The 144,179-nt window shown below is 34.2% G+C and overlaps 1 protein-coding gene and 1 long non-coding RNA gene across 3 annotated transcripts; one reads left to right on the forward strand and one right to left on the reverse strand.

Moving 5' to 3' along the window:
* Window positions 1-242: 242 nt before the first annotated feature.
* Eif3e (eukaryotic translation initiation factor 3 subunit E) lies at window positions 243-49,065 on the reverse strand. Its single transcript, XM_046464696.2, has 13 exons — window positions 48,919-49,065; window positions 43,456-43,570; window positions 41,775-41,892; window positions 39,231-39,273; window positions 38,134-38,238; window positions 32,602-32,727; window positions 31,816-31,940; window positions 20,121-20,247; window positions 19,227-19,328; window positions 17,588-17,697; window positions 1,768-1,870; window positions 1,334-1,468; window positions 243-421 (listed from the first exon to the last, which is right to left on the reverse strand). The coding sequence occupies exons 1-13, from the start codon at window positions 49,006-49,008 to the stop codon at window positions 383-385; spliced, it is 1,338 nt and encodes a 445-aa protein (XP_046320652.1). The 5' UTR covers window positions 49,009-49,065; the 3' UTR covers window positions 243-382.
* A 95-nt stretch (window positions 49,066-49,160) lies between these two features.
* On the forward strand, window positions 49,161-76,891 carry LOC124106865 (uncharacterized). Of its 2 annotated transcripts, XR_006856215.2 has the most exons (4): window positions 49,161-49,379; window positions 70,838-71,500; window positions 73,235-73,538; window positions 76,588-76,891. It is a non-coding gene; the product is annotated as an uncharacterized LOC124106865 (long non-coding RNA). The 2 variants fall into 2 exon arrangements; XR_006856214.2 differs by having other exon boundaries at window positions 49,166-49,379; window positions 73,235-76,891.
* Window positions 76,892-144,179: the final 67,288 nt, after the last annotated feature.

Here is a 144,179-nt window from a genome sequence, read left to right on the forward strand (position 1 = left end):
GATCGAACCCAGTGTCTCACATGTAAGAGCAAACTCTCTACCATTGAGGTACAACCCCAGCCCCTAACCTGGTTTTGATATTTTATAATATTAAAAAAATAATAATAAAAGAGGGGAAACTGGGTTTAGCTGACACAGACCTCACTGTACAATTTTTTCAACTTTCTATGAATATATAAGTATTCCAAAATAAAAAGTTAAAAACACATACTTGCACATACAAGGAAAAAAATCACAACAAATGAAAATGAACCTCAGCCAATTTTATTTAAATTCTTCAAAATGTACACTGAATATGTTAATTGCTTCTAAAATGTGTCACCCTTTATATATTGGCTTTATTATTTCATATTTCCCTTTTTCATGTATTCTTTACAGCTCTTCAGTAGAAGCCAGAATCTTGGGTTGCCCAGTTAGGTGCCTAAAATGTGCAGAAAAAAATTGACATGGTAAATAGAAAATACTTTCTGAAAAAGCTAACATATAAAAAAGTGATACAGCATTAATATAACTCTTGGCAAATAGCAAAATATAACAATAACAGAATCATCAACACTGAAACAATAATCGATACAAAGTGATTCTGGAGTAAACAGAAAAAAAAATCATAAAATTTATTAATAATTCAGTTATTCTAGACTTGGTTGAAAGATGCCATTCTAATTCATCCTTTTCTTTTAAAATTAAAGAACTATTCTATGAAAACAAACCTTTCTCTAAAATCTCAATTAAATGGAGTACCTGAATGTTCCACAATTTCCTCCTATCTAACAACTTCCTAATCCCCAGCCACATATAATCTTAACATCTAAAGAGAATTAAGGATGATTTGGAATCTCAAAATTACAAGGTCCTTCAAGTTCCCTCAATATCTAATATACAGGATCTCTACCAAAATAGGGCATTATTTTTTGCCAGTTAAATATGAACATCAGATAAAAGATATAATGAATTTTGTATAAAACCAGCATTAATAGGTAAAACAAGACCAACATTTTAATAGATACATTTCTTTTACTTAGAAAGAACACACATTTCAAGCACAAGAAGGCTACATATGTAGGTATGTTATCAACTACTAACTAAATGAAATATTGAAACCCTGGAGAAATGAGTTAATGAAGTCACACAAGAAGACAAAATTGTTTCAGTTCCTTAATCTTAACATATATAATACTTCATAGAAAATTATTTTCAGTTAGTAATTTCTTAAAACAAGATGTTTATTAAGTTGGAAAGATAAAAATCTGATACTGAAATGTTTTCCAAATTCATGCAGCAATTATGTTCTTGCTAAATCCCAGAGAGAAAGAAAAAAATAAGTGGTTCTTACCTCTGACCTACTATTCTGATTAAGTTTCTTTTCAATATTCATGGCCAACATCTGGCTTCTAAAAGAAAGGCTTTTGGTCTTTTCAATCACTTGCTGATAGGGTGAGACTGCATTGTTACCCATAACCACATGGCCCTAAAATGAAGCAGAGGAAAATTGTTCCTGTAATGCTAATGACAAGTTTCCCAGTAAGTCATGAGCATGACATGACAATACTACATATTGTTGCACATATTTTTATATACTGTACAGAAATAACAATATTTCTGTGCAAGAAAAAAAAGAGGTTGATGTTAACCTCAAAGAACTATTATGCATTAAAAAAATGAAAAAAAATTCTTAATAGATTAAATGCACTAATAGAAAATTCTCAGAAGTAGTAAAAAAATCAGTGATTATGATTTAGTATGTACCATAACTAACACAATACTCACTAATTTAGAATCAATCTTGGCATCTAGTCTTGCATTTCTAATCAAATTCACAATCCATCTTTCAGCTTCTTCTGGAGTCATGTTCAGTTTATCTGCCAACATACTAATAACAAAAAAAGTAAAAACAGCAATGTTAATTAACCAGGCCAAAAACTTGTTTTACATACATAGTGTTTGATCCACTCTGTGCAGAGACTTCTGGGTTACATTCTTTTACATACCATGTCTGCATTGTTCATATTTATGTCTACTGTCTGGTAATGTTTTCATTTCACCAGCCAGACTATAAGATCCTTGAGTGGAAGGTACTATACTCTGCATTTATAGAAATCCTTCTGGTTTCTGGTGTACCACCTTATACATAACAATGTGAGGGAAAAACAGGTTTTATGATATATAATGATTATACAAAGTAAACCTATAAGGAGCATCAGTAAATAAGTATAATCTAATGAAAAACAAGAAAAGCAAAAGGATACTGTGTATGATTGTTACAAACTCGGGTTTCTCCACAGAGATGTACACCACATAACCTAAATGGCTATCAAACTGAGATAATCAGAAAGACAAACTCTTTAAGTCCTTCATCTAAAAATGTTTTCTGACATCAATCAATCTGTACTTTATATTTTTTCAACTTATGATCAGATTTTAGATGACCACTGCAGTGCTAGATTTATCAGGGCTAAAACAAAGTACTATCTTTTATAGCAGCTAAATCATCAGTCAGTTGATGGGAAAGTATCTATGTATGCATGTATAGTATTAAAGAATATAATATATATGCACGCATATATGATATATGATAATATTACACAATAGCCAGCCCCTTGGTGTAATCACTGATTTGATTAAAACATTAACAAAATAATTCCTTGCAAAAAGACTACAATTCCTGAACTGATAGCATTCTCACCTTTAAAATGCAAATATTTAAGACATTAGTATAATTAACTCTTATAATTATGTAATTCTAGAGCTCCCAACCAAAATCTAACCTAAATTTACTTAATAAAAGTACCTTTATAAAAATAATTTCTCTGTGGTATCCTTATTTCATGTTTATTGACAGGGAGTTAAAATGTGAAAATTAAGTTGGGCTATCAATACAAAGGTACAAATTTATGAAGAGGTGATTTCTAAAATCCCAAAATAGACAGCGAAGATGGCCGAGAATAGAGTGCATCACACCCCGTGTACGCATCACTGCGCGGATGAATAACGAGTTAGAGCCACAAAGGGCTATCTGGTTAGGAATTTACAGCAAAATAGGGGTGCACCAAAACCTAGAGGAAGGATTTCCAGCACCGAGGACCGGTTATTGAATCTCTAACACGAGCCAACTGTGCGACTGGAGTTCCAGGCCGACTGATCTGCAGCCCATCGCACGGCCCGCCCCGCGGCTACAGACGGCGGGGCGCCGCCGAGAAGCGACCAGCAAGCAGAGAGAAACACTGCTACGGATTCTGTGGAATCCTGCCGGCTGTGCCCTCACTGAGCTTCGGGCTGAGTTCGGAATTTGAGATGGGGAAGGAACGGTCCAGTTCTATCTCCCACAACGGAAAGTCCACCAAGGAAGCCAGCGGCCACCATCTTGGAGAGCTGACGTCACCACCACCACTCTCCGACAGATTGCAACAATAAAACAGGTGTGTGTTACACAGCCCATCTCCCATACAGCGGGGAATTCGAATAAAATCTCTCCCAGGCTTCCCGGGTGAGGGATTATCAGAAGGAGCCTGCATAAAGACACAGGGATAGGTAGAGACACCTGACCTTCAACTCCCCCTCCCATCAGTGGCGAAAATGAAACCTGTCTAGCCAGCGCTGGGGGAGGGGCAAGCGGAAAAATCAAAACAATAGGGTGTCGGGGATCCCAATAGCCACCCTCCACACCCAGTAAACTGCAGGCCCAGAGGACAGTTTGAACTGCTGAGAGGCATCACACAGGGAAAGGCCGGGCTAGCAGGAGAAGCCAGGGCTGGCAGGAGAAGCCAGGGGATGAGAGGCCAGGCCCTCGCGACTGGGTGGCTAGAGATCACTTGCCCGCCGGCGACCGACCGCCTGCCCGCTGCCCGAGCGACTGGGCGGCTGGAGACTGCCTGCCCGCCGGCGACCGCGCGGCTAGACCCCGAGGTGCGGCCCAGCAGGTACGGCGCAGAGACTCTAGGAAGAGGTCTATAGACAGGCCTTCATGAAGTAGCTAACAGGGAGCTGAAACCAACCAGAGACAGACCAGTCCCACCCCTCCCTTCGGACACCCCGGCAAGGAGCCTGGGGCCCGCCATAGCAGAGAGGTGACGTCACCGGAGTTCGGCCGTCAAAACTCCTCCCCAGCGGAATCCACTTTAGCAGGCATAGTCTACCACCACAAAGGAGAGACAAGAGAGATATACAAAACCAAAACAAATTTATAGGAGAGAGCAGAAACACAGCAATCAAACAAAGCTGGTAAGTAACGTGAACAACATGAAAAAACAAGGGAAAAAAGGATTACAAACAATGCAGGACAACTTAAATCTACAGGAGGACCTAGAAGCATCAGAAACATGGATAGGGAAAGAACTCAAGGCATACCTAACTCAGATGGAAAGGAATATTAAAGAAGACATGAGACAGCAAGTCCAAGCAATGAAAGTATATTTTGAAAACGAATTAAACAAACAAATTCAAATGGCAAAGAACGAGCTTTACCAGGAGATAGAGATTTTAAAAAAAACCAAACGGTAATCCTAGAAATGCAGGAAACTATAAACCAAATTAAAAACTCAAACGAGAATATTACAAATAGACTAGATCAAGTAGAAGTCAGAACATCAGATAATGAAGACAAAGTTTATCAACTTGAAAAGAATATAGTCAACACAGAAAAGATGCTTAAATCCCATGAGCAATCTATTCAAGAGATATGGGATGTCATAGAAAAACCAAATTTGAGAGTCATCGGGATAGAAGAAGGCATAGAGGTTCAAACCAAAGGAATGGACAACCTATTAAATGAAATAATTCTAGAAAACTTCCCAGAGATGAAAGATGGATTGGATTGCCAAATCCTGGAAGCCTACAGGACCCCAAACATTCAAAACTGTAATAGACCAACACCAAGACATAATTATGAAGATAGCCAACATACAGAACAAGGAGAGAATATTAAAAGCTACGAGAGAAAGGAGGCAGATTACATTCAGGGGTAAACCAATTAGGTTAACGACTGATTTTTCATCACAGACTTTGAAAGCGAGAAGATCCTGGAACAATGTATTTCAAACGCTGAAAAATAATGGATTCCAACCAAGAATACTGTATCCAGCAAAATTAAGCTTCAGATTTGACAACGAAATTAAAATATTTCACGATAAACAAAAGCTAAAAGAATTCGCAGCCAGAAAACCAGCACTGCAAAGCATTTTGAGCAAAATACTACATAAAGAAGAATTGAAAAATAGCGCCCAAAACTAACAACGGGAGGTATCTCAGTAAAGGGGGAGGAAAATAACCAAAGATTAAAAACTAGCCAAACTAAAATAAATAAATAAATAAACATGACTGGAAGTACAAACCATATTACAATTGTAACCTTAAATGTTAATGGCCTAAATTCACCAATCAAGAGACATAGGCTAGTAACCTGGATCAAAAAAACAAATCCAACAATATGCTGCCTTCAGGAGACTCATATGATAGGAAAAGACATACACAGGCTGAAGGTGAAAGGTTGGGAAAAATCATACCACTCACATGGCCCTCGGAAGCAAGCAGGAGTGGCCATACTCATATCGAATAAAATCAACTTCAAACCTAAGTTAATCAAAAGGGATAAAGAAGAACACTATATACTGTTAAAGGGAATCATCCACCAACAAGACATAACAATTATCAATCTGTATGCACCAAACAATGGTGCTGCAACGTTCATAAAACAAACTCTCCTCAAGTTCAAGAGTCAAATAGACCACAACACAATAATTATGGGTGACTTCAACACACCGCTCTCGCCATTAGACAGATCATCTAGACAAAAGCTGAATAAAGGAACTATAGAACTCAATAGCACAATCAATAACCTAGACTTAACCGACATATATAGAATATATCAACCATCATCAAGTGGATACATGTTCTTCTCAGCAGCACATGGATCCTGCTCAAAGATAGACCATATATTATGCCATAGGGCAACTTTTAGTAAATATAAAGGTGTGGAGATAATACCATGCACCATATCTGATCATAATGGAATGAAACTGGAAATCAATGATAAAAGAAGGAAGGAAAAATCCTACATCACATGGAAAATGAACAATATGTTACTGAATGATCAATGGGTTACAGAAGACATAAAGGAGGAGATAAAAAAATTCTTATAGATAAACGACAATACAGACACAACATACCGGAATCTATGGGACACAATGAAAGCAGTTTTAAGAAGGAAAATCATTTCCTGGAGTTCTTTACTCAAAAAAAGAAAAAACCAACAAATAAATGAACTCACACTACACCTCAAAACCCTAGAAAAGGAAGAGCAAAACAACAGCAAATGTAGTAGAAGATAAGACATAATTAAAATCAGAGCAGAAATCAAAGAAATTGAAACAAAAAAAACCATTGAAAAAATTGATAAAACTAAAAGTTGGTTCTTTGAAAAAATAAATAAGATCGACAGGCCCTTAGCCATGCTAACGAAGAGAAGAAGAGAGAGAACTCAAATTACTAACATATGGGATGAAAAAGGCAATATCACAACAGACACTACAGAAATACAGAAGATAATTAGAAAGTATTTTGAAACCCTATATTCCAATAAAATAGAAGATAGTGAAGATATTGATAAATTTCTTAAGTCATACGATCTGCCCAGATTGAGTCAGGAAGACACACACAATTTAAACAGACCAATAACAAAGGAAGAAATAGAAAAAGCCATCAAAAGACTACCAACCAAGAAAAGCCCTGGACCGGATGGGTATACAGTGGAGTTTTACAAAACCTTCAAAGAAGAATTAATACCAATACTTTTCAAGCTATTTCAAGAAATACAAAAAGAAGGAGCTCTTCCAAATTCATTCTATGAGGCCAACATCACCCTGATCCCGAAACCAGACAAAGACACTTCAAAGAAAGAAAACCACAGACCAATATCTCTAATGAACTTGGATGCAAAAATTCTCGATAAAATCCTGGCGAATCGAATACAAAAGCATATCAAAAAAATTGTGCACCATGATCAAGTAGGATTCACCCCTGGGATGCAAGGCAGGCTCAATATACGGAAATCAATAAATGCTATTCACCACATCAATAGACTTAAATATAAGAACCATATGATCATCTCGATAGATGCAGAAAAAGCATTCGACAAAGTACAGCATTGCTTTATGTTCAAAACACTAGAAAAACTAGGGATAACAGGAACTTACCTCAACATTGTAAAAGCTATATATGCTAAACCTCAGGCTAGCATCATCCTAAATGGAGAAAAACTGAAGGCATTCCCTCTAAAATCTGGAACAAGACAGGGATGCCCTCTCTCACCACTTCTATTCAATTTAGTTCTTGAAATACTAGCCAGAGCAATTAGACAGACAAAAGAAATTAAAGGCATAAAAACAGGAAAAGAAGAACTTAAATTATCACTTTTTGCGGATGACATGATAATATATTTAACAGACCCAAAAGGGTCTACAAAGAAACTGCTAGAGTTAATAAATGAATTCATCAAAATGGCAGGATATAAAATCAACAGGCATAAATCAAAGGCATTCCTGTATATCAGCAACAAAACTTCTGAAATGGAAATGAGGAAAACCACTCCATTCACAATATCCTCAAAGAAAATAAGATAGTTGGGAATCAACCTAACAAAGAGGTGAAGGATTTATACAATGAAAACTACAGAACCCTAAAGAGAGAGATAGAAGAAGATCTTAGAAGATGGAAAAATGTACCCTGTTCATGGATAGGCAGAACTAACATCATCAAAATGGCGATATTACCCAAAGTTCTCTACAGGTTTAATGCGATGCCAATCAAAATCCCAAAGGCATTTCTTGTAGAAATAGATAAAGCAATCATGAAATTCATATGGAAAAACAAAAGACCCAGAATAGCAAAAGCAATTCTAAGCAGGAAGTGTGAATCTAGAGGTATAGCGATACCAGATTTCAAACTGTACTACAGAGCAATAGTAACAAAAACAGCATGGTTCTGGTACCAAAACAGGCAGGTGGACCAATGGTACAGAATAGAGGACACAGAGACCAATCCACAAAATTAAAACTTTCTTATATTTGATAAAGGGGCTAAATGCATGCAATGGAAGAAGGATAGCATCTTCAACAAATGGTGCTGGGAAAACTGGAAATCCATATGTGACAAAATGAAACTGAATCCCTTTCTCTCGCCATGCACAAAAGTTAACTCAAAATGGATCAAGGAGCTTGATATCAAATCAGAGACACTGCGTCTGATAGAAGAAAAAGTTGGCTACGATCTACATACTGTGGGGTCGGGCTCCAAATTCCTTAACAGGACGCCCATAGCCCAAGAGTTAATAACAAGAATAAACAAATGGGACTTACTTAAACTAAAAAGTTTTTTCTCAGCAAGAGAAAGAGTAAGAGATGTAAATAGAGAGCCTACATCCTGGGAACAAATTTTTACCCCTCACACTTCAGATAGAGCCCTAATATCCAGAATATACAAAAAACTCAAAAAATCAAACAATAAGATAACAAATAACTCAATCAACAAATGGGCCAAGGACCTGAACAAAAACTTCTCAGAGGAGGACATACAATCAATCAACAAGTACATGAAAAAATGCTCACCATCTCTAGCAGTCAGAGAAATGCAAATCAAGATCACCCTAAGATACCATCTTACTCCAGTAAGATTGGCAGCCATTATGAAGTCAAGCAACAATAAGTGCTGGCGAGGATGTGGGGAAAAGGGTACACTTGTACATTGCTGGTGGGACTGCAAATTGGTGAGGCCAATTTGGAAAGCAGTATGGAGATTCCTGGGAAAGCTGGGAATGGATCCACCATTTGACCCAGCTATCGCCCTTCTCGGACTATTCCCTGAGGATCTTAAAAGAGCATACTATAGGGATACTGCCACATCAATGATCATAGCGGCACAATTCACAATAGCTAGACTGTGGAACCAACCTAGATGCCCTTCAATAGATGAATGGATAAAAAAATGTGGCATTTATACACAATGGAGTATTACGAAGCACTAAAAAATGACAAAATCATGGAATTTGCAGGGAAATGGATGGCATTAGAGCAGATTATGCTAAGCGAAGATACCAATCCTTAAAAAAACAAATGCCAAATGTGTTCCTTGATATAAAGAGAGCAATTAAGAACAGAACAGGGAGGAAGAGCATGAGGAAAAGATTAACATTAAACAGAGACGAGTGGGGGGAGAGAAAGGGGGAGAGAAGGGAAATCATATGGAAATGGTAGGAGACCCTCAATGTTACACAAAATTACATATAAGAGGTTGTGAGGGGAAAGGGGGCGGGGGAAACAAGGGAGAGAATTGAACAACAGCAGATGAGGTAGAGAGGGAAGATGGGAGGGGAGGGGAGGGGGGATAGTAGGGGATAGGAAAGGTACCAGAATACAACAGTCACTAATATGCCATTATGGAAAAATGTGAATGTATAACCGATGTGATTCTGCAATTTGTATTTCGGGTAAAATTGGGAGTTCATAACCCACTTGAGTCAAATGTATGAAAGATGATATGTCATGAGCTTTGTAATGTTTTGAACAACCAATAAAAAAAAAAAATCCCAAAATAGAAAAGAGTGCCATTTTATTTAAACAAAAAGGTATTTTTTTAAGGAAGAATTCTTATAATTGTGTTTTCTGTGGCTTCCTTTTATTTTTCATGGGTACTTGACTTGTTTTAGAGAAATATAAATTCCATTCTCATGTGCACTAAAGTAAGCAAATCTGAAGCTGCTAATTTAGAAATAAATAACAAGTTTTCCAAAATTTTATACTCACATTTTCTTCAGTTAGCAAAGGTAAAATAACTATTAAAATTGAAATCTTTAAGATCTATATTCTTTTAAAAAGCAGAAACAATTTTTACACAGCAAATAGCTATGTACAATCGGTATAAAAATTTTGTAGTTACAATATAGAACCTACTTACAAGCTATTAAAGTAATAACAAAATATCTAGTCTTGAAACCTAAGTTAAGACTCCTCTCCTTATTGCCTATGCCCAATTAAGAAATCCTTCTGTCACTAATCATAACTTCTCATCTAAAGTTCCTTACACATCTATTCTCATTTTTAAAGACTCTCATCTCCACAAGCCATACTAAACCTCTCTGTTCATTAAACAAGCCAAACTCTTAACTACTTCAGGGCCTTTGCACATGCTGTGAAATCTGCTTAAATAGGCCCATTCACCCTTTTCTTCACTTAGAGCTGTTAACATGGGTCTCAAGCTAAAACAGCATCCTCATAAGCCTTCCAAGACACCTCTTCAAACTATGATGCATTTATTTGGTGCTTTTATAACCAACCCCCTTCCTTTTCAACAGTATCAATAACAGCTGTAGGTTATTTTGTTGTATATCTACTTTTTATTGTAGACCATATATATGTAACCAAAGAGCATGCATTGTATTCTCCTTCATTACTACTATGTATCCAGCAATTAGCACAATGCCATTCACACAGGAGACAATTAATAATAGATTGAATCTTCCCTGTCATTTATTCAATAAAATATGAACTGTGTTAGATACTAACACTAAAATATCACCTGATCTCGGCCATTAGAGTTTTAAACAGGAGGGTAGGGCAGGGTATAATCACCTAATTCTGAAAATATATAAACTAAGACTAATGAAGAAAAGACTTGAAGGACTATATGAAAGGCACAGTGTTTGCCAGTTCTAGTTCAGGGCTTTGCCAACAGTTTTCTTGAGGAAATTATATCTAATTTTTGATTTTAAGATTTTTAAAAAAGTCCATTTATGTAACTACACTATAATTCTCTATCCCACCTCTTTCTTTAAATCCATATTCTAAATCTTGTATTCCAACATGGCTGGAAAAAATTCAACATTGCAAGACAATTTTGCAAGACCAAATGATTTGCATGATGTGAGCTCTAACTGCACTTTGGGGATTTACTGTTCGTACTGTGTTGGTGTCCTTTACTTTAGTGAATCAAGTCAAAGAAAAACCTGAAATAAGGTCTAAGAATTGTTAGTAAATTACTGATGGTGTCTCAGGTTATCTAAGCCATCAATCTTTCCTACAGTGAATTAAATATGGCAATAGTCTAGTTTCTTTTAAGTAACATGAAAATACAATAAATGGAATTAATGATTAACAGACATTCTCAAAGTCTACAATTCTTTTCCATTCTAATAATGTCATACAAAAATAGTAAAGGTTTGAAAATTTAAAAAAATGTATTATCCTAGCTGGATAATTACATGGTGGCACATGCCTGTAATCCTAGATACTTGGGAGGCTTAGGCAGGAGGACTTCACCAACTTTAAAAGACCCTATATCAAAAATAAATAAATAAAAAAGGGCTGGGATGTAGTTTAGTGGTAAAGCAATCCTGGGTTCAATCCCTAGTACCAGAAGTGGGAGAAATTAATAACATCAGGAAAACTTAAATTTAAAGTAAAAAAAAAAAAAAAAAGTTGATTTAAGTTGTCCTGATGTTATTAGGAATCGTTCAATTTATCAATAAACTAAGTAAAAGATAAAATGCATCAAATGTAGAATGAGAAAAATATCTAATACAATCCAGATTTTAAACATTAAAAAAATAAATTCTACATTTAGATTACACCAAAAATCTCAACCTTGTCTATAGGTAACTTAAAGGAGACATGTAAATATTTTCTATAAATCTTGTTCATACATCTTTGATTACTTGTCCTGACAAATACCATATTGAATGTTAAATAAGACAGAGTTAAGTACTAATTCAAAAGACAAAGCAAAAATAGTCTATCCTCAGTTCAATTTCTTTAATTAAATATGTTCATGATTCCAGCACAAAATAAGACACATTTTTGTTTTGGGCAGTAATTAATACCAGTGGTCCCACTTAAGAACATATATATGTAAATCTTGATGTAGGGACTATCAAGTCTTCAGTGCCTAATCTTTTTAGATGGGTCTCCCTTCTCTGAACTCTCCCATAGCCATCAACTGGGGACCCCCCCCCCAACACTACTTATCTTAAAAGATTTGGGTAAATAAGAATTTGGAGTCCAGCATTTCCTATGTCTTATTAACTGCTTCTTTATATAATCTCACTATAAAAATGTTATTTGATAAACATAAATATTGCTGTTTCAGGCATTAAGATATGTGAACCTCTGGCCTAGTTTTTACTGAATGATATGGCTAATATATCCAAAGTATTTCAGGTCTTTAGTAAGTGTATGGTATGAAAATAAAAAATAAGTGTTAAGTAGAAACTGTGTTTAACTGTGAAACTGAAAAGAAACAGAAGAAAAATAGAAGAAAACTGAGAAATGTTAAATGCTGCATGTAATAACTGAAAATTCTCACTGAATTTTCAATACCTTCAGTAGTTAAAAAAGAGTGCACTACCTTTATTACAGTTAAAAAAGAAATACAATGATAATGGTCTTTGAAACTATCTCAGTCTAGCCATGTTCTACTTCTCTCTCCTATCAGTAAGTATAATTCTTATGCTTACTGATACGAATTTTTATGTGGTATAAGAATTTTAGAAAAACTATTAAGATCTAACATGTAGGGCTGGGGTTGTGGCTCAGTGGTAGAGTGTTTGCTTGGCACCTGTGAGGCACTGGGTTTGATGCTCTAAATCACAGAAAAATAAAAAAATTAAATACAGGTATTGGGTTCATCTACAACTAAAAACATATTTTTAAAAAAGATCTAAAATGTTACTTCATAAAATAAGTAATGACATCATAATTTAAAATCCTTAAGAGTAGTTGGCAAATACTTTCTTTAGTGAAAAGCCAAAACTAGCCCTCTTTAGGGAAATCATATTAATGTATGCACCATTGTGTTTATCATACACATTCAAAATATTACTTCCATACTTTGTTTTTTTATCTACAGTTGAAAACTGGTCCAAGAATTATTTTAAAACAGCTTTTAAATTTCAGACACACAACACATCTGATAAACTATCCAGTTATACTAAATTAAACCCACCATGGTAATCTCTTTTGACAGATGTTGCATATTTTATAATAAACAGATTTGTAACTTATCCTACAAATCTATAGGATTGTATATAAACTGATAAAAACATCCTTAACATGCATTTTTATAAAAATATGACTATCACATGTGTTTATAGTCAACAAGTAAGAATGTTCCATATCATAACTGTAGAGTTGTTTAATAAACCGCGAATTTCACTATTCTATTCAGCATTTAAAATGTGTCCTTTGAGGGACAGGCAAAAAGCCAGAAACATATGCTTTTCCCCCTCGAAAGATAAAATATCAAATAAATATACAGTAATTTAGAGGTAGAGGCAAGCCAACATGAACTAGTGAATGGAATAATGTGTCATAATTAGTATATAATGTTCTTCAAAACACCTTTCTTAATTTGCAGTTTTATATTCATTTGTGCATTTATTTAATATCTGCTTATTCCTCTGTATTTTAAGTTTTTTGAGGGGATACTCCCAGCTTTCTCCCCAGTGACTGGCCTGAGAAGACACTCTCTGTAACCTGTTCTTCTTTGAACTATACATATTGGTTATACTGTTATTAATTAATTACTACATTGTTTATTTGTTCTTTCAAAAATTTGAATACTACCTTTTAGAAAAGGTTTTGCACATTCTCAAAATAAAATTATAGAATGGGAAGAAGCATGGTTGCAGGGAATAAGAAAGTAGTGGGAGGAAAGTAAGAACAATTCAAATTGAGAGGTCCTTGTGGGAATGGTACCTTGAATGTACCCATGTAAAACATCCAGGTTACAATATTTTTTACTATGGTTTTGTTAGATGTTAATAATGGAAGAAAATGAACAAAGGACATGCATGGGAATGGGGCCCTCCTATAATTCTTAAAACCAAAAAATGATATTAAGATTTAAGAAAACACACAAGTTTGCATCAGAATTACTTAAAAGCCTTTTACAAAAATACAGTATAGATTTTACCCCTATTTCTGAGAGTGTTTTTGTCTTTTAGGTGTTCACCCATTATTTTTATTTCTTTTCAAAGATTATCACTTGATTCTGATATGTAATCAGAATCACTGATTTAGATAAAGCAATGATTCCCTAAGTATGACTATAAAAGAATCACTGGAGAAGCTTTCACTCATTTTCAAGTGTTTACTCCCTATATTTTTATTAGTACATTATAATTATGCATAATGGTGATGTTGTTACATATTTGTACATGATATAACAATATAATTTGGTTAGTATTTTTCTCCTTTCTTCATATATTTTCAGCAATTTTGATTCAGAAAGTTTGGGCAAGGCCAGAAAATAAATTCTTTTTAGGTTGTTTAATTTCTCCAGATTAATTCAATGTAAAGCTGAGTTTAAAAACCTCTGGAATAGAGCTGGGTGTAGTGACATATGCTTGTAATCCCAGCTACTTAGGAGGCTGAGGCAGAACGATATCCAGTACAAGGCCACCTCAGCAACTTAGCAAGGCCCTATCTGAAAATAAAAAATAAAAAGGACTGGGGATATGGCTCAGTGGTTAAGCACTCCTTGGTTCAACCCCCAGTACAAGAATAAATGAAACATTTTGAATTGAAGAATGTTGCTTTTTTGCTATGTTTAAAAGTAAATATTAGTTCTATTGACCATTTTCATGAATTCCAAGTCCTTGGAATCTGAATCAAGAGGTTTGCTGCATTTGTGAAAGCCCAACATGAATACTTAATATTATTTTCAGCGGCTGTATTTCTAATTCAGTGCAGCAGCTTTAAAAACATGAAAAAAGCTACCTTATTTATTATATAAGATATTAGATCACTGAACTCCCATTCCATTACTATACTAGGCTGTAATTTCATGGCAAAAAAAAATGGTGACCAAATGTAGTGACTTTCAATTCTGGCTGTACTTTGGAATAACCAGGTATTCTGGCTATATCACAGAACAGCTTACTTTTAGTAAATTTGATTCAAAGTGGCTACAAAGAACTGTGTAAAACAAAGCTACAGAGACTCCGAGTTAAACACAAACTTTGGGATTTCATCTTTACCCTCTGGCTCAACTGACACTCTAAATGGCTAAATGGTCTAAACCTATTACTTCTGAAAATACAAACTGTTTACAATGAAAAGGAATTCATAGTAAGGCACAGAAACCTATTATCCTAGGTTCTGACACTAAATAAGACCCAAGTAAGATTAATGGCCTGAGCCTTAAGTTGCCCATCTAATGGACTTACACTCTGTGTTTTGTAAACCTTTGTTTCAGTAGTCTCAAGGCTCCAAAATGAATTCTTAGCTGTCAGTAGAAAAAGAGCTATGGGATAAGTAGGCCCTGCTTTGATCTGTTTGTACACATACACAAATATATATAATACTGCATTTGAAAAAAAGTACTTTAGTTTACATGATGCATAGGCATCACGACCACTCAAGGTTTGAAATCCATGGTTCTACAACTTGAAATGTAAACTACCTTTCAAGTGAACCATGCTGAATAATACAGATATAACATTCCCATCACTGCAAAAACATCTATTGAAGAGTCTAATCTAGATAACTGTAGTGGTGGGTTAAAAAGTTCCCAACATTTCTTTCCGCTCAAAAATTCTACCTTAATATTTGGAGAAAATATATTAATCTGTGTATTCTTTACTTTTCTTTTTTAAAAAATCTATGTATTCTTACTTGTCCATGTTAGTGAAACATTCCACAGGGAGCTTTAAAGTTTGAACAACCCTAAATGAAAGCAAGTACTATCACTACAGAAGAAAAAGGATTATTGAACTTTGGAAAACCACCAGGAATTTAGCCCAAAAATGTTTTAGAGACTTTGCCTAGCAGAAAATTAAAGGAATCAAAGAAAAAATAAAAATCTACACTATGATAAATCTGAAAATTATTTGGCAATAATAATACTACAAACCAATTTACAGAAACATTCCTACTTTATTATCTTCTTTGAGTGAGCTATACATTTCTCCTGAGTAGACAGGAAAAAATACTTAAATTTATTTCACTGCTAAACATAGGAAACTGAATCTTAAGAAATAAAATAGTGAATCCAAGGTCTAAAAGATAATAAAAGCAAACAGTAAGAATTTGAAAAAACCTTTGATTAAAAACAAAGTTAAAAAACATTGTAATGGGCTGGGCGTGGTGACACAAGCCTGTAATCCCAGCAGCTTTGGAGGCTGAGATAGGAGAATGGTCGGTTCAAAGACAGTATCAGCAAAGGGGAAGCACTAAGTAACTCAGTGAGACCCTATCTCTAAATAAAATACAAAATTGGGGCGGGGATGTGGCTCAGTGGTCAAATGCTTGAGTTCAATCCCTGGTACCCCTCAATGCCCCTCAAAAACCCAAACACTGTAATGTTCAAAAATGTTAGTTTACTACTACAAAGAAGAAAAGAAATTTATTCACTTAACAAATATTACATATATATATATATATATATATATATATATATATATATATATATATTACTGTACAAAGCATGCTAGGTGCTACAAAATTAGTACAGTCAGTGATAAAGACACAAAAGGGAGAGAGAACCTTTCAAAGGGTTCATAATCAGGGTAAAGAAGTTCTAGACAACAAAAATCCCCAAACACCCAAGTGACCACATTTTAATGATAAATGGAGAGAATTCCACAACGAACACCAAAATGCTAACATTCTTCTCTCACAAGCTCTAATTATAAATCTTAAGAACAAACAATGCATGAATTCAGTTATTACCTCTTTATCTCAGACTATAAATGTATTCTTTAAGGCAGTACAAATAAAACTAAATTTCAAGATCAACAAGAAAAGTCCCATGATCTCTATACTTCTAACTCTGGATAAACACTTCCTGATAATCACTTAAATAACAGCCCACTAAAATAACATTAAAGAAAAAGAATTTGGTCTACACACAATTCCTCAGAGACAAACATTAAAGTACTAAGTTTTTATGTTTTTTATTTGATTTCATCTGTGGCCAAAGGCAGTAATTATTTTTCAAACTCTAAAATGTGAAATTAGTTTCGAATAGGTTATGTACATTTCACAATTTTTTTCCCAATAATTTTCTCACATAAAAGAAAATTTCAACTAAAATTCACCATAATTTTTCCATGTTTCAACATTTTAGGATGCCACAGGAATTTACTATATGAGAATTCAAATAGGTAATTAAATAAAACAAACTTAATTAACAAATGATTACCAAATGTAATGGTCTTTCAACAAAACTTAAAATTTACTGAGGGCTAACTACTCATTTCAACTACTGTTGAAAATCCTTTTAAAACTGTTAACTTTGGTTTTCTTCCTATGTAATGGTACAACATTATTTACTCCTTACCAAGTAACTAAGAATCTTATACTACCTTAAACTTCTTATTTTGAAAAATTATGCTGTGTCACACACATGAAAACTAAAAATATTTCTGAGTCTGCAGCATCAAAAAAGTTAATTTTTTAATAAATCTCTAATAAATTGTTTCCTTTTTATTCTATAAGTGAAATAAAATAAAGAGCCAATTAACTGGGATTCTAGTAAGTATAACTATTTTATAATAAACCAGGAATTTGAAAGTAAAAAATACATATCAAATCAGGGTTCTTACTTAATGCTGATACACTGGTGGATTCGACAAAAAGTCTCAAATATAAACAGACGGGCATTTTCAATGAAATCCTCAAGACAAGCCACCAGGAAGAAGTCATTCACAAGCACCTATGCGTGTAAAATGAAAAAAAAAAATTAATGATTCATACAAGCAATTTTCAAAACCTGACTCAAATGCTCTGTCTGCTTTACTTACTGTTCTAATCACTACAACTATACCACCTAAACAGAGTTCTACACCATAGCACCCTCAAGACATTACATATGTTCTAGCATCTAATAACTTAAACAAGCAGTAAAACAATGGTTGAGGAAAAAGACCTCAAAACTCATTCCACTGATGACTTTAAATAACAGAGCAATCTTTTGAGAAAGAATAGATTTGTGTTGTCCTATATACAAAAGACCTCTGTAGATATCTTTTTAGGCTACTTAAATAACAGACATGAATACTTCTGTGACAGAAAAAAGTAGGCTTGGAAAACTAAAGGAAAGGTAGCAAGGGATGGCTCCTATTCCATAGGAAGAATATTTTAACTCCAAGAACAGCAATCAGGTAACATGGATTTACAGGAAGGCCTCCATATTTAGCATAGTGAATATACTCCAAAAATGTCACAGATGACAATAAATATACAAATTATCAAACTGGATTCTAATTTTCTATTTTGTCTAATGTTTGAAAATTATGTCTGGCCAAGTGCCGTGGCACACATCTGTAGTATCAGCAACTTGGGAAGCTGAGGCAAGAGGATCCTAAGTTCAAAGTCACCTCAGCAACTCAGCAGGGCCCTAAGCAACTTAACTAAAAAATCACCCTTGAGTTAAATCCCTGGCACCAACCAAAAAAAAAAAAAAAAAACACAACTCTGAATGTGTACTTCCATATATATATATATATATATATATATATATATATATATATATATAAAATATTTATTTATTTATTTAGATATTTATTTATTTATTTATTTATTTAGAGAAATAAGATCTTAGCCTGTCAACTTAGAGTACAAAAGATAAAACTGATGACTAGTAACTTGAGAATCTAGTAAATGGAACTATGCTTATCAGGTAAGTTCTTATTTTAGTAATTTAAAACTCTTTAACTAATTCAAGTTTCTATTAAACAATAGAAACATCATAGTTATTTCATAACTACAATGTGTTGCCACGTCATATAGCAAATGTTAAATGTAATAGTGAAACATTCTGAAGACAGCCACCTATAAAACAAAACAGTGAATCACAGTTGTGACATGTAATTCACAGTGACCCAGCCTATACATATAAAATACCTACCTACTTAAGTATTCATGTGTGCATTTAAAATACCTCCATTTTTTTAAAGTTGTAGATGAACACAATACCTTTATTTATTTATTTATTTGAATCCAGTGCCTCCCATGTGCTAGATGAGTACTCCACCTGAGCTATCATCCCAGCCCAAAATACCTCCAGTGTTTTAACAAACTAACTTAACAAAAGATATACATATAAGCCAACATTAAAAATGTCTTCACTCTTAACATTTACAAATAATCTGCCATTTTAAGATTAACATATTTCTGATACAACTGATTAACTCTATAATATTCAAAAATTTAATTAGTTTATAAGTAAATATTTATACTCACCGATTCACATTCCCTCAGCTTTTTCTGAGCCCCATCAAAGTCAAAGTTAACATATAAGCATTCAACAAATTCTGTAATTGGGTCTTTATATGTATAAGACTCCTGTAAAATTAAATCAAATGTCCAGTTAGATTGGATTAAACCCTGTTTATCAACTGCTCCTAAAAGATCCCACTCTTCCTGTTTTCTTCCTCTCTACCATTGATTCATAGCAAATAACCTAGCATCATCTTCTCAAAGCAATTGCTACAATCCTGATTCCAGATCACCATAAGGTTGTAATACTTTTCAACTCCAAATTCTCATCCTAGAATCATTCCAAAAGCTTGACCAAAGTGTCCTTTAGTTTATAAACAATGATGAACTTTCCAAGGTGTAGATATATTCTTTCTTACCCTACTAGTGACAATTACTTCTTTGTAATTTATTTTATTCTTGGATAAAATTTTAACAACTTCTCCTAATCCACAGTGTTTTATGGGTTTTTTTTTTTTTTTTTGGGGGGGGGAGCTCACTACAAATCAATCAGCAGGGCTGTGGTGGCTTATGCCCAACTTGAAGACTATTCTAAAGGTCACTCCTCTAGAATTATGCAGCTAATGATCTCCCAAACAAGCAGCTCCAGATAGCTTGTCTTTGCAGTAAGAGCAACACATATGCATTAAGTAGTCACCTAGCAAACAGCAATAATCATTCATATCACATCTAACATAAGAATATCTTGGACATAAAGACAGTAAATGCTAATTTAAATCTCTTCTGACTTCTAAACTTCATGTATGCTTCTCTCCTATTTTCAGTACATGTTTACCTTAAGAAATAAGAGTCTTATTTTAGAAAATCAGACTAGACCTAAAGTTGTGGTACTTTAAAAAAAATAAAGATTTGTTTTACCTGTTGAATAACTTTTACTAGATCTTTTAGCACCTGCCGGCGTTTTCGAACATCTTTGTTTGTTATAACTGCAGTAGTCAAATAACGGAGAATATGTGGACACATTGTCTGAATTGCATTAAGATATCTAAGGTAAAAATAATAGTTAATATTCAGTAACTTATCTAGTTTTCTACATCTACAACCCAGTGTGAGTTAAACACATGAGCGCCCATCAGGTGCAGTGTTTTACTAGCCTGAAAATGAACACTGAAGAATAAATATTGTAAGGACATCACCTCCAAGGAAATAAAGAAAGCGCATTCAACTATAGTAATCTAAATGACAATCCAGCTAGTATTTAACTTAGAGTGAGATGAAAGACTCATTTAAAAAACTAAGTATTACATATCATTGCTGACTTTGAAAGGCTAAGTAGATGTACTGCTGGTATATTCTGAAAAACTTCTAAGGTTATGACTTTTCATTCAGCCATTAGAATGGCTATGTGAAAACTTTCTGCGTGCAAAACAATCATCATAATTAGAAAATCAAGCACTTACACAAATGTAACAATCAGGGATGAAATACTGGAAACAACAGGGAGAAGTCAACTATTACATTATTACACAATCTGGGTTAAATCAATAGCAAAAGCAATCAGAAAAAAGGGAACAGATGTCAGGTAATGTCAACAGAGCCTTGGCTAATATTTAACAAATCTTGCTATGACAATCAAGAATGGATAACCCCCTCTGTCATGCAATGTATTTCTTCTGAAAAATTCCTTAAACAACTCCTTATTTATTTACCTAACAGGAACTCAGTGGGCACCTCTCAGTGCCAGGTTTCATGCTAGTTTAGTGGCTGAACACTTAAACCCTAAAATCTCACGCCGTATGAATTGCTCTCCCAGTATACCCCTAAAAATCTAAATCCTAGTCATCCATCAAAGTCCAACTTAAATCTTATCTTCCAAGTCTCTCAGTCTATAATTTTTTTCTATTTTATTGTACTGTAGATTCCCTACAAATACACTTTAAGAGGACCCTAGAATTTAACACTTAATACTATATAGTGCCACTCAACCTCCCTTAAATGCTCACTAAACAAGGCAAGGTATAAAAAGAATCAATATCCATTCAAGAATATAAAAACTTCTAGGGGTTGGGATTGTGGCTCAGTGGTAGCGTGCTCGCCTAGCACGGGTGGGACATGGGTTCGATCCTCAGCACCACATAAAAATAAAGGCACTGTGTTGTGTCCATCTACACCTAAAAAATTAAAAAAAAAAAAAAAAAAAAAAAACTTCTAGGAAGAGAGACCTAAAATATACCAAATAAAAGTTGTATCAAGCCAGGCACGGTGGCACACGCCTGTAATCCCAGCAGCTCGGGAGACTGAGGCAAGAGGATTGCGAGTTCAAAGCCAGCCTCAGCCAAAATGAGGCACTAAGCAACTCAGTGAGACCCTGACTCTAAATAAAATACAAAATAGGGCTGGGGATGTGGCTCAGTGGTCAAGTGCCCCTGAGTTCAATCTCTGGTACCAAAAAACAAACAAATAAATAAAAATAAAAGTTGTATCATCTTAGAAACTGAACCTGAGTTTCAAGTGGCAATTTTAAAAACTATAATTCTCATTCAGAACAATTAATAATTCTCCACATTCTCTTGCCAGCAACCTCACATACAAGCATAGGAGGACATAATTGTTTTCTTACTATTAGTGTAGCAGACACTTATGAGTTCACAAATAATTCATCTAAAATCATTATACAGCAATAATAAATTCTTTAAGTTTATTGTATATGACATTAAACTCATATTTCTTTTTTGCTTATCTTGACTTTCTATCATTATACCATATATATTTTTATTATTTTTTTTCTGGAGAATTACTTCCTTGGGAAATCATCTATTTCTGATAGAAACAAACTGAGATAATGTAGGTACATATTATATATAAAAAATTTTAAATCTAAGTTTACTAATTAAATTCCTTCATCAACAATAACTTCACTTAACTGGGTTTAAATTTAGAGGTTCTTAATATTAAAATTGACGCAAATGTTTATCAATTAATGCTAACCTGAAATGAGACCTCACATACTTTTTTTTTGGTAGTGCTGCAGATCAAACCCAGTACTTCATGAATGCTAGGCAAGCACTGTACCACTAAGCTCATACCCAGCTCTTTATATTTTGTCTTTCAAAACATTTTTTTTTGTAGACTGGTACTACTAAATACTGCTATTAATCAAAAAGCATATACTTTAATTGGGTTTAATATATTTATTGCTTATTCTATTAAATTCTTCTTTTGATATTGCCTTTAAGTGGCATTACACTTAAGATTAATCACCTCCAATTCAACAGGGTTAAATTTTGAAATATGAAAATTTCCTTTGTACTTAATTGTCTAAAATTTTTGGAAACTGTTAACTGAGCTTGAATATACGGCTGTTGAAAATTGTAGAAATGAAGGTCTTTGGACAGAATAGAAAATGTATGTTGCTAGACATTACTTGTGACTCATATATATGTTGTCACTGAAAAACTTCAGTATGAATTTTACCATTTTACTTTGTAATTTTATATGGAACAGACTAAAAAACAAAGACTGCAGCAAAAGTTAATAGTGAATCATTTAGTGTGTGACAGTAGTAGTTACGGGCAATTTTTATCACTTAGGAAAATGTCATTCTTCCCCTAGAGCAATATGGTCTCAATATCCTCAACTATAAACAACTGTTTTAGCTTTTAAAAAGCTTAGTTTCTCTGGCTGCTGCGATTAAAAAAAATTTTTTTAACAAAATCGCCAATGAGAAATCATTTTCCTTAACTGGAAAATTTTATTTTTAATACCAATTATAATCAGTCAGAACCAATAAGAAACTTGCTTTGGTTGAAACTTCATTTTTATTAATTTTTGTGAGGAAATTCTGCTATGATGCAATTTTTAAATTTTCCGAAAGTTGTTTTCTAACCAGTTGCAAATACTGGTATAAGTGTATAGTTTGGTGACATGGACATATATGGTATTCTTTTAACACATTATAGTGTGAACTTGTTGCTTTACTATCTAATCCAGTATAGGGAAAAAATTCCACTCCATTGTGCCTTAAAAGCACATTTAAAGTCCATCTGTCTCTATTTTGACGTAAGTATGCACTTATAATAATAAAAATATATAAGTAAACAAAATGTTTCAGTGTGATAATACACATGGCATGAGAAACATCATTCAGGTATAACTGTAGCATCCGTAGCAGTAGAATGGAAGAAAAAGCATAATGTATAACTTCTATCTCAACTACTCAACTCCACCAGTATACTTCAAAAGCAGCCAAACAGTATCTATATGCATATCTACACCTACATATCCTAGTAAGAGAAGCTGCTTTCCAATAAAAATTTATGGACAATGAAGTTTAAAGTTCATATAGTTTTCAAATCACAAAACATACTTCATTTCCCCTCAAGCCATGTAAAATGTAAAAGCTATTCTTAGATCGAGAGAGCATAGGAAAACATTGGCCATGGGCAAGATTTATCAGCCAGTGATTCAGAGTTTGCAGACCCCTAATACACAGCATTGCCATGGTTCTGGATTTCCAAACAAAGCAAAGATACCCCACTTTTTAAGACAGAGGTGATCCATTCATCCCGTGCAAGTATGTACAGGAAAACAGAGGAAGGTCATGACATAGGGATTAGGGATAATTCTTTCAAAGCTATCTCAATACCCATTCTTATGATTATCAATTATGATAATCAAATTTAAAATAATATTTAGCTCAGACACAAGGAAAAGCATAAATCCATGTTAAGAGCCTATATACTACCAGTGTATTCTTTTATTTTACCTCTCTGGTTTATCATCTTTTTTCTCTGTCAATCCAAATTGAAGAGTCTAAATTTTCATTTGGATGTTCCAACTTTTCTCCAATTCTCACCAATGTATTCTCGTGTTACTTCCTGTGTTATTAGTTTGGACTATAAACTATTTGAAAATGGGTAATACCTCCCCATTTTTAAATCAAATTCTATTATTTTTTATTTTAAATAAGAGCCTCAGTATTTCTTTTAAAATGTTATTTCATGGTAGCTAAGTAAAAAGGTTTCAGTTTATTTTTTTACTCTAGTACAGCCATGTTCCAACTGTACAATTTTATTGAAGTTTTCCCAGTGTTTCACAACCATAAGTCAGAAAATTTAGTAATCAAAAGATAATACAAAAATATGAAAACTAATGGCAGGACAAATTCGAGGTACCACCTAGATGTCCTGTTAATAATAAAACTTGAAAATTCTTAGGATATTTACACTGTTTTTACATAGAAAGCAAATTAAACTACTAAGAACTTGGCATCTTTCTCTTTCTAACTGGGGAACAAGAAGGCATTGTATTTTAAATGCATTCTTCTTCGGACAGCATTTACATTTAGTAGCAAAGCCTCACCTCTAATAGCCCAGGACCAGGGTTCTACCTTGCATCTGATATATATTATGTTACACTTAAAAGTTCAACATTTTTCAAATGTGTAAATCCATTTTAGATGTAGAATAAATTATGGCAGAAATGATAATATACATGATCTCAGAGACTTTAACCTGTACTGGCATCTGAACTTCCACTTCAAAGATAAATGAATAAAATTATTTCCAAAATGTACACACGCACGTACACACACACACACACACACACACCTTCCCCAATTCATAATTCATTTAAAATATCAATATAACACATTTACACCATTCAGTTAAGTTACTAAAAATCATTAAGTTGTTAACAAATCTTTTGGTCATGGCATCAAACCATACTAGGCACTTTAATTTTTACCTTTATAGTTGTGCAGTTAAAATATATATATATATATATTTGCCAGTTTCAACCATGTCTTCAATTAGACAGTACAAATCATTAATTCTAAAAACTTTAAACCTTGATTACTAATTTTTTAATACCCTGTATGACTAAATGGAAATGTACAAAGTACTTCTGCTGCATACTTAAGTGTCATAATTGTCTTTAATAAAAAATACTTGAAGGATACATGAGGACCACTTCCTTCCTCTTCGATCCCAGCACCTCATTCCCCCTCCAAAACCTTCATATGGCTCTTAATGAAGCTTACTTGCATGGAAGGAGGCTCCCAAGAAGGAGGGGGCTGCCCTTTTCACATCTTTTTGACTGTAAGACAGGGCTGTGTATTAGTGAGACAATGAGAAAAGTCCCAGGTAATGGCAGAAATTTGCACTCTGAACACATGTGTTTTGTGTTGTAGGGAAAAAAAATGCTTCAGCGATGATTAGCTCATTTTCTCAAAGAACACTATTTTCACTTAAATGAACCAAAATCAAAGTTATTCAGATTAGGATTTCTTCTAGAAAATGGAGTGAACCAGTCCTTCAGAAATAAAAATAAATAAATAAATAAACAAAGAACTGTAAAAACTGGAAGTACTTTTGCTGTTTGAAAAATTAAAAAAGACGCTTTAAGTAGAACTGATTTTTATCTATCACTGGAAGCTTGACAGTTTTAAAATACCTAAAGCCTTTTCTAATGGGTTCGGCACTGATAGCAATCAATGCAGGGTTTTTTGATGTTGTACAATGTTAACACATTGGAATACCTGCACAACTCACTGCACCAATATTTCCAAAACAACCAATGTGTGTTATAAAGTCATGCATGGGTAAAAGATTCATTCCAAGTTGTAAAATACATGAATATAGTCTAGAATATCAATATAGTTAAGAAGAAGAAGTTTAATGAAATGGTTTCAGATTTCATATTACAAATAACTTTTAAAAAAAAACATGTGTGAAGTTTTGTTGTATTATTCAAAAAGAATATTCACAATAATCTGAAAAGGTGTTTAGATATAAACACACCAGTTTTCTAACTACATACAGAAAAGACTTATATATGAGACTTAGGCTTTCTTCATATACTTTAAACAAAACCCATCAAAACAAATGAAAATTACGTTTAAAAGCAGACATGAAAATCCAGCAAACACAGATGTTAACCAAGCAATTAAAGAGATACAAAAACTAAAAATGCCATTCTTTTCACTAAATTGTCTTTTGAAAGCCATTCTTCACCTAAGTTTCACAAATCCAATCAATTTACTACTTAGCAATTAAGAAATATATACTATTGCTCTAATTTTTAAACTCTGTTTAAAACATCAATAAATATAAAACCTGAATAGATATAATCAATGCAAAGAAAATCACATTCAACAATTCTTAATAGTACTAAGGGGTTGACCAAAATATTTAAGGGCCATTGGCTATTTGAAACAGTATTCCCTAAGATAATTCTAATGTCATTCTATTTCTCCTTCCATACATCCAATAGCGCTTCAGCATATATTACTAATTTGGATCACCAAAGAGGGAGGCTTTTAAGTTAAGTATGTTCCAATAGAGGCCTATTTGCTTCATAAAGTTAGATTATACCCACGTATTCACACACTTAAAAAATACTTTTAGTTGTAGAAATAAATTTCTTTTTATGAGGTGCTAAGGATTGAACCCAATGCCTCATGCATGCTAGGCAAACGCTCTACCACTGTGCTATAACCCCAGATCTACACACACTTTTATCAACTCTGAAATAATAACCCAGAGTCCTTTCAGTGGATTCATTTAAGAACAACAAAACCCCTCAAAATTCCTTCCTTGGTTAACTGATATAATAATGCCACCTGGGGTATTCTTGAATGTAGAGAATATCCTCCAAGAAGAGTTTGTCCTTATGATTTTTAATTTTTAAAATATTATAGCATTCAAGCTTTATTTTCTTTTATTTTCAATGAAATTAATAGGTTAAGACTAGTAATTTCAATATTTTTTTACCATATGGTTAATTTTATTTTCATTGCCTTTTTTGTATTTTTCTTTGCTTTTTATTAAAAATTTAAAAAGTGAGTAAGTACTAGAAGCTATGAATTAATTTGAGGGCTGGCTTTGAAATATTTCCTTTTGTAAAAATTTGATTTTAAAATCAAAATCACAATTGTATTACTAATATCTATAACAACAGGTAATGAATTAAAGTTTAATTTCATGAAAGTCAAGAGTTGTCAGCAAGTGACTCATTATAGAATTTTCAAAGTGGGTTCAAATACTTTCATCTTTCTAGTTTATATTTCCCTTAGTGCTTGAAAATGTTCTAAGAGCCAGATGAATTCAACGTTTCTTTTGGGCTAAATAATTGCAAAAAAACCACAGAAGTAGTTATACTACAAAGTGGCAGCATAGAAAGCCAATTCATATTGATTCCTATGGCTGAATTCAGGAAAACCTTTCCTTATCCTTAATCCAGCACTGGGCATCACCAACACTGGAGGCAGCTGTGACAGGATCCATGCTGAGGACAACTCTGCTCATTCAGGTCAGGCTCATCTCCCCATTCTTGACTTTCAGAATATCAATCCACTCTTAGGATAAACTTACAGGTTTTAGTCAGGAGGGAAGGAAAATACTGACTAAATTATTACTAAATATTGTCTCATTTGCATGCATGTTTGATTAAATCTCCATAGATACTGAGAAATATGTACTCAAATATTGAGTTTGAAATTCTCAAAGCATCTTTTTTCATAAGAATAGTTTGATGGCTGTATAAAGGATACAGGAAAAGGTACTTCTCAAGAACCAGGCTATAAGAGCCTACTCTCATAGTAGTAGTAAGTAAACAAGACAGCAGCTGAGACTGATTAATCACCAGATGAGAGGACCACAGAATAATCTAATAAAAGATATTAACGTATTTAAATATATATTGGTCAATATGGAGGAATGAGAGCAATGTGAAGGATGCTGATAGTGAATGATGAAAATAAAACTTGGGAATGTTCAACCAAACGTTTAAGGTGATACACATGCAAAAATTGCATGGTACTAGTAGCAGGAATATTCCTATTGCAATGATGGTTGTCTGTCCAGCTTAACCTGATGGTGCCAGTAAACATTCTAGTCATAAATTCTCTATTCAATTCTCTATTCTGATTCCAAGAATCTATAAAGCAACCTCTGGTTTGTTATATAGCTTCCTATGTAACAAGTCTACAAGATGAGAACATTCTGGTCAAATGCACCATATACTTAATCCTCTTAGCACTTATACTACTCATTTTAAATTACTGATGGCATTCTGGTTTATAAATCAGGTTTTTTGTTTTTAAAGCTAGATTCAAATTTGTTCCTCAGAATACTGACAAATAAATGTTCAGAGCTTACCATGTCAAGGTCAGAACAAAGAAATGCCATCCTTACAGGATTATTTTAGTAGTCTGTTGGCTTTTTTTCCCCTAAACATTTTAACCTAGCTTTTCATTTCCTCCAATGTATAGACTATTGATTTGGTTATAAACTATAACATCCAGCAAAGAGAAACATGCAAAAAAAATTTTAATTTCTAATATTAATACTGAATTTCCCACAAATAGGACTTAAGAAAGGAACAACCACACAGGCAGAACAAGGCTGTTGTATATACACTTGTGAATATGTATAGAGAAGGCATATTTCAATGTTATAAACACCCCTCATTAGAAAACAGAAATAACCATAATGCTGTATAAATTATAATTTTCATCTCTCACCATTTATTTACACTTATAATTAAAACTTTAGAATGCAAGCAAAGTTCATACACTGTCTCCTCACTCAGTGCCATATCTGTTTTTCCTTTATTAAAAAAAATTCCTATTACAGAAACATGCAAACAGTGACTAAATTATATCAATACTGAACTTAAGTTGCAATGTTAGTATGAAAAACAAACTAGACTATTAAAAGTGTTTCTATTAACCAGAATTCAGGTAAACATTTAGTATTTAATGCAGAAATCACAATACACATCTCTTAAAAAATACTTGTTTATCCACACACACACACACACAAAATACTGGCACTTTTCCATTGTCTAAATATTTTAAAAACTGTATCAATAACTTAAATTTCTTTTTAAATTCAAATTCCTGGTTGATTATGTTAACAATTTAACTGACAAGGTCAAATATTTCAATCTGAAAAATGTTCCCAAAGCAAACACTTAAGAGTACATGCTTATTAATGTAATTCAGTGTAGATCATTATATCCCATCAACCTATCCAAAACCATCAAGAGTATCATTTTACTTTCAAGACTGAAAATTATGAAAATAAATAAATAAATAAAAATAGGCTGTTAACTTAATCTTCATTACACTATCTCTTTCTAAACTACAGTTTTGTAAATTAAAATGTTGTTTTAGTGAGCTTTTTTGCTTGCAACTGAAAGACCCCACCAAAACAACCATAGAGGAAAGGTTTATTTAGGAGCTCAGTTTCAGAGGTCTCAGTCCATAAGTGGCTGGATCCATTCCTCAGTGCTCAAGGTGAGACAGAACATGCTGGTGGAAGAGTGTGGCAAAGGGAAGCAGTTCACATGTTGATCAGGTAGGCGAGAGATAGAGGCTCCACTCTCCAGACACAAAATATATATCCCATAATCATACCCGAAATGAACCACTTCCAGCCTCCAATAACCACTCACTTAATCCCATCAGGGATTAATTCACTAATTAGGTTGAGGCTACAGCCCAATCATTTCTCCTCTAAATCTTCTTGCATTGTCTCACACATGAGCTTTTGGGGGACACCACATCTAAACCATAAAAAACATGCATTTTTAAAAACAAGTTAAAACCATAAATTTTGTTGTAAATGTGTTAAAATCATAATTTAACAGACAACTGTGAGAACAAAACAAAATGTAAGAAAACTAAACAGCAAAAACATGGTTTAAGAGTGTTTATGTGAAATCTTGGGCTGGGTTTGTAACTCAATGGTAGCATGCTTGCCTTGCACATGTGAGGCACTGGGTTCGATCCTCAGCACCACATAAAAATAATACAAAACACACAATAAAGGTATTGTGTCCATCTACAACTAAAAATAAACAAATATTTTTTTTAAAAAGGGGTATTTACATGAAATCTGGTTAACAATGCAGTTAATATAAGTCATAACAAGAAGCAAATAAATGGGTTATATTAATTAAGTAAATGTACAAATGGGAGCTAATTTTGCCACCACACTCTATAAAGCTCAGACAATAATCCTAAAATAGGCTTAAATTTTGAAGTTAGAGATTTTAAGGTATGAAATAAATGTAAATGATCCAAAGAAGACAATCAAGCCAGTGCTAGAATCTAAAAACCTGTAACTTAATGAAGTAACATGGAGATACTTATTCTAAAGGACACAGAAGTAAAAATTATCTTCAAATATGAGATGTTTACATAAAGCAGACTTGTTTTCTCTTGTTTCAGAAACTAATTGAGAAAGAAGGAACCAAAGTTTTATGGGCATTTGAACTCAACTGTAAGAGTAAATTTTTGAAATTTAGTAGCTAACAATGGAATAAAATGTGCATTTAGAATAATTCATAAAGCAGTGAATTTCTTTCTCTTTTTTGTGATGGTAAATGAAAATTTATTAAATTCCTCATTAAAAGAAAATATTCTGAACCTTTTATTTTAATCCTGTAATGAACCACTTATGAGAGTGACAACAAAATAAAGGCAGGCTACATAAACCCACATACACAATAGCAATATATTAGCAAACAAGCAAAACAATAAACATAAAAATCAGGCACATAGTAATTATGGAATATAAAGGATATATCAATAAAGTATATTATCCATAATGCAAAATGATCCATTGCATGCCCTGTGTGCTATCATCACATCAAACTATACAAAAAAGTCTAAGTTTTGTAAATTGAATTTTGTAACAAAATGGGATGGAATGAGGCAAAGAAGAAAGAAAAACAAATACTCACCAAAAAAGTGAATTTCTTATTGTCAACAGATTAACAAAAAGCTGGATAGGACAAAGATGATACAAAAAGGATTCTTCCCTAGGATATATGTATTTCTTTCCAATAATATAAACTAGAGCATTACTTCTAAAACTTTAATGTATAGTCATCCTTCAGTATTCACAGGAAATTGGTTCTAGAAGACCCTGAACAAACAAAAATCTACCAATTCCCCTATCTAAAATGGAGTAGTGTTCACTTACAAACTAAGCACATCCTCCCATATACTTGAAATCGTCTTAAAATCACAGGTTAACACCTAATACAATATAAGTGCTATACATATAGCTGTTATGCTATAATCACAAGAACAAACAATCTGTACATGTTCAGTACAGAAATATTTTCCCCCTGAATATTTTCAATCTTTGGTTGGCTGAATCACAGATGAGCAAACCCACATATATGGGAGTCCAACTGTATATATAAATTTTCTAGCACCTTGTTAAACATGTTCCAATTAGCTCTTTTTTGGTGAGTCCTGAGATTCTACATGATACCCATGCTACTGACTCAGGGACTTCAAAATAGTACTTTGAGGGGCCTACAGTACACTTTATAAAATAAAGCACTTAAGAGTTAAATGTGAGTTTTCCAATTGAAAGCAAATCTACCACACAAGGAATAAATAAATGAGGAACAAAAAAATTTTTAAAAAATATTTTTAGTTGCATATGGATACAATACCTTTATTTTATTTATTTACTTTTTATTTGGTGCTGAGGATCAAACCCAGTGCCTCACAAATAAAAGGCAAGCTCTCTAGCTACAGCCCCAGCCCTAGAACAACAAATTTAAATGTTAACACAGTGAAATAACTTACTGTGGTTGGTAAAGGAAGAGATCAATAATATTATCACGACCTTTGGGGTGATTGAAGAAAACAAACAAAGACCAGTGAATGAGCCATGTTCGCTGCTGAAGAGACTGGAGTGGAGAACTCACAGACTAAAAGAATGGGGGAGGGGGGTGAATATAAAGAAAAAAAATTAATATAAGAGAAAAAGAGAAGAGACTAAATATTACTGATTTCAAACCTGTGATTAAAAACTGGACCCTTGTAAGGCATGTACTAGGGTCATTAATCATCAAAGTCTGACCCCATTCTTCCTCTCTGCATGATTCTCAATCTTTAAATCCCATCACACAGTTCTTACAGACAGAATCCATAATGTCCACTAAATAATACTTAGATTATAAACTACAATCACTTCAGAAAACATTTTAATATCAAGGACTAAACTAAACGTTTCCTAGTTGATTTCATTAGACATTAATTACACCTAATACACATGTCATCATATGCACAGGATATTCAATAACAGGAGGCCCTAATAAATAACAACACTGGCATAGAATGAACAGGCACAGCAGCTATAACAATATTAAAGACTGAGTTCTTTTCTATAAGAACCAAAAGAAGTTTGATCATTATCTCCAAAGGAGATTCAGTAGAACTGGTCAGTTCACAAATTCATACTGATTTGTCAAGTCAAACAAAAGCTAATTTGAAACTTCAGTTCCCCCCACCCCATAAACTATACAGTATTCTTCCTTATCAGAAAATATCACATGTATGCATAAATCATTCTGAAAAAGTGCAACTCACATTATTATCTATGGTCTCTTTTAATCGTGTCAGGTCTTCCATAGCTGCATCCCAATTTTGCATTAAGATCTCAGAAGCCAGTTTTCCCCATAGTGAACTTAAAGCATTTCTATCTGTTGCTGGGACCTGTTTAAACAATCATAATTAATTATATTCTGACCCTCTGGAGGGAAAAAGATAATGTGAATGTCATACCCCACACAGCCACCTAGCCTACAAAAATATGTTACCTTTTCACCTAAAACTTTAGTTATCTAAGTCCTTACTAGATCATACTATTTCAAATAACTTAATTTACTAAAAGTATTTAATCTTTAATATCCAATCTAAATCAGAAAATAAAGAAAATTTTTAAACCAGGAAATACCAGCAGTTTTAACACAACCCACTTGAAATAATTTACATACACAAAGTTTAGGAACCTAAGACTTTAGAAATAAAGTGAGATTCACAGAAATTTATCTAAATATCACTGATTTCAAATCTGTAATTAAAAACTGGACCACTGGAATGAAGATGTAAGAAACAAAGACTTGTGGATCTCATTCACAGTGTAATGAAAATTATGTACAAAATTAAAAAAAAAAAAAAAAACTCCAAATGATTATACAAATGTAAGCGGTTATATATAAAGAGAAAAAAAAATAGTCCCACTAGTTAATAAAAATACTTACTGAAGGATTAGGTACTAAACAATAAGTTAGTTTTCCCATAATCCTAAAAAGCCCCCCATAAGGTAGATAATTTTTATTCATGAGGGGAACGAGAGGGTCTATAATATAGATAGTAATATAACCCAACTCAGCTGTGTAGCTTAAATAACATATGTAGAAATTATATCCCCTGATAAATAGTAAGAACTCAGTAAATGTTATTATCAAAATGATGACGAACCACACTAAGATTCCATCTCACTCCAGTCAGAATGGCAATTATCAAGAATACTAGTAAACATAAATTTAGTGAAGATGTGGGGGAATAGATACACTCATACATTGCTGGTGAGACTGCAAACTGGTGCAATCACTCTGGTAGGCAGTATGGAAATTCCTCATACTTGAAATAAAACCACCATTTGATCCAGTTATTCCACTCCTTGGTATATATCCAAATGACTTAAAATTAGCATACTAAATGAAACATCAATGTTTGTAATAGTTCAACTCACAATAGCTAAGCTGTGGAACCAACCTAGGTGCTCTTCAACAGATGAATGAACAAAAATAAATGTGGTGTCTATGCACAATGGTATGTTACTCAGCTACAAAGAAGAATGAAATTATGGCTTTTGCCAATAAATGGATGTAATCAGACTATCATGCTAAGTGTAATCCAATCTCCAAAAGTCAAAGACAGAATTTTCTGATATGAAGATACTAATACACAATAAGGGAGGGGATATAAGTTCATTGGATTAGACAAAGGGGAATGAAGGGAAGTGAGAAGGGATGGGAATAGGAAATATAGTATAAGTTATATTCCATGTATGTGTAACACATCAAAATACATTCTACTGTCACCTATATATCCTGTATGTCTAAAAACAATAAATAAAAAAAATAAATTTAAAAAAATGACGAGGAAAGGGAAATGATATCATAAAACTACAGGTTAACTGAACAAAACTCTGCCCACCCTAAATTTCTTTCTTTGGTAGTACTAATTATATCAAATGTACTAGAAAACATTTAGCAAAGTCTAAGAGCAGGCAAATTAATAGAGACTACATTTATAAATTAAATTCAAAAACACAGGCATGAAACCACTAGTTCTAATTATTATAATGAAGTATATCCACAACATAACTTGTACATGAATATTCATGACTATATTTGTTACAGGCAAAAACTGGAAGTAATCCAAATGCTCATTAACAGACAAATACATATTTAGATTTTGGTATATTCATAGAATGGAATACTACTTAGCAATAAAAAGAATCCAACTTCTCATAAATACAATAACGTGAATGAATCTCAAAAAATTGCTGTTGAAAATAAAAAGTCAGACATGCACACAGACATACTATATCCTTCCACGTGATATTTGAGAACAGGCAAAACTAATCTATAGGATCATAAAGCTAGGGGTAGAACACAACTGCAAAGAGACCACAGAAAATACTCTTAATCTTAACAGATGACAGTTATCCACCTATATGCATTTGCAAAATTTGTTTAAATTAAGCCAAGCATGACCTATAATACCAGCTACACCGGAGGCGAATGCAAGAGAAGCACAAGTTCAAGACATGTGCAAGGATCTGGGTTAAATCCACAGGAGTGCAAAAATAAATAAATAACTACATAAATAAATGAGTAAATAATTTTAAAAAACCCACGAAAACCACTGTTCCAATTATAAAGGATTAAATGTTTAAATGTTTGATCCTTCTTAGGAAAGGAAATCTGGGAAATAAGATATTTCATCAAGTCTTAAGTTGCCATAAATTTTTAAGATAGAACATTTTGTGTTTCCAAAACCAAAAACTACCAACAACTAATTTAAGTCACATTGCAATTTAAGATGTTAAAACACGAAAAACCATGTCTGAAAAATCAATATGAAATAGACATCTTTAATACTGATATTACAACAGGGTACGTCAAAGCCAAAACCTCAGTCAAGACCCTAAAAAAGCCTTCCAAAGCCACCAGTACTCAAGCTGCTGTTATTATTTTTTTTCCAGGGGGGATAGGGTCTTTGTATATGCTTTCCAGGGTAGTCTGGTCTTGAACTTGTAGGCAAGAGCTCCTTCTGCCTCAGCCTCCAGAGCAGTTGGGACTATAAGCATGCACGAGCATGCTCAGTTCTCAAGCTGTCTGAGCTTCACAGAAAATTACTTTTACGTGGAATGGTCTACATTTAACAGTGGATACACCCTCAGTGACATATATACACATATATATCTACAAAGCTCTGATCACAAAGAATTCTAGCATCTTAGAGTGATGTTTACTTCAAATACTTGCTTACTGGGTTATATTTTGAAGCCAGACCAAAGGGTACATATAGTGATGGCAGTTTTAATTAAATAGTTCAATGTTAACTTTCAAAGCAAAAGCATTAAAAAGTTCCTACCAACCTTCTCCATTTCATTTCAATTAACACATTTCTCAGTGCATAAGGCAAAGAAGCTTCACAATAAAAATGGATGCATCTAAGAATTCCTTACTGTATAAAAGTCTCCAAGTCCTTTTAAAATAAAGGCAGATTCTAGGGTCACACTGCTTTAATTTATACAACACTGACCTACAATAGGTCATTCAGAGAGTCAAATTCTAATCTCAGAGCATAGTTACAATGGCTCTTTCATAGCTTATGTTTCTCTAACCATAGATTTAAAAGAATAACCAACCACCAGGAAAGAATTTAGAAATGAACAAAGCTATCGCAGAAAAATTAAATAAATGAAAACAATGATGCTTTTCATCCCAAATGCAACACACAATTTTTATTTTTGATATTAAAATTTCAAATACATAGATCTATCTAAAAGCAAAAAAAAAGATAATATAATCTATTCTTATTCTTATAATCTTAGCATTCTTAACCTCTGCCAATATGCCAACAGAAAGCACAAGATGAGACAAAAATTTAAAAATGAGTTGCACCTAACTTCTAAGAACTAGTCAATCTCTATATATTCACTGCTCTTAATGTCAAGACATTATTTACATTAATATGTTTTTTGTGTTCAGATCACAATATTCACCACTCTACCAAAATGATATTTGAGTTCCAGCACAAGATTTGTTGGAACGATGCAAAAACTTAAAATTAAGCCAGATTTTTTTAAGACACATATTTTAAAAAGTAAACATAAAAATTCCCAAAATCTTAACTACCAATTGTGAAAATTTTCACACTAATTATAAAACCATACTACATAAACATAATGTTACTATTAAAATTAAAATATTACATATTCTGCAATAAAAGCTTTTTGTAGAAGTATAGTGAGTTTTTTAATCCCCAAAAGGTTCATGTGTACGACTCTGGCTCAACTCCATGTCATTACAGTTGGCTCTTCATACCAACCTGCTTTCAAGGGTGGATATGCTAGAAGAGTTTCAATATCTGGATTTCCAGAAGTTACCTTAAGTTTCCATGTCTTAGCAAAATGGCACATTCACTCACTGAGCAGCAACAATAAATTTACTGTGCTGGAACTCTAACATGACACTAAATCTTCATTCTCAAAATTCAATCCCAGCATTAACAAATGATATGAATAACCAACTCTTTTCATGTACCTGTAATCATACCAGGCTTCTGATTTTACAATCCTGGTTTAAGCTGTTTACATTTTCAAAGTAATCAACTTTTGCTCTCCTAAAACCCTGGTAATATTCAAAGTAAACCTGATGGAATTTTCTGATAAATCACCACAAGTTTAGCATCACTGATTACCTTCAATGCACTTGCAAGCTAACCACAGCTAATCTGCAAATGAAGAATCAAATTGTACATGGAAAGAAAAGAAAAATAATTTGTTTTAAATCAAAGTTGGGAATACACAGAACAACTTTATGTTTCGAGGGAAGGATAGTGGATAACTTTAAAAACGAAGTTTTTTTGCACAATTTCAACATAGGAATTGTATGAATCAATAACACCAATCTGTTCCCTTCCCCACAAAAAGGGAAAATTAAATTTTATAGAAAACAATCAAAGGTAGAAGCTATAAGTCTTTTCTTTGTGAGTCTTTTCCAACTTCCAGGATTATGGAGAGAAATCACAGGCTTTTAGGTACTTGCTTACTAACTGAAAGTAAGTAACAAATTGTAATTTCTCAAATGTGAGGCTACATAAAGCCATTTCGGTTATACTAGAAGGCATTTATTAATACAATTAGCTAAACAGAAGACAGAATGAAGAAAGTCTATCTGAAGGCCTGATTTTTAACTGGCTTTACACAATTCTCCTTCCCTAACAAAAGCACTGAATCTAGGCTAGGAATTCATTAAACAGACTTCTTTGTAACAAGAAGGGTACTTTATGGTTAATAGTATTATTTAAACTTATCTATATCTCACATAATGGTGAAACCATTAATCATTGCATTCTAACAGTTGAAGGCATAGCTAAATAGAAAAAGTTACTATTAAAGAATAAAATCTTTTAAAAATACCATTAGATTTCCACAGATGTTTAAAATGTTTTAGGACTAAATATTTAATTAAAATTAAGAATTATGAATTTATTAAATAATAAACACCTAGGTTATGCCACTTACTAATATTATAATAAATCTATTACACCACAGAATTCCACTAATGCTAAAATTCACATAGCAACAAATCAGTAGTTCCTGCTTTTGGATTTCAAGGACAAGTTAATACTCCAAATTTTGAGGTCCTAATGTAAAGTTTCCTTTTTTTTTTTTTTTTTTTTGCTGTGAAAGGTTCATTTCCTCCCTTCTTTGCCAAGGACTGTTGAAAATGTGGACAGAACGAAATCTATACACGTTTTGAGGAACCAAGAAAATTCTATAAAATAGAGGACACAGAAATAAAATAAAATACTTACCAACACTCTAAAAAAGTAAAGATATTCTGCTGCTCCTGAGTAATTTCCACATTCATACTGGAATTTTGCGTACCTGTAGAGTGTATCTAAATATTCCTGCCTAAACTAGGGAAAAAAAAAAAAGTAGTAGTTCTATTTGTTAATGAGATTTAAAATTCAATTCTATAAAATGTGTAGAATAAACCTCAGTTAACTAAAAACTAGCCTCCAAACCAAACCAACTTTTTGAATAATGTAAACAAAGTGGAACTGAAATCTAAAAGAACTATAAAATGGAAAATACACAAATCCACTCAAATATGCTGTATGGACGTCAGAAAGAGTATTCTGCTCCAGTGCTTTCTTTGTTATAGTTATATAACTATTATAATTATAAAATATTATAAAAATGAGAGGTGAAACTTGAATGCAAGGAGCTAGTGTTGTGGCTCAGTGGTCAAGTGCTTGCCTAGCAGTGTTAGGCACTGGGTTTGATCCTCAGCACCACATAAAAATAAATAAATAAACAAACGAATAAATAAAGGAAATGTGTCCAAACAACTAAACAAATTTTAAAAAACCTTTTTTTTTGAATGCAAGGTAAAGATTATATGCAAAGCATCACACTTTGAGTTAATACAGGAGAAATGAGATTAAGAAATGGCTACAAAAGGTTATAACATTTTTTTACTTGTGAATTTGAGAACTTAAAAAGACTCTGATGTCAAGAACCCAAAGAATTGCTTAATTCTACTACTTAAAGCATTTCTAATTCATATCTAGTTCTGTTTTTACTTACTTGTGAATCCACAAAAAAGGCACCCTGTGCCCTGTAATTCTTAGCCTGCAATTGGTACTAACAAATACTATAATATGATAATTCTGGAGTAAATTAATCAAAACTTTAAGAATCTGTTATCTAAAAGTAATTATAAACATATATTTTCCTATCAATACTACTTTTGAAAAACTAAATTTTCAAAAACATAACTGATATATTTAATATGTAAATCTGAATATTATGAGTAAGCCAAGATTCGAACCTATCTGCACAGCACTTGTATTTAATTAGCCTTATTAGATCATGAATACTTTGAAACATTTTTAAAAACACTTACCCCATGCTTGTCTGCCAGGTAGTCAAATAGCATCCGACCATCCCTTAATAATAAAAAGCAAAAATTATTGTAATTAACACCACAGAATACAAGCATATCCAACTTCTAAGTTATTACCTACACAAAGTTAATTTAAATATCTTAATATGAGAATTACAAACTTAAAAAATTCACTTTCAGATTCCTTTAGCTCTAATTTAAAAATTATAAATGCCGATTTACCACATCTAAAGTAAGGTCCTTAAGACATTTTAAATAAAACCAGAATATATATGTTTTTATGGTGGTTTACTTAGGTAGTAATCTACAAAGAATGATATTTGCTCTCTGAGATTACAATTTTGATGGGTAATACAGTCTTATAAAAGAGGGGCTCAAAAAATGTGCTACGTAAAATAGCAAGAATTAATCCTATATATAAATGTTATCTCCCTCCTCAATCTGATATTTTTCAGAGGAACAGTGATTTGGCAAGTTTCCAAGATTAATAAATCAGGTCAAATTTATAATGCCTATGTCACATATCCTATATAATCATTATTTAAAACAAACTGCCAAATAACTCAATTTAACTTAAATCAACTTTGCATTAATTTGAGATGCTAACAAATTGGTAAAAGAAAAGTTAATGAAAAAGATATCAAGGGACAATGAACAACAGGCATAGACGCCTTTTTTATGTTCATTTTTAAAAATTAAAAAGCTGCAGGGCGGGGGTGGGATACTCTACCACTAAGCTACATTCCTAGTCCCTTTTATTTCTGAGACATGTTCTCTCTAAGTAGCCTAGGCTGGCCTCAAATTTGCAAACCTCCTACTTCAGCTTCCTGAGCTGCTGGGATTATAGGTGTGTGCTACTAAACCCAGTTAAAAAATCTGGGAGTCTAATTTTATTTCAAGATTTAATAAGGAAGGAAGATGTCATCATTAAAATTAATAAGGGTATATTATAATAGTGAATATGAAGTTTGCATGAAATTTTAACATAATAGGATTTTAAGAAAACATTTCTGTGGATCATAGTAAATAACTATGTTATCAAACTCCTTATGCCACTCAGGTATATAATCCCTGACTTACAGCTGACTTAGTATTTCTGAGAAAGTATGAAAAATAAAAGTTTATTCCTTTGAAAGATTCTACTCCTTTGAAAATAGATAGTTTATAAGTTTATTCATATTGCACATGTTAACACTTGATTATTCATCTCCCATTTTTTTCCTATTAAGCTACAAGGAAGTATTTTCCTAATATTTGGTGAACACATCTTATGTCCATCTTATTCATTTCCTAATACCATTACTTCCCAGCCTTTAAATGACTAAAGCATCCTAAATATTCTAATATACTCCAACACCTGGATTATTTTAGGCATTCCTTTGTAAGCAATTATATGTGGCTTGACAGTCTATAATTACTAATTTATTTCAAGAATATACAAGTAATTTAGTTATACTATATCTTTATAAGAAAGTTTTATCAGTGTATGTGAGTATAATATGCCATAGTATAGTATACTATAGCATGGCATAGTAATTATAACAGTATTTGCTTGTTTTCTAAAAATATGTAATTAACATATCCTCAAATCACAAATAAAAACGTGGAGCTAGTCTCTAAATATCTGGTTTGAACACATATTATACAAACTAAAGCTGCAACATGTCAACACCTTTAGGAATATATTGATAGCTAAGACTTTCACAATGATATTATTTAATTTTAATAATTTTATTTTAAAATATTTCTAAAATCCAAAAGGCTTCAATTAATGGTATGTCTTAAATCAAACTAAATTACTTTCTTTGGAAACCAAACAATAACTCTATTTTTAGCTAAAGGGAAGTTAGTAATAAAATAATCTTATCAGCTCCACACCACCTTCCTTGAGCTGAGCATTGAGAGTAGACAGATATGAAAGAATGTAGCAAGTGATAAAATGAGTTCAGGTTTCTCTTCCACTAGGCAACCTATGTGCTTCATGAATTGCCCAGACAAGAGTTTTGTGTTTTTTTTGTTTTTTTTCCAGATGGATCTTTACTTATTTATATGTGGTGCTAAGAATCGAACTCAATACCTCACATATGCTAGGCAAGGGTTCTACCATTGAACCACAACCCCAGCCCTGAGATAGAGGGTTTTTTAAGCAACATTTTGGTTGGGTAATTCTTTGTTAGGGAAAGAGGGTTATAGTCCTATGCTCTATAAAATGTTTAGCAGCATTCCTGGTCTCTACTTGCTTGGTGCTAGTACCATCTCTCCAGTTTTGAAAACCAAAAATGTTTCCAAATAGTACCAAATGTTGCCTGAAAAGGAGGAGAAGGGATATATGGTTACAGCATAATCAGGTGTGAATAACTGGTTAAAAAAACATTTATTAATAAGAAATACTGCACCCTGAAAAATAAAAATTAATGAAAATAAACAGATGAAGCAATCATTTACATCATGAACTTTTACTATGGAATACTAAATAAAGTTTGATTTAAAATCTGTATGCATCCACACAAAAGATCACTTTTAGAATTTATACTAAGAGATTACCTGGTTGACTGCATTTGCCTTGTAGTTTCTGGATCTTCAAACATCTTCACAATTGGTTCTGTTTCTGCCTGAAGCTGTTTCAACTGTGCAACAACTGTGGTTCTTTTTTCTCTCAAAGCTAATTAAAAATGCAAAACAGTAAAGTTACGGAGTGTTAAATTACACTGCTCACCCTGAGAATGCCTAAAATATTGTCAATTTACTTAAGCTATGCACATATTTATTTACACCAGATATAGTCACATGCTGGAGACCACAGTACTTCCCAGATTCACAATTTCTTTTTTTCTAACTCGGTAAAGGCACATAAAAGAAGGAAACCTCTTCCTCAGGAGATTTCAAGTTCAAGGCCAGCCTCAGCTACTTTGCCAGGCTCTAAGTAAAAAGTGAGACCCTGTCTCAACTTAAACAAGAAAAAGGACTGGGGATTTAATAAGTAAAGTGCTCCTGGGTTAAATCTCCAATACCAATAAAAAAAGAAAGAAAAACAGTTTACTGTTTACAGCACAAACTAAATTTAAATAGCTAATATCATTGCAAGAAACTATATATAAATGAAAAAATGATTATTTGATTGTAATAACTTCTGCATTATACATTACAAAGTATACTATTCTACTATAGAACAGTGCTTCTTTATACACAGAAGGGGTCTATGAACAAATTTTAAGAAATGTCAATCTAAACAAAGTAAACTGTACTTCTCTACTGACAGAATTTAAATGCTATTGTACATAGAAAATGCTGCAGTATTTCCCAAACTTACAGGACCACTTTTTGAAAGAAACACCTATTACACAGAAAACAAGAGTTTAGAAACCACTATCCCAGTAGACCTCCAACATGAGTATTGGGCCTCATCCATGAATCAAATGTATGAAATATGATATGTCAAGAGCTATGTAATGTTTTGAACAACTAATAAAAAAAATTTCTAATTAAGTAGGTCTGGGGTGTGGTCCCAAATTTCTAGTTTTAAGAAATTCTCTCAGGTGAACCGATAATGCTGGTCCTTGATGACCATACTTGGAAAATACAGGCTATATCAGATGTCTCAAGATTAAAAACAAACAAAAAGCTAACTGAAAAAGTTAGCAAACAAACAAAATTGCAACATTTTCAGATAACCCTAAGGAAATAATGTGATCCATAGACACAACTTTGATAATATATAATATGAAGTGAAGGTACTTGATGACCAATTTCACATCTTTTTTCTTTTTTGGTATCAGAGATTAATCTCCTGGCACTTTACCAGGAGCCACATCCTTAGGCCTCCCCCACTTTTTGATACCAGGGAACTGAACTCAGGGGCACTCAACCACAGAGCGACAACCCAGCCCTATTTTGTGTTTTAATTAGAGACAGGGTCTCACTGAGTTGCTTAGGGCCTTGTTAAGTTGCTGAGGCTGGCTTTGAACTAATGATCCTTCTGCCTTAGTTTCTGGAGCCCTGGGATTAGAGGCCTGCACCACCAAACCCAGCCTAGTTTTCTTTCACATCTCCCAGAAAGAAAAATAACACATTTCAGAAGCCCTGTAACCTTTACATTACCTTTCACCCAGAGAACTTTAAAATCACTCAATTATTTTTGGCTAAAGCTCTTATAAATCACAAAATTACTGAGAATGTACACATTCTCAGTCACAAAGTAAGTTTCAGTTTTAGTAACAAAACTCACCATGAGGAATATCATCAGAATAAAGGTTTTTGTACACATCCATAGCAAAGTCTACCATGTTGGTGTCACTAAGTAGATCCAATTTCCCTTGTAGTAATTCTTTTTCATTATATATCTGCAAGAGAAAATCACTTTCCAATGAATACATTTAAGTTCCCCAAATAAACTGATAATATCAAGATAAGCTTACCTAGAAACATATTTCATGATACCTTTTATAAAATATTATAACTATTAATTCATCTTCTAACAAGAAAAGCAACCAATATTTTATGATACCTTTTATAAAATATTATAACTATTAATTCATCTTCTAACAAGAAAAGCAACCAATACAGAAAGCATCCTACCTATAGAGACATATCTTGCTTACTTGGAGGTAAAAAAAGCCATTCTTTTTTCTATCAAGTAACCTTTTGTCCTTTCTAGACAAGGCTAAAAACCCATACCATTTCCCCTGCAAAGCACAAAGAATTGTCTCCTATCCATATCCAGTTAATTAAGAATAAGCTCTTAAGTTTGTCACCTTCTTGGTACCCCTCACATCCACATGATGCCTACCCGCCTCTCCTTAATCTTAATGTGGCCTCTCTTTTACCTCCACATATTTTCTCTCATTAAATAGCAACAGTCTTTTATAGTGCTTCCCCAAATGAAACTAGCACCGTTTTGTAAGTCAACAATGTCATACTACGTTTTTAGTTTGCAAAAAGTCTTGGAAGAAAACATACTCTGTAGTATAGGAACTAAATAGATACATACACAAACCTACATAAACAAGTAGTACATTAAGCAATATGCAAGTAAATCATAATATTTAGGGGGAGAGAGGCTTCAGCAAAAGAAAAGATTTCTGTACTGAATTTAATTTTACCAAGAAAAAAAAAATTCAAAAAGATACTGAAATAGTTCACTGTCCACAAGAAGGTGGTCAAATGGTATGACCACAGCTCAAATAGCTCTGAGTTCAAAACTGAACCTTCAAAACATAAAATTCACACAAAAGAGTAGATAATTCAACTGAAAAGGCTAAAAGATTGAAATAGTCACTTCACAAAAGAGGATAGCCAAATGACCAGTAGGTGTATAAAAATGTTCTCAAACTCATTAATTATAAAAGAAATGGATATTCAAACCACAATAAAAATCAGAAAAACTGTAGTTAATGTAGACATAGACTAACTGGAATATTCATACTCTGCCAGCACGAGCACAACCACTTTGGAAGACTGTTTTTATCTCATAAAGTTTTTACCTCATATCTCATTTATCTCATACTTTGTGACTCAACTACTCTGCTCCTAGGGACCCAAAAGGGTGTGTATATTTAAAATGCATTTCTAAAAATATTTACAGCAGCCCTATTTACAAAAGTTGAGTCTATCAATGTCAGAATGAGTATACAGACTGGTGTATTAGTACAATGAATTAACATTCATCATTGAAAATCCTGACTGACAGAAGTTTCACACGCTTAAGTGATAAAAGCCATACAAAGCAGCACACGGTGGCAAGTGCTAATTCCAAACCAGAAAAAAACTGATCTATCATCAGAATAGGGATTACAGTTGGTACGTGTGAGTAACAGACTAAGATCAGAAGGCAAAGTTAGGATGTTTTGCAATGTTTGACCCAATGATGGTGGTAAGACAAATGTGTTCCTTGTTCACTTGTTTAAATCTACACCTGCACAGATCAACTTCTCTCAATTCTATCACATAGGTCTATTTATTCTGTAAAGGGCAGAATGAATATTTTAGATTGTGAGTCAAGAAGTAAAAATTGAGGACATTATGTAATTATAAGTAAAAAGCAGATCTCCATAATTTCTTTTTTCTTTCCACATTTATTTTTGGTGCATCAGAGTTGCACATAATAATGACATTTGTTGTTATATATTTGTATATGTGCAGAATAATAGAGGTCTAATGAGAATGAAATTTTTTGAATACTTGATTTAACTGGCATATAAAATTATATACAAATATAATTGAAAATGTTTGCAAATGTTCATCCACTACAAAACATTCTTATTCAGCTATAAATAAAAAATAAAATAAAATAATATCATCGGCAGGAAAATGGATGGAACCTGAGAACATTATTTTTAGTAAAATTGGCCAAACTCAGAATGTCAAGGGTCGTGTCTTCTCTCATATGTGGAAACTAAGAAGAAAAAGGGAAAGAATGGTGGTGGTGGGGAATCTCATGAAAATCAAAGGAAGATCTGTAGAAGAGAGAAAAGAGATCAGGGGATAGGAGCAGAGGAGGAAGAGGGGAAAGTGCTACGGAATGATATTGGTGAGATTATATTGTGTTCATATATGAACATGTAAAAACAAATCCCACCATTATATACAACTATAATGTACCAATAAAAATAATAATAATTTTCGCTTGCAGATCACACAAAAATAACAGGCAGAGGCCTGTAATTTGGTTCCTAGGACATGGTTTGCTGATCCCTAATTCCCTAGTCTATCAACTTCTTGTAAAACAACAACTTCTTAATAGATTTAAGAACCTTGCTTTTTTTTTTTTTTTTTTTGTCATCTCTTCCAACATCCATAATGAGAATTCTTTGAAAACTCAAGTCTTAAAGTTTCTTTATCCCACTTTGGTGCCCCCAACATATGTTCTAAAGCATTTCCTCCTCCTCCCTTTTTTTTTTTTTTTGCAGAGCGGGGGCAGGATGGGGATTGAACCCAGGGGAGCTTTACCACTGGGCTACATCCCTACCCCTTTTTATTTTAAGACAGGATCTCCCTAAGATGTGTAAGGCCTAAGTTACTAAGGTTGATATTGAACTTGAGATCTTCCTGCATCAGCCTTCTTCGCTACTCAGATTACATGTCTGCACAACGATGCCTATACTGTTTCCAGCTTTTGTGTACCTCTTTTTGGTATCTGTCACTTTCAACCTTGGTTTGGATATCACTTTCAGCTCTTTCAAAGATTTTCTTTTTAGCACTATTATTGATTTCTTCTTTTTCTCTAATCACGTACAATTTTAATGTCAACATCTAGATCTGAAAAATTCATATATTTTCTAGGTTGTGGCTAAGGTCAAATAAATAATGTTTCAAACCTAAGCAATAATATTATTCAATCACATTTTGTGCTTTTCTCTGATCAGTAACTCTTAATTAATCTCCAGATAATATTTATCTACAAGCCTATCCCCAAATACTTCTCTATTACTCTTAAAACCTTCCCCAGCTACTCCCACTATGACAATGACCATCATTAGTTCTATAATGTGTGATTTTTGATGTCAGTTGAGGATCCCTATACTTGTCTTCAGTCAGTTTCCTTGATCACCATTTCTAGTCTTTTCCTCTGTACTCAAAACCCTAATTCCCTGTCTCCACTTATAGTATGGCCTAGTATCCTAAGGGAAAATATTCAGGAATACTTACTCTACCTCCAAAGTATTAAATGCTTTATATGCATTACCTCAAGTAATTTTTCTAACAATCCCATATCAACATTTTATTCATGAGAAAAGGCTTAGTTAAAAAGGGAAAGAACCTGCTTTGAAGGGCACAGAGATATTAAATCATAGAGTTAGGATCCTAACCCAGGTCCAAATTCAGTACACAGAGACCCACACACTGCACCACTTATCCTTCCACTTCAGGAGAATAAAAAAAGTGAGACATAAAGATGTATTATTTAACTATTTATTAAACAGCCATTAAAAGCCAGACAATTTCATGGGCTGAGAACACAGCAGGGAATGAAATAAAGCTCCTGCTCTCTTGGAGCTTATGTTATCCAACACACCACAAATATTAGCAAATTATTTTCCTTAGTGCAATCGTGATCACTGACTCTACCCTAACTATCTAGACTTCAAGACTCAAAAGCCCCTCAAAAGTGGTTTCTGCCTACTAAAGGTAACAGAATCTCAATTTTGACAGCCCCTTTGCCAAAACTTGACCAACATTACCTTTGCATTATATTATATAATTATATTTTGTATTACTTTTGCATTATATTATAAACATACAACTTTATAGCACAGGTTAAGTTTTTTAATGGTGAGATGCCTGGCTCTAATCTTAAATTTCTCACAATTCCATGCCCCAATACTTAGTAACTGCTAAATAATCTATCTAGTCTTCCTCTTCATATATAAGAACCAACATTCTCTCTAGGGAGGAAGGTATTGGGTATAGATTATGTTTCATTGTAGGACATGACTCTATTAAAATTTATATGTACACATTCCTCCCTTTTTCTGTCTTGAAAAAATGAAAGTGTAAAGAACACAAAAAATATGAAGTTCAACGACTTTAGAACACTTCTACATGTAGTTGGTAAAGGATCTCAAAATATGGCCCATTTCTCCTCCTTGATCTTTGGTAAATTATCCTTATCTATCAAAAAAAGGGAACAAGACAACAAACTCAACATTTTATTCAAGCTCTAATATGCAAGCATAAAAAGAAAGTGAAGGGAAAAATACATCCTTAAAGTTTTATATGGCAAAACATTTTTTGGACATTTGCTGAAAATGAACTTTGCTGTTTCTGAACATCAACAATCTTAATAGTTGTCTGTGTTTAAAAAAGGTTTATATAAATACCTGTTTAGTGAACCAGAATTATCTGGAAGCTTCGAGAAATTTATTGATTATGAAATAGCACCAATTTCCAAATAAACATAATTTTAACTAAGCTTAATATTTCTTTTAAACCAATCTTTCTTTTCAGTCCAGTAAAACTTTTAGGATGGAAACATGCTTTAAGATTATGTTCTGTAGCTACACATTTATTCAAGGTATCTCAAGGAGTTAAAGAAAGGTTAACAACCCATTCAAATTACTTGTAATCCATACACTTATACACTGGAAAACAATCTTTAAGTTAAAATCTGTGGTTTTGTGGAGTTTTAAAAAGTTTTTGGTCCCTGTCCGAATCTGACAACATCTGTTACGCTTCCAGGAAGTGACTACTTCAAAGATCAAGAAACAACGCAAAGAACTCACAATTTAAGTGCTAGGTATTTAAGTGTACGAAGGATTCGATATGCAATAATTCAAATCCAAACGCACGGTTCCTACAGTTCTCCAAAGAAAAACCAAAACTTCTAACAATACTGCAATTTGCTTTTAGGAGCCGGCCTGAAGCTCCAGCGTTACTACAGCAAGGCCAGGGAAACAACTTCCGAGAGACCTGACGCGAACGACCCCGGGCCCGCATCTCAAAAAGTGAAGCAAAGACCTTTCTTCCCAGAATTCTACACAGTCATCTCACTCCTTCCTACCGCCAAACTTCCCGGAGCTCATCAACTGGGACCAAGCTAAACGACTAGGAGTGGGTCCTTACTCTCCGGATGGGGGCCAAAGTGGCCGCCGCCTCACACGTGTATCAGGCCTAGGGCTACAGCCGCCGTCTTAGGGCCGTACCCGGCACCTCGCCCGCTCCCACACCTTCCTCGCGCCCACAGTCGTCTCACCTCCTTCACGGAGAGAAACTCAAGGAGCGGAAAGACCAGATGACGATCCAAAAAGTGGGCGATACGAGTAGTCAGGTCGTACTCCGCCATCTTGCCAAAGAAAAGAGGAGTATGGTTCACTAAAACTTTATTGGTAGAGCCGACAAACGAACAGACAGACGCCTACTGCGCATGTGCGCTGCTTAAACTCGATTAGAACAGGGCGTGGTGTTCGGCCTGTGGAGCGCAGAACAATGGCGCATGCGCACGGGTTCTTTTTTTCCTCTCGGCGACTCTGGGGGCCAGGGGGTGTGCCAGCAGCCGCCACCGTGTCTTGTGTAGCCGAGTTTGTCTGTGCTTTCTTTCTATTTCTAGTCTACGATTTACACGGTGATCCGCAGTCTGTTCCATTAATAATTATTGAAAGCTCAAAATGATTGTTCAGGCAATGGAGATTGCATTAGAGTGCGGCAAAGAACAAGGTAATGGGGCCCCTGCTCTCCAGGAAGTTACCTGCTAAGGAGTTCCTGAACTTTCATTTGATAATCAGTGATATAAGCGTTTGTTAAATTGGTTGTTTTGGGTTTATAGTAATGAGCTATAAATCGGTGGGGGTGTTTGGATCGGACTGTTTAATTTGACAGACAAAACTCGCAATCAGGATGGTTAGAGAAAGTCAGATGGCAATTAGGGTGTTTAGGGAAAACAGGGCAACAGTTGAGCTGACACTTTTAGTAACAGACGGCGGTGAATAAAATTAGAATCAAGGTAAAACATTAGACTAGGAAGGACTTTGATGTGTTTCAAAAACGAAGTTGTCCTGTGTGTGTGTGTAGAAGGCCCAGGTGATGATTATGGAAAGGAACATGGACTTTCCTCACCCCCAAGTGTTCTGACATCTCCATTGCTTACCTTCACATTTCCAGGCCTTTTCATTTTGTAGTGCCTGGTATGTGTGTGGGGGCAGGGGAGGGGGTCGTCTTGAACCTCTTCTCTTATCTACAGCAGTGCCCTATGGGATAACGTTCAATCTAATGGCTTCACATGCAGTCTACACACTTATAATTCCCAAATTACAGCCCAAACACGGACTATTAGTTAATCCCAGACTCACATATACCCAACATTTCAACATGAACACATCTCATACCTAACTCCCCCACGTAGCCACCAAAACCTATTCCTGCATTCTTCAACTCAGTGAATACTAATTCCATTCATCCAATTGCTGACCCCCAAACCTTGGAGTCATCCTTGGCTTTTTCTCTTACACTGTAAATCCAATCCACCAACAAATCCTTTAGTTCTAACCTTTAGGGCACATCCACATCCAGTCAATTCACATAATCTACCAAGTTATCCCTAGTCCAAACTATTGTCTCTCACTTTAATTTTTGGAGTAACTTCTTCACTAACCACTTTGTTTCCCCTCTTTATAGTCATCTGGAAGAGAAGAATATGTACATTTATGACAAACAGAGATAAATCTATTCTGGACTGGAAATAAATGTTTCAAGATAATTCTCTTTGATATCATCCATTTTAATGCTGTTGCTGCCATGGTTTCATAAGTGATTGTCAGGTGGTATAACAAAAGATTTTGAAGAGAAACTGCCTTTAAAGTCTACTTCTAGGCACACCAGTTTTTACCCCATAAGACCAGCAGGTGCCTCAATCTGGGTCCCAGGTGACTTGGAGCCAGAGCTATGTCTCCACCCTTTGCTGTGTTCTTCAAACAGAAGCCAGAGAAACTTTCAAATTTTGTTTAAAACCCACTGAGTCTTGCTATCTCGCCCAGAGTAAAGGATATAATAATATGATGCCCTAAAAAGCTCTAGGTCAACTGGACACTTAACCATTCTGCCCCATCTCCTGTATCTCCTCCTCTTGATCTCTTGACCCAAGCCACCAAGATTTCCTTTCAGTTCCTTAGATGCTCCTTTTCCTTCCATTTTGGCCTGTTATTTGCTATTGCCCTTATTTAAAGTATGCTTTGCCTGTTTGCCTACATGGCTTTTTCCTTATTTTTTTCATGTTTTGTTTAAATGTAATCTGCTCAGTGAAAATTTCTCTTGACCAATCTAAAAGTGTAACTCACCTGCCTACGAGATTTCTCATCTCCCTTTCCAGCTTAAATTTTACCACCATATTTTACTTATTTACTTTGTTTATTGTCAGCCTTGCTTCAATGTATTATCAGCTCCACAAGACCAAGGATTTTGTCTATTTTGTTATAACTGCTTCTTCAATGCCTAAACAATACCTCAAAAATATTTTTGAGTGACTATATGAAGAAAAGAAGGACTAAGACTTTTACTTTGGAGAGTGATATTATATAAAGATTCCAAAATAATTCAAGCTTATTCTAGCTGTTTCATGATAAATAGGTTATAAAAGGGCAGGAGTAAAAACAGCTAGATCAGTTTTATGTTCTTGAAGACTGGGTGAGAGCATGTGATAGTTTGGAGAAGCATATAAATACAGGTAGAAGAGATGAAATTTCAGATGCACTTTGGTGGTAGACCTGACAGGACTTGAGTTGAATCTGATGGATAAAGAATAAAAATGAAAATAATTTCTAGAAATACTCATCAATAGGAGAAACTATACACATAATCACATATCAATTTTCAGAAAATTATACTAAGTGAAAAAGTCAGTACCTAAAGATTATATACTACATGCATGTTATATGACATTTGGTGGTGGCAGGGTGGGGAATTGAATCTTGGAGTACTGTACCACTGAGCTACATCTCCAGTCCTTTTTTAAAAATTTGAAACAGGATCTCACTAAGTTACTGAGGGCTGGCCTTGAATTTATATTCTCTGCCTCAGCCTCCACAATAGCTGCAGCATTCTTAAAAAAAACCAAAATTATAGAAATGGAGAATTGATTAGTGGTTGACAGGAGTTAAGGAGAGTGTAGTGGTAGGGAAGGGAGGGTGACTAGAAAGACAAAAGCAATAGAAATCTTTGTGGAATGGAATGTTCTGGATCTTGACTATCTCAGTATCCTGGTTGTGCTATGGTTTTTGTTTTAAACAGTTTTGTTAAGATACAATTCACATACCGTACAATTTACTCATTTAAAGTGTACCATTCATTAACTTATTAGTATATTCACAGATATGTGCAACTATCACCACAATTTTTTTTTCTGGTACTGGGAATTGAACCCAGGGCTGCTTTACCTCTGAGTTATATCCCTGGTCCCTTTTGAGACAGATTCTTGCTAAATTGCCCAGGTTGGCCTCAAACTTGTGATCCCTCTGCCTCAGTATCCCGAGTAGCTAGATTACAGGCATGCACCACTGTTCTCAGCACTATAGTCAGTTTTAAGAAAATTTTCATCACTTCAGAAAAAAGTTTTGTACCTTTTGATTATCATACCCCTCTTCTGTTTTTCTCCCCCCTACAGCTTGATGCATTCACCTCGCATCTGTATAGATTGCCCTATTCAGGAGATTAATATGAATGGGATTGTATAATTATGTAGCCTTTTGTGTCTTTTCAGTTTGTATGATGATTTTGAGTTTCATCCCAGTAATAGTATGATATCAGCACTTCTTTCTTATGGCAGAATAATATTTCATTGCATGGATATACCACTGATTGTTTGCCCACTCATCTATTAATGAACATTATAACTGCTAAATTGTGGGGGATAGTCTGTGTGATCTCTAAGAGTTGAAAAATGATAGTTGTAATTTGAATTTTCCTGGAAGTCCAGGGACTAAAGTTGTAACAAAGTATAAACAAGAAGAAGGGGACTTTTAAAAGAGGAAGGATGAGAACCTGAACTTTCAACCTTAGTGAGCTAGGGCATAGAAGGGAGGGCAGAAGCCAGACTGGGAAACTTGGATTTGATCAGATAGGCAAAGGGAGCCACTTATTAAGTTTTTAAATAGAAAAATACATGAAGACAGTGGTGTTTTGTCCTTTAAGATTAAACTGGAAGTGATTTACAAGATGGATTAAAGTGGTGACAGACTGGAAACTCTGCTGATTTGCCTGGCTTTTCCTTTGGAATTTTCCTTGCTGGTTAGTGAAAATATCTTGTTTCTTGTTATAAGGGAGATTTAGCCCCAAATATGGAAAATTTGACTTTCTTGCTTTAGTCTCTTCCTAGTGTTTTCATTAAACACAGAGGTATTACAGAGAAATCATAGGCTAGGCATCACCTGGTGCTATCTAGGTGAAATCAGGTGTAAGTTTTAATCTTCACACATTTATCAGCTTATTAAATGCTTTTCATTCTATGATCACCATGTCAAACTGTGGGAAAACAAGGAAACCAATCCCAGCCCATAAGGAATTCACAATTTAGTATGGGGTGGTGAGCATATGAAATGTAAAACTAATCATGGCACTGTGTGAGAATGTCTGTGTACACAATGTTCTTGGGAATTCTGGAGAGGAAGTAACTCAACTGTCAGAGAAGGTTTGAGCCTATTAGGGAAGGTAACATTTGACTACCTCTACTGGACAGGCTAAGAAAGTGGCAAAGGCAGGCACACAGGTTTGGCCTCATTAAACTTGAGAAAAAGCATAAAGTGATCAGAGACTTTGAGAAGATCTTAGTACCCAGAGGGTAGGCTATCTGGAGTCGCACAACATGAGTCTGCATTGGGAGGTTAGAGCTGAATTATCAAAATCCCTGTGGACTGTACCGAGGAGTTGAATCCTGTTCTGGAGGCCAAGGATCCTTAACATTCTCTTTACATCACTCTCTTTGCTGTGCCCTCCTGTGTCTTGAGAAGGCTCATCATCTCTCAAAGACTTTGGCAACATTCTTTCAAAGTGTCTCCCTGCCCTGGCCCTGTACCTGTCCACCCTGCTAGCTGGGTGATTTCCGTGGCTTAAATGTGTCCCCCAAAATTCACGTGTTAGAAACCTGACCCCGAATGCTGCAGTGTTGAAAGCCATACCTGTTGGGAGGTATTTGAACCTTGGGGGCACTGCTCTCATGAATTAATTAGTGCCATTATCATGAGAGAGTTTCCTATAAAAGATGAGTTCAGTCCCCTCTTGCTCTCTTTCACCTTCCCTTTGCAAGGATACCCTCACCAAATGCCAGCCGCTAAATCTTGGACTCAGCTTCCACAACCATGAGTCAATAAGTTCCTCTCCATTCTAAGTTACCCAGTCTGTGGTATTGTTATAGCAGCACAAAACAGACTTAACAGTTATTGAAGTTGGATATAACCCTGTTATGGTATGTTCCCTCCACATTTGTATGTTGATGTCCTAACCCCCAGTACCTCAGAATGTGATTATGTTTGGAGATAGGATCTTGAAAGAAGTAATTAAGTTAAAATCAGGTTATAAGTTTGGACCTTAATTCAGTATAAACTAGTGTCTGTAAAAATAGAAGATTAGGACACAGACATGTACGGAGGGAAGACCATGTGAAGATAAGGAAGGCAGACATCTGTAAACCAAGGAGAGAGGCCTCGGAAGAAACATTTCTACCAGCACCTTGATCTTGGACTTCCAGCCTCTAGAATTGTGAGAAAATAAACTTCTGTTGTTTAAGCCACCCAGTCTGTGACACTTTGTTATGGCAGCCCTACCAAAGTAATATATTCTGTCACTTCCTGTTTTGTATGGTATAAAGTCAGAACTTATTAGCATATTCTATAAAGTTCTTGAAGACATTATCTCTCTAGAACCCTACACTCTTCCTCACTGAGCTCTGCTCAAACAAGCTACCAACTTTATTGTTTCTTCTGTAAAGTTCCTCAGTCTAAAATGCCTTTCTGCACCCTCTTATCCTATTCTCTTCATTTAAGATTTGGGTGAGGCATCACCTTCCCTATTCTGTGTTTTGCATTGGTCAAACATAGCTGAAGAAATCACCCCATCCTCCCGCACTCTACTGAAAACAAACTTATCTTAGAGCTCCTAACATTTTAGCCTATATATATGTTTTATTTGCACCACTAGACTCAACTATGGATATCTTCATTCAAATATAATGTTAGAGTTCTGATTACTGTCTCAGTACCTGACATATAACAAGTACTCAGTAAGTACTCTAAAAATGAATGAATGTACATTAAGTCTAGTTATCCAGAACTATATAATCTTAAAGGAAATTGATCCCCATTTTGGTATTCCCTAATGAATACCTACTACTACTGTGGTGAATGCAGTTTGAGTGACCAAAATGCTCATATGAGTTGATTTAATATCTCAGATATTTCTGAATAGCACATTGTTTTTAATCCATCTATACTTTTTATATACTACATGCAGATGCCTATTTCATTTTAATGCCTGCCTTCTTTAGTTATATTTTCAGTTAATACTGTCATTTTTTCAGTTCAGCCACATTAAGCTTGAGAAAAAGCATAAAGTAATCAGAGATTTTGAGAAGATCAAAGTCACATAGCTTTTCTATGCCAGACACAGTTCAATTCTGAGGGGGAAAATATTACTAAATACTGTTTTTATAGAAAGGAATTCAGCTAGGCAGAGGACATATAAACCAACAATTATACTTCAGTATGATAGGACAAAGATATGTTCATGGGGTGTAATGACAGAGTGGTTTAATTAAATTGAAAGCAAAACCATGTCCTACATTTAGGTGTTAATTCTAAGTTTTTTGTTTGTTTGTTGGCAAAATAATTATTGTTTCTTGGTGTGTATATCTTCATTAGATGACTTTTTCCTGACCTCCTTCCCTTGCTCTGGAGATACCTTATTGGAACTCCCTACGTGCTGTTTACACCTAATGCCTGTGTGAGAATGTCCAGAAGGCTCAAGCCTGCTGTCATCCTCATTAAAGAATCACACAGAGAGAAGCTGCCTTTGGAGGACTTTAATCCCCTCTTTCTTCACTTAGCACCTCATATAAAGCTAGGATTGACAGATAATTCTATCCTAGCTCTGAGGTCTTGCAATATGTGAAGGGAAGGATATTAGCAAAAGGGAGCTATCACTGTTCTTTTTCATCTGTCCCTAACATAAGGACCTGACATGTGGCTGCCCCAGTCTTTGAAGGGAAGTAGCAACTCCCAGTAGTTGGGTGTATCTCAGAGAAATCCAAAAGAATTGTAATGAATCTATAAGAGTTGACAAGCCAATATAAGCCACTAGCCAATTCAAAAACATAAATAAAATACCTGTGTATCTGTCAAAATATTTCTAATTCTAGTGTCTTTTGTAGAATATTCATTGTCTGTTTTGTCCTCCTCTAAAATTTACAGTATAAATAAATACTGCCTGATTGATTAGCAGATGAGCATGGTTGGTTGACACAATTACTGATAGAATAAGTGATACTGAACTACAGTAGAGGTATTTTTTTTTTTTTTTTTGGTACTGGGGGATTGAACCCAAGGATGCTTTACCACTGAGTCACATCCCCAGCCCTTTTTATTTTTTATTTTGAGGGTCTTACTAAGCTGTTGAGGGTCTCACTAAGTTGCTTAGGCCACTTTGAACTTGAAATCCTCTTGCCTTTGCCTCCCAAATCACTGGGATTACAATCAGTCATGAGCCACTGTACCTAGCTAGTACAGTTTTCTGATAGCGATAGTTATTAACACATTCTAAGGTGATAACTAACTTAAATTATCTGGCCAAAATGTTATTGGTGGAAAAAAATACAGACTTCTTATTAAAGTAATTTTAAAATCAATTTCCCATTTATTTTATGTATTATGCCAATGAGGAAATTAAGCTAGTATTATATGCAAGTCAAAGTTATTACTGTTTTAGTTTAAAAATAACAAGTAAATATTGAGAAGATGTAGGGAGCCAGGCAGAATTTTCAACCTGGAACCCAAATAGGATAAGAGTTTTCAGGAACTCTAGAGACCCTAGATCGAAGAAGAGTTAACTAGCAAAAACAGTAACATTCCTCACAGGTGTACCCTTTGTTATGCTTTTACTTATCTGTTTATACATCTATTATAGTTTGAATCCTAAATGCCCCACCCTCTCAAGGCCCAGATGTTGAGGGGTTAGTCCCAGGGAGACACTATTGGGAGGTGGTGAATGGTGGGGCCTAGTGGAAGATCTTTAGGTCATTGAGGATGTGCCCTGAGGAGATTGTGGGACCCCTGCCTCTTCCTTGTTCTCTCTTGGGCTTTCTGGCCATGAGATGATCAGTTTTGTTCCGCCATGTGCTTCTACCAACATATGCTGCCTTGCCACAATACTTATAGCAATGGGGGTCAATTGATCATGGACTGAAACCTATAAGCCATATTAAACATTTTCTCTCTATAAGATGATTATGGCAGGTATTCGTTACAGTAATGGGAAACTAATACAACATCTATTCTTTCCACTAAGCTGTTAGTTATGTAAAGTCAGGAATGAGGTGTATTTCTATCTTTACATTTCTATCTTTATGTATACATTTTGGAGGATATAAAATAAAGAGAAAGAGGCCTGAAGATAGCTCCAAAAGGGAAAAACATGGGGGTTTCTTAGGAATGTACTTGAATAGTCTAATATTATACCAAAATAATCTGATATGAGACTATGTATATGGTTAGAGAAGTCTTCCCTGACTTTTCTATTTAGAATAGAATGACTTCCCTCCATTTCTCATCACTGTGTTTATTTCCTTCCCAGCATTCATCAGAGTCTGTAATGGCCTTGTTATTTGGCTAAAGGGTAACATACCTCTTTTCACCTCAAGATGATTACGACAAAGCAGGAACCTAATATGTGGTCTTATTTATTACTAATCAATAAGGATTTGTTGCTCAGTAACTATTTGCTAAATTGGGCACAGTGGCACAAACCTGTAATCCCAGCAACTGGGGAGGCTAAGGTGGGGATTCTCAAGTTCAAGGCCAGCTTGAGCAACTTAGACCCTGTCTCAAAATAAAATAAATAAATAGAAAGGGCTATGGATATTGCACAGTGGTAAAGCACCCTGGGTTCCATCCTCAGTACTACAATTACAACAACAAAACTGTTTGCTAAATGAATCTGAATGAATTCATATGTGTGATTTAAGCTGAATGAATGTTTAGTTTGTATCCTGAACATTTCTTACATGATAGAAAAGAGTACTTATATTCCAGCAGACAGTGGGCAGAATGGGAGATAAAATTCTTCAAAAAGAAGAGCGCAAGAAATGCCTGGAATCCTGGTGTTTGATCTCTGAAAGGGAGAGCTCTTCTTTTCACTCTTCTAAGTAACAGTGGAAATTGACCCCTTGCCAGGGGAGGAAGGGACCTGGGTCGTGGTATTCTTATCTTCGAAGGCTTTCCTGAGTACTGGAGATAGGGGCTGAAGGAGTTGTCACCAGGAACTGAACAACCTTGTATTTAGCAAAAGTATTCTGTAGCTGCCATGTGTATATATGTGCAATAAGAATTGTAATGCATTCCACTGTCATTTATTTATTTATTTTTAAATCAATTAAAAAAAAAAAGAACCAAGGCCATGAACACACACACACACAAAAAAAAAATGTCTAAGAAAATGGTTGTAACAGCAGCAGCTACAAAGCAGAGGTGTCTGAAGCTGCTGGAAAGGATTCGTGTACTAGTTGCACTAACTGTCCTTATCTCTTCATCTCTTTGATTAAAAAAAAATCTTTTAAAAATTAAGAAAAAAAGTTCGCTCACTCACTTTCCATTTCTTTTTTAGTATTATCTGCTGTGTTTCTCTGCTCTTATACTCCTTTTGTTTTCATCTCTATTTCAGAAACATTTTTTTCTTTTATTTCTCTTTCTTCAGTTCTGTCATCTCAAAGCTGAGCTTTTTAATGTTGTGTTCTTCCGCATCTTGAGTTATTTTCTGGGTGTTTTCATGCCTATTTTTAAATGTCAGGTACAGTTTTGAGCCATTTGGTGGACACATCTTCCTGTCCTGTTTTACTTGTCTGTAGGGATGAATCTAGTTTGCTCTTTATACAGTTGTCTCATAATTATTTTGTATGGAGTTTTCCCTCCCTGCTCTCCTGTGGTTATTTCTATAGGAAATTAGTTCTTTATAGTTTTCTTTTTTTCCCCCTTAATTTTTACAGTGACACAGTAGGAGGAAATCTTTTCTGACTTCAACAAGCTCCCTTTTTGTTGTTTTATGGTCAAAACCTCAGTGACTTGTTTCTGGATTCCCTGAACCTGTTCCCTCTGGAGCTTTCCTTTCCTCTGTCTCACCATTTATTTTTTTCTCTGCAGCTACAGCTTCTCCTCAGTGTGGAGCCTTGTTGCAGATCCCAGCAGTAGAGAATCATGAATTTGGTAGTGCCTGCAGCGCTGCGATCTTGCCACTCCAGTGCTGCCCTGGCCCTGGTGTGCTGAGTGCTCACTGTCAAAGCTGCGGTAACACCAGCGGGGCTTGCACCTACTTCACCAGCTAGCTGTGCCATCCCCGCAGCTGGCTGGCTGTTTTCTTCACCTGGCACAGACCCTGGCAATCTTGTGACCTCTTGTGTTGTGAGGTGTCCTTGCTTTGTTGTAAATGTCCAAGCGTTTGGGCTTTGACATCCAGTTCCTTTTCTCCCTCTCTCCCCTCCCTGCCTCCTCTCTCTCTACCTTGGCCACACACCCCACCCCCAGCAGTCACTTTCAACTGCATTTAAAGCGGGGGTCAAACATGGGCCTGAGCATATATGACCTTCCAGACAGGCTCTTTAAATTAAAGAGTGGTCCTAAATATTTTTAAAATGTATTGTTCCTTGTATTACCACGCCCTATTTAGTTGCTTATTTCTTTTCTAATCATTTGGGCTATATTCACCTTCACCTTCCTCCTCCACTCCAAGTTTAAGTAACCTGTCTAGTACACAAACATTACCACATCACTCAAATTTATTACCACATGATTTGTACTTCTACCGAACAAATTAGGTAGGCATGGAAGGGCATGGAAGGCCTCCATGAATGGGGCCTTCCTCCCCATTCTACCTGACTCCCTTCTCCTGGCCTTCAAACTCTGAATATTAATTGTATTGGACTGCTTGTGATCAAGCACATACATATTCTGTTTCAAGCTTCTATGCTTCTGTGTATCTTATGGCATCTGTCTAGAATGCCTTTTCTACTTTTCCAAATCTTCTGGCTAATTCTTTTTCTTTTTGCTACTAGGGATTGAACCCAGGGGTGCTTAACCACTGAACATATCCCCAGCCCTTTTTATATTTTATTTTGGACAATGTCTCACCAAGTTGCTGGGGCTGCCTTTGAACTTGAGATCTTCCTGCCTCAGCCTCCCTAGCTATTGGGATTACAGGTGTACCCCACTGCACCAGGCTTTTCTGGCATTCTTATTGGACCTTCCAGAGTTGACTATCCTTCTGAGATCCCACAGCATTTTGTATTTAACTTTATCTTGATCTATCTAGATCAACTGATCAACTTGCAAATGTGTCTGTCTCCTCTGCCTGACAGTAAACTAGGGACCATATCTTAATTGCCTTTATATCCCAGCCTCAAGCACTAGGCCTCATATATAAAAAGTAACATTGTGGGCTGGGGATGTGGCTCAAGTGGTAGCGCGCTCGCCTGGCATGCATGGGGTGCTGGATTCAATCCTCAGCACCACATAAAAATAAAGATGTTGTTCCACGGAAAACTAAAAAATAAATATTAAAAAATTCTCTCTCTCTCTCTTTAAAAAAAAAGTAACATTGTCACTAATTCTTTCTTCTATTTATTCTTTCTGAGTTATTTTACCTCTCTTGATACTTTAGCTATACACTATTTTATTTACTTCTGTGCTATATTAAAATAAAATACAATGCTGGTTACCCCCAAATTCCTGTTTTGCACTCCAGAGCACTTATTCACTTTTTCAATTCCTTGGATAACATCTGTGCTTTCATGTCTCCTAGGAATCCAAAATCAACCAACCTTCTGTTAGTGTTCCATCTCTTGACCAGTGGCACCCTGTTGATCATGCCAGAAAATAAGAATTATCCTAACTCATTTTTTTTAACTCCCAAACATTAGGTCTTTTTGATTCCACTTTCCAAGATTATCTTGTTTTTGTCTCTTTCTCTCCCTACCTACTATCACTGCATCAACTGAAAGCTATATCATCTTTCAGGGGAAACCATGAAAAATTTTTAACTATATTCCTGTATGTATCTTGACTCCTCTATTTTACACATAACAGACAAGATAATTCTTTGAAAACTAAACCCTGGTTATTGTCCTTTGCTTAAACCAATCAATAGTTTTTAATTGTTCTTAGCAGGAAATCTGAAAATCTTTAAGCTGATCTATAAGTGCCTTTCTAACTTTTGTTCTTGTTTCCTTTAAGTTCCTCAAATTTCTGGCTTTTTCCCTGTCTGGATGCTCTCTCCATCCCACTTCCCCCTTACTAGGCCAAACTCATACCTTAGCTTTAATATGGAAAGTATTTTTTCTGCTTTCCTTTATAATCATATTACTTATGCATGCATCCCTAAATAACTGTGTAGTCTGGCTTTTTCTGATACTTTACATAACTGAAATCACACTGTCTGCATCACTTTGTGACTTTTATTTTATGTTCAACATTATTTTTAAAGGATTCATTTATGTTGTTCAATGTATAGTTTGTGCATTTTCACTGTTCTTTAAATATTCCACATTTCCATAAAATCTATTCTAGATTTGATGAACTTTAGGGTTTCTGGTTTGGGACTATAATGAACTAAGAATAATGCTACTATGAACCTTTTGTACATATATCCTGGTCTATCTGAGCACTCATTTATTCAGAGTATGGATTAATGGGGTGCCAAACTATGTTCTACAATAGACATTCATGATTATACTGTTAAGCCAGGTTTCCATTACTGTAACAAAATATTTGAGACAAACAACTTAAAGGTTTATTTTGGCTCATGTTTTCAGGTTTCAACCCATGGATGTCTGGCTTCACTGCTGTTGTACCTGTAGTGGGGCAGAACGTCTTGGCTGGGAATACATAGTGGAGCAAAACTGTCACCTCATGGCATCCAGGAAGCAAAGAAAAATAGTGGGAGGGTCTGGGGTCCCAATATCCCTTTCATGGGCATGCCCTCAGTGATCTAACTTCCTTGCACTAGGCCCTACCTCCTAAAAGTTCTATCATCTCCCAATACCACCCTAGACTGGCAGCCAAGCCTTTTGCATATAGGCCTTTTGGGGACACTTAAGATCCAAACCATAACACACTCCTAACCAAGAGTGTTTAAGTACTACACATCCTAACTGACACTTTTTAATTCATAGCAACCTGATGAAAGTATATTTTGTATACACTTATTATAAAATGACATTTTATAAATTGATAATATGGCAATATGTGGTCAATTGTTTCTAATGATGGCCACAACAATCCCTATTACCCAAATGCCCTTCTGCAATGTGATGATTTTATAGCTCCTCCATTAAACAGTGGCATCTCCTTCTCCTTTCCCTAAATGTGAGCTGGACCCATGATTTGCTTTAACTTATAGGTCTAGTCTTAAAAAGCCTGTCAGCTCCACATTTACTTTCAGGGATCCAGCCACCCTATAAATAGGGTCAGGCTAGAATACTTAGTAATAAGAGACTACATAGGGGGGCCAAATCAGTCCCCAGTTATTCCAGCTATCTCAGCTGAAGTGTCAGACGCAGAGTAAAGCCATCTTAGACATCCATGTTTCAGTGGAGCTTCTGCTGAATACAGCTGCATAAGAAACACCAGCCAATACTATGCAAAGAAATAATAAATGGTTGTGTTAAACCACTAAGCTGTAGATATTTTGTTATAAAGCAATATGTAGCTGAATCACAACATATCAAAAACTTTAAAATCTTAACTCCCTCTGTATTAGTTTCTTTCTTCCTATAACCTTTATATCTTAAGAAATATTAGATGTCATTTTTAAATGTGTACAAATTTTCACGGTAGTGTCATTGGCATGTTTTGAAGTAGAAATGGCCTCTTTGTTCTAATTTAAAAGATTGCAATAAATTACAACACATTCATAAGATAGAATAGCATGAAACAAAACTACACTGAAAGGATTTTTGTTTTGCTCTGTCCATACATGTTTTTTTTGCTTCTTTTTAGTTATGCATGACAGTAGAATCCATTTTGAAATAATTCTAAAAGCATGGAATATAACTTGTCCTAATTCAGTCCCCAGTACCTCCCTTACATTTTCCCTCCCCAACCCCCTACTCCCTTTCCTTTATTGATCTTTCTGCCATTTACCCATAGTTATTTTTTTCAATTAATTTTTTGTGGATGTACATGATGGTGAGATTCACTGTGGCATATTCATATTCACGTATAAGAGTGTTATTTCAGACTCATTCCATTATCTTTCCTTATTCCAACCCTCTTCCTTTCCCTCATTCCCTGAAAGGATTTTAATGACTTTGGAAAATGTCAGAGAAAAATACCAGGTGATTTTTCTTCATATGTATAAATTTTATCCCCAAGTTGTTAAAAAATTGTACATAAAGGCTAGAAAAAATGAATACATTAACACTGGTTTGGTGGTTTTGATTTGATTTTTCCTATTCTTTGAAAGTTTCTACAGAGCATATTATTTATATAAAGAGAGAAAAGAAACTAATGTTGTCTTTTGACATAGTAGAAAGTTTGTAGTCAAACTTGACATGCTCTGGCAGAGAAATTGTCAAGATGTGACACTCTACCCTTGGTGGCCATCAGTTCAGATTTCAGGAGCAGACTCAAAAGGCTTGGTAGCTTGGATTTTTGAAATTTGAACAACATTGAATTTTTAACTGTTTAACTTTCTAAATTAATTTTTAAAACTCTACTGTTTTTACTCTTGGAAGTAGTTCATAAAAGAAAAGATATCTTGAGGTCTTGAAAGTAGAAAGTATATAATCTTAAAGGACAATACACGTTTAAGTTTATGAATAACTAACTATGGTCTTTCTAATTTTCATTTTGTTGTGGATGGTAGAAACATTATTTGGGAGACTCTGGTCCAAAGAAAGAAAAACAACACTAAAATGTAAAATTATACAGGGATAGCAAATGACATATACATTCTTAATCAGTAGGAAAGCATCTAGGTTTCCCAATAAAATCATCTTTGAAGTAGAGAGTAAAGGAACTTCTAGAGCCATGAGTCAAGTTTGGCTTCTCTATAGCAGTGTTTCTTCAAGTGGAGGTGCTTATTAAATAATCAGCATCCAAAGCCCCATCCGAGACAATTGTTATTGAATCTCTGTGAATGTGGCCTAAGAATTCTTCATTGTTAACAACATTCTCAGGGGAGTCATACATTAGAACTTGAAGGAAACACTGTCTTTGAGAGATTCTCTATGTTGATTTGGTTAGTGGTTACATGGCTGGAACATATGTAAAAATTCATCAAGATGTACAATTAACTTGTTTATGTTAGTTACATTCTATTAAAAAGTAAAAAGAAATAAAAATGTTTCTAAAACATAATGTAGCCAAATAAGTCATTTATTATTTAGTAAATTTTAATTTACACTAGTAGCCATAATTTATACATTTGTATTGTACTGAAGCAGATTGTTTTGTATTTTTGTTAGCAAACTTGGGCATTGGTCATTTTAGAAAGACTCTTTGACGTATTTTTGGTTAGATTAAACTACATTTTTTTTAGTGGAAAAAGAATTTTGGTTTATAGCCAAATTTGTTTGGATACTGATATAGATAAAATTACTTTAAAGTTTAAAATTTCATATTTCTTTAGAAAAATTATGATTGAAGTAAATAATACTTTTAAACCCTGTAGTCTTTGTTTTGTAAATGTGAAAAATGCAAGTATGGGAGGGAAGAGAGGAAAAAATAATGGAAGAAACAGTTGCCCTCAGGACAAATACTCTAGCCCATACTCTCAAAATAAGACATTTCAGAAATTTTGATTCTTAAGTTAAATCTCTCATGATTTATTCTTTGATTGCCATTTAGAACAGCCTTCTTAACTGTGTAATAGCTATTGCAACATTTTATGTTTGAAAATATTTTTGTTATTGTTTATGCTGGTAATATTTTTATTTTTTAATTTATAAATATTTCTATATTAGAAAGAGAGAAGCAAAAACCACTGTGATGGGAAGAGAACCTTTAGGATTTTGTTGCCTCTAATTTTGGTCCCTGATTCATCATACACCTTCACAATTTTATTTCTGTGAGAAAGAGGTCTGTTTTCTCTTGGAATGCCACATTGTTTAGGGATGAAATGTTCGGAGTCTTTAACACTGTATTAGAGTGCCTCTTGAGTATTTAGCATCTGGATACAGCCGTCATCACAGTCATGAGAGATAGAGCAGGCCAGAACTGACTCTGTCTAGGGGAAATATCAGGACTAACACCAAATCTAACACAGCTCTTTCCAGTGTTGCAAAAATAATATATCAGTAAGGCATCTCTATGAAAAACTTCTGCAGGCTTGTATCTAATCTGAATTATTGTCACCCAGCCCATTATATACATGTAGTAGGAAATTCTAATAGTGAATGATATTATTATGACAATTTCAGGGGATTATAAATCATGATTTCCATAAATAAAATGGTTGAAGCCTATTATTGTAAACTCTGTTTTTCACATACATATATAATAGTATCTTTCTCTATTAAAATAATAGTGCTAAAATATTGAAGGACTTCTGAAATCTAATAAATTGTCCATGTTTTCTCAACAATGATTGCCTTAGCATCACCAAGAGAGACAAACTTCTAAGGGAGATGGCCCATCTGATTTACCTGTATACATTAAAAACACTTGTAATTCCAGCTACTTTGGAAGCTGAGGCAGGATTGTGGTTCCAGGACAGTACTGGCAACATAGTGGAATCTTGTCTAAAAAATAAAAAATAAAACAACAACAACAAAAGTTTATTTCTATTGCTATATTCTAAAAATCAGAAATATGTAATAAAAACATAAACTGGGAAGAAAATAACTAAAATGTCTGGTAAAACGGACAATTAAATATTATTATGCATGTATAAAGATACATCAAGAGTGAGATTGACAGATTATTACATTTATTTAGCACAATGACTAGCTCTTGCTTATGAATATTATAGTCCAACCAAGGGGTACTTATAAAATCCCATTTTACAGAGGAGAAGTTGAGAAACAAGAGTTAGATAACATGCCCACAGTCACACCAGACAGACTTGAGGCCAATAAGTCTGACTTAGGAATTCTTATTCTTTATCACTGTGGTGTGTGTGTGTGTGTGTGTGTGTGTGTGTGTACTGGGTATTGAATGCTCTGCCACTGAGCTACATCTCAAGTTTTTTTTTTTTTTTTTATTTTTTATTTTGAGACAGGGTCTCACTAACTTGCTTAGGCTAGCCTCACACTTGCAATTCTTCTGTTTCAGTCTCCCAAGTCACTGTGATTACAGATGTGTGCCATTGCACCCAGCCTCTTTATCACTTCTTAAACTCACATATGTCCATATAAATAGCTTTATTGAGGTTAATTGACAAAAAATGAAACATACTTAAAATATACTTTTGTTAAGTTTTAAAAAACCATTTTAGATGTGCAATTCAATAGCGTTCACTTTATCTGCTATGTAACAGATGTCCAGAACTTTGTATCTTGAAAAACTTATGCTCTAAACCTACTAAGAACAATGTCCCATTTTTCCTTTCCCTTAGACTCTGGCAGCCATCATTTTATTTTCTGTTTCTATGAATTTGACTACTTTAGATAACCCATGTTAATAGATCAATAAATTATTTGTCTTTTTAAAAATTTGTTTATTTCATTTTGCACTATTTCCTTCAGGTTCGTCCAGGTTGTAGCAAGTGTCAGAATTTCCTTTTTAAGGCTGAATAATATTCAATTTCATTTATCCGTTCATCTGTCAATGGATGATAGGTTACTTCCACCTCTTCACTATTGTGAATAATGTTGCAGTGAACATAGGTGTGCAAATATCTCTTGACAATCTACCTTTCAATTCTTTTAGATACATCCCCATACATGGGATTGCTGGGTTATATGGTAGTTCTATTTTTAGTTGTTTGAAGAACTGCCATGCTGTTTCCATGGCATCTGCACCATTGTTGTTGTTGAGTTGTAGAATATATATATTTTAATGTTAATCCCCAACATATGGAATTATATTTTGTAGTATGGTTTGCATGCTTCTTTCCATTGTACATATTTTGAACATATTACTTAACGTTATTAATATTATTTTGCTATAATATATAAAATTATAGCACACTGGCCCAAACTAGTCGTATGGTCCTGCCCAATTTCATGGAAGGTACAAGATGTGGGGGAATATAGATTTTTTTGTAAACAGTAAATCTTTCTGCCACACCTAGTGGATAGGTTGAATTCAAAATGCCTTGTTTGCTCTGAACTAGGTTTGCAAGATGAAATATAAGACACTCAGTTAAATTTGAATTTCAGATAAAAGACGAATATTTTTAGCATGAGTACATCCCTTAAAATGTTTGGGATATACTTATATACAACTCTTAAAGTGCTGAGTGTCTGAAATTCAAATTTTGATTTGTTACATCTGGAAACCTTACTTAAGGCTGCATGTTTCATGCATGACAAAAACCCATTAAAGTGAAGAATTATTATCCTCACCAAAAGGTGTTTAAATCATATTTAAAAATTTCCAGGCCATATAGGCACATCTGCAAGTTGAACATTGCTAGCTAATTCCCAACTTCAGTTATGCCATATAGTAGGGTTGCTTTTGTTTTTGTATTTTTGGAGTAGAGGGGATTGAACCCAGGGGCACTTAAACATTGAACCACACCCCCAGCTGTTTTATTTTGAGACAGGGTCTCACAAAGTTTCTGAAGCTGGCCTCAAACTTGTGATTCTCCTGCCTCAGCCTCCGAGGTACTGGGATTGCAGGTGTGTACCACCATACCCAACATCAATTAAAGATGTGGCTAGCCTTCTGCAACTTACTTTGGTTGCCTAAATCTCTCCTTTCCTTATTTGTAAAATTAGGAGTTTTCACTTGAAAATCTCAAGTGTACCATTTTCTTCATAAAATCTGTTATCCTATGACCCTATCGTGTTATTTCTGTAGTAATATGTCAGGATATTAATGAGAACATGGTACAAATACTCATATCTGAGCACATGTGCATGCTTGCATATTCTCTCTCTCTCTCTCTCTCTGTTCCCTAGGAAGCTATATACTTATCTGATGATGATGCTGTTGCTTAAATAATTATTACAAAATATTCTTTTGATTGTCTTCCTTTAATGGTAAAATTTTTCCAGGAAGACAGATTTGATTTTTGGAGCCAAACAGAAGTTACTTGGAGCCAAGAACAATGGGTCCTCAGAATGAGACATGTAGGTTTATCAAATAAACAAAACTGTTTTATTTATTTATTAAAATATTTTTTAGTTACATATGGACACAATATCTTTTTTTAATATTTATTTTTTAGTTTTTGGTGGACACAGCATCTTTATTTTATTTTTATTGGTGCTGAGGATCAAACCCAGTGCCCCGCGCATGCCAGGCAAGCACACTACCGCTTGAGCCACATTCCCAGCCCTGGACACAATATCTTTATTTTTGAGAATCTTAAACCATCAGTTAAAAGAAGTTAGTCTTAAAAGAGAAATCCAAACATCAGTTTTACTAATTTATCTTAATAGAACTATAGATGTTTTATTATACAGATCACATCCCTGTAATAAGTGCATGGCCTCTGATTTTGAAAGACTCACACTAAACTTAATATGTAAATTATGTAAGTTGCTATAAAAATTCACCCTCTATCAAAGAGCTGGTGAATCATTGCTACTGATAATAAAGTATTAAAATACAATTCCACAGGATTTATTACCAGAATGCTCTTGAAAATAACTTTTATTCCAAGATGCATTTCCTTTTTGGAGAACTTTTCAACTATGTTTAGGAAACAAAAATATCCAATATTGATGGTTTCCATCACTCAACAGAAATAGATAGAAAGATAGATCTAAATTATTCATGAAATGATTCTAACAGCTTCCACTTTACACTCTACATTGTAAAGATCATGTGAAAAATGAAGAAAACAGAAAAATGTTTTTGTTTTAATGAAAAAGATAACTGCTCATAATCAAAGATAAATTATTTTACATTAAAATTTATACATTTGAAAAAAAAACTTATATTCAGATAGAAATAAACCAGAAATCAATCAGTCAGTCAAAACCAGATAAGTTCAGTTACATTTTTAAACCTGGACTAACAGGTACATTTTATTGACATACCTGTGAACAGTATTTAGATGATCAAGGAGGACAACTCTGAAAAGTCCCTACCAATCTTTTTCTCTTTTCTACCCAACCTCCAACCTTCTCTTGTTTTTATTTTTATAGGGTACACATGTGTTTTTGCACTGTGTATGCATATACACTACATAACAAGGATATGTTTAAGAGCATCCAAAATTCAATTCAAAATTATTTTGGAACACAGTCTTGAAATATTTATCTAAAAGTCTTTAAATTTTACATACCCTGAACTATTAATTGTAATTTTACTAATTTATCTTAATAAAACTGTAGTGTACTGAATTGTGACCTCCCAAAAGATATGTTCAGGCCCTAATCCCTGAAGGTGTGAATGTTACTTTATAAGAAAAATGGGTGTTTGTAGATGTAAAATTATATATATAAATATATAAGGTTTATGTATGTGGATTATAAAATACATATTTTATGTGTTATAAAATACATATTCTACATGTATACATTTATATGAATGTGTTGTCAGCTGACTTTTGTACTTAAAAGCCAAAGTACAACACCCAGGCCATTCATTACTTGCTACAGTGAACTAGAACCATATGTTTAAGATGGCCAAGATGCAAGACATAGCAGATTTGGATTTCAGAATAAAAGTTGGATTGAGGGTACTTAAGAGAATAGTCAGACCCACAACATACTTTGTATGTATCAGAAATAAAACTTTATCTGTTAATACTCTGAAGTATTAGAAGTGGTTTGTAATCTATCCTGACTAATCTTCCATGATAGACTAAATAATTTCTGAGTCTAAATTTGTTGTTTAATCTTTATGGAGTTGCCATCAATTTACCAGACTGGCTTGGAGGACTAAATAAGAATTATAGCTGAAAATCTTTAGCATCTTTGTGCTGCATGGTAGGCTGCAACAAATGAGAACTATATTTAATAATAAGAAGTCCATTATGAATATTATCATTGATTCTATTCATAACAATTTTTTTAAATTGGTATTATTATCATTTCTTATAACAATCTGATGTGAGACTTGGAGTGGTTAAGCAATTTGCTCAAGGTTGTTTCACAAAGCTCTTCTAAATATAGAAGTAGCTTTTTATTCCAGGAAAGTCTGACTCCAAAATCCATATTTTTCAATTTATGCCACATAAACAATCATCTGTGACATATAGAAGTGCATCATTTTGACATTCATTTATTTTAAAAATATTTATTGATTGCTAGCCATGTAAGCTACTTGATGTTAGCATTAGAGACACAAAGGTGCACAACCAGATTAATCTTGTCATTAAAGAAATCTCAGTCTTTCTCAGGTAAGTAAATATATCATTGTGGATTAGTACAACAACTTAGGTAATTATGTAGTCCCATCAAAGCCTAAGCTGACTCCAATAGGTGGTTCTGCAGCCAAGACAGCTCGTCGAAATTGTACTGAGTTAGGATTGTATTTTTATATTCCCATGTTGATGGTTCTTTAGATATCAGCTATTCAGAGCTGGAGGCATGACTTGGGACAAGGCAGTTTTATTTAACTGAGGGAATCTTGATAGAAAGATGACAGCTGAAGACCATCTTCTAACAGCATGCCCAGAAGCTGGGGAAATAAAACCTAATGTCTACCATAATTCACTCCTTGCATTACTCGATATTTTCACTGATTCTGCAAGCAGCTCTCCATAAGCTTGTCTTCCTGAGGAAAATGTGGGAAAAACTAGAGTACTCATTGTTGTAGAAGGTCATAGGGCCAAAACTAATAAATGACCCCATCCTCTATTATGTATTCTAGATCCCTGTACCCCTCAGCTACCAACTCTACTGGTCTCTGTGGACTCACTGATTGGTGGCATGACCAAGACTCTCTTCTCTGAGGCATTTGTGTCACAATTTATCATGGCTTTCTCTGGCCGAAGTTACTACACTGGTTATTTACCATCAGAACTGAAGAAGTAAATACCAAGGGTCATCTGAGTTGGTCACCTGGGGTTCCACATGTGTTCCAACAAGGCCTACCTCTTCCTGATGATCAGAATTAATTTTCTCTGCAAAAGTGGTGACTTCCTATCTTGCCGACTGGACTCTGCTGCGGTTGGCCATGGGGCCACAACTAATAACTGACTCTTTCCCTCACAAGAAGCCCAGGAAATAGCCAGTGTGTAATTCAACTGGACTCTTTCTGTGTCCCTGTGGAAATGTACTTTACAGATCCCAGAAGACTATATACTACAGTAATAAAGAGAACTTTAATTTCAGTGAGGATCAATTGTTAAGGTGTTTAAAAATTTAGTGGACAAAAAGAACAGGAAAAAGTACAAAAGAAGACCACAAAGGAAGCAGTTGGCTCGAAGAGGAAAAACAGAAGTGTGTGTCATCTCTCAAGTCAAAAGAAAAACATATTTCAAGAAATGGAGTTTTATCAATTATTATCAAATGCTGCTCCAGGAAAAATACAGTAAGTTGAGGATTTAGAATAGACCATTGTATTCAGCAAGAATTAGGGGCCCTGAGGAATTATTTTTGGTGGAGAGGATGAAATGAAAACCTGAGTTGGAGGAAGTTATAAATACAAAAGGAAGAAAATAAAGTGAAGATGGTATTGAATAAAGCTGTTTTTCTGTAAAAAGGGATCAGTAAAGAAGGTAGCTTGTGGGAACAGGTGCAGAGGAATTTTAAAAACTTGTTTACTTTTGGTTTTATTTTTTAAGGTGGGAGATAGTATGGTATTCAAGGAAACTGACCCAAAGGAAATGCAAAGATGCCTAATTATTTTTTGGTCACAGATGCTTAACAAGAAGTTCTCAGTAACTATCACTCTGATTATTTTATACTATTTTAAAAATATGATTTTGATAATTATTGATAATTATAAATACCTACTTTATTAAATTTTTGATTTCTAGCAAGTTTTCAAATAATATTATCCATGTAACCACAATCTCAGATGTCCGTGAATGTTGCTGTGAAAATTAAGAAACAAACTGCTTATCTCTTATGACTATATGAGAATAAAATTACACACATTGTTTTGGAGAAAGGATGTTGGTTTTGTAGTCAATGAATCTGAATATAAACTTGTTATCCTCCAAAATAACTTAGAAGAATGATAAGGGTTATTTTTGAGCAGATTTTTGTCATCAGTCAATACCAGAATGACCTATGGTTATGCAGGGTCACAAAACAAAAGAAATATGAACAACAATATGAAGAACAACAACACAGAGAATAAAGAATACAGTCAATGGAACTGTTGCTGAGCATTAAGCACATTTGAGTGTTTAGATAAAAACTTCCCAATTAAAAATAATTATGGTGACTGGGTAACTAATTAGGTTGCAGGGATCAAACCTGTTACTTTAGTGGGTCAAGGACAGACCAAAGGGAGGATTCAGTGTACATATTTTATTATTTTGAGTAAAAGAGAACAGAAATTTGGAAATTTGTTCAATTTGTGCATGAGGAAAAGCCATGGCTAAAACCAGAGTCTTCATCCAAGTAAAAGATTACAGAGAATTATTGTCAGATGCTAGATTTTTTCCTTCCAGAGAAATGACAACCCTATACCTTGAAAATTTCAAGAACAGTCTTTGGAAATCCCTCTAAAATGTTAAATTAATGCACTGGCAATTTTAGTACAAATCAGGAAATGCATAAATTACACTACTCACAGTGATTTTCACTAAGTTCAAGGGCATACATGTAGGACTATTTATTCTAAATAAGCCCAGTTTGAGGAGTTAATAATATTTCTTTAGGGACTTAGTACTTGCATTTTTCATCTTCTCTGAATTAAGATTAGAAAATAAGAATGAGGGTTTGTGTACTGCATTTACAATATAATTTCTTAACACTGACAAGATGTTTGGTGGAACCCTGGTTTTGTATCAATATTTAAGGGAAGGTATTAAGTCAGAAATCATCTTGAGCCAAATTCAAAACCATGTTAGGTACTAAGGCTTTTATATATTTTATATTTGTGATGCAGCTAATTTTATTTTTTAAATTAGTTTCCACAAGTTAAAAGAAAAAATATTTCATTTATAAGGATAAATCTCCCAGTTTTTTACATGTTTATGTTAAAATATAAAGCAAAAGAGAATCATGCAAGTTAACATTTGATTTGCTTGTTTTTCTCAGTAAGTTTGTTCTCATACTGTGGTTTTTTATTTTAATTGTCCAAATATTTTAGGTTGGCTTCTTCTGGAAAATACGAATATTGATTTGGGAGCTGATAAAATACTTCTGAAAGTTATGATGGGATGAACACTTGCCAGTGTGAAAATCAACATAATGAACATATTCCAACATCTTCAACTTGGAAAAAAATATATTCATTTTAAGAACTTTGGCACATTAAATAATATGGTTTTTGTCATATGAGAACAGCTTGAGGAGCTGTGTGGAACATACCTCAGAACTGTCCACTCATAGGATAAGCAAAGGGATCTCTTATCTCCCATTGTGTTAAATCCTTCACACCTCCGAGATTATGTGTAAGTCAAAATATCTGAGCATATTCCCATGGGCAATACAGCAAAAATTCCCTGATGCAGAAAACAAGGAAACTTCACTGCCGTGGAGACAAGATCCTGTCACATCACACTTTTGCACAGCTGGTTGTCATAGCAACAACAGGGCTAGAAGTGCATTATGAGGACATGAGGTAGGGCACCAGAGATGGCTAAACACCATTTCATGATGAATTTTGGAAAAATAATATGGCATAACCATCAATAGATGTGGTTACCTGCAAATAAATAGCTAAGGTGATACAGGAATATACAAGATGTACCAAGGTGGCTATGAATGGGAATGACTAAGTCTAATCAATCATATTGCATTCAAGTGAAGCAAACATACACTATAGCTAAAGAATACATACAATGTTTTCCACTGTGCCTAGTGTCTATTAAAAGGAAAGCAAAAAGTACTATGGAAACTCTGTGTACCTTCAGAATAGCTACAAAGCATTGTGTACAAATGAACTGGTCAGATTTCTAATTTGCTTAGCAGCACAGTCTTTAGTGAAGAGGGACATCAGGCATTAGGTCATAGGATGTTAACTAGGAATATTATCTAATTTTATCTCTTCTGTTTCCACATTCACCAAATGCCTTGTGTTTCTACTGAGGCTTCTTCATAAATTAGCATATAAGGATAAAATGCACTCATTTTCAACACAAGTAATTGTTTTCTCTTTATAGTCATATCTATCATTATGAATTAAAAAACCTAAACCATGTACTATACACTAGTCTTTTGTGTGAGATGAAGAGGACTGGGCATAGTTGGGGATATTATTTAAGTGTATAGTGCACATGGACATGACAAGGAAACCAAGATGGAATGACAGGAAAAGGTTTACATTAAGTTGTAGTAGGAAAGATTCTAGGGAAAAGTAGAAAAGTTGTAGTGAAAGATTCCAATGGAGGCAATAAATGGCTTGGAAGGAGCAGAAGATGCAGAATATGCTGATTCTTCTCCTCGGCTCCTTGAGCAAAGAGAGAGAGGTTTGAGAGACAGTAGTTTTCAATTAGCGGGAGGAAGAAAAAGTATTTGGGAAGAGGTTCAAGACCATAGCATGACTACAAGAGACTGTAAACCAAATTACCGTCAATTTTCAGCAGTGATGTGGTAAAATGGTGTCTTCTACTTCAGCAAAATCACTTCTCCATGTTAGTAGTTTGGTTTGATCCATTATCAAAAGTCTTTGGAGATGGGAAATAAAAGTGATTCCAAAGCATTGTAAACTTAATATAAAACTCAACATTAGCAACTTTCCAGAAAATGTCTCTGAAGTAAGTGCTGCATTTGGTGTAAAACCTCATACGGTGGTTTCTTGATACATTAAAAAGTTTCCTCTTATTAGTGATGCTTTCATAGTTGGCTTGATTCACTTGATATCGATGATCTACACTGTAATAAAATTTAAGCATAGAAACTTAATCCAGTCTGAATTAGGAACCACAGCTTCACTGGGACTTAGCGTATCATATTGCAGCATAACATTCTAATATACATAATTTCCTAAATCATGCCTTGACTTTGGGGAGTACTTAAATATTCAGCTCAATTCTCTCGTAAGTGTGCAGAATACAGTTAATGATATAATGTCCTCCATGAAGAAGGCAGAAGAGTTTGTACACCCAGATTCTCTAGCAGAACCAGAAAATAAAACAACTATATGAAAGAGCTCCCTGGCATAATTCTTTAAAAAAAAAAGCAGAAGAAAAAGAAAAATCAACTTTTTTAAGTGCCTACTATATGTCAGCTTTTTCACTAGTATTTTAATATACTTTAATCATCAAAACATATCTGCAAATATGATGTTCATTACTCCCATTTTCCTTTTAAGGAAGCAAAGCTCACAGATGTTGCTGAAGTTAACACAGCTATGGTGGAACTGAGAATAGAACACAGTCCTGTCTTTAATCTGTTCATACACTTGACCAATGATCTTTGTCTGAATCTGCAAATATAGAAGTCTGCCTAAGAATTCCATACTGAATATTTTAGCATCATTTTTTTTGGGAAATTCTCTTGGTGCTGTCAAAGATGACATGCATTTAAGAAAGTACAAAATCTCTACTGCCTTCTTAAAAGCATGTGTTAACAGACCAGTGTTTGCTTCTTCACTGACAAAAGTTAAGATTTTGGGAACTAAACTCCAACTTGTTCACTTGTCTGTAAATTTCTGAATGGCAGAGACCATGACCTTGACTTCCAATATCCAATTTATACCTGGTTTAAAAGAATCTTTCACAGAGTCAAGCCATGATAATAGTAGGTTATATTATAGTAGGTGAATTTTTATTTCCTCTAAACGCTGAAGACTCAAGCCCTAAATTATTTCAATTATGTATGAAATAAACCAATGCTTACACAATACAGTTCTTTATTTATTTGATACAAGTAAAAGAAGAAAACACTTGGCAACTGCTCACTTCTACAGTGAATTTGGTTTGGCTTGTTAACCGAGTGGTGAAGGATTTGGATATGAATATTTTCAGTTGGCAGCAAAGAGGAGAAAGAATTCTACATTTTCTCCTTGACATTGTAAGTTTAAGGAATGCTTTGTGCTATTATTCTGACAGCCTTATAAATCAAAATAAGGAAGAAATGGTAACTACAAGTTTCAGTGAAAGACAATAACTGGGGAAGGAGACAAGTATATTTTCATTCTCAAAAGGGTAAATTCTGTCAGTAGGAAGAAGGGGGAGTTCCTACTTTGAGGCTAAAATATAAAATATTAATTTCAGATAGCTCCAGAAGCAGATTAGAATTCCTTTTCATTTCATGAGGGAGTTAATAATAATGTGAAGATGAAGGTAACTACTTCAGATGAATAACTAAGTCACTTTATAGAGGAGTGTTTTATGTGCAGCCTCTAGAACAGCCTCAATGGACCCTGACTATTGGTACTTATCCTTGTGTAATCCTTTCCCATCAACTGTGGGACAATTTAGTGAATAGACTAGTATAAGGTGGAACTAATGATGTATGATACAAGGGTAATATGTTTCTCTCTTTCCTTCTTTCTAGCCCTCCCTCCTTCCCCTGCTCCCTTTCTTTCTCTCTCCAAGATCATGATTCACTCTTGGGGAAGCCAGCTGTCCTGTCACAAGCAACCATATGAAAACACCCATGTGGTGAGAAACTGAGGTCTCTTGACAACAGCCAAATAAGTAAGCTGGGAAGTGTATTCTCTAGCTCAATGTAAGCCTTTGGATGACTACTGCCCCAAATGACAATTTGCCTGCCGCCTCACGAGAGACTGAACTAAAAGGACTCAGCTATTCTCCTTGTGGATTTCTGAAACTGTGAAAGATAATAAATGTTTGTTGTTTTAAGCCACTAAAGTTTGTGGTAATTTATTGTGCAGCAATAGGTAACTAATACAATGGGACAGGAGTCCCAACATGGCAGTCTAGCCTGAAAAAGATAGCCAAAAATGCATGTGAGCAAGAGGACTAGGCAAGAACATACAATGTTTCAGGAGGTCCATTAATGTTGGTACCAATAGCCAGCACGTCAAGCCCTATGATCAGGGAGCCAACAAAATTGTCACACTTAAGAATTAAGTTGGTGACTAATGTTTAATTCTAAAGGCTGGTAAAAGATGCAGGTGAATTGGAACTTAATGGACACAGCTACAGAAATGCTATAATTATCTCACAAATTAGGAGACCCTGTAGGACATAGAGGTTGGAAGTTGTCAGAGTTATGAGTTCAGTTAAACACATAGGCATCATTTTTACCCCATAGGAACTTATATTTTTAAATGGATAAGTTGATACGGGAAAACATCTAACAGATGTAATTTGAGATTCCAAGTGCACACTCCTCTCCCTCCACTGCATTCTCTTTGCCACCATCACAGCTCAAGCTCTCAGCACCTCGTGTCCAGCACTTAATTGCTACCAGCTTGTTTCTTGTTCTTTTGCCTTGTCTTCTCAGCTACACTGTAGGCTGCTTAAGGAAAGGATCATGTCTCCTTCAAAAATCCCCCTCCAACCACAAGTTCTTCTTATTTGAAATGTGAGTATATGTGGACTTATTTTTGTATACCTTCTCTGAGACCACAAGAATGTTGGATCATTATACATGAATCATTTCAAGTTGCCACCATCTTATCTCTAGTAAGATTCGGGGTCCTCTGGATTATTTGTTTCTACCCTCTTCTGCTTCTCTGTACTATTGCAAAAGTTCTCCAAAATCTTACTCAAAATGTATCCTTTGTATTGTGGGTATTATTATGGGAGAATACACTGCCACAGATAAGCTAGACCTGGACTCTGATTTCCAGTCATTTGCTAACCATGTACTCTGTACAATATTAGAAAAAAGTAACTAATAATATACTTAAACTGTGGCAAATCCTGGGAATGTTTAAAGAATTATTCATGATGTGTCATGATATTGCCCATTTTTTTTGATCTGATTCTATGTAGTTAAGTTATAATTCTTATCAAAGAAGACTTTGGAAAACCTTTCTATACAGAATGTTTTTCAGGACAGAAAAATTTACTCATATAAAAGGCTACCAAGCACTTGGATGTTGGAGAGACTGAAAAATGCACTATCTTAAAAGGAGGCAGCTGGCAACTTTCAAAGTATATTAAAGGAAAGGAAGACCTTAGAAAACAATTTCTAAAACCTTGGGCTATAAACTTTTCATTTGAACAAGTGGATAACATGTATTTTAAAGAAAACTTGAAAGGTGTCCTAAGTGATTCACCACAATTCTATAAAATGACTAATACTTTCAAATTTATTAGGTGTCTGTTTAAAGCTATTTCTTCCAGGAATTCCTCCTGTGTAGTCCACTAGTGCCTTATCCTACACTTAATGCAATTAAAACTCATTTCACTTTTGCTTTTTGCACCAGTCGCTTGTGGGCTTTTAATGGGAGTGGTGACCTTTCTTGATTAATTTTGTGCTGCCAATCATTAATATAGTACTTTAATGTAAAAGGTGCCTCAAGAGTATTTGTGCATGAATAAAGGAATAAATAAATGGAGATAAAATGTTATTACACACCTTAAAAAATAGTTGTTATATGCATGTTTTCTTTAAAAAATAAAACTCTTTTGAAAGACATAAAACCAACATGTAGGTCTATTCAAGCATATCTGATCATAAATAACTGTAGAAGCACAAGCATTAATTATTTTTTATTCATTCCTTCATTTATTGCCTTCATATTCTTAGATGCCAGATTTTTCCTCTCTGTTTTGGTTTCTGGAAACTTCCTGGGATCCTTGCTAAGTTTGGCCCTGGAAAAGTGACCTAGTATTTCCAGAACTCATTCTCCTTCTTATCTTTTGCTCTGAAGGGTCTGATACTAAACAGCCCAGATTGCTCATTCACAACAGGTTGAAATGTTTGAACTTTATTCTCAAGCAACAGCAAACACAAAATGTGTATGAGAAAAGAAGCAACTTTGCAAATCAGAGCCAGAAAGATTTTTCTGTTGATAATGATTAGAACTGGTTTTTCTCTGGAGGGTCTGATGTTGAACAACCATAGCTTTTGAGAGGAAGGCCAGGCATGGAATGTTGAGGAATGAGGGGCAATACAATGTCTTGTACCTGATTTTAACTGAGTGTAACTGGTATGAATTCAATGAAGGGGACATGACATAAAATGGCACATCAGGGGGCCTCAGTTATGAAGGGATATATAAGTAATCATTGAAGGACTGAAAGGATTTAGATAAGTACTAATGCATATGACTTGTTATAGACAGCAGTTTGGTTGTAGTGGTGTTTCTCAAACTAAAGTTTAGATTTTCCATGATTTGCTCAAATAAAAGGAAGATTCGTGTGCTCTGTCAAATGCCTCCAGCCAAAGGCTAGTAGGAATACACGTATTATTGAGATTGAGTTTATTTATTATTGCAAAGAGAGAAACCATACATCATGGAGAACTATGGAGTGTTTCAGTAAAAGGATTTTGGAAAGTATTTGGACTTGTGCTAGGGGACCTGGAGGAGGGTCCAAGGAAGCAGGGCTTTCCTCTGGATTAGATTTTGCCAGTAAATCAGGTAATTCTATGATTTGGTATGTTTCTACCTAGTAGGTGGGAAAAACCAAGCAATGTTCAAATTGTGATTGGTAAAGAAACAACAATCACAGTTGCCAGGATGAGGGATATTTGTTCTTGTGGTTTAATGTTCCTGTTTTTGTCTGCACTCATACTTAAGGATCAACTCTCATGATCACCGAGTGGCTTTGTCTGATACTGGTGTTCTGGGAAATTGCCTGTGTTTAACAGGAGAACACGATGGCCTAGCTGTGTGCGCCAGGTCAGTTCTTGGATGTCAGGCACTGTTTTCCAATTTCTTGGATGAACGCAAGATACTGATTCACTGGCAGACAAGAAATTTCTATCTCTAATAAGATATGTATTGGATTCTGATTGAGAGAATCTGAAGACTGTGCTTGGAGAAACATTCCTATAGTAGGAAATAAGACTAGAAAAGGAGAAGAAGATTGTAGAAACTATTTAAAAAAAAACAGGCTAATAGGTTTGAACATAATTCTGCCAGCAATAACAACCATTAAAGGAATATGAGCAAAGAATATTGCAAAGCAGGAATCAGGAAGACTCTTCTATTGGTAGTGGGTTAGATAGGGCCTAAGGGATGGGGGCAGGACTCGGATGAGCAGAGGGGAGAGAAGCAGAGAGACCACCAGCTAAGGAACTCCTGCCAGAGTCCTGACCTATCAAGACTATAAATTGGATTAAAATAATGGCAGTGGGAATGGAAACAAAGTATTGGATGTGAAAGACATTAAATAAGAATCTGAAATCCATTCACAGTGAAACTAAAAGTCAAGGACTTACCTTATTATTCTTAGCCCTTATCTCTGTGCTTGGGGACACAGTGAGCATCCAGTCAATATTTAAATTTGAATGAATTAACCAATTAATAGAACTATGTAACTAACAAGATATGGGGGAAGAGGAATAAATTGAAATCAACAGTGATTTAGGGATAGTTTGAAAGGGAAAATTTATTTCAGAAAAAAAATGGGTAACCAGTTTAGCCATGTTTAATCTTGTGATTGTGGAACACTCAACAGGAGACATCTAGCTGGAAGTTGGCAGTGTGGGTTTGGAATTTGAATTCAGAGAGAGGTCAAAGTAGGGGTTACAGGATGATTAAGTGGGAACATTGAAGTCACAGAAGTACATGAAAATTCCAAGGCTGGGTAGATGAGGAAAGAAAGGAAGACAAAGTCAGCTGCCCCCTGATTTTCCATGGCAATTTTTGTTTTCTAACCTAGAAGAAGAGTTGGTGTTAGGGAAAAAACTATTATGTCTATTTCAGGAATACCATGTAAGTCTTATTAGCATGGTTTCTAGAAGCATCAGACAGGGTTTCACTAGATGTGTGAGTTTTCATGTATTTAACCTAAGTTGAAAGTTTGTCATATTTAAGAAGTTGGTAACAAAAGTGAGGCCAAGCTCTTTAAGACAGGTCCAGAAATAAAATTAATTTTCATATATCATAAAATTAAAACTTCATATGGGAAGTTATGAGAGTTGACAGGTAGTAAATATGGTGAAGCTTCTGTTGGTTGATTAGAGTATTTCACCTTTCTCAAAACACAATCTCTTAAGTAGGATTGGCCATCTTTGGTGACTATGCCCTTCCATGTCATAGGACAAAGACTGAAAATTTAAACGTATCCAGTTGCTACCCAAATAGCTGTATTATAAGGAGAAAATAAGAGAACATTCTTTTGACTTAACCAGATAGTACTGTATACAACCATTAGTGAGCTGTTAAATAAAAGTAAACACATTTGAGATAGCTCTTGCCTAGACCATTCTGAGTTTTGTAAAAACCTATTTCCAGAAAGATCACTTGATGTGATCTTGCTCATTAAAATCTAAACAACAGGTGGCAGTATTCTTTACAAATGCTCACCATTCCTTCAACTATTTCCTGTATATTTTGAAATATGAATGTTTCAACAGTAAACAATGATAATTAAATTACTAAAGACCAGATAAAATTTATTGGATTCAGTGAGAAAATCTGAGATTTTACAAGGACAAACAAACAAACAAAATCTTCAAAAAGCAATGTAGAACACACAATACAGTGAGCAAGAGGACTTGTATACTTAAAAAGATTGCTATGATACTTAGAAGTTGGAGAGACAAGAGACTGAGGCATCATTTCCATACTTAATATGTACACAGCCTTCTTCTCACTATCATACTGTCCACCTGAACAGTATAAAATTGATTAGGGCTGCTTCTTTTTCATTAAACACATCTTCTTCCTTCAGCCGACTTCAGCATAGGGTGGCCCTTCAGCTTATTGCAATAGTATGTGTAATCTATGGGAAAAGAACACTGGTCTGCATTTTAAGATATCTAGATTTTAATTCAAGATATATCCTAATTATAAAAGTGGAAGAAATAAACATTAATTACGCACCAAGCCAAAATATATGTGATCTTGCAAGTGGCAAAGGAGACTTAAAGAATAAATAGCATTTGTTCCACTTTATGAACAAGGAAAACTGAGGCTCAGAGAAGCTAAATAATAACTCCAAGGTCACTGACTGACAACTAACACGTAAACACTTAAATCACCTTTGAAGTCTCTAATTCTTTCTATTTTATCAATTTCCTATCACTAAATACTGTTTATGTTTCTTGGTTTTATTTGATAGTACAATTGGGAAGAAAGCTATTGAAAATTATGAACATTTTTCAAGACATTGTGATTTTTTAATGGTATTTTTTTACATCATGAGTTAAATATGATACAAATATCTGGAAGTATGTGTTCTAGTTAGTATATTTTAATCACACTAGAAGAAATTAAATAGATACACTGTGACATTGTTGTTTTATACTTAAAGTTTAATGTGAGAGAAAAAACTGTATTACAACATATCATCAGTATCCATATTTTATTGCAGTTACCTACATTTCCCCCCTCTGGGCTGCATTTTCCAATACTCTTTAAGGATTTTTGAATCCCTAGTATTGTGTTTTTGCAGCCCAACTTTTTGACAGTCTCTGTGAAAATTCAATTGATGAAGTGGTTTGATCCCCACCCCCTCTTTTTTTTTTTTCCAACAGTATATTTCGCTGGAATATTTTAAGGCTGTTCTTACCATTTCCTGCTGGGTGGGACTTTTTTTGGCTATGCTGTTTGCTTAAACTATGAAGCCATTTCAAGTAGACGTGTTTTATCATCCTTTTCCCCTTCAGAGGAACCTCCCTGTAATTTAAGGTTGTTAATAACCTCACCGAAGTGACATTTTGAATATTTATTTATTTTTCTCATTGGAAACACAGAATGAAGGACAGTAGTTTTTCAGCAGTAGTTCTTATTTTACCCTATGGAAAAGCTTCAATAAACAGTTGATTATGTATTCTCTAAATGAAACCCTGTCATAAAAGGGAATTATTTTAAACATAAATATAAATAAAGCTAATACTTTAAAAATATATAAGAAAAATAGCTAGTAAAAAATACAGGTACTAATGCCTGAAAACATACCACGTCCATTTGGGGACTGAAAAACTAAAACACATTCCTTGAAATTGCTTTTGGAGAGTAAAAGGTATTGGGATTAAGCCCCTTAAAAAAGTGTTTAGTAAATGTTGTTATCTTTCCCATGATCATATTATCAAGCCACTTTATGCACAACAAGAATGTGGCACATGAACTCCTCTACACTTCATCTTATAACCAACTCTAGTGACATGTCCTTTGGGAACTTATTGAACTTGTTATTAAAACAGAACAAAAAATGTCAGGGACTACTTTAAGCCAACAAATACATTGGATAATTGAAGGTGAAGGCAATGGACATCTTTCCCTTTCTCAGAAACTAATTTGAACGCTATTTTATAAAATTATCCCAGTATTTCCTGCTCCATCTAGGGAGGAGTTCCACATTTTGAAATTCCCCTGCACAGTTGTCCCAACTTGCTAACACATTACCATTAGATACATTCCAGCATGATATTAATGAAAGCAGGATAAATCTTCTTCCACCTTACTCCGATTTCAGCTAAGGTCCTCATGTGTTCTCATGTTCTACTTCCATTTAGTCAAAGAGTGTGAGAGGATTGGGCACCCTGGACAAACGACTCAGTGCATATTATGCTCATGTGAGTGAATACTGTCCTCTCACTCTGGACATATTTCTTATTTCTTGAAAACACAGGAAAAGTACTGGGCTGATAGTCAATAAATTGAGGTTCTAGTTCTAACTTCATTTCTAACATAATCAAAGCTTGGTCTCCCTTGTTCTGTTTCCTGATGGACAAAATGAGAAATTTTCAGGCTATATTGTTTCTAAGATGGCTTTTAGATCTAGGACATCAACAAGGTTCACATGATCTGTATTTAACGTCAAATTCAACTGAAATAAATACACATTTACTAAGTAAAACACTGAGCACTAGCAAGGGGTCTGCATGCATCTGCTGAGTGATGTTTTGAACTCTCTAAATTCTTTCCAAATGTAACAGCACCAAATAACTTCCTTCTTCTATTAGCATTAATGCCATAATAGAATGGCTACATATGTGTTCTAATGAAACATGTGGAGAGAGCTGTAACTCCGAAGGAAGAAACAAAATCAAGTGAAAAACAACTTTCTTTTGGAGAGATTTCAAATGTTTCCCTTTTCACTGAGGGGGGGGGTTAAAATATTTTATTTATTAAATATTTTTATTTCTGTGATTTATTCTTTAGAGCATTTTTAAATTCACCACAGAGAGAAAAATACAGAGATTTCCTGTACACATGCCCCATTTCCCTGGCTTCATACTTGGGCAGCCATTTCCATTATCAGCATCCCTCATCAGACTGGTGCATATGTCATAATTGACAATAAACTTACATTGACACATCATAATCACCAAAACTTACAATTGACTCTTGGATTAGTACATTCCATGGATCTGTCAAATATATAGTGACACTCATCCATCATTATAGTATCATACAGAGTACTGATGCTACTCTAAAAATCCTCTATCCCCCACAGATGCATTTCTCCCTTCTCCCCCAACTTTTGGCAATCTCTAATGGTTTTACTGTCTCAGTAGTTTTGCATGTTCCAGAATTTCATATGATTGTAACGTACTATGTAATCTTTTTAGATTGGCTTCTTTCATTTAGTAATATGCACTTAAGTTTCTTTTGTGTTGTTTCATGGATTAATAGCTTGTTTCTTTCTAACACTAAATAATATTCCATTGTCTGGATGTAAAATAGATTATTTGTACAATCACTTATGAAAGGATAATATGGTTGCTTCCAAGTCTTGGCAATTATGAAAAAAGTTTCTGTAGATACTTATATGAAGATTTTTTGTGTGGACGTAAATTTTCAGCTCTTTGGGGTAAATACCAAAATCATTATTGATAGATTTTATGGTAAGAGTTTTGTTTCATTTTGTAAGAAACTACCAAATGTCTTCCAAAGTAGCCACACCATTTTACATTCTGGGAGCAATGAAAGAGAATTCCTGTTGCTCCACATCCTTGCCAGCATGTGGTGACATCAGTATTCTGGATTTATGCCATTCTAAATAGGTGTGTAGTGGTATCTCATTGTTATTTTAACTTGTATTTTCCCAATGACATATGACGTGGAACATATACCCATGTGCTCCCTTGCCATCTATATAACATCTTTGCCAAGGTGTCTGTTAAGCTTTTTGACCTTTTTTAAAATTGGATTGTTTGTTTTATTATTGTTGGGTTTTAAGAGGTATTTATATATTTTGAATAACACTCCTATATCAGATGTGTCTCTTGTAAATCTTTCCTCCCAATCCATGGCTCTCACTCTTCTGGCATTTTAATAGTATCCAATAAATTTAACAATTAGGAAAAATGGCAAAGATTCATGAAAGAATCTTAGGAAATTTAAAACATGTTTTTATTAGTGCAATATACTTATACATAATAATATTATTAATTTTGACATAATCATACATTCATGGAATTTAATTTGCTCCACTCTAATCTCTAGTACTACCCCTTTCCCTCCCCACCTTCTTCTGGCTGTTTCCCTTCCTCTACTCCACTGGTGTCCTTTGTGTTTATTTGTTGTTTTTTAATTGTTCCTTTATAGATACACATAAAGGTAGAATTTACTTTGGTATATTCATATATACACACACACACTCATGCACACACACACATATATATGGCACAATTTTGTCAATGTCATCTGCAGTTCCTCTCTTTTCCTGTTTCTCCCCTGCCTAATCTCCTTCCTCTACTCTACTGACCTACCCTTTATTTTCATGGGATCCCTTCCTTTTTTTTTATTTTGTCTAGATTCTGCATACAAGAGAAAACATTTAATCCCTGGCTTTCTGAGTCTGGATTATTTCATTTATTATGTTGTTTTCCATTGCCATCCACTTACCAGCAAATGCCATAATTTCATTCTTCTTTATGGTTGAGTAGAACTTTATTGTGTATATGTATCACATTTTCTTTATCCTTCAAACTGTTGGCAGGTACCTGGGCTGGTTCCATAACTTGGCTACTGTAAATTGAGCTGTTGTAAACATTGATATGCCTGTATCACTACAGTATGCTGATTTTAGTTGTTTTAAGTATTTACCAAGGGGTGGAATAGCTGGGTCATATGGTGGTTCCATTTCTAGTCTTTTGAGGAATCTCCATACTGCCTTCCAAAGTGATTGTACTAATTTGCAGTTCCACCAATAATACATATATAATACATGGGTGGACCTTTTCCCCACATTCTCACCATTTATTTTTATTTGTATTCTTGATGATTGCCATTATAATGGTGTGAGATGAAACTTCATGTAGTTTTGACTTGCATTTCCCTGACTGCTGGAATTTTGACTATTTTTTCATATATTTATTAGCCATTTGTATTTCTTTTTTAAAGAAATGCCTATTTAGTTATTTTGACCACTTATTAATTGGGTTATTTGCTTTTTTGGTGTTTTTTGAGTCCTTTCTTTATTCTGGATATTCATCCCTTGTCAGAAGAGCAGGTAGCAAAACATTTTTTCCCATTCTATAAGCTCTCTCCTCATGTTCTTAATTGTTTCCTTTGCTCTGAAGAGTTTTTTAATTTGATGCTGTCCTGCTTATTGATTCTTGGTTTTACTTTCTTAAGCAGTAGAGGTCTTGTTAAGGAAATTGTTGGTCTCTACTTTTTGGCTGTAGCTTCTACAACTTAATTTTTAATTTTAATTTTTTTTTTGTACTAGGGATTGACTCAGGGATACTCGGTCACTGAACCACAGCCCCAGCCCTATTTTGTATTTTATTTAGAGACAGGGTCTCACTGAGTTGCTTAGCACCTCGAAGTTCCTGAGGCTGGCTTTGAACTGGCAATTCTCCTGTCTCAGCTTCCCAAGCTGCTGGGATTATAGGTGTACACCACCACACCCAGCTACAACTTTATTTTTGATTATCATCTAAGTTTTACTTTCAGAACAGATGAACTATGTTTTTTATAATTTCCACTCCAGAAACACAGGAAAGAGATGGATGAGAACTAGGTACTCTGTGCATGGTTTTCTGCTATGCTTTATGTTAACCTACGTCCCAAATGGCAAAAGCAGAAGTGGTGTGTTTTGAGTAAAGTCTTTGTGTCTTGGGTAAACATTTTCCAATTGTTCCATAAGAAACCTGGAGAAACAATTGTGTTTGGAAGTCTGGCTTTGGCTACCACCTGAGACTGGTATTCTAGAAGTACTGTGTACTCAGTCTCCTAGAGAAGAATGCTTGCCTCTTAACTCACACACTGCTTTATTTGTAAGTTGAAGTCTCAGAGGAGCCTGCCTGTCTACCCAGCTGCAGAATGTGTATGCAATGATTGCATCTGTTGCTACGGAAACTGAAATTTAACCGATAAACTACACACCCCAAACAGATTAAAATTGACTTGGAAAACTATGTAGGGTTATTACACAATTTATGATAAGACATATTTTTACTATATTTCCTTTTATTTAAAATGATAGCCTATGAAATAGAATTCTCATAGAAACCTTTCTCCTTAACAGTGTATCGGTGGCAGCAAGATTACTACTGAATAAATCTTTAAAATGGTATAAAATAGTTGCACCTTTCAGAAAATAAATGAATGGCATAAAATGTATGTTAAACATATTAGACAAATGACATATTTGTGAAAAACTCTAAGTCCCCCAAATCCAATCCTAAATATATTTGAATGTGGTAATAATAAATTGATTTCTGTTGTAACAATTTATGATTTTAAAGCTACTTATCTATTGTCTTGTTGTTTAATTACAGTATCAACCTAAACTTAATGATAGTTACCATTTATTCAGCACTTCCTGTTTGCGGAAAACTATGTTAAGTTTCTCTCCTTTATTGGATCTTTTAACTTTGTCTCAGAGAGACAAGACTTCCAGGCAGGTAGTGTGGGAGGTAAGTCCTGGTCTCAGGAACTTTTTAGCTATACGAAACCTGCTGTGCTCTACGCACTTTCATTTTTACTAGTATGATAAATACTCATTATAATATAAGTGGTAGCCCACGATGGAGGTATGAGTAGAGCTTCCAAAGAATAATGATAAATAGATTCTACTATAACCAGTGTATATTAAACTGACAATCTTCTCTTCCTAACAAATCATAATGTAAGCTCTCAGCGATATAGAAACTAAAACTTCTACAAATACTTCACAAAGGGTAATGTGTAAGTGGTGTGTGATGAATACTCATAATGATAAAAATCACATCTATGGAGAATAATCAATACTTTTGTAGAATATTAATTGCTTGAAATGCAAATAGGCCCCTCCTCCCCCAGTTGAAATGAGACTATCATGCTTAGGTAACTAAAATTGGTCATGGTGAAACGTAAAAAATTATGTAATGTAATTATTTAGGTGGTATGCATTTAGCAAAATCTTATTTTTTTATTTAGGTCAATAGTCAAGATTAAAGTAATTTGATAGCAATAATAAAATTTTGTTAAAAATTCCTAGGAAAGATGATCAAAGGTAATATACACTAAGGTAAAGAAATGAACTGGGATTGTACTTGAACACTTCAGGATTTTCATTGTGTATTGAATTTGTCCTACATTAGGATTTTTTAAAACAGCTTTCTGTGTTACATAGAGCAAGAGGACAGCTGATGAAAGACTTGTCCCGTGGAATTTTTGAGCAGTTTATTTTGTCTCCTTTTTGTCTCAAAGGAGTACTGGAGAGTCTATTTTTCCCATTTGTTGCTCTGAAAGTTATTTTAAAGACAGCTAAAACAAAGTTCAATGTTCTAAATTCTGTCTCTGTAAATGACTTGTAGCTTCTAAAATAGGTCCTTCTAATTATCCATGTACAGATATATGGAATGTACAGAGGTCTAGGAATTATAACTGGATCTTAGTCTAGATTCTATTCTGCCATTACCTGCCTGTGGACTTCAGAGATTTCTGGGCCATGGTTTTCTCATCTGTCAGATCTCAGTAAGAAGTGCCAAATAATCTTTAGTATTCCTTCCAACTCTAACTAGAATCAAACCTTGTGGCACAATGTTTCTGGCCAACTCAACCCTTATCCCTAATTTCTCTCTGCCTAGCCATTTCCAAGTACTGGTCCAGGGATAAACATGTGTCCAGTTCTGATCAATGAGCTGTTACTTACTGGGATTTCAGGACAGCTTTTAATAATGACAGCTTGTGCTGGAGTGCTTCTCGTGGTCTTTTGAACCTGTCTCCTTCCTATCTGCAACAAATACAATGCCTAAAAGTGCAGCATTTTTTTTTTTTTTTTGGATTATGAGGTGACAAGCTAAACACTAAGGATGACAGAAGCAGAAAGATGGGAAGAATATGTGTTCCTGCTGGTTTCCTTGGCAATCTCTACCAACTCTGGACTGCTTACACCTAGGTTTCTTGTTATATGAAAGAAATAAAGAAAAAAAAAACATAGTTTAACACTCCATAGTAGGGTTTGCCATGATTTGTAGCTGAACAGATGCCTAACGGATACAGTGTACCACAATAAGGAGCACTACTAGATTGTTCTAAATTAAAGAAGGGTTCATATGAGGGACGTGAAGATGAACACTTATGACTGCATATCTTAAACGCCTAAAATTAACAAAAGGCAGAAGACAAGCCCTGAAACAGGAACAATATAAGAAAGTATTGAGTACATTAGGAAGGGATATGGTTCTTATATTTTAAGTAGGATGTAGACACATCTGATTTCAGAAAAAAGGTGTGAAGAAGTCAGGAAGAGAGCCTGAAAAATATCCATTTTATAATTCTAACTCATAATTCTTAGAAGTTCATGCTGTCTCCTGATAATGGCATTACCACTAATTAAATATAGAACTAATAAGTGAACATTGGGTTATAACTACTCACTTTATTATGCTGACCTAGAGATTTTGCTTTCTCACTAGGGTGATATATTGTTCTAGCTTTACTTTCATACTAAAATTATACTACAATATTGTTTTTATAAAGTATCCTTTTACTTAAAATTTCATATTTTAGGAATGAAGTTGACTGTGGTAACTTATTTTCTTCTGCGCCATCAGCTACTGGCTTATGCAACTATACTCAAGACCCAGTTTGTTATTTGGTAAAAATACATATTAAACTCAGTGTTTTTCCTTCCTTTATTTCATACATTTTAGCTACTGCTACCAGTGCTATGTTTATCTTACCTTATTGTTCAAATTTTTATTCAGACAATATAATCTAATAAATGATTCAAAATAGATGATCTAGTAAATGAAAATACTTACTATACTATCAGCTCTCTTTTCATCAATGTTTGTACTGTTATAACATCTAACCCAATGAAGGCAAACCCATTCTGGTCTTGGAATTCTCAGGGAACTACTTCAATATACCAATGCACACACCTCCCATTTGGCCAGGTTTGAATTTGATCAGTCTCTAGTGGAATGCATGAGTGGAAGGTTTAAAACATCTCAGGAACTGTTAGTGTGCAATAGAGGTTAAGAACCAGTAGTCAACTGGCTGTGGTGGTGTGAACCTATAATCCTAGCTACTCAGGAGGTGAAGGCAGGATGACTGCTTGAGCCCAGAAGTTCGAGATCAACCTGGGCAATATGATATGATGAAAACCCGTCTCAAAAAAAAAAAAAAAAAGAAAGAAAGAAAAAAGAAAAAAAAATCAGTGGTTTAACTCTTCATTCAAAATATTCAACATATATTACAGGGTGTCTGATATGGCAAGTTACTGTATAAACTACTCTTGTTCCTTTGTGATTAGATGATTAAAACAAATTATTTTATCCTTGAGGTAAAAATGAAAATAAAGTTTTTTTTTTGAGAGAATACTGGAGGTTTTCAAGAAAACTATAGGCAAAGCTGACTTTATAAAGCCTATACACAGAATCAGGAAAGCTGAGAGGAACCAAGAAGTTTCCCTATCTCACATAACTCTGCTTATCTGTAGATTTTTTTATTTATTCTTGGTTCTTCTTCTCCTAGCTATTTTGATCACTCTGCTTTTATGCAGCCTTGCTTTCTCTGCCTCCACAACTATGAAGGAAAATACTGTGGCTACCCACAATCACTTCATACATTTGTGCCCTGCAGCTGAAACTGAACCCACCTAGAGGGCGGCCTTCTCCTAATGTAAACAAAGAGATATCTCTGCACGGACACAGCCTCATAGGTACATCACTACTGGTTATGGAAAAGAGTTCTTTAGATTCCTAATTAGGAGCCTTACCCAGGTTAAGAAGCTTTTCTGTTTATTTGTTTTGTTTTGTTACAAGTACATAGTCTCTGGAAAGAATCAAGCAGGCTTGGCAAGGTCAGATGCCATTCCAGATCTATTCACCTGTGTTCTCAGAAGAAGGGCAGTATAGTGGAAGCGCAGGTGCAAAGGACCCGTCCCTGTATGTGGAAAGGGATGCAAACAGAAAAAAGGATAATTTATAAGGTAGACAGTTATAAAAAAAAATCTACTTGATGTCTCAAAGAGCTAACTCTGCTGAATATAGGAGAGAAGTCTAAAATTCAAAATGTCTCTCCTAAGCTTTCTGTCCATGGAATTAGCATAAGGGAGAAAATAGGTAATTTATGACTGATGTGTTCTAGGAAAACATCATGAATTTGTACAGGCAACACAGAGAAGGAGGCAACTCAGTCAAGTACAGCTATGGGAAGAACGAAGTCTTGAGGGTGAAATTGGAGACTATTTCAGACCGACTGGACTGCACGATTAGAATAGAGTGGGGGATTAAGTTGGGGTCAGATTATGGAGATTTTAAAAACTCAGGTAGAGGAGAAGAGATTCCTTTAAAAAAAAGGAATTTTTTTCTTGAGCAGAGGAAATATATGATCAGACTAGTGTTTTAAAAAGATGGATCTCTTCCAAGATATGTAGTAATAAAAAATACTGGATCTAAAAGAAAGAGACAGGAAAAGGTCTAATCTAGGTTGGGGTCAGTAAGAATAAAAATTTTTAAAAAGAGAAGACATTCTTGAGAGCCATAGTAATTTCAGGCAGCATACCAGGGGCAAGGATAGAGAAATTTGCATTAGGATATTAGCATATTCCCAGTGTTCTGGTTGCATACAAGTATGGTAAGGCCAATCCTCTCTAACAAGTTACTTTTTAAAGTACCTATTATAATTTTTTATTTCACTTTATTCATTTTATCACTCATTCACTCAACAAACATTTATTGAACTCCCAATTTGATCAGACGTTATAGTAGGTGGTGATTCAGATAACATGAATAAGACTGGTCTCTTCTAGTGAAGAGATAGACATGAAAACAATGAATGAAAAGACACCTTGGAAAGTGCCACATTACCTCATAGAGCTTCTGGGAAGATTAAATGAGATCACGTCTGTAAAATGCTTAGTTAGGCACAGTGCCTGGTACCTAGTAAGCGCTCAATAAATAGTGATTATTATTCCACATAAAATCCCGTGAGAGCAAAAAGAAGGAGTGATGAACTGTCTTAGGATGTTGAGGACAGCTTCAGAGAGGAAGTGAGAAAATTTACCAGGCAGAGACAAAGATGGGTACTTTGTACCCATGGTCAACTCAATTACTTTGGGCCCAAGATGAGGCAGAACATCAAGACTAAAATGTGTGGTGGAGGAAAGCAGCTTAGAACTTGGCAACAAGGAAGCACAGAGAGAGAAAGCTCTACTCACCAGATTCAAAATATAAATGCCCAAGAATTCTCTCAGTGACTCACCTCTTCCAGCCACAACCTACGGGCCCACAGTTACCACCCAGTTAATTCATTCAAGTGGATTAATGCACTGATTAGGTTAAGGCCCTCATAACCCGATCATTTCACTTCTAAACTTTCTTGAATTGTCTCACACATAAACTTTTAGGGGATACCTGATGTCTAAACCATAACAGAAATATCTCCTCTTACCTGTTGCCCACTTTCCTTCAATGGTAAGTATCACGCAGAATGATAAAACAGCAACCAGGATATGATTATTTATATCATATATGTCTATTTCTGGGTTCTCTATTCTACTTCATTGATCTATCCATATTTTTGTACATCAGTAGCACACAGTTCTGATTACTATAATTTCAGAGTAAGTCTTAGCTGGAATAGAGTAACTCTTTTTATTCCTCTTTTTAAGATTGTTTTAGTTATATATAACTAATTCATATATATATATTTCACTTGAAAAACTAGAAACCCAGGTATATAATACATGAAAATCTTTATAAACCAGAATATTAAGTTAATTGTTAATATGTATCATTCTTAAAATTCTGAATAATTACTTTTAGCTCTTATTTTTAAGGTAGGATTACCATAAACTAGATTACAAAAAGGAATTATAGAATCTTCTCTGTAGGTATTTGAAAAACATCTATTCCCATTTAGATAAGTCATGAATATTGGCAAGCCTAACAATTCTAAGATATTCATCCTTTAAAATAATTTTAAATGCTAGCAGTTTTAATATGTTCAACTACTGGGGGTATTCTGTGAAATGTTCCATTCTATTGACCTTTAGTCATATTTACCTACCTATAACCTTTATAAAGCAATGAATAACTGCAAGCACAGAACATGAACAAATCCCAAGAGCAGCCTGTTGAAATGTAACTTTGTTTTTAAAGAATCTGCTGTGCTATTTGCCTTTGGAGAAGAAAGGCCACAGAAGTCAAACAAAACTTCAGAGATTGAGGCTCTGATATTAAATAAGTGTGGTCAATATATCTTTATTCATGAGAATGCATATTTTCACCAGAGATGCCCATTCATAATTGCTTATTTTAACAAGTAGATTAGGTTTAGAAAAATGATATGAATGTGTCAGGACACCTAAGATAAATTTGCAAACTGCTGAATTCACTTTTTATTGATTTTTGAAACAACTGACATTATAAAATTTTAAGCAATATTCTTTAATACTTGATACTGCCAATTTTCTTGTGATGTGGAAATTTTTACTTTCCCCAGACATATTATGAAAATTTCTGAACTGTCCTTAAATAATACAAATCATTAACAAAATAATCTTTTATTGCTGAAAAATGTGAAGTTTAACCCTATCAGAAATTACTGCAGCACATAATCAAAAGAAACAAATATAAAATCAAATTGTCACCACCAATGCAATGCTTCTTCTGCTTGGCTAGTAAAGTCTTTAAGCAAGAAAAGAATATTCTTTGTAACTTTTACTTTTAATAGCTTTATTGAGATATAATTGACATAAAACAAACTGAATATATTTAAAGTATATGAAAGGTGTATCCCAGAAAACAGGAATGTATTATACAATTAAAATATTGTTTAGATGGTGAATCATGTGTAAAGTGTTCTTACCACAACAAAAATTTAAAAAGTGTATAAGTTTTGGTATACAAACACCTTTTGAAACCATTACCGTGATAATAAACATATCCATTACTTACAAAAATTCCCTCATGCCCCCTTTTAATCCTGTCTACCTCTCTTTCCCCAGCGTAGGCAACCACTGATCATATATGATAAAACACATATTAGTTATAATTAGTATATTCTACAATTTTATATAATCGGGATCATGCAATATTTGCTTTTTTATTGTTTGGTTTCTTTTACTCAGAATAAGTATTCTGAATCTCATTCATGCTAACACATGTATTAACAGTTCATTACTCTTTATTCCTAAGTTTGATATACCAGTTTGCTAATCCACTCATGTGTTGATGGAGCATATGGGTTGTTTCCAGCTTTTTGTTATTACAAACAAAAACAGTATAAATATTTGTGTACAAATCTTTTTATATACATGTTTTAATTTAATTAAAAAAAATTTTTAAATACTTAGTGGAAGAATGGCTGACTCACATAATAGGTGTGTGTTGAACTTTTTAAGAAGTTGTCTAATTTTTCCATAGTGGCCAAGCCATTTACTTTTCACTTGTGACAAATGAGAATTCCAGCTGTTCTATGTCCTCGCCAGTACTGGAGATAGTCAGTTATTTTTGTTGTTGTTGTTGGTTTTTTTATACCTTTATTTAATTCATTTATTTTTATGTGGTGCTGAGGATCAAACCCAGTGCCTCACATGTGCTAGGCAAGCACTCTACTGCAGAGCCACAACCTCGCCCAATATATTCAGTTATTTTAACTGTAACATTTCTTTTAGGTGTTTAGTGGCATCTCATTGTGGTTCTAATGTGCATTTACTTAATTACAAGATGTCAAGTGTCTTTACGGATGCTCATTCGTTATCTATTTAAATCTTTAATGAATTATCTGTTTTATTTCTTTGCTCCTTTTTTTTTTTGTTTGTTTGTTTTTGGTACCAGCAATTGAACCCAGGGTCACTTAACCACTGAATCACATCCCCTGTCTTTTAAAAAAAATTTGTTTGAGACAGGGAGACAGGGTCTTGCTAGGTTGCTGAGGCTGTTGTAATCCTCCTGCCTCAGCTTTCCAACCCACTGGAATCACCAGCATGTGCCCCTGTCCCTGCCTGCTCCTTTTTTTTTTAATTGAGTCATTTTCTTATTTCTGAGCTTTATGAGTTCTTTATATTTGTTGTGGTAAGAAATATATATATATATATATATATATATATATATATATATATATACACACACATATATATATTTATATATACACACATATATATGTGTGTGTCTCTGTGTGTGTGTATATATATATATATATATATATATATATATGTATGTATATATATATACTGGATACAAGTCCTATGTCAGATATGTGATTTGCAAATATTTTCTCTTACTCTGGATTGTCTTTTCATTCTTTTTTTAAAAAATTGGTTCTTTTGGGGCTGGGGCTGGGGCTCAGTGGTAGCGCACTTGCTAAGCACTGGGTTTGATTCTCAGCACCACATATAAATAAAAAAAGAATAAAGATCTATCAACAACTAAAAAGTAAAAAAATTAAAAATTGGTTCTTTTTAGTTATATATGACAGTAGAATCCGTTTTTACAATTATAAAAGCATAGACTATATCTTGTTCTAATTCATGTTTTTGAAGAGCTTAAATTCCATTTTATTGGTTATTTTTTTAAAGAATTGTGCCTTTGATGGACTTAGAAAATATTTATCTAACCTAAAGCCCAAGACCTCAAAGATTTTGTTTTCTAGATGTTCTATAGATTCTGTTTTCTAGATGTTCTGTGATTCATTTTGAGTTAATTTTATGGAGAGAGGTATGGATCAAAGTGGTTTTCTTTTTCCTGTGGATATTCAAATGTTACAGCACCATTTGTTGAAAAGATCAACCTTTTTACATTGACTTGCCTTTGCTCCTTTTTTTTTAAATAAAAATGGTTTTCTGATGTATGGGTTTATGGGCCTTCTATTTCATTAATTTATTTATCTATATGATAAGACTGTACAGTCTTAGTATAGCTTTATAGTAAGTCTTGACATCATACAGCACTGATCTTTCAACTCTTTTCTTATTCACTTGGTTATCCAGATAACCCAGGTAATATGGCAGAGGATAGTATTTTTTTAAAAGGTCTCTGTTATTCTGGTCTGTCCTGAGAAAATGGCATCAAAAATTCAATTCAAATGACTTTATGAGGGATGAGTTCACAGTTGATAAACAGTGATGCATGTCATTCTACTTGTATTTTGGCCTGTGTTAAACATAGACTATGTTGCAATCATGGTGGCTGCAGTTTATATTATTTTAATTCTTGGCAAATACTACTATAATGTAGATAAGTGAAAAGTAAGTGCTAAGTATAACTTTTGGAATATACCTTTGCTTGAGTCCTTGGTGCATCTAGAAAGAAGCTTGAATGAGTTTTCATGCAAAACTTTATCAGAGAGTTCAGCAGGACTAAGAGCTATTGTCCAACACAGAATCACATGTTAAAAGACAAGAAACACATCTGATCTTATCCAGTTCCCTACAACAATGCTTGGTAGCCTTTCACTCTCTTTTCAGTTTGACCATTTGTTTGAGACCATTGTGAAATGTGATCAAACAATTCTATGACTTATCAAGTATGTACTATCATATACCTGGATCTTAGAGGAAAGGGACCAAGGAAAGGGAGAGGGGAATGAAAGGAAAGATACTGGGGAATTATATTGATCAAATTTTATTGTTACATTGGGTACATGTACAAATATGTAACAATGAATCCCAATATTATGTACAATCATAATGCACCACAGCTATAACATATATGGGGAAAATCTGGGTCTGTTTTTTTTTTTTTCCAAAACAGATTGTCAGTTGAGTTTGTGAAATTCATGTATCAGTAATTCACTTGAGGCTAGACAGCATAACTGAAAGCTTGCTCTTTGGAATCAGAAAATTTGGTTTTACATATTGTCTCTGCCTTGTACTGCTATTTGACCTTGATTATGTTATTAATGATCTCTAAACCCCAACTTATTAGAAATTGGGAATAACATGGTGCCTGCTTGTTAGGATTATTACAAACATTAAGTTAAAATAATGTTATAAAACCCTTAGATTGTATGCACATATATACAGGTATTGTTCTGCTGTCAGTGATCCCAAATTTGTCTGCATTATCAACATCACTTAAAGATCTTCAAAAGCTTTCAAAGCACAGTCTACCCCTGACTAGTTATACCACAATCTCTTGGGATGGAACACAAGAACCAGTATTTTTAAATATCCTCATGCTGAATCCAATGTGTAGACAACTTGGGAACCATTAAGCTAGGTGATTTATATAAATTATCCTATTTAATTATACAACATTCTATGAGTTGTACTTTATTTCCATTTTATAGATGAGAAAATAGGTTATCCTTGAATATGTTTAGTGAAGTTATCCAGCAAATAGTGCTTTAAATATTCAAACTCAGATTGGTGTCACTTCAAAATTCTGCTTTTAACTACTTTGCTATATTTCTTCAAGCAAGTTTCTTAGAGAATTATAAATTCAAATTTTCAAAAAATGCACATATACAACAATATATTGTAAATATCTGACCCACAGTTTTCACTATACAACTAAAGGAGGGAACATTTTGATGCCATTCGTGCAGTTTACCACAATCCATTAATATAATTTTACAAAAACATTGAGGATTTTTTTAAAAAGAATTTAACCTTTATTTTATTTATTTATTTGTTTTTATGTGGTACTGAGGATCCAATCCAGTGCCTCACCCGTGCTAGGGCAAGAACTCTTAACACTGAGCTACAATCCCAGCCCTCACTGACGATTTTAAATCAGGGTTTTACCACCATATATCAAGGAGTTAACTTTGGCAGATTATACACTGCAGCTTGATATGTGCTTCATTTTTTTCCAGTCTTTGCAGTAGCCAAACAAAGTCCAAACCACTAGTCAGAGCTTCTATTCAATGTTTTCTTGAGAATAATTCCCAGATGTGCTACATGTATATTGGCCAAAATAACCTGATGACTACTTTCTGCAATACTACTCTGTTAGCCATAAAATGCATTCCTATGGACATGCAATTTACTCCATACACACCTAATTAAAGACATAGATGAACCAACATCACAGCTCTAGTGGGAACACAACAACAGGTTTTGGCATCTTAATAGGAGATGGCTCTGGATATTACATTGGCTATTGCTCTTTCAGGCATGTAAACAAATTACAAGAACTGAGCAAAAAATGACACTTCTGCATACATGATGACATAATTATGGGTGTAGACTTAATCTTAGAGAGGAATCCCCAAAGAGCTTATGTCAGTAGAAATTGTAAAGACACTATCATGAGAGTATTTTTAGGATTTTTTTACTCACCCAGTACTTGCAAAGAACCCAATGTCTTTTGACAGTAATTCTATGATTGTGAGAACTTTCTGCTTGACTAATAGGCAAACTATTCTTTACTTCTACTTGGCACTTTGAAGCTAAGCACTCTCCAAACTTTATCCACTGAAACAACAGTGGTCTGAATTCAAAGTAGCATACTGATGCAAATTAAGAAGTTAATAATTCTTAGATATTCTGGAGAGTGTTTTCCCACAGTAGTTCCAACACTACCAGATGGTATTTTCCAGTAGGTGATAAAGTACTCAGAAAGGTTGATTTTTTAAGTTTAAGATTTTCTTTTTTTCAAAGGAGAAACAACTTAATTTTACTCTTATATCTATGAAAATATTGCTTACTCATTGTAAAATAGCTGATCCATAAAGTTATAATGAAGAAAGAAATCACTTGAAATCTCACTCTACAGGGATAACCTCTAGTTATAGGTTTTCCTTCCTCTGTCCTGTCATTATTCCATTCTATTATTGGTTTATCTATCTGTCTAAAACAAGATAATAAATACACATGCATGAAAACACGAAATGTTAAAGAATGCATAGAAATAAAAATGGGTATATAATGAAAATCAAATTTCCCTCCTCCATTTCTTAAATCCCTAAACCAGTTTCTAAAAGGTTAAATGTTTATGTTTTAATTATTTAATTAATTGCCAAAAAACATGCTTTTGTTGCCATTTTAGAAAAAATTTATCAACCTAGATTTTTAGCTGTTGAATTCTGTGTATAAATGGTTAAGAATTTAGTTTATTCATGTTTTCTTACTTCTCTTTACTTCCCTAAGAATTTTAATAATTGTTACTACTTTAATTTCTGTAGGTAACTTTCTAATTTCAAATATTATACTGAAACTACTATTGCCTCTTTTATCAACTGTCAAGTGCATCTCTTTACTTTTCATGTTAGTAGAATGATATTAACATAAGTATTCAAATTGCCATCTTACCTGTCTACCTTTAGAATCTTCTGTATTTTTGCACTGTCGAAATTTATATTTATTTATTGTTCTGTTAGCTTCAAAATCAAGAGACTATATTAAAACAGTATCTCCATTATATCAAATAAGTTTAATACAATTTTTCTAGGTTGTGGCAGTGAGTTTGCAACTTACCTCTTCATTTTCTTACAGGTATCTTTTGACAAGCAGTAGTTTCTAATTTTGATAAAGTTCCAATTCATCATATTTTTCTTTGTGGTAAGAGCTTTTTGCATACCAAGAGACCTTTGCCTACCCCATTACTGCAAAGATATTCTTCATTATTCCTTCTGGGAACTTTATATGTTGTAATGTATATGTCAGGAAAAAATACATTTATATCTACATTCTTACGGTTTAGATATTTGGTGTCCCCCAAAAGCTCACGTATGAGGCAATGCAAAAAAGTTTAGAGGTGGAATGATTGGGTTATGAGATCCTTAATATAGTCAGTGCTTTAATCCTCTGATAGGGATTAACTGGGTGGTAGAGTGTGGCTGGAGGAGGTGGGTCCTTGAAGTTCGAATTTTGTTTGTGGTAAGAGGATCTCTCTCTCTCTCTCTCTCTCTCTCTCTCTCTCTCTCTCTCTCTCTCTCCTTTTGGCGGTCATGTCCTCAGCCACTTTCCTCCTCTATACTCTTCTGCCTTGATGTCCTGCTTGTCTTGGACCCTGAGGAATGTAGTTGGCCAAGTATGGACTGAGTCATTTAAAATTGTGAGCCCCAAATAAACTTTTCCTCCTTAAAATTGCCCTTGTCAGGTCTTTTGATCACACAGGAGAAATAGCTGACTAAAATATGCATCTATATCTAGTAGTTCTAGTACCATTTATTGAAAAGATTCCTTTTTCCCCATTAAATTGCTGGGATCTTTGTCAATTGCCTAAATACATAGGAGGATCAATTTCTAGATTCTTTTCATTATATCTATTTGTCTTTTTTTTTAAAGACAATAACACTCTGTCTTAATGGAAATTTATAATGTCTTTTTAAAAATGTTTATTTTTTAGGTGCAGATGGACACAAAACAATGCCTTTATTTTTATGTGGTGCTGAGGATCAAACCTGGGTCCTGTCTGTGCTAGGCGAGTGCTCCACTGCTGAGCCACAATCCCAGCCCAATATAATGTCTTAAAATAAGGTAGTCTAACTCCTCTGATTCATTTCTTTAGACATTTTTCAAATTATTCTGGTTATTTAGGTCCATATTTTTTTGCATATAACATTCCATGTTAGATCATTAATTTTCACCAAAAAAACAAAAACAAAACCCCCATTGAGTTAGAAGTACATTGATCTCATAGATCACTTTGGGTAGAATGAGCTTTACTATATAGAGTCTTAAAACAATGGCATGGCATATTTCTCCATAGTCTTTCTTAAATTTCTTTTTGCAATTTTGTGGTTTCAAAGTAGAGGTGTATTATACTTTTTCTTAAGTTTATTCTTAGGAATTTTGTGTTTTTAAACACTATAATAAAGAAAATTTATTTTTAAATGTTACTGACTTTCAAACCTTTAGCCTTGCTGAATTCACTTACTGAGAGCTAATAGATTTTTAGAGATTCATGTGGAATCACATTGTCTGTGAATGAAGGCAGTTTCATTTCTGCTTTTTCAATCTTTATTCCTCATTTAATCACTGATTTACATGTTATATCCATCTTTTCCTGTAGACATTTTAACATATTTTTCAGTTATTATAGCCTTTCTTTGCCAATTCTAACACTCAGGTCCTTTGTTGGTCCATTTATATTGACTACAAGTCACATTTTCCCATTTTTTTCTTTTTAATGGACACAACACCTTTATTTGATTTATTTATTTTTATGTGTTGCTGAGGATGGAACCCAGTGCCTCATTTGTGTGAAGCAAATGCTCTGCCACTGAGCCACAATCCCAGCCCCACATTTTCCCATTTTTTCATGTGTCTAGAGATTCTGAATCTTCCTCAGAAGAGTGATGAGTTTTGTTCTGGCAGGCAGTTACATTAAAAATAGCTCACCTCCGATTTGAGGAGGGTCTACTTTTCCCTTGTCAGGGCAGGTCAACAATTTGGATTGGATGTTCCTTTGATGTATGTATCCCTGACTCAGTGGAATGTCACAAAGTGTTAATCAAGCTCTTCTAACTTGTTTGTATTGAAGCTTCGAATGTCCTCTTGCCTGTGGAGGGCATCTAAAATGTCTCTTTAGGTTTCTGAGCATTTCCTACCTGTTATCTTCTAGCTAACTGCTTCAACCACGAATGAATGAGCAGTTAGCTAACAACTTTTTTACAGTAGTACTAAAGAGAAATAATAATAATGGAGTAAATTTAACTAAGGAATTGCAAGATCTGTATACTCAAAACTATAAAACACTGATGAAAGAAACTGAAGACAACACAAGTAAATAAAAACCTATGTTCATGGAGTTGAAGAATTAATAAGATGTCAATACTACACAAAGTGATGTCTAGATTCAATGCAATTCCTGTCAAAATTGCAATGTCATTTTTCACAGAAATAGAAAAAAATCAATTCTAAAAGTTGTGTGGAACCACAAAGGCCCTAAATATCCAAAACTGTCTTGAGCAAAAAGAACAAAGCTGGTGGCATCACTCTGCCTGATTTCAAAATCTATTACAAAGTTATAGCAATCAAAACAGCATGGTTCAGGCATAAAAACAGACACATTCAACCAATGGAAAAAAGATAAGAAGGTCCAGAAATAAACCCACACATTATGGCCAAATGATTTTCCATAAAGGTACCAAGAACACACAAAGGGGAAAGGATAGTCTCTTCAATAAATGGTGTTGGGATATCCCTATGCAGAAGAATGAAATTGGACTCTTTTCTCACATTATAGGTAGAAACCAACTCAAAGTGTATTAAAGACTTACATGTTGATTTTAAGTCCTTTGGGTATAAACTGAGAAGGGACTAGCTGGGTCAAATGGTGGTTCCATTCCATGATTTCTGAGGAATACCCATGCTGCCTTCCATAGTGATTGCGCCAATTTGCAGTCCCACCAGCAATGTATGAGTAAACCTTTTCCCTCACATATTTGCCAACATTTATTGTTGCTTGTATTCTTGATAATTACCATTCTGACTGGAGTGAGATGGAATGTCAGTGTAGTTTTGATTTGCATTTCTCTAATTGCTAGAGATTTTGAAAATTTTTTCATATATTTGTTGACCATTCATATATCTTTTTCTTCGAAGTGCCTGTTCAGTTCCTTTACACATTTATTGATTGGGTTATTTGTTTTTTTGCCATTAAGTTTTCTGAGTTCTTTATTTATCCTGGAGATTAATGCTCTGAGATACAGGTAGTAAAGATTTTCTCCCATTCTGTAGGCTCTCTCTTCATGTTCTTGATTGTTTCCTTTGCTGTAAAGAAGCTTTTTATTCAATTCCATCCCATTTATTGATTCTTGATTTTACTTCTTGCACTTCTGGAGTCTTGTTAAGGAAGTCAATTCCTAAGCCAATATGAGGGAGATTTGGGTCCACTTTTTCTTCTAGTAGGCACAGGGTCTCTGTTCTAGTGCCTAGTCCTTGATCTACTTTGAGTTGAGTTTTGTGCAGGGTGAGATATAGGGGTTTAATTTCATTTTGCTATGTATGCATTTCCAGTTTTCCCAGCACCATTTGTTGAACAGGCTATCTTTTCTCCAATGAATGTTTTTGGTGCCTTTGTTTAGTATAAGATAACTGTATTTATGTGGGTTTTTCTCTGTGTCTTCAATCCTGTAGCATTGGTCTATGTGTCTGTTTTGGTGCCAACACCAAGCCATTTTTGTTACTATGGCTCTGTAGTATAATGTAAGATCAAGTATTGTGATGCATCCTGCTTCATTTTTCTTGCTAAGAAATTGCTTTGGCTATTCTGGGTCTCTTATTCTTACAAATAAATTTTATGATTGCCTTTTCTAGTTCTATGAAGAATGTTACTGAGATTTTAATAGGAATTGCATTAAGTGTGATTAACACTTTTGGAAGTATGGCCATTTGACAATGTTAATTCTGCCTATCCAAGAGCATGGGAGATCTTTCCACCTTCTAAGGTCTTGTTCAATTTCTTTCTTTAGTGTTATAGTTTTCATTGTAGAGGTCTCTCAGCTATTTTGTTAGATTTGTTCCCAAGTATTTTTTTTTGAGGCTATTGTGAATGGGGTAGTTTTCCTAATTTCTCTTTTAGTGGATTCATCACTGATGAATAGAAATGTGTTTGATTGATGGGTATTGATTTCATATCCCGTTACTTTGCTGAATTCATTTGTTAGTTCTAAAAGTTTTCTGATGGACTTTTTTGGATCTTCTAAGTATAAAATCATGTCATTGGCAAATAGTGATAGTTTGAGTTCTTCTTTTCCTATTCATATTGCTTTAATTTCTTTCTTTTATCTAATTGCTCTAGCTAGAGTTTTAAGGATGATGTTGAACAGAAGTGATGAAAGAGGACATCCTTGTCTTGTTCCAGTTTTTAGAGAGAATGTTTTGAATTTTTCTCCATTTGGAATGATGTTGGCCTTGGGTTTAGCATATATATTTTTTACAATGTTGAGGTATGTTTCTACTTTTCCTAGTTTTTCTACCATTTTCAACATGAAGCAGTGCTATATTTTGTCAAATGCTTTTTCTGAATCTATGAAGATGTTCATATGATTCTTGTCTTTAAGTCAATTAATGTGATGAATTACATTTACTGATTTCTGTATGTTGAACCAACCTTGCATCCCTGAAATGAATCCCACTTGATCATGATGTACTATTTTTTTATATGTTTTTGTATGCAATTTGCCAGAATTTTATTGAGAGTTTTTGCATCTATGTTCATCAGGGATATTGGTCTGAAATTTTCTTTCCTTTATGTGTCTTTGTCTGGTTTTGGTATCAGGGTGATAGTAGCTTCATAGAATGAGTTTGGGAGGGTTCCCTCCTTTGCTATTTCATGGAATAATAATATAGCAGATCAATTCACAATAGCTAAACTATGGAACCAACCTAGATGCCCTTCAACAGATGAATGAATAAAGAAAATGTGGCATATGTACACAATGGAATTTAGTCTTAAAGAAGAAAGAAATTATGGCATTTTCTGGTAAATGGATGGAGCTGGAGAATAGCATACTAAGCGAAATAAGCCAATCCCAAAGGAACAAAGGCCAAATGTTTTCTTCGATATGTGGATGCTAACACACAATAAAGGGGGGGGTGTGCTAGAGAAGAATATAGGTATTTTGGATTAGAGAGAGGGGAGTGAAAAGAAGGGGAAGAGTTATAGGTTAGGAAGAATACCCTATGTGCACATATGATTACACAACTGGTGTAATTCTATATCATGTACAATCAGAAGACTGAGAAGTTATATTCCAATTATGTATGGTGTGTTAAAATGCATTCTATTGTCATGTATAACTATTTAGAACAAGTTTAAAAAATTAAAAGCAATAAAAAGTAGATCTAAATAGTCCTATGTGTTAGGCAAGTAAAAAAAAAGTCTATGTAAGTGTACATAATAGCTTTATCTACAACTATTAATGGTATAATAAATTATAATTTTTTTCTTGATTACAGAAAAGTTTAAAAAGAAAAAGACTAAAATGTAAACCTGAAACTATAAAATGACTATAAGAAAACAAGTAAAGCTCCATGATACTCATCTGGGCAATGATTCCTTGTATCTGAACTCAACAGCCTAAGCAACAAAAGCAAAAATAAGCAATGGGATTGCATTAAACTAAAAAGCTTTTGCACAGCAAAGAAAATCATTAACAAATCAAGGTAGGGCCCACAGATTTGTACAAAGTATTTCACTTTTAATGAATAGTATTTAATCATTACTTTAAAAAACATGCCAGAAAAGCTAAGTGTTGTCTTTAATATTTTAATAGGAGGTTCTATTATAAATCTCTTACAAATTGCTTGACTTTAAAGGAAAATCATAATTACAAAATTTGTAAACATACAAAGTATTGAAAGAAATAATGCACAATAATTAGTCCATGCTCTTAAACCACTGCACTTCCTTCTTATACAAGATGTAGACATTTTCAATGCCTATACTCTTTCGTTCTTTACCTGTTTTCTAGAGCACTGTTAACATAATTTGTTCAAAGTAGTCACTTATTTGTCTAATTGCCTTCCTCTCAATCTTCATCAGAGAAACGGTACTACCAAAAATATCAGGAATCTCAAGGTGATTGAATTATGCATAACTGTTTTTTTCCATTCTCAATTTTTCTATATTTTTAATTTTATGTGCAATATACATACACATAATGTAAGTAGTTAAATCATTCTATAAAGCAGCACTTTACCACCTCTCCCTTCCTACTCCTTTATGTCCTATTTTCAAAAAGCAATTATTTTTTTTTGCTATTTTAAACTTATCTATATACTCTAAGAAAATGATTTTATTGTTGCATCTTTGTTTTTTCAATTTTAGACATTATCTCATGTTAGATCTGGAGGCTTTGTTAGTTTTGGTTTTGATATTTTAGCAAGAGACTTTCAGAAATGATGTTCTGTACTTCTCTCAAGCCATATGTAATGTTTATCCTTCCTTCAATGATGCTAGCAGGCATTAATGGTTACTTTCTACACTAATTAATTTATTAGAGGTTGCAAATAATGATACTGTAATTCCTCATTCTTTTATAATTTCTTTCCATAAAATAAACCTTTTCAAAATCAATTATTTGCTTTCCCTAAAGTACAGTCTATTTTTAAAATGATTAATGAAGGCTTTTTAAAGAATTATTTGAACATACTCATTTAAATATATTGGATTTGCTTCAATGCATCACCATTATTAGCCCATTGATATTCAAGATCCCAAGTCAATAGTATATCTTGACACTTGAGTCCTTTGGATGTGACTCTACTGTCCTTGATACTTTATTGCTTTCTATTTGACATGACATTGCAGGCTCATCAGTATATTTCATGTTTTAGAACTGGAATCAACCATTTGTTCAAGATGTACTGATTCCTTTTAAGGAGAAATGATATTTATAGACCACATTCTATATTTTAAGATTGCTCATTTATTCTAGATTCACTGTTTCTAGAATTTAGTAGTAGACACACTTAGAAAATATGTATGATTTTGAAGACACATTTAGAATATTTTTTAAAAGATGAGTTTATGTTGATGCTTACAATTCAATTTCTGGTCTAGAGAGATTTTCCTTAACTTTATATGATTTGTAAGTGTGTCTTCTCCTGTCAAAAATCTGCTATGCTAACATAGAAGGTTATTGCTGTAATTCACTCCTGCTCATAGAAAGTTGAGGATTTGAGGATAGTTTTACAGATTTTCACCTCTTTAATTCAGGCTGGTGGAATTTTTGGCACTACAACTCTTTCAGAAACATTGGTTTCCTGATGTCTTTGTTTCACAGAAGCTCCTCCTATCATTAGACAGGTTCAAAATTAAGAGATATTCCTCTAGGCTTCATTGCAAGTAATTTGCACTCTTTACTGGCCAAATGAATGATTTCTTTACCCTGAGCCATTTGTAAAAGTGAAATGACTTATTAAGGATTCAGAGGTCTCAACAGAGGGGATATCCCAGATCTAATATGAGATAATGTCTAAAGTTGAAAAAAATCAAGATGCAGCAATAAAATCATTTACTTAGAGATATATAGATAAGTTTAAAATAGAAAAAAAAGAAATAAAATAATTGCTCTTTGGAATCATGAAATGAAAAAAGTAGGAAGGGAGGAGGGGTGGTAAAGTGTTGTTTTATAGAATGACTTAACTACTTATACTATGTGTATGCATATTGCACATAAAATTAAAAATATAGAAAAATGAGAATGGAAATAAAACAGCTACACATCATCCATCTACATTGAGATTCCTCATATTTTTGGTATTACCCTCTTCTCTGATGATTACCACTTTAAAGAATCAGAGATTTTAACAGAGGGTGTGGTAATCACAAACTTAATTTGGTCTTTGTCCCCACCTTGAGTCTTTAATAAAAAGAATCATTATCAGTTGTTACAGATATTACTAATTTGGTATACTTTTAATAAAAATATTAACTCTTCATATTATGAGTAATGCTAAAGACATTGTCATAGGTATATTCCAATACATATTTTGCACAGTTGCTCTTATTTTCTGCTCTTTATATGGGCTTCCAAAAGATCACAGATAATAAAAGTTGTTTCCACTCTTCCCCTTTAAAATATCTTTGAAATTATCCTAAAAGTTGCCCACATGCTACTATGGTACTTACTATAATTTGCTCAGGTTGCTAAATTTCTGATGTATTTTGAATTAAATAAACTCTCCCACATAAGAAAATGTAGACACAATTAGAAAACAGCCAGCCATGCCCTACTCTTGGTGTTTATGCTTAAGTTTTGTCTCAATTTGAAAATGGTTCTTTGACTGAAAATGAGAAACAGTTGGATCCTATCCTTCAACCCTCTCTCTTGATTTCTGTATCTTCTTTTTCCCTTTCATTCTTACTCACAAACAGGCCAATTTTTCTGTGCCCATTTTTTTTTCTTGCAGTACTTTAAAAACAATTTTGGGCAAACAGTATTCTATCATGAAATTTTTTTGTCATACTTACAGGTAATTTGGAATATTTTCAGCCTTTTTTTAGGTTATCCCAGGTGTCAGGTTTACCAAAATTTTCACCATTGCATAGTGTAGGTTATCATTTTTCTAGCCTCATGAAGCATCAGGACTCCTCTAACAGGCATGGTGCAAATTCCTTGCCTGTTTTAGTGTATTTTTTTTTAGTTATTGTTTTAGTTTGTCACTTCTATGCACCAATTTTCTTACCAATTGACTTGTTGTGGCAATAAAAAATTCCTAAAATCTCAGGGACTTAGAGCAATAACCAGTTGTTTGTTGCTCATGTTATTGGGCTCTGTGGGCTCTTTTGTGCTTGCCTTGTATCATGTGTCTTCACTGTAAGAACCAAGTCTAAGAAGCAGCCACTATTTCACTATTTGAAACTTACCTTTTTTTTTTTTTTTTTTTTTTTACTGTAGAAGGCAGGAAGAAGAGGATGTGCAATTAAGGCTTCTGACCAGGCACACTGTACTTTGTATTTTCTCACATACCACTGGTGAAACAAAGCCACATGGTCACACTCAAAGTTAATGGATAAGGGGAATATATGCTGACCACAGGATAGGAAGAAAGAGAATAATTATGAACAAAAAATAAAATATACTACAAAATATTTATTGAAAAGCAACTGTGTTCCTTCTAACTGCAAAAAACACTACAAACAAAACAGTGTCTCTGATCTCTGGACATGCAGTTTAAGGGAGGAAAATTCAGCTAAGCAGAGAGATAACAATAATGCAATGTGAAGTGTGCAGGAGATTATGCCACTCAATTCAGAACCAAGTGACTAGGCAGAGTTTACTGGAGAAAGGAGTAACTAAATTAAGACCTGGATGGGGAACAGGAGTTGAACAGGAGCAGTGGGTAGGAGGAAGATTCCTAATAGCTTGGCTGTTGCCCTCAGAGCAATAGTGAGCAAGGTGAAGAAAATATTTCAGTTGCAGTGCAGAATCCAGTCCTGTCAGAGGCACAAAATAGTGCTTGAATATTTCATATTCAGATTATGGGTTTAAAACTATGAAGTCATAAGTCCCATAAACATTCTCACAGCAGTATCCTGCTGTACACTGAAAAAGAAAAGAAAACAAAATAGAAACTGAGGCTTTCAGAGTTAGAATACCCCAGAGAGCAAAGGCAGGTTTTTGTTATTGTTGTTTTTGGTACTGAGAATTGAACCCTGGAGTACTCTATCATGGAGCTACATCACCAACCCTTTTAGTTTTTCAATTTGAGACCAGGTCTCTTTAAGTTGCTAAGGCTGGCCTTGCACTTGGGGTCCTTCTGCATCAACTTCTCCAGTTGCTGGGATTGTGGGCATGTAACCACCAAGCCATCGAGCAAGAGCACTTATACTTTTATACAGTCACACTGAAAAGCAGAAGTAATTTCATTAAACTGCCTGTTGGGCTGGCTCTTTCCTTCAGCAAGCTTTGTGGAGAAATCTTACAAGTGTTGAAAATAGAGTTGAATGTTGTTAATGTCGTTATTTTACTATCAAGGGCAACCATTAGCAAGAAAAACATTGCCTTGAGGTTTTCAGTTTATATATCATATCAGAAAATACAGTTGCTTTTTTTAAAAAAAAAATTTAAGTTGTAGATGGACACAATATCTTTGATTTATTTATTTATTTATTTATTTATTTATTTATATGGTGCTGAGGATCAAACCCAGTGCCTCACACATGCAAGGCAAGCACTCAACCACTGAGCCACAACCTCTGCCCAGTTGCTTTTTTAAAAATCAGTCATTTACATTAAACAGATCAACTGCAAAACCAGAAATTAAAATGCAATATTACTCAATCACTTTTCAAGGGCATGGATTTGAGTTTGGTCTCAGCACAATGAAGAAATCTTAAGAACATCTCTATTTTGTCTCTGAGCACAGTGTACTGCTTTGTGGGAAGATCCAGTATATTTACAACATGGACAGGCCCCAATGTCCCTTTAAAATATCCAGCTGGAGAATGTTAATGTGCTGATGACAAGCATAAAAAATAACCCTTCTGGTTCAGTTTTCACTGTTGTGCATGTATTTTAAGAGGGAAGAATCTTTCAAATGTTATCCATAACAGTATCTAGTAAAATATGACTTTTTAAAGCAGGCCAGGACACAGAATTTTAAAATACTCATCTTTAAGATATACTTCTCACTTGCCTTAAGTACCCATGTAGTGCCATTTTCTGTCTTTTAAAAGATTAGTTAAAGGAGAAGTCGTAACTGCAAACAAAAGAAAAATCTAGAAAGAATCATTATGAGAGACCAAATGTTGTAAATATTAACACACTATATGTAATCTTTTTATCACCAAAAACATTGCATACATGATGGCACATTTGCACCTCAGCATTGCCATTGCATGTCACATTGTTGTTCAAACCCACATCTCTGATCTTGACTTAGGCAAAAGTATGGAAAAGGTCAAGTTAATGCCTTCCATCCACCTAGAATCCCACTGTTTTTAATATAAAATTATCTCTTTACCACCCTACTATTAACTATTAAATAGTCATTAATTATTTTTTTAAAGATAGATAGATAGAATGTTTTAATATTTATTTTTCACTGGACACAACATCTTTATTTTTATGTGGTGCTGAGGATCGAACCCAGCGCCCGGCGCATGCCAGGCGAGCGCGTTACTGCTTGAGCCACATCCCCAGCCCATCATTAACTGTTAATTAGTCATTTAACCAGGCTCTGGCCAATATATAAACAAATGCATATATCATATAACCTGATCTTACAGATTATGAAACTGAAATAACTCAAATGTTAATATGCTCAAGCTCATAAAGTTAGCAAAGTAGTACAAACAAGATTTAATTTTTTTCCTTTGGTACTGGGGATTAATCCAGGGGCACTTTACCAATGGACCACATCTCCAACCCTTTTTATTTTTTATTTTGAGGATAGAGTTTCACTAAGTTGCTTAGGGCCTTGCTAAATTGCTGAGGCTGGCCTCAAACTTGCGATCCTCAGCTTTCCCAGTTGCTGGGATTACAGGCATGAGCCACCATGCCTGGCTAAATCAGATCTTTCTGACTTCAAGAAAATACACAGTCTGATTACAAAAAACACAAAATTGTGTTTAGTATAATGTAAAACTTTAAATAACAAGAAAATACTGAAGAAAATCAGTGAGTATATTAATAGCAGACATTTGAATGAAAGGTTTTTTGTTTTGTTTTGTTTTCTTCAATACTGGGGATGGAACTCAGGACCTTGTATATTCCAGGCAAGCACTCTACCACTGAGCTACACCCATAGCCCTTGAGTACAGATTTTAATTTTCCTGTTTAAACCTGCAGGATGCTGGCAATATAGGTGAGTACGTTAATCCAATTTACACGAGTCTAAAGTCTCTTGTGCCAATGTAAGATTTCCACTTATCTTCATTCATAATTTATTTACCAGGCAACTTCTGCTTATATTTTGATTTCTGGCTACATAGGGGAACTCTTTTCCATATACTTCTTCATCTTCATTTATTTGCAGAGTTAACTTATCTTTCTTTTTTGTTCCCAAAGCACTTATCTCTCATACATTTATTACATATATGTAATAGCTCATACATATCACTTTATATTTTATACATGTTAATTTTTTCACTATAACTATTTCTCAGATTCTACACGGACATGGATTTTTAATGAGAACATCTAGCAGTGCCCAGTACTAGTTGACTGCAGAATAAATGAGCATATAAGTTCTATTTCTGTATTCATATTTGAAAAATGATAGCCAGAGGCTCAGTGTAATCTAAAATGTGTCTGCAAACGTTAGATTTTCTATATGAAACTAATTCTTCTAATTCATTTCTCTTTTTTCTCTTTTATTTTCTCATCCACTCCTGTTTTCTCTTGCACTCATACCCATTCATTCCTGCCTTTTTGCTCTCTCACTTAATTCTTTCTACCTGTCTCTCATCACTGTCTGTCTGTTTAATTTCATTCTGCAGATAGGCTTCTTATCATGGCAGGAAATATGGCCACTGGCACGAGGCTCAAATTTTCCAAGCATAGCAACCTGAGAAGAAAGAAAATTTGTTTCTTTTAGCAATAGGAATGCCATTACCCTGCTTTGGTTAATATTCTAATATGAAAGGAAGCCAGGAGGATATTTTGTAAATATCTGGAACCTGATCTCTTATCTTCTTTGGTGTACCAAAAAGGTTTGTGCAGTGATTATGCGGTTTAATGAACAACCACCAAAATCTCTTTTCCATTCTTATAAGATTCTCCCAGGATGATCCAAAATTGCTGTCAGCTGCTCTCCCAGGATGATCCAAAATTGCTGTCAGCTGCTCTCAAGGTCACTTACTTCCTCATTACCATACAGTATTTGTATCATTCCCTTAATCTTTGATTGAAATTTTTGGCTTCATTTCTGTTGTAGTAAATTATATCATGCTGCCATCTATGAACTAGTTCTGAGGTAGGCTACTGTTAACTAGTTTAGGCCTGATCTACATGTGTCATTCAAAGAAACAAGGCAGAGTTATACTTCTCTGAAGCAAATGAAGCTGCTAAGGGGGTGATGAGTGATCATCTAAAATATAGTCAGGGTACTAGAGCCAAAAGAATGTGATAAAATGCTACCAGAATCAGTAAAAAATCCAACAGAGAATATCATGCTTCCATTTCTAATTTCTTTTTTTCAGGTTTATGGTTAGTTTACTTTGTCTCTGGAAGAAGGACCATGCAATGGTCATTATCTGTACTTTTTCTATCAGCAGACACCACTTCAAAGACCAACCTGAAGAAATTTGTGGAGTCAAAAGGAAAGATGAAGAGATACTTCACAAGGGGTGATGTTTTCCTTCCACTACCTGAGCTAGTGATAAAAGAGCAGCTACTTGAGTTTAAACCTTTTCCTTCTCTGGAAAGAACATAAGATACTAATTAGAAATATTTATGGGTACATCAGTCATTTTTCCAGTTCTAGGGGGAAAATGTCACAAAATGTTGGTTATAATAGTGGAGGGAGAATTATCCAGAAAAAAAATTTAAACCCCCATGATACATATGTATAAAAAAATAGAAAAGTTCCCATTAAATAATATAGAGATACTAAAAAACAACCTTTATATATGATATTTCTGATGCATGATAAACATTTAAGGATAGTTAAGAAACAATTTTAGTGATACTGAGGACAAGGTTATTGCTATGTCTTGGTCACACCTATGAGTGTCTTGAACTCCATATTTGTTCATATGATTGCCATGACTTATCAATGAAGGATTGCCTATATAAAATTCATTATGGTTCTAAAGCTCCTACCTCATTCTTTTTCTGTATTTGTCTGCAAGGTGACTTTGAACTACCCTGAAGATTGAGGTTATCATTTTTAACTCTAATTGAAGCTATTCCTCTGGGGAAGGCCCACAATTGTCTTCTTATTCATATTCTAGAAATGATATTAAATAATATATGAAATATGATTAAAAGAGTCCTAAGTACATGGAGAGTGTTCAAAACACTGTTTGAGCAGTTATCTATCTTATTATTTTTATTATTTTGCTCCATATCATTTGAATCATTTTTCTATAAAGGCAAATTCTGCATACACGTTGCTGCTCCAAGAATTGGGTGGCAGGAAAGTCTAGTGACACCTTTGTCTGATCCCAAAGGATGAATGAAGGAGGCAGCTGGTTTCTAGCAGCTTACTTTGACAGCCCTCAGAGTCACCAGAGTCTCACATGCAGCTGGAACTGCTGGTAGCTTCTGGAAAAAGAGCACTTGGACATCTTCAGAATGCCAATGTACTTTCAGGGAATAGTATCCATGTGTCTCAAAGTGAAAATTAAATCCAAACTTCCTTCGTCATCAAACACTTGCTGTTCCTCTTTGAAAACTTGGTGAATCTGGTGTTCATGAAAACATGGGTTAGTAAGGATCAGTGTGAAAGGCCAAGTAACACATGTCTTCTTCCCCTCTTAGGCGCTTCATTTTCATGGTCCTAGTAATTCCCCAACAGCAAGCAAGCAAGCAGCAAAACAAAAAAATAGAGGAATGATGCTAACAAAGTACAGAATCATCTCACGGTTAATGACAGAAGTTCTGTGATATGTTAAATGCGTTGCTCAATGAAGAGCAATAAAATAAATACCATTCTTCATCTTGAGATTTTTGATTTTTTAATAACTATAGAGAAGTTTTTGAAGATTATGCTCAAAATTAAAACTGAAAGTAGGAAAAGTAATGAATATTTTAATACTTACATTTATGGGAAGCAAATCAAAATGAGATTTATTTATTTATTTATTTTTATTCAGAGTAGACCAGGGTGGAATAACAGAAGATGTGAGATAAGTAGTCAAATATTTTAAAAGGATTTGGATGGAAGGAGGAGTGTGAAAGAAAATAGAAGGCTCAAGGATAATTATGATGTATTTAGTTTGAGCACCTGGAACGATAAATTTAACATCAATTGAAATGAGAAAAACCAGAAGCAGAGCAGGTTTAGAGTAGGAGTATGGAGAAGAGGGGTTCAATGTGGATAATGTAAAGTATTAAGTTTGATTTTATTATTGTAAATAGTTTAAGTGCTTTCCCTTCAAATTACCTTGATTAAGTCTTTTGGTTTCCAGAGGATAATGTTCTTCAAGTCTAACCTCAGGAAGAGATTTAGCATTTAATTAATAATTTGGCTAGTCATGAGTTCCATTAGTATTAAATTATTTTTTTGAGATTCTATACTTTGAGAAACAAAAATGTGTCAACCTAATATAAAATAACTCCCAGTTATTATTACCACTATATTACGCACTATGATAACTGCTTTACTAATGTTATCTTACATAATCTCCACTGAGAACTGTGAGATGGTATTATTTTCCCTATTTTTTTAGACAAGAAAAATCAAGACTTTAAAAGGGCCTGAGGACACACAATTAGTATTTAGTACAGCTAGTGATATCAGTTTGACTCTAAAGCCCATGCTTAAGGCCACTAAAATTATATTTCATGAATTCATTTATTATTTTATAATGTTATAATTGCTATTTATACATATATTCATTAGCATTTCTAATTTTTAATTTTTATGTACATTTGGTGATTATATTTTTGTTCAGTTTCATACTAAATAGACCCAAATATTCAAAATCTTTCATAAAAATATTTAACATAGTTTATTTTCAATTTAAGAATTTATTTGGCTTCAGGGAAGCCATAGTGAATTATCATCAGAATGGAAAATCATAAAAATAAGTGCTTAAAAGTATTACTGATTAGCTGAAAAATATGTCAATTATATATACTAGGTAACTTTTTGAAAATCATGTATACAAGTAGTAATTTTTTTAAACTGCTGTGAATGTGGGAAAGATGAGTATGATTGATTATAGATACTTGGTCTGTATTAAAATATTAAAGTGGGCACTTTAGTTTTAGGGCTGAAAAACATTCTCCTTAAAAAAGTTAAGGAAATTAATTAATTACCAATTTATCTTGAAGAAAAGCAACCTCTGGATTGTTCACAGAAAAGACCAGGTCTCCCAGGACTGCCTTGTGCAAAACCAGACCCAAAGAGAAATTGTGTTGTACAAAAAGCCAAGTATGGATTAATTGTTAGTGGTTGCTCCTTTGATGTTGTCTTCCTGTTTTGAGTTTTGATCACTACCATTAAGGCTAGAGGCAATCATCCTACACCACCAGGCCCTAGACAAATTCTCACAATATTCATTATTTTAGTATTCTTTTTAGATAAAATCATGTTAAAAAGAACATCACTAGTGTTCCTTTGCAGTAGGGAAGGTAAAAAGGCAGATTGGTGCTTACTGTGGAAGGAAAGTCTCATTGCCCTGTCTTGGTGATAGCAGGAATTATCAGCTGATTCTCTAAATAGAATTCTCATGGAAATTTTTACATGTTCTACTTAAGTAATACGAATCTCCTTGCTTTTTTTTTTCATATTTCCTCAGTGTCTGGGGATAGGCATTATCCAGTCAAAAGAAATACAGAGAGCAATCCCAAAGAGTGAATACTTAAGTGCTGGGACATTTATCAATATTCTAGGCACCCACAAAAGTGACTTAAGTTGTGAAGCATGACAGAATGGACTTGTGTTTCCATCTTTGATTTATAAGCTCTCTGTGCCCTATAGTAGCAGAATTGTTCTGACTGGACAGGTTATTTTAGTATTTCCATCCCTGTTATCACCTTTTCTACTAATGAAGCCTTTGTAGTTCTGGTAGTTTGGTGCCTGCTCTTTCCATTCTAAACTGAACAAGCCCAGTCAGTGAAACTCCCAGATGAGCCAAGGAAGGATGCCTGTTCTTCACCCTTTTATAACTTCCCAACCCTGTCAGGATGGGGTAAAATTATCCTGTGAAACATTTTGAAAAATTATTAGTTGAAACATGAATAAGTGACTATATTTTAACTTATTCCTGTGCACTAGTAAAAAGAGAATTAGAGAAGTCTCTAAATTAGATTATTCATTCTCAGGTTCCAATTAGCATTATTCAAGAAATTGTCTTCACCTCTTAGGCTCTTATGCCTGAGTTATGCAAAACTCTATATGATAATGCACATTTCATGTTTTGGTTTTTTTTTTCATATGGGCTAAATCAATCTTGAAATCAGACTCTCTATCTCAAATTAGTAACATCTGAAGTCACCCACCATCAATGAACCATCTTCCTTCCTCCTTCCAGTTTTTGTTGATACTAACTGTTCCTCTGGTCAGCTATTACTTGGCATGCAGTTGTCTTTCTTTTCTACCAGCTGTTTTTAAACTTGACTTTTTTATTTTAACTGAATGCCTTGCAGAAACCCTTTTTTTTAATGATGAATTTACTCCAGAAACTTGACATATATTGAAATTTTGGAAATAGTAAGCCCTTTAAACAACTTCTTAAAAGTCATGTAAGTTGAAATAGTAAGGAAAAGGAGTAATCAAATCATGTCTCTTTGAGACAAATTATTTTAGAAATTCTTAATAATATAAATTATTGTTAATTATCAGGAAAATAAATTCCTCTTGTGGATTAGAATTCTTTTTTATGTCTTTTTGAATATTAATGTGGTATACCTTCAACTTTATACATTAAAAACAAAAAGAAATATGAAAAAATCTGCTCATTTAACATATAGAACATTTGTTTTCCTTTTGATGGTCATATTTCCCCAGTTATAATCTTAGTTATTCTATTATTAATTTAAAAATAGGTCATGAGAAAAAAGTTATGCCAACACAACTAATCTTTGGATGGCTAGTGCCAGAAAAGCAACATCTATAATATTCTCCTTGCTTGCTTTTCTTTTGAAACTGTGGTGTCATGGATTATGATTTACTACCATCCTGGACTGAGACTTGAGCTTTGTAGAAAAGATTTATTGGCATCAACTTAGTATAAAGCCATAATCATCCCTGAAAAGGCATTTGTCATTATAAACCCTTATTTTCAGGTGCCTGACACTTTCCATTAAATTATGTTTCAACTGGAAAAGTTATTTGTGTTTCATATTCTTATTCCAGCATTTATAGACTATCTTTTAAAAGTCTATCATTGAAGAACTTTCTGGGCACACTAAGGCAGTGTTTCTGGAATCTATCCCTAGGTTTCCATGAGATCAGGGTGGGAACCATAACTATATTTCAAGCAAAAGCCTGAAGAGATTCTGCTACAAAGTAGAAGATTCAAGAAATACTTTTTGGGAAATAGGCATGTAGTTCTGTATATAAATTCAGGTTCCACCTTTTTTTATATGTATAACTTTGAACATATTATATGACCTGTGTCATTTGTTTCATTGTGTGTATTTCCTTACATATTCTTTAATCAGGCAAGTAAACTTTCTGTTCACAAATAATGAAGTTTAAGGAAAACAAAGTAAGAAAGGACCTAACAGGTATATCTTAGTCCTGTTCCCTAAAATTCATGATAACCAACACAAACACACACAAACAAAACTACATGTATATACATGTAGCTCTGGAAACAGTGACTCCATCTTTTGATCAGAATGGAAGTCAAGACCACAGCCTGGCAAACAAAGTTAAGGGACATAAACAAGAACTAATATTTATAGGAAGATGGATAATAAAACTCTTGGAATACCAGTCCCAGGAAGAAGCTGAAATCATTCCTCAGGTATCAATGACAGGCCCTAAGAGTTGACCAAAACCTTTAAAGTACTTAATGCACTTAAGGTAGCCTGAAATTGTTAACTATTAACTTTACCATATTCATTAACTTGTCAAGACTTAGAGACTTTAAGAACTGTGCACAAATTAATTAGTCTATCATTTAATCTTATCTGTGCCACAAATCAGGAGAGTTCAAAAGTCAACCTAATGGCACTTGTGCATTTCAATTGATTCCAAATGTAGGGTTATTAAAGCATTTACTATTTTATAAAATAATTTATAGCAAGCATTATAACATGGATTTGTGAGATCTAAGGTCACTTATTTAAACTATGTAAGTTTTTTTCCCCTTTTAATGGTGCTAGGAATTGAGCTCAGGGCCTTGCACATGCTATGCAAGCACTACACCACTGGGCTATGTCGCCAGCTCTACATTTTTATTTTTATATGATTGCTGCCTTATGTTTCCTATTGGAAACTCAGACAAAAACTTACCTTTAGTCTGTTTTGGAGAAAATAAAGTAACTCATGAGATCAGTCAAAAGAAAGAAACTACCAAGCATTTGTCCATTTTATCATGTGTCTGTTATTCTCAGAGTTATCCATTTTGGTCACTGTCTAATACCTGTTGGCTAAATTTTTATTTTAAATTGAAATATGCATTTAGAAAAGAGTTTTGCCTTTTAGTCATCATTTTATAAATACACAGAGAATATTCTGTGAGGTGTTACAAGTAAAAATAAAAATCTGGTAAATTTGTGCCCTTAATGTCCAAATCCTATTTAACCAAATAAACACAATATGGAGATTGATACAAATGCATTCATTAATTTAAAATAAAAATTTTACAATGCCACTAATTTCTAGATTATCAACAAATATATTTGTTTAAATGTTTTCTTACTGGATTACCTTTAATTATAATTATTTGGAATGGATTATAGATTATTAGAAAAGTAATATTCAAGTACTAGAGATGAAAAGCTCTTGGAAAATTTTAGCTGTTTTTGATTTTATAAACATGAAAAATAGGCTGTTCATTCAAATAATCAACAATAATATTTATTGATTTTTTACTTTAGATACATCAGAGAAATACATAAGAACTCTCATGCAGAGTTCCAGGGCTGCAGCACTGCTTAGCTTCAGGTGGACAATCACATTGTGCCCCATCGGGACGGCATTTCCTGGAATTCAGCAGGACACAAACTCAGCCTGCAAGCAGGATGCACAGTCCGCTGCCCCAGCTAGTCTACAGTTTAACAGGAGAGCAGGTCAGGGTTGAAGACAAGAGTGAAATACATAAAGCAACCGTCCAATAAGGCAAGAAAGTATATGTAGCATGAGTAAGGTATAATATAGGTGGTACAGGGACTAAAAACAAAACCCTAAGTGCCTTAGTAAGATTCTTTGCCTCTGTGTCCAAATGTCCTGACAAGAACAATTTTAAGGAGGAAAAGTTTATTTGGAGGCTCATGGTTTCAGAGATCTCTGTCTACAGATGGCTGACTCCATTCCTTGGGGCCTGAGGTAAGGCAGAATATCATAATGGAATTGTGTGGTAGAAGAAAGCACCTGGCACCAGGAAGTGGAGACAGAGCTTCCTTCAAAAAGGACAAAGGGCCGGGGTGCACACCTGTAATCCCAGCGGCACAGGAGGCTGAGTCAGGTGGATTGTGAGTTCCAAGCCAGTGTCAGTAAAAGTGAGGCCCTAAGTAACTCAGTGAGACCCTGTCTCTAAATAAAATACAAAATAGGGCTGCTTAGGATGTGGCTCAGTGCTTCTGAGTTCAGTTCCCATGTTCCTATGCACCCACCACCTCCAGCCACATCCTACCTATCTATAGTTACCACCCAGTTAATCCCTATCAGGGAATTAATGCACTGATTAAGTTAAGACTCATAACCCAACAAATCACCTCTAAGTTTCTTGCATTATCTCACACATGAACTTTTTGGGGACACCTCCATATCTAAACCACAACACTTGGGGAAACTAGTTTGCTGGATCTCTGAAGGCATCACTCAAGATATAAAGAAAGAAGACATGAAGAAAGAGAACAACAAGAAAGGAAAGAAAAGAATTACGAAAGCATGTACCAAAGACATGAAAATGCACTTTATAGCTTTTTCCTTTATTAGGCAATAATGAGCAGATTCAGAATAACTTGAGAAGTTGAGCATATAGTTGAGGACATGCTTTGGAGTAAGTGAATTGAGTGAGAACCTTCCTGTGAAACCTCTCTGCCACTTGTGTTTCACTGCTGTGCCTATAAGTCATTTTAAAGTTGCACATGGTCATCCATGATGATCACTAACCTTAATGGGCCAAAATGATGTATGTGAACCCGATACTGCAACAAGGGACAATCCCCAATGTTCACTTTGAGAATTAAGTTTGAACCTGCCTCTTGAACCTCCTTGACATGAACTGTTTCATTGCTATTCCTACAAGCTGTTTTCAAACTGCTCATATTTGGCCAATTAAGAATCACAGACAACTGAGTTCTGTGTTGTTTTACTCATCCTTCAGGCCTTAATTTGGAAGTCAGTTCCTGATCTCTCAGATTAAATTAGGTGTTCCTCTGATGTAGTTTCACAGAACTCCTGTATCTAGTTGTAATTTCCCCTTTACTGTCTTGTGGTGGTGGTAGTAGTGGTATTGGTGGTGGAAAGAGTGGTTCTGGTTACAGCCTACTGTTGGGAAGAGAGAGACAGCAGACAATGGCTTAGGGTAATGAACCTGCAGTGGTGGTGGTAGGAAGATGTGGGGTAAGAACAAGAAACAGAAGCAAACTCACTGAGAACCTGAGATGGGCTGTTTACTCATTAACTGAGTACATCTATGTTTGGTGGAAGCATCCAGCTCAGGTTTATTGATTCTGAACCTATGTGAGAAAGGTGATGTCATGATTATGGAAGAAATAGAGAATCTTCAAGAAAGAGAAAGAAAGAAAAAAGGATGCTGCCTTTTCTATCAGCCTTTTGGTAAGTAACTGTGTTTATCACTTCTCCCCTTTGAAGAATACTTAGAACTATGTTCTTGAGGCAGGTGATTTGGTAAGAATTGACACTGAAGTCCACATGGATGATTGCATTGCTAATGTGGCTAACACATTTGTAACTGATGTATCTCAGCAGACCCAATTAATAGGAGGAAAGCAGATGTCAGTAGGGAAGCTCACTGCCTGAAACAAAGTTGTCCAATTTTTTTTTTATTGCAGACCAGTAGAAGGTATGTTATTACACCAATTGAAGAGTATGGCATCTATGGAGGTTAAAATCATTATCCATAATCCTGCAGAAGCAGTACCATGCAATAAATGAATTTGAGTTACGTGAAGTATATGCTATAGATGTTGTTATGGTTTGGATGTGAGGTGTCTCCCCAAAGCTCAATTGTGAGACAATGCAAGAAGATTTGGATGAGAGATGATTGGATTATAGCCTTGACATAATCAGTAAATCTGTCCCTGATGGGATTAACTGAAGTGGGAGGTTGTGGCTGGAGGAGGTGGGAATTGGGATGTAGTTTGCAGTATATATTTGTATCCAGCAAGTGGAGACTTCTCTCTCTGCTTCCTAATTAACATGTGAGCTGCCTCCCTCTGCCAAACTCTCCTGCCATGCTATTCAGTATCAGCTGGAGCCCCAAGGAATGGTGCTAGACTTCTATGGACTTAAGACCTCTGCAACCATGAGCCGTTAAATAAACTTTTCTTCCTCTATAGTTGTCTGGTCAGGTCCTTTAGTCACAGCAGTGAAAAAAGCTTACTAAAATAGATGTTCTTCTCAGCTTAGGAGTGGACAAGGCCAAGGATGCAGAACAGAAAACCATCATTTATAAGCAAAACTTGTCTAAACAATATAGCTAGAAAATGAAAACTTGATGTGACTTTTTCAGTGAAGTGTAAAGGCATTTTGATGCTAGCCATTCATTTTAATAGAATGTAAGGATGAGAAGAAGGCTCAGATGGGTGTAGTAGAATGTGCCAAACATGAACTGCTGTGACTAATGTTCTCTCTGAGAAAGTTGAATTTGTTGCCCAGTTTACACATTCAGTTCTACATGAGCAGAAAACTAAAACCAGTAGTTCCTTTGAGTCTGATTTCTATAAATCTGAGGTGGAGATCCAGGATGCAGAGCTAAAGGTCCTCCTCCAGAGTTCTAAAAGTCAAAAAACCCAGAAAAGGAAGAAAAGAAGGAAGAAAGGAAGAAGCCCAAGACTGCAGAGGGCCTTTAGCTCTGCACCTGGATCTCCATCTCAGATTTGTAGAAGTTAGAAGCCAGAATAAAATTGAGCTCCCAGGCAAGTCCCATATCCCCAGCTTGCCTCATCTGCTTCATCTTCTTTCCACCACACCACAAGTATAGGGAAATCTGTCTTCTCTATTTAGGACCACAAGCAGAGGTCCCTGCCCTCATTACAGTCTCACAACCCAGCCCTTCCCACAACAACCAGCTCCAACTATCTTGATTCTGCTTTTAGGAAACCAACCTTTCAAGTCACCAAAGACTACTTTAAATAGAAAAAGAGAAAATGAATAACAAAATCAAAAGAAAATAATAATAAATATTCACTAGACATTTTGCTAAATAAAACACTGCTCATAAAACTTTAAGCAATTATCTTCTTTAAAAATAACAATCACCTTATGAGGTAGTGATTGTTACTCCATTTTAAAGATGATAAAACCGGCATAAGTTGGTTAAGAAACGGTCTATAGTTAAAGACCTAGTACATTGCATAGAAAGAATTCAAGTGTAAACAGTCCAACTACAAAGCAGGAAAAGTGTATTTTATACCCAATACAGCACAATGTTGGGTACTTAACATTCAAATATTCATTGGAATAACTGAATTTTGTAGAAAAGGGAAAGAGAATAGAGGAGCTATACTGAAAACTTGCTAGGGAGAGAGTAGAATTTGAGCTGAACCTTGAAAAATGGAAAAGTAGAGGGCAAAGTGTGAAGACTGGAATCAGGCAGTGAGTGTGTGGGGACAGTGAGAAGACCATCTTATTATTTGTAAAGGAGGAAGCAAGTTAGTGGGCACAGAGCCTGGATATCATAGTTGAAGTCAGTTTGTAGAAGGCATTATAATTCAGAAAAAGTAATTGGCTACAAAGCAGAAAGTCACACTAAAAATCCTGCATATGAGAGTGACGCAGTAAGAGGAGTTTTAAAGCAAAAGCACTATGCAAAAAGCAACTAAACACATTTTGAAGAATGCCTATTTCACTTACAAACTGATTTCAAGAAGGGCAGCTTTCATTTTATTACTTTTGGTTAGATGACTACAGTTTATTGACTATATGCTATTCATTATGTATATACTGTAAAAGATGCAATCATTTGCAAAAATGACTTAATATAATATCTTTTAGCTGTATTAGAGTTTAATTTTGAATTAATTTTTTCTTTCAAATTTCTAGGTTCTCACCTCCCTTGAATAAATCTTAATGTTATATTTGTCTCTAATAATGACCTTGTATGCCAAGGATACAACTCAGGAACAGCGAGTGGAAAAGATGTATACGGCAACGTTTGAGGGAACACAGAGCTTCCATGCCCTTTTTGGGCACACCACCCTCCTGGCACTTCCAGGTGTTGAGACCCAGAAACTCATATCATTTTTTTAAAGTTTTTACAATGCTGAATCTCCAGCATTTCTACCCCTTCCCAGGGGTCTTCCAGTCCTCTAATTATTTGGTCTTTATGGCAAAACCAGGCTATTTAGAGATAGGGGTTCTCATGCTAATGCAACTATACTAATGTTAATAACTTTGGATCTTTATGAGATGGGAAGGGAAGGCATGTTCTGGCACTACAGAGAGATAAGCATGTTTTCCACCTCTCACAAGAGCTATTCTTGGACTTTTAAGGACAATGCAATTATCTTGCATGTTTTAGGAGTTCTTGTCCTTCCTCTTTTTCTCTTTTTCTTTCTTCTTATTTCCTGTTTTCAACATTTATTCCTTTAATGAGAAGGCGGTTGAGGGAAGGGGATCATTTATTCTTCAACTTTTCTTTTTCTGGGGCTATTCTTTCTTCTGTGATCCCTGTTTCCTAACTATGACCTTTCACATAATTCAATATGTCTGATAAGCATCCACCATCAATCTCACACTAACAGCGCTTTGAGAAAAAACAGAAATTACACAGAGAAAGTTTCTGCAGTTCCCAAAATGCCAAACGGCTTGGTGAATTGGTGAGGGTGGTGTGGGAGCTAGGAGAGAGTTGGGGAGAATGTCTAAATCCAGGCAGAGTAAATTCTTGAGAACTTCAGTTCCAATGGTAATTAACTCTTTGTTTTGAAAATGCCATTTTAAATACAAAAATGATTCCATACTTAACGGTATGTATTGTACAACTTTAAAAATGACACTTTCCTTTATCTAGAAGGGCATTCTGGTGGTTGTAGGGAGAGCAATATCCTCACAAGATTAGCATCTAAATGTGGCTGAAAGTTTTATATTGTGCAACTATCTGGTCTTCTCTGGGGATTTTGCTATTTCTTGAGGTCAGAGCCCTATTCAGCTCTTTTTACCAGTCTTAAAAGGCTAAGAGCAACCTATCCCTCATATGGGACCAGGGTCATTATTATTGGATCAAATCAGATTTATCGAATCAGTCATTCCACCATGACAAAAGAAGCAAACATTCCTCTAAGCAAAATCACTTATTGCACTCCTAAAATCACAAATTTTCATGATGAGAGGAGGGGAAGTAACTTGTGTAATATTTAGCTCTCAGGCACTGACCAACATGATGTGTCAACTGTGATTTAAAATGCCATGGTGGTTTTATATCCTGGTAATTTAGGGAGATAGACTCTTTTAATTAATTTTATATGTTATTTGAAGTATGGTCAAGTTTGTTGCCACTGCTATACCAAAATCTTTGAAAGACTAAATATAAATTTTTAGAGATTAGACATTCTGTGATATAAATCTTAATACCATTCTTAGGTAATGGAGGAAAACTATCATCATAAAGGATGAGGAATTATGTAGATGAAGGAAGGGTCCTTCCTGCTCCATCTCATCACCTATTCTTCTGCCTGAAATTTAATTGTTCTATCAGTTCCCGAAGTGCAAAGACTCAGGAAAAAGGAAGAAATCTAGAAGTATTAATAGTCTTTCCTAGCCACTGAGGTCCCCCTACATTAATAACACTAACAGAACAGATTGGTGACCAGGTGCAAAGGCAAATGTTATAAGTTGGGACAAATGACATTTTTTTAATTTTTAAAAAATTTATTCTAATTTATTATATATGACAGCATAATGCATTTCAATGCATATTACAAATGACATTTTTATTTGGGGTTGATTCCAAGTAGTAAAGAGAGTTTGAGAACCAACAATCTCTTCTGTCATTTGATCTTCCATAGATTAAGTGGGCTTCTAATTAAAATGTCACTTAGAGGTGGAAAAACAAGAAGGAAAAACTTGCCTAAAAACCTGAGGAAATTATCTTGTTGGTAAAACAAAAAAAACCTCCCACAGAATACCCCTTCTCTCCACATATTAGCATGGCAGAGCATTTGCAAATCTCTGAGAATGTCACTGAACTGTTTGAAAATAAAATAACTAATTTGATTATTTTCTTAGTAAAACATACTTAACATAATATGGTAGAATTAAAATTAAATGAGGGATCAAATTGGTATTAAGAAAATAGGTTGATGGAATAAATAAGATGAAGCAAGAGAGGAAGTCAACACTCAATGTATTTTAGAATTTCAGCACATTTACTGCAGTAGAAATGATTTCTTGTTGTTTGTTTACTTTCCTTTTTCTTTTAGATATCAGAAACACAGAATTGGGTCACTGAGTCATGCATGACCCTCTTCCTATGTAGCTAGGTATTTATGTAGGTACTTTCAATGTTGGAAGGAAACTTATAAACTGATCATCAAAGTGTTCCACAAATCAAGAGTCACATGTTTGGCTCTAAGTTTCCTAACAGTCAATGAAAAGAAATGAAGAGAAATAATAATGTGATTTGTAATATTATAAAATAATGATTTAAGAAAGCACTATCTCTGACCAAGATTGAAGAATTTTCTCCTATTAGTCTGCCACACCACTCTGGTTTAATTTTCCTGCTATCTGAAGAGATTATGAAACAACCACCTAACTAGTCTCATAGCTTCTATCCCTTCGCATCCTTAGTCTGTTCTCAAGCTAGTGGCTGGAATGATCCTACAAAATCAGATAGTTTTAACCTTCTACTCAAATCCTCCAGGGGCTTCCCATCCTACTTAGAGAAAAAGCTAAAGAAAACCTGAAGAGACACTCTCAGAAGATGATGTACAATCAATCAACAAATACATGAAAAAATGTTCATCATCACTAGCAATTGAGAAATGCAAATCAAAACCACTCTAAGATTTCATCTCACTTCAGTCAGATTGGCAACTATTATGTATACAAACAACAATAAGTGTTGGTGAGGATACAGGGGAAAAAGGTACACTCATACACTGATGGTGGGACTGCAAATTGCTGTAGCCAATATGGAAAGCAGTACGGAGATATCTTGGAAAATTGGGAATGGAAGCACCATTTGACCCAGCTGTCTCTCTCCTCAGTCTATATCCAAAGGAATTAAAAACAGCCTACTACAGGGACACAATCACATCAATGTTTATAGAAGCCCAATTCACAATAGCTAAACTATGGAGCCAACCTAGATGCCCTTCAGTGGATGAATGGATAAAAAAATGTGGCATATATACACAATGGAATTTTACTCAGCAATAAAAGAGAATAAAATCATGACATTTGCAGGTAAATGGATGGAGTTAGAGAAGATAATGTTAAGTGAAGTTGGCCAATCCCCCCAAAAAGAAATGCCAAATGTTTTCTTTGATATAAGGAGGCTGATTCATAGTGGGATAAGGATAGGGAACATGTGAGGAGTAGACAAACTCTAGATAGGGCAGAGGGGTTGGAGGGGAAGGGACAGGGCATGGGGTAATTAATGATGGTGGAATGTGATGATCATTATTATCCATAGTACAGGTATGAAGACATGAATTGCTGTGAATATAGTATGTATACAACCAGAGATATGAAAAATTGTGCTCTATATGTGTAATAAGAATTGTAATGCATTCTGCTGTCATATATAAATTTAAAAAAGAAAATAACTCTTTAATTTACCCTTAAAAAGTAATTACTGAAAAATTCTAGTAACCTTAACTACATTTCTTCCTAAAGTATGTGGAATGTACCTTTTTTGTGCATAAGTGGGTGCTTATTACTCATATAAAAATGTTTGTAAATATTGGCAATGGATTATCTGAGACACACATGATTCTTGTCACATTGTCTGGTGTTTGGCACAAATCTCAGAAGAGGATTTAATATACTGTTTTAGATAACATTTCTGGACCTACTTAATGCTGTATAACTCCATCAGATGCTGTTGCACACTTTATAAGCTTTACCACTATTGTGCCTCCTAATGCTTAGCTTACATAATGAAGTCTGATACAAACGCAAAGTAAGAATTGTAAAACAGTGTGATTTTTAAATAAGACATTAAAAGACCTTAAAAAAAAGAAAAAGCTAAAGAAAACTCAGTGGCTTAGAAAGCTTGGAATAATCTGGCAACATAAAAAGAGGTGACAATACTGAGTATTGGGAAGGTGTGGACCACCAAGAGCTTTTTATTTTACTTTTTATGTTTTAAAATTTAATTTAAATTTTTATTCTTTAAATAGGTGGTTAGAGTGCAACTGGTACAATCACTTTGGAGAACAATCTATCAGTATTTAATGAAACTGAAAATGGAAATATAATGGGAATTCTATTCATATTTATACATCAAAAATTCATGCTAGAAAATGACACAAGTGTTAGTGACCACAGTGCATGCCTGTAATCCCAGTATCTCAGGAGGCTAAGGCAGGAGGATCACAAGTTTAAAGTCAGCCTCAGCAATTTAGCGAGGCCCTGTCTCAAAATAAAAATAATGAATAAAAAGGGCTAGGGATGTGGCTCAGTGGTTAAATATCCCTGGGTTCAAACCTGAGTATTAAGAAAAAAATTAAGAAATAAATTAAGAAAGAAAGAAAGTGATAAAGACAAAAATTTTATAAAATCATTGCTTATAACAGTACAAAAGCGGGAATAATCTAAACATCTATACATCTATTCATAAGAGATTGATAAACAGATCTTGGTATGCTTATACAATAAGATACTATTTGGCAATAAAAATAAAGCTAAACCACATAACTAAATCTATGTTTATCAACCTGGAGGATCCCAGTTAGTACTAATGTTTTATTTCCAAACTGAGTAGTGAGCTCAGAGGTGTTCATTACATTTGTCCTTGTACTCTATGGATGCCTGCAATATGTCATAATGTTTAAAGGAGGTAAATGGAAAATATGCAGAATGCACAAACAGTTGAAAGGGAGAGCTTGTCAGAGGAGGGCATGAACAGGCATGGGAATAAACATAGACAATAGTACATTAGGACTGAGCAACTTAATTTCCACTCCCTTCCTCTGACTCCCACTGCTATTTAGGTTTTCATCTTCTCAACAGCCTCCTGTTTGTTCTTCCTTACTAGGGTCTTGTTCCCTCCATTTATTACTTTGTAGTGTTGAGTGGTTTGTGTAAACTCAAACCTAAACATATTGGTCTTTCTGTTTGCAAACCTTAAAAAAGTCTTCATTGCTTATAATGAATTCAGGGAGATTTCTTAATAGAATATAGAGGGCCCTCTGCAATGTGGACTCAAGCATCCTGACCAATATCTGATTCCAAATCTCTGTTCATGGCTCTGTACTCTTTTTCCCATTCCTCACTATGATCGGCTTCTTTTCACACCTGGGAAAGACCATCACCATATCTTCTTATCTCCATATTTCTATAGAATTTTGTTCATATCTCTGTCATAGTAGTCATATTGTATAGTGTAGTATCCTCAGCGTGAGCTATTAAAAGTCAGGGATACTGTTTTGTTGTGGTTGTTGTTGCTGTTTTTCTTTCATTTTGCTTATTTATTTGTTTTTAATTCTTTATACACCTAGTTTCTGGCAAGATGCTTAATACATAGAGGTTGCTAAGTAATTATTTATAGAATCAATGAAAGAAATAGTGTAGGTTTTATTTAGAGATGTATTGATACAAATAGAGAATCAGGTGAGATAGAAACTTATTTTTCAAGTTCTCAGTTATCTAGTTGCCTCTTTTTATTAGTTAAAATGCTATTTCAGCTTCTGTATTATTATTGATACTTACTAGTTTCAAGAAAGACAAAAAGGCTTCAAGCAATATTTTGTTCATGTTAGCTAAGAGGGGTCAAAGTTGGACTGTTAATTTGAAATTGTTAGACTGATGAGATATCAGGATATTTGATTTTTTAAAAAAATTATGGATTAATGCAACATTAGCTTTGTTGTTGTTGTTGTTGTTCTGAAAAGATATACAAGATGGTTCCCTCCCTCACTCTCAAGATTTGAATCTGTAAGGCCTGGAAAATATATGTTATAATAGGGTCATACTACAAAGAATGGGGACTATGAGAATTGTAACACCTGTACAGAAAGGCTGCTTTTCTTTGTTTTAAAATTTTGAATATAAAGTTATTTTACAATTTGGAAAAAAATTACTTCATCTCATTGGTTCCCAGGAAAATTGAATGTGGTAATTTACATTTTTGAAGACATGTCAGCTTAGGCATTTACTCAAAACTGGACAAATTCCATGCTTGAAAAATCACTAGCTATTATTCAAGCTCCAACTTACATGTTGAATATTAAAAACTGGTTTTAAAAACCAAACCCATAGAGTACTCCAGGAATTGCAAATTATTTTTTAATTGTCAACCACCAAGGCACTTCAATTTAGAAAAGAACCAAGAGACTTTCCAGTTATTCAAGTCTAAATGCCTTAGCCCAGTTTTAGTCTAAGGACAGAATACTCTAAAGAAAAAGAAAATAAGATAATACTCATTTTTTTTAAAGGAAAGGTTTTATGCCTGTTTTTTTTTCCAAGAAACTGAGTTATAAGTTATTACTGATATAGGTAAGAGGCAAGCTGATAATCTGAACAGAGGAAAGTTGTCTAAGTAATCAAAATAACAGACTTCCATTTAGACCTCTGAATAGACCTCTGAATGTTACCATGTATGTTTTAATTCTTGTTATCATTTTTATAATTTCCCCAACTGAATAAAAATAAAAGAGGATATAGAGTAAAGTACTGGGGTTCTCCACTTTTTTTCTCTTTTAACCCCACACATTAAGGACAGCATGGCCCCATGCTGGTTCTTGTAGTATTTTGTAGGAGGCCCCATGGAACAATCATTCTCTGAGACTTCCAGAAAACTGCCAAACTCACTTTTGCTTGGGAGAAATGGAGGAGTTCAGAAATTGCAAATCAAGACCAAAACCAAAGTCATTAAGTCAGTAAACATTAGCCCTACAGTTAATTATTCTTGAAAAAAATTTCCTTTGTCTTTTTCAGAATTTCCTAAATATATCACTTGAGCGACGTGGGAGTTATATGACTTTGCTGTAATTGCCAGCTTTACAAATGACTGTTAACTTACTGTGAATAATACAGAATGCTAAATGCAATTTGTGGCAAATTTCAATAATTCTATTTGAAAGATGATGAGCTTTATTAGGACTTTTATTTAATAATTTCAAAAGAATAGCAGTTGCTGCTAGACAAATGAAATTGAGAACTTGGGAAAGATGACAAAAACATTTTTTTTTCTATAAACACATTTATATTGTTAGAATTTCTTGCCACATAGATACAATGTTTTTACAATTCTGTTTTATTATTTTTCAAACTATATTGCAGGGATTAACTGTACACTTGCTATCCTAACACTAATTGTAACAGGAAGTAATTGTAGCACTTGCTCTCCTAACAAAGATAGAAAGAATTAAATAACTTGTTTAAAGTTTTCAGACATGTCATAGCTGACAGGAAAATCACAACCAAATATTCCAATGTTTCCCTATCCGAAATTTTTTACCATACCACATTTAGAATTGGTTACAACTAAATTTTTATTTTCAATGTCTATCTATCTCAGAGCTTTCTTTGTATTTTATTTGTAGATAGCTACTTGATATTTATTTTATTTTAATCACTCTTGATTATGTTTTTTCCCCAAAATAATTTTCCCTAATGACAAGTGAAACACAAGTGATAATTACAACAAAAGAGATTTTAAAAGAGTTTTTCCAGAACCAGGGTCATTGGTGACATTGCCATAAATCACACACAATCTCAACATAGACCATTTTACAGAGAAGCCTCACTCTAATAAGCATAATATACAGAGGTTAAAATAGCCCTGTTGTATTTATCTTCGTGCAGCTTACCAAAACCAAATTTCTGTCATCAAAAATTATTAATCATCTGTATGTCCTGCAGAGAATTTTAATAAAGCATATTATGAACCTGGGGGTGGTAGAGGTATAAGAAAGACACAAATGTGATCCAGTTTTTAAAAGGAGAAGAGAGTCTCTATTACTCCACCACATCTGTTTGCCACATGTTCATAAATCACATCAATGTTTTGAACATTTCTCCTAGCACCTTCCTTTCACCTCGGTTTTATAGTTCATAATTCTGTCCCTTCTACACACACACACACACACACACACACAGGAAAAGAAAAAAGTTTTACATCTTAGGTTTGGCAGTAAATTTGACCAAATATTAAATCAAGTAACTGCAGGTAATGACTAGTACTGAAAGACTTTCTAATTTCTTGAGATTTGATCACAGAAAGCAAAAGTGGTAGGGAGCAAAACATTCTGCCTATTCAAGAGGAGCTATTTAATAATATGGACACACCAGTGAACATCACTGCCAAACCAAAAACAAAGCTGCAGTGGAGTTTGAATCCATGGAATAGAATTACCTAAAAGAAAGTTGCCAATTTAGAAAATGATGTTTTTCCTCATAAACAGAATCTTCAGAAACTCCATGAACACTGCTGTTTATTTTTATCTTCCAGTGATGCTAATACATGTGTACAGATAGTGCAGTGATTGTCTTTCAGCCATTTGCCATCTGAGATGAGCTGCACACATGAAGATGGAGTAAAAAGATTTCAGACTACATGTTTTAGATAGCCTAGGTAATCTGTTGGTTTATTTAATGGAAATAAAAGGAAGCAAACTGTGTATACAGAGAAGTCAAATTAGTCACGTGGTATTATATAGATGAAACAGAGATTTCTGGTCAGTATGGCTTGCTCCAACACAAAGTACAGCTAAATAGATACCACCAAAATGTGCATGTACATATATAAGTCTGAGAACAACAACAGAAAAGGAAGATCATATGTGGTACCAAGAACGAAGAGAAACAATCTGAAGCTACAACAGTAAGTGGGAGCTAATGTCAAATAGCCCATAAGATTACTGAACCTGGATATTCTTGTGATGAGATTCTAACTCAAGAGTAAAATGGTGAAAAATAAGGTGAGAGTTGAATAGTAGGCCTGATGGCATGGAAATCTACTAGTACATGTCCAGCTTAAATCTGAGGGTCTGGAAGGACTAGACAAGTTCTCTCTAATGGTATGGAGATTTGGGGAAAAAAATGGCTTCTTGTTTTAGGTCATTGTTGAAAATTAATCATATCATGCTTGATCAAGAAACTAGAGTCAAGAAATTATTATAAAAACTGGTTGAGAGTTTCATAGGACTGGCAGAGGTAGACATAAAACTATGCACAGTAATAACTTGATGACCTTAAATCATGACACAGCCTTAGAAAACAATTCCCTCTAAAGATAGCTGGAGTCTTAACAAACAGGAAAATTCACATTACAACCAATAGAAAATAGGACAGTATGATAACAAATTTGTTTTAAATGTTTAAAGATATAAATATGAAATAAAAATCATGAAGCTAATGTCTCTAAAAAAGAAGAGACAGTTTTGAAAGAAAACAAAATGGAATTCTAGAAATGAAAAATGTGATAATTAAAAGGAAAAGATCAATATATGATCAAAGAGTATTAAATACAAATAAAAAGAAAATTAATAAATGTGAAAAGATAGATGATTTGGTGTCTAACACATAGCATATATATTATTCTTCAAATAATTAATTGTGAACTTATTGGTAACAAATTATAATGTGAAAAAAGAAGTTCAGAGACATGGGGGATGAAATGAAAATTTCTAACACATCTCAATAAATTTAATAATGTTCTCTTCAGAATAAGATTGAGAAAAAAACAATATTCTGGAAATAAGGGAAACCAAGAATCTTCATACTCAAGGAATGGACCATGCTAGGTAGGGTAATTAAAAAAAATTCATCCTTAGACATCACAGTGAAACTTTAGAAGACCAAAGACAAATTTTTAAAATTTCCAAACTCATACAGAGAAATAAGAGTCCATCTGCTAAGAAATGATTATAGACCTGACATCAGCAAAAGATGTCAGAAGGAATTATGTTTTCATATTGTTAAAGAAAAATAATTTTCCACTTCATTTACTCAACTAAATGAACATTCAAGAAAGGGTGAAATTTTTTTTTAAAATTCTGGTGTACAAAGCCTAGGAAAGATTATATTGACAGATCCTGTCTGAAATATTACCAAAAAAATAAACTTTAGCAAGAAGAAAAATGTATATAGACAGAAAGATTGTGATCAAAGAACCAATAATGAACAAACAAAAGACTTAAAAATCACATCAATAAGCTTAGGTTTAAATGTTGAAAATGAGTGTGCATGAATGTATACTTAAGTAAACTAAACTATAACAAATATGGTGGTTTAGGAGAAAATATTTTAATATCTTGTCTTATTTCAAGAGGCAAAACTATTGCTTAACCTCAAAACTCATTATATTAAGTATATATTACTATTTAAGAATACTATTAAACACAATGCCAGCATTGTGTTCTTGGACTTAAAGAACTGTGGACCAAAATAAATGTTTCTTTATAAAATAACCCATCTCACATTTTTTATTTTTGCATTTGGAATTGAATCCAGGGGCTTTTTACCACTGAGCCACAACCCCAGCCCTTTTTTTATATTTTATTTGGAGAAAGGGTCTCACTGAGTTGCTGAGACTAACTTTGAACTTACAATCTTCCTGCCTCAGCTTCCTGAGCCCCTGGGATTACAGATGTGCACCACTGCACCCGGCTCACATATTTTTTAATAGCAACAGAAAACAAACTACAACAGTCCCCAATGTGGCAGTGTTAAGAGGTGTTGGGACCTTTAAAAGGTAAGGAAGGGGCTGGGATTGTGGCTCAGTGGTACAGTGCTCCTCTTGCATGTGTGAAGCACTGAGTTCGCTCCTCGGCAACACATTAAAAATAAATAAATAAATAAATAAATAAATAAATAAATAAATAAATAAATAAAATAAAAGTATTATATCCATCTATAATTAATAAAAGATTAAAAAATAAAAGAAAAAGTAAGGAAGTCAGGAGACCTCCAATCTCATGAAAGGATTAGCATAGTTCCCAGGTGAGTTAGTAAGAACAGATTATTATAAAGCAGGCCAGTCTTTGTCCCTTTCTCTTTGTACATGCTGTCTTCCCCTTCCACTTTTCCACCATGTTGTCATATGGAATAAGGCCCTGATTGGAAGTTGAGCAGATGCTGATGTCATGCTCTTGGACTTCTACAACCATAAGCCAAAATAAACCTTTTATTTAATAAATTACCCAGTAACGTAAAATGGACTAAGGCAAATGTATAACTCACATATTTACCAAGAGATATTTTTAAAAGAGCAATATAAGGAGGGGTATAAACTCAACCAATTCAAGAGATACAACAACCCCCTTACCTGTCTTGGTTATTTCATTGGTTGTTATAGCTTATAAGATACATGAATAAAATCAAGGTTTTATATGCATTTTCAGAAATAACAATAAATAATAGGAATAATACATAGGATGTTTTTGAGTACTAAAGGGATAATATTTAAGAGCATTATAGCACACAGGAAGGAACAAACTGAAAACATTCAACAAATGATAATCATCACTATCATTATCATTATGTTTAAATGTTAAGAAATTTTAAAATTTCAGACTTAATCAGGAGAATAATTCTGTATCTTCCTTGATATTAATGACCTGCATGATTATAAATGAACATTCTAAACTTACAGGTAATGTGGCAATTCAAAGCAGGAGTCAAAAGGTCAAAACAACAAAACACTTGATACTGATCATACAAAAGTAAAAATTTTTAAAAAATGCAGTAAGAGCAAAGGATAGGCAAAAAGCCTCACAGTGAAATTTAAAGCAATTGTATACACTCATTTGAAAGCTGATACCACTTTTTAAATGGTTGGAGAAATTCCACTTTGAGGTAATGTTAGAAAACATGAAATTTACATTTAAAAGTGCTCTATCCTCTCAGAGATTGTATCATTTTAATAAAATTTTTCTTCTTCCATATGATTCAGTAATTTTTTGAATACCCGATTTTTTTTCTTAAACCAGGGATTGAACCCAGGGGTGCTTAAACACTGAGCCACATCCCCAGCCTCCTTTTAAAATGGTGACTACCTGAAAAATTTTTCCCTTTTTTATCATAAGAATTTGAAGGTTTGAATAACATTTACCTTTGGCTTTCCCCATGTATCTATGTGCCTTATACATAGTAGAAACTCATGAAAATTGATTTGCAGATGAAGAGATGAAAATAATTCTTAAACTACTGTCATTTGTAAGAAGAGCTGCCTAAATTCAGTAGCACTTTCCCTTTGTTACAGAGAAAAATAATCATTTTCTTTACCCCTCTTCTTATGTCAGGGAATATAGACTAAACAGGAATCAAGAGTATGATTTATCAAGAAGTGAATGCTTCCAATTTTTTAAGGTAAAAGCTTTCAGATGCTTCATGAATAGATCTGACAAGGATTCAAAGATTCCTAGTATTGAAAGTACGAGGAACATAAAAAGGCACTGACTCTTATTCAGCCAAGATGTTGATTTCTTTGCTCTTCCTTTAAGAAGTGTTACTTTATAGCAGAAGCCAGTATCAAGAAACTTAAAGGACCTTGCTTTTCTCTATTCACCTACTGTATCTATAAAGAAGACAAATCCATGTAGAATTTTCAGTGATGCATATTCTTACTGAGGTATTCTGTGTTTACTTCTGTTTTCTCTTCTCCCTCCCCACACCACTTCTGTGCATCTCTCATTACCACAAAGAAGAGGACTGCATGACACATCATTATCTAAGCATTTTTATTGATTAAGCCAAAGACAGCTTTATTTTAAAGAGTGGCTTAAAAACTACACCTTACTCTATGTGTAGAACTCCGTTAAGTGCCAGATGGTTTCATTTCAACATTAAGTTGCTGATCTTCCCATGACACTTGCCAGGAGAGAGTTTGGGACACCTCTTCACATGTTTCTTGAAGTAGCCTCTTGATACTAAGGAAACCTCTCCAGATGTAACCCAGTAAAGATAATACCTTGCAAACCATAAATAAAATAACCTCAACTAAGCTCACATCAGGAGACTGTCAGCCTGTAGGAAGGGTTTTTTTTTTCTTCCCTCCAGCAAAACTCAACAAATAAGATAGCAGGGAATGGAAGGTACAGGGTGTGCACCTTACTCTGATTTCACATTATAATCATCCCAGACCAATTAAGAATTATTTTTTCAGGAAGAGAGAGTAAAGTCATGGTAGTTTTTAAAAACTTCTTTGATGATTTTAATAATGTTCACCTAGGTTGAGAACCAGTGTTACAGGGTCTACTGGCAGGAGGATCATATTTTCTCTTTAAAGTGAAAAAGCTACACATACTTATTGTTTTTACAAAGTATAAATAAAGTAAAAAAGGAGAAAAGAATCCATATGTAACCCTGATTTCAAAATTAAAAGTATTATAACTGTGGTATATTTTCTTCCAGATTCTTTATATGCTTGTGTGAAAACATGCATGCATATATAAAAAATTGCTTTTGTTTCTTGCAATTTTTTCACTTCATGTATCATAAAAATATTTAGGATCATGATTCCACTGAGAAAAAGACTAAGAATATAGGGGAAAATGATCAACATAATTAAGAAGATATTTATTTATTCCATTCCAAATAATCTAATCCATCATCAGAATGATCCTATAAGCAGAAAACCTTTCTGACTTATTTCCTTCCCCCTTCCTTTCTTTCTATCTGCCTGTGCTTTTGTTTTTTAGAATGTGAATTTATAAAAGAGATCTAATGTGGAACAATTGGAGCCCTCAACACCGCTTGTGAAAATATAAACTAGTAGCTTCTTTGGAAAACATTTTGGCAGTTTCTCAAAAAGTTCAACAGAATTATATGTTAGTTAGCTCTTCATTAATATAACAAAATACCTGAGATAATCATCTTAAAAAGATGAAAAGTTTACTTTGGCCTATAATTTCAGAAGTTTTAATCCATGAACAACTGCCTCTATTTGAGGGGGTTTGTGGGAGGGCAACACATCACAATGGGAATGCATATCAAAACTGTTCACCTTATGGGCAGTTGCCAAAGAGAGAGTAAGGGCTGGATTCCCATTATTCTCCTCAAGGGCATACCACACAATGATCTAAGAGCTCCCACTAGGACTTACCTTTTAAGGGTTTCACCACCTCCCAATAACTTCACTCTGGGGAACAAGCCTTTAACATATGGATCTTCAGATAACATTCCATATCCAAACTATAGCAAATCACCATAGACAGCCATTCTACCTCTAAATATCTATGCAAGAAAAATTAAAACATACCTCCCCACAAAAACTTATGCACAAAGTATCCAAAATAGCATTATGCATATATTTATATAACTCTAAAGTCTATCAACTGATACAATGACAAATAAAATGTGATATTCAATAAAATGCAAGGCTATTCATCAAAAAATAAAGTGAAATACAGATACATAATATGGCTGATCCTTGAAAACATGGGTTAAGTGAAATAAACTAGTCACAAAAGAACATATATTATATGATTCCATTTATATGAGATATTCAGAAGAGGCAAACACAGAAAGTAAACTAGTAGTTGCTTATAATGGGAGTGAAATAGGGATGAAGACAACTGGTTGCTTGAAATAGTAAATGAAGGCAATTGGTTGTTAATAAGCATTTTTTTTATTTTAGGGAGAATCAAAATGTTCTATTTTGCTGATGACTACAACATGCTATATGCTAAAATTGAACTGCACACTTTAAATGAGTGAGGTATATGGTATGTGAGTTATATTTCAGTAAAGATGTTAAGAAGAGAAGCTCAAAGTTCATATTTAACATCTTGGTGTTAGGAGGTTGACATTTTTTTACTCCTTTAAAAGGGATTCATCATTATTATTTATTCTTTCCCTCCTTTTCCTACTCCCTGTGGCTCTTTTATATGTAAAACTATAACTAAAATATATATATATATATATATATATATATATATATATATATATATATATATATATAACTATAATAGTTCTAGTTTATAATAGTTTAGTTATAGTTTAATATATATATATATATATATATATATATATATATATATATATATATATATGGTTGGACACAATACCTTTATTTCACTTATTTATTTTTATGTGGTGCTGAGGATCGAATCCAGGGCCTCGTGCATACAAGGCAAGTGCTCTACCGCTGAGCCACAACCCCAGCAACCCCACTGTGGCTCTTTTAAGTGAACTAATGGAGAACTCTTTATTACCCCAGTGGCCAAGGAAGTGATAATATCTACTTAGTCCTCATTTTAAAGAAGTTTTTTAAAAGTAGGCATATGATAACTTTGATTGACAATGGGCTGAAAAATAGGAAAGAGGAAGTTGCGTTTGCTAAGAGTGTTAAACAGGGACTGGGGTTATGGCTCAGTAGTAAAGCACTCACTTATAATGTGTGAGGTACTGGGTTTGATCCTCAGCACCACATAAAAATAAATAAATAGAGGTTTTTTCTATCTACAACTAAAGAAAATTTTACAAAGTATTAAAGGGAGTTATGAAATTGAGTCACATTTTATATTGATAAAGGCCATAATAGCAAATGCCTACTTCTTTTCTATGTGTGGTTAACTTGATTAAAGACAGGGTTAGAGTCAGCTTGGCCTTCTTGTTGCACTAGGCTGGTCAAACTCGACTGTTCCTTGAAATTGCAGTTGGACATGTGAAAATAGCAATTTGGCGCCTTCTAAGGATTTTTTTTCCTCCTATTTGCTTTCAAGTAGAAGGAAATAATGTAAAATTTTCTGGTATATCATAGATTGTTGTATTATGTATAGTAAGAAGTCAAACCACTAGCTAATATCCCAGGTCAGACATCCAAGAACTGGTGGGTATACTCCCTTAGAATTAAGTACCAGTTGAAGGCCTTGGAAAGTTTGTACATTATTTTAATAAAAATTTGAAATTATTTTCCAATATTTCTAGACTAAAAGTGATAAAAAAGAAAATGCATGAGGAAAAGGTATTTTGTATTCCAAATGCAATTTGTATTCATGATCCATTTAAGATAAATAATCTATTACTTTAGAAAATAAATTGTATATTATACTATTACAATCCTGTGACATGTTTTAACCTATTCATTACCCCTTTCTTCCTCTGATGACCTGGAAGCCACTGATATTTCAGTCTCTATAGTTGTGTCTTTTCCAGAATGTCTTATAGTTAAAAGTATACAGTAAGTGCTTTGTTCAGATTGGGTTTTTTTCACTTAGTAATATAAACATAAGCTTCCTATACATTTTTGGGGCTCGATAGCAAGTTTTTACTTATTGCTGAATAATACGCCATTGAACAGATGTACCACATTTTTTTTCATTTACCTACTGAAGGACATTTGGTTCCTTCCAAATTTTGACAATTAAAAATAAAGCTATTATAAGCATTGCTGTGCAGGTTTTTGTGTGGACATAAGATTTCAACTCATTTGGGTAAATAACAAGGAGTGTGACAGCTAGAACAGATGAAAAGTGTTTATTTTGAATCCATCCCATTTACTGATTTTTTATTTTACTTCTTGTGCTTTAGGAGTCTTGTTAAGGAAGACAGATCCTAAGTTGACATGATGAAGATTTGGGCCAACTTTTTTTTTCTATTAGGTGCAGGGTCTCTCTTCTAGTGCCTAAGTCTTGATTCATTTGAGTTGATTTTGTATAGTGCAGGGTGAGAGACAAAGGTTTAATTTCATTTTGCTACATATGAATTTCAACTTTCCCCAGCACCATTTGTTGAAGAGACTATCTTTTCTTCAATGGATGTTTTTGGCATGTTTGATTAGTATGAGATAACCATATTTATATGGGTTTGTCTCTGTGTCTTCTGTTCTGTACCACTGTTCTACATGTCTATTTTGGTGCCAACACTATGCCCTTTTTGTTACTATTGCTCTGTAGTATAGTTTAAGGTCTGGTATTGTGATGCCTTCTGCTTCATTCTTCTTATACATTGTTGGTGGGACTGCATATTGGTGCAACTACTCTGGAAAGCAGTATGGAGATTCCTTGGAAAATTTGGAATGGAATCACCATTCAATCCAGCTATCTTACTCATGTTTATACACAAAGGGCTTAAAATCAGCATACTACAGTGATGCAGCCACATCAGTGTTTCTAGCATCTCAATTCACAATAGCTAAACTATGGAACCAACCTAGGTGCCCTTCAACAGATGAATGGATAAAGAAAATGTGGTATATATACACAATGGAATCTTATTCAGCCTTAAAGCAGAATGAAATTATGGCATTTGAAGGTAAATGAATGGAGCTGAAGAATATCGTGCTAAGTGCAATAAGCCAAACCCCCAAAACCAAGGCTAAATGTTTTCTCTGATAAGCAGATGCTGATATACAATGGGGCTAGGAGTAGGGAAGAATGAAGGAACTTCGGATTGGGCAGAGGAGAGTGAGGGGAAGGGAATGTGGGGTTGGGAAGGATGATGGAATGAGATGGTCATTATTACCCTACATACATGTATAATTGCAGGATCAGTGTGATTTTGCCTGATGTGCAGCCAGAGGAATGAGTTGTGCTCCATTTGTATACAATGTGTCAAAATTCATTCTGCTACTATGTGTAACTAATTAGAACAAGTTTTTTTTTTAAAAGGAAAGCATTCATTTTTCAGAAACTGCCATACTGCCTTCCAAAGAATTTTCACTAGCAGTGAATGCGAACCTCTGCTGCTCCACATTCTTGAGAGTATCTGATGTTGTTTTTAGATTTTTGGTTTGTTTGTTTTTAGAGTTTTTAGATTTCAGCCATTCAAATAATTGTATAGTATTATCTCATTACTGTTTAATTAATTTAACTTACAATTCCTTAATGACCTAGGATGTTAAGCATCTTTCATTCACTTAATTGCTTTTGCCTCTGGTGAGATATCTGTTCCCATCTTTTGTCCACTCTCTGATTGTTTGATTTCTTATAAAGTTTTAAAAGTTCTTTGTGTGTTTTATGTAGCAGTACTTTATCAGATATGTGTTTTACAAAGATTTTCCTTCAATCTGTGTCTTGTCTTTTAATTCTCTTAATAATGCCATTTGCAGTAGAAGTTAATGATTTTTAAAAAGTTCTATTTATCAACTTCTTATATCATGAATATTGTATGGAAAAACTTATTGTGATATCCAATGTTACCTAACTTTTATTACATGCTATTGCTATGTAAGCATTTCTCCCGAAATTCATATGTTGGAAACTTAATCCTCTATGCAGTAGTGCTCAGAATTGGGACCTTTGCGAGATAATTAGGTACATACCTTATGAATGTATTAATGTTGTGATGAGAGTGGGTATATTATAAAAACAAATTTGGCCTTCTCTGCATTCACTCACCATGGGATGCTTCTGTCATGATATGGTGCAGCAATTTAATGCTCCCTACATGTAGCCTCTCCATCTTGTAATACCAGCCTCTAGAATTGTCAACTAACACATTTCTGTTCACTTAAATTACTTAGCCTGTGATATTCTGTGATAGCAGCAAAAGACAGGCTACTTGAAGTTAACTTCAAGTAATTTTATATTTTTGGCATTTTTTAAAGATCTGTGATCCACTTTGTGTTCATTTTATTGAAATATGTAAGATCTGTATACAGATTAATTTTTTTTCAGTCTGATTTTTCCAGCACTATTTATTGAAAATATTATCCTTCCTCCATTGTATTGCCTTTGCTCTTTTGTTAAGATCAGTAAACTTTATTTGTAGGGGTCTATATCTGGGTTCTCTATTCTGTTACATTAATCTATTTGTCATTCTTTTGACAATATTACACGGTCTTGATTACTGTAGCATTACAGTAAGTTCTCAAGGTTGATAATATCATTAATCTCTTATTAATAATATATTGGCTATTTTGGATATTTTAAATTTTCTCTATAAAGTTTAGAATCAGTTTGCAAATATCCACAAAATAATTTGCTATAATATTGATTGATATTCCATTGAAAATATAAATCAATTTTGGAAGAACTGACATATTAGCAATATTGAGTCTTCTCATCAATGTGCAATAAATTTATTTATATCTTTGATTTCTTTCATCATAGCTTTATGATTTTCCTCATTTAGGTCATATATGTGTGTATATTTTTATATATGTGTGTGTGTTTAGATTTATACCTAAGGATTTCACATTAATACCAATATAAATAGCATTGACTTTTTTCCATTTTTATATTCTAGTTGTTAACTGCTGGCATAAAGGAAAGAGATTGACTTTTATATATTAACCTGGAATAAATGCCACTTGGTCAAGTTCTACAAATAACCTACCCCTTTCCATGTGATGTTAGCTGTAGGTTATTTGTAGAACTTGAGGAAATCCCCCCACTTTGTTCCAAGTTTGCTGAAGAGTTTTATCATAAATGGGTGTTAAATTTTGTCAAATGTTATCTATCTATCTATAAATGTCATATATATATATATATATATATATATATATATATATATATATATATTTTCTTTTTAAAACTTTAATGTGATGGATTATAGCCTTTCATACCTGGAATAAATGCCAGTTGATCATGGTGTTTATGGATAAATTTGCTAATATTTTTTGAGAATTTCTGCCTGTGTTAATGAGAGGGGTTGTTCTAGTATTCACTTTCTCACAATGTTTTCATCCTGTGTTGCTATTAGAATAGGTAATGCTGTGCTCTGTAGACAGGATAAGGAAATATTCCCACTGCTTCTAATTTTTGAGATAGAACTCACCAGTGAATCTATCTGGACTTGGTCCTTTCTGTTTTAGAAGTTTATTGATTACTGATTCAATGTCTGTAATAGGTGTCGGTACATTAAGATAACCTATTTCTCCTTATGTGAGTTTGGAGAGATTGTGATTTTTAATCTCAGTTTTCAAAATTTGTGGGTATAGAGTTGTTCATAATATATCTTTTTTTATGCTTTCATTTTACCTTGGATCAATGGTGTTGGTTCATCTTCCATTTCTGATATTAGAAATTTGTGACTTATTTTTTTTTCTTGGTTGATCTGGGTAGAGATTTATCAATCTTATTGTTATTTTTGAAGAACCAGAACTGTTGATTTTTCTCTATTAATTTCCTATTTTAAATTTCATTGATTTTGACTCTAATTTTTATTATTTCTGTTCTTCTGCTTACTTTGAATTTAATTTGCTCCCACCCTCCAGTTTGAAATATTGATTTT

The sequence above is a fragment of the Marmota monax genome, unplaced genomic scaffold (assembly GCF_021218885.2).
Source record: "Marmota monax isolate L192 unplaced genomic scaffold, Marmota_monax_Labrador192_F-V1.1 WCK01_AAM20220418_F8-fsc00003, whole genome shotgun sequence".
In the NCBI taxonomy this organism is placed as follows: domain Eukaryota; kingdom Metazoa; phylum Chordata; class Mammalia; order Rodentia; family Sciuridae; genus Marmota; species Marmota monax.

Coding starts and splice junctions, on each gene's coding strand:
- Eif3e (XM_046464696.2), bottom strand. CDS start 49,008: ATGGCGGAGTACGACCTGACTACTCGTATCGCCCACTTTTTGGATCGT. Junction 43,571..48,918: donor AGTTTCTCTCCGTGAAGGAG/GTGAGACGACTG, acceptor TTTCTCTTGCAG/ATATATAATGAAAAAGAATT. Junction 41,893..43,455: donor TTCTGATGATATTCCTCATG/GTGAGTTTTGTT, acceptor ATTTTTAATTAG/CTTTGAGAGAAAAAAGAACC.